Source organism: Limanda limanda, chromosome 2 (genome assembly GCF_963576545.1).
Source record: "Limanda limanda chromosome 2, fLimLim1.1, whole genome shotgun sequence".
NCBI classification, from domain to species: domain Eukaryota; kingdom Metazoa; phylum Chordata; class Actinopteri; order Pleuronectiformes; family Pleuronectidae; genus Limanda; species Limanda limanda.
The window spans coordinates 20,509,085-20,653,263 of NC_083637.1; the positions used below are offsets into that span (position 1 = coordinate 20,509,085).

Below are 144,179 nucleotides of genomic sequence, written 5' to 3' on the forward strand. Positions count from 1 at the left end.
CAGATATTGACGAGGACATTGTAGATTAAACATAAGAGGTTAAAAAGAAAAAGAAATGCATGTTACTGTTGCCCGACAAAAGTTAAACATGGGTTGTACAAGAACTTTTTCAGAAGTAGTTTGTTTTGGTAAGTTTCAATGCAAAGAGGAGATGTTTTGTAAAGAAAGATAACAGCTTTCACCACCTAGATAACATTACATATCTTCCCACACACACACACACACACACACACACACACACACACACACACCCCACACACACACGTATTGTGCACTTGCAGATTCTTTCTTACTGTTTGTGATTATCTGTTTTTCATCAGAAAATAGATCAGAGGTGAAATCTCTCCTCAAAATGAGTTCCCTTGCAGAGGAGCTAATATCGTATGTGGTGTTTGGTCCTTCTGTATCTTACACCTTAGATGCTGTCACATCACAGTATCACACAGTGTTGTTATCAGTAGACCTTATCTAAACTTCATTTTATTTATGCTTTTTCTTTGCTCCCTCAACAGACTTTCTCTGTATCTCTGCTCGTTCTCTCTCTTAGATAATGCTGCTGTAATTGCTGTAAATCTCCTTGATTCTGTTTGGGGGCAGATCGGGGCTTATCTCTGGGCAGGATCTGGTGAGAACAGTCATGGCGGCGGCGGTGGGCGCCAGCGGTGGGTATAGATTTGGGGGCGGAATGGAGGCAGTATTTTGCTGAATTATCTCCCCTGCAATGAGTTTCTTGAAGTGTCTTTTCTCATCAGAGAGGCGATTACTGCAGGAAGTGGTAGAGGGTGTTCGCAGGCCCTCGAAGATGTTGCAAAGATTGAGTCAAATGAAAACAAATGACTTTTCCCACACGTGGGGGGAATAATGTCATACATGATGCATGACGATGGTGAGTTTGTGCCAAGCCTCACGCTGGTAACAAATACAGATCTTCATTTGCTAAAGGCTAATAAAGAATTTAATGTGACGTATTATTTGGAAAACAATATTTATGGAGGCAATGTGACGACACTTATGGAGATTTCTTTGACTTGTGCGTGTGAGGATCTTTGAGCTTTAGTCATAAAAATAAAACAACACAAACCAACGAACCCCTCTTGTGTGCAGGTTAATAAAGTGACCTTCAAGAACGGTTGAGTTGAGGCATCATCAGAGAAGAAGATATATAAAAAAATCCTGAGAAATCATATATTTTTTATTTTCAGGAACATACTATTTTATTTGTTTTCAATACATTCCCATTTGTAGTTTTCTGTCTCATTCTGTTTTAAAACAACATGACGGGGTGATTTTCAGAGAACATTCTCAAAGTGTACTTGGAAATATTTGTTCGAAAGAGATTAGACACAAATATTCAGCCATGATCATGTTCTTAGAATCCTCCGACTTCTTCCTTATCACACACACCAGCTTACACAACCAATTCAAAAACAACATGACTGTAACTGTCAGCAAAACCGGCCAGTTTATGCAGACTGTTTTATTCTTTTATTTTAGGGTTGGGATATATATTGTTCTTATGTTCAACTACGGTTTGGGTTATTTCAGTTTTATTTCGTCGTCTTTTACACGTAGCGACTCCCCTCGCATAATTACCTGCAGCAAAGGAGCGGACGGTTTTATTCGACACACCTGATCCCTCGTTTCCGCCCCAGTGCAATAAAATACCTGCCGTGAGCCCGGAACAGATAGGAGCGGAAACCAAACCGGACGCCAGCTTCGTGGAACTTCTCGGACCTAAGAACCATCCAAACACCAATAGCTTAACACCCCTCGCCAAGCGGAACGAGGTAAGGAAGCTGGTCCCATTCACTTTGCTGCGGGTAGTGCGGAAGGGAGTCGCTGTCACTCTAACGAGTCAGATGTGTCTCACGTGGCGATTTGTTTGTTCATTGTATTTTAATGTTCGTATTTGGTTTTAATGATTAAAATCTTTGTAACTTGCAACTGTCATTACAGTTTTACGGTGCTACTACGGCAAGCCAGATGCAAAAATAAAGAGCCGTGTACATCAGTCAAGAGACTCAGAAGTTTGTGTGGAGAAGCGGGGGGCCGTTACAGTAAAACTCGTGGCTACACCGAAACGTCTTCCTGACTCGTGTCGTCACCCGAAGACACAAAACTTACACATCGACCGTCAGGCAAGACCGGATTGCGCATCACAGCGCACGCACTATAGATGCTCTGAGAGACATGTGTATGGAAGTTGAATGAAGCTTTTCACATGTAAATACAAAAATGTTGTGGACTTTCCTGCTGTGTCAAAACTGATCACGAAATAATAATGATGATGATTATAACAACCAATGGTAAATATGTGTCATGTTGCAACATTATTTATTGTTTGTTTGAGGAGCGTAATCACTGTTTAAATTGCCTAGGATAGCTTGCTCAGCATATTTATAACGCATCCTCTTTTGTTTGTGCCTGTCAAGCCTTTTTTTCCTTTGCTTATAATATTTATGTTGCATCCGTTTTGTACTGAAACTCTTGAGTATTCAACTGTTTGTAAATGTCTGGTCAAAGAAATAGCAGTTACTAAATTAAAGCGACTACTGGCAAAGGGTTCGATTCAGGCACACTGCACATCACACCTAAAGATTAAGGTCCGAAAGTCAAATTAACAACGCAAGTAAAATAAAATGTCACTTAAAGCAGCAGCAACAAGTAAATCAGTTCCCATGCATCAAGACAGACCAGGCTCACGGCAAAAAATAATTCCTGAGAACATCCGAGAGCCGCATGAAAATACTTTTTATAAGGCCTATGAGTCCTGGAAATTGTCAGCAAGAGAAGTTCGGACTGAATTGAAAAACTACTGCTCTCCAGATGACCTCGACAAAATCCAACACAACATTACCACAAAACGTGACGCGGTGCATCATCACTATGAGCCACTCGTACGCAACCAAACCTCCACTTCAGATATCGTTGGTAAAATGGACACCTGCTCTGCTCTGACCGAAGAAATCCTTGCTCTTGTGAGTAATCGCAGAGACATCATCGATAGCAACTATAACGAACGAATTGAGAAGGAGAGAGTGAGAATAGTGCTGAGTAAGGAAGAGCATGGCTCCATCTTTGGACTTACCAATACTGAAACCGCATTTTCAGAAACATCACAGAACTCAGACCAATCAAATGCAATTTCCACAAGCTCTAGCAAACGACAAGATGCAGAAGCAGAACTCGCAGCCAAGCAAGCGGAGGTAAAGGCAACAAAAGACATTCTAGCTCAGCAATCCAAGCTCAGAATACTGGAAGATGAATGGAAACTTGAAGAGGCGGCCATGTTGACTGAATTGGAGCGGAAAAGGACAGAGAGACAATCAAAGCTAGAAGAGGAAAGAAGGAACCTGCAGCAGCTTAAGGCAGAGAAGGAAGTCCAGGTAGCAGCTGCTAGAGTAAGAGCATATAACAGTTTCGAAGATGTCCACCAAGATGGGATGAACCATGAATCAGTCGCTGCTCACCAGGAGACCAGATATGAAGCTCGGCTAAATTCAAATGAGTTACCATCTCAACCTCGACTAGCACCTTTGCGAGCAACAACATCTGAAGATACTGTCTCTCTGGCCCAAGCAATAGCAAGCGCACTAAGCATAAATCGCTTGCCTGTACCTGAGCCAGAAACATTTAATGGCGATCCTTTGAAGTTCACTGATTGGAAGATGTCTTTTACAACCCTTATCGATCAGAAACCTCTCTCACCAAGCGAGAAGATGTATTATCTAAAGATCTACCTCGTCGGAGAAGCCCGCAGAGCAGTGGAAGGGTTCTTCTATAGGAACTCTGAGGACGCATATACAGGCGCCTGGAAAGTACTACATGAGAGATACGGAAACCCTTTCCTTGTTCAAAAGGCCTTCAGAGACAAGCTCGCCAGATGGCCCAAAATCAGTTCGACTGATCCTTTAGCACTGAGAGATTTTACAGACTTTCTCCAAGGCTGCTCAGAGGCAATCCCACACGTTAAAGGTTTGACCATCTTGAACGATTGCGAAGAAAACCACAAGCTACTTCAAAAACTACCTGACTGGATTGTACGAAAGTGGGGCCGAATCGTCGACGATAACCTGTATAAATCGGGGGATTACCCCGATTTCAAAAGTTTCACAGCGTTCCTGAACAAAGAGGCCCGGATATCTTGCAACCCTATCACCTCCCCACATTGGATGAACTTTAATCCCACAGTCGAGAAGGAAGCCAGATCCCTCAATACAACTGCCCAATTAAAGTACACCACCCGAGATGCACCTGAAACGGCCGATTATAGGGGAAGACCCCCATGTGTGGTCTGCAAAGATGAAACGCATGGCATCGTCAGGTGCCCTTCTTTCTCTGCGAAATCTATGGAAGACAAAAAGGCATTCATCCACGAAAACCGCCTCTGTTTTGGTTGCCTAAGGAAGGGACACATCAATAAAGACTGTAGAGGGCGACATTCATGTAATGCCTGTGGTCGTAGGCATCCCACTTGCCTGCATGAGGAGTAGTTGAAAGGACCAGGGGACGCGACAAATAGTTTAAACCTGTGGCATATAGATAAATATCGCGTACATAACACTTCTTGATATTTTAATTGAAAGGGCCATTAGATATCTTTAGAAATCCTGTATAGCACAGTCGGGTGAAATGTTTATATCAGGATTTGGTGGGAGTGTAACTGTCAGCAAAACCGGCCAGTTTATGCAGACTGTTTTATTCTTTTATTTTAGGGTTGGGATATATATTGTTCTTATGTTCAACTACGGTTTGGGTTATTTCAGTTTTATTTCGTCGTCTTTTACACGTAGCGACTCCCCTCGCATAATTACCTGCAGCAAAGGAGCGGACGGTTTTATTCGACACACCTGATCCCTCGTTTCCGCCCCAGTGCAATAAAATACCTGCCGTGAGCCCGGAACAGATAGGAGCGGAAACCAAACCGGACGCCAGCTTCGTGGAACTTCTCGGACCTAAGAACCATCCAAACACCAATAGCTTAACACCCCTCGCCAAGCGGAACGAGGTAAGGAAGCTGGTCCCATTCACTTTGCTGCGGGTAGTGCGGAAGGGAGTCGCTGTCACTCTAACGAGTCAGATGTGTCTCACGTGGCGATTTGTTTGTTCATTGTATTTTAATGTTCGTATTTGGTTTTAATGATTAAAATCTTTGTAACTTGCAACTGTCATTACAGTTTTACGGTGCTACTACGGCAAGCCAGATGCAAAAATAAAGAGCCGTGTACATCAGTCAAGAGACTCAGAAGTTTGTGTGGAGAAGCGGGGGGCCGTTACAATGACCATACACACACACACACACACTCACACACATGTATAGTACACACACAACACAGATCCTGATGCAACAAAACAGCAATAACTGTAGCCCAGCTCTGATGATAATTACTGTGGCTGTGGTGCGGACGCCTGGAGAAAGTGTTTGTGGACTGCAGATGAGAAGAGAGCTCGGTCCGCAGCAAGGTGGCATCATCCCCTGAACGGACAAGCAGCAGTAAAGTTTCTTCAAAGTTTGCTGAGGAGCAGAGGTCGGACGAGGCCGGTGCACAACAGACGAGTGAGAGGAATCAGACGGCAGGTTTCAGCACGGCCGCCGAGAGTCAACACACACACACACACACACACGCACACACACCCACACACACGTACACACACGTCCACACACACGTACACCCACACAGCGCACACGCACACACACACACACACACACACACACACACACACACACACACACACACACACACACACACACACACACACACACACACACACACACACACACACACACACACACACACACACACACACACACACACACACACACACACACACACACACACACACACAGTGGCTTGTGACTTTATTTAGACCTAATTGTCAAATATTTTAAGACAGAGAAGCTGAATGGAAACAAAATTGCAGAAGAAGTCTCCTGACAATGAAAGATAGAAAGAAAGAAAGAAATGTTGTGCAAGGTTCAGATGAGTGACTACAACTCAGGTGGTGAATGGCAGAACTCAAGAGCAAGTGATGCTTTGTGGCGCTTGTCAAGGTTGCAAAATGCCGAGTGCACACCCACTGATATACGTTGCTCAGGGCTACAATAAAGAGATGGAGAATTGCTGCTGTATGAGAGCCTCTGCAGGAGGAACTGTCAAAGGCAAAAACTGACATGAAAGTGAGAGTATATTAAACCGAACTAATAATAGTCATTTTATTTATATAGCATCTTTCAATAAAACCGCATCAAAATGTCAATTTTAGACATAACAAGTACTACAAGATCTTTTAAAATCAATGGCAAATACCAACAGTTAAAAATAAGCTATACGATAAAAGTGAGTCTTAATAAGAGATTTGAAGAGGATTCTGAGATCTCCAGGGAAGTTTTGTAAGTCTGCAGGAGAGATCTTCTTTACCTGTTTCAGTTGGACCAAGCAGGAATGCACCACTTTGGTCAGCTGAGCATCAAAAGACAAACCTAACTCCTAGATTTCAGTCCTCTTTCTGGAAATTCGAGTTTAGTTGTTTGCGTTGCCCTGCAGTCACGTCTGAAGTTCACGTTTATTTATGCCTTGTGCCTCATATTTTATTGAGATGTTTTGCACTTTGCTGATTCATATAGTTCTCATAGTGTTTAGAGTTAGGCGTAATGCCATTATAGCATAAAGGCTGTAAGCAAAATGTACAAGAGAGACGAGACATTCCCATGACATCCGCTTGTTTTTAAAGAACCGAGCTGCATCTGTCTTGTTGCTAAGCCTGCAATTCCTAGATTTTATTTAATTAAAGAAAAGGAATTAACACCAGAACAATATGTAAATACATGTATATTTTCAAAAGTTTTCTTTTGGTTGTTCAGAAAACCAATTTATACTGAGGATATGTTATTGTCTTTCAATCATACAGCACATTTCCATAAAATTGGTGTACAATCTTTAGCAGCGGCGGCAGACGCCAATCCCAGCATGCACTGGGCCGAATGCACACTGAGTGGGCTGCGAGAACATCACAGTGAATGAGACAAGCAATCATGCCTACTCACACCTACTGACAAACCCACCTGCCGACATGCTGTTTCATCATTTAAATCCTGGAAACTGCTCCAGCGATCATTCCTTCTCTCTTATTTCATTAATGTTCTTATATTGTAGCATTTTCCTTGACAGAATGTGGTTAACAGACTAGTTCAGGTCCTGGAAACCTCAGCCTTTGGTCCCTTATGCAACGAGAATTGTATACAGAGTTGATTTTGAACTGATGTTGCCATCCACACGTCTGCTATCGACGACAACACTTTTGTTGGCGTCTCCAGCTGTAAAACACGGAGTGCATACAGGCACCTTATGAAACCACAATCAAATTCACTAGATACTGATTTTTATTTGGATCTGAACAAAAATATAACACACTCATAAATATCAGTCCCCTAAATATGTCTGACTTCTTTCATCAAGAGCCCACCCCTGCTTTCGTGGAAATCAGTTGAGTAGTTTCTGCGTAATCCTGCTCACTGTCAAACAAATGAACACAGACGGAAACATGATCTCCATGGCGGAGGTTTATAGTGGGTTTGCATACCCTGTGATATGACTTGTAATATTTAGAGAGAACTACACCTCCACACCTGAGATGAGTCTGTTTTGGGTTTATGTTATTTGTCTAACAGTTTATTTATAATCTATGTTTATTGAGAAGCTAAAACACAGGATTTCTTTAGGGTCAAACTGACGTCCACCATCAGCATGTATGTTTCAAAAGTAAATGATTTCAAGTGTCAAACTCAAAATGTTTTTTTACTCCAGGTCTGTGAGAGATAACTACCAGGTTTCTTTGATTGCACAAGTTCAACCCTCTGTCACACCCACTTCCCTTTCTACAATACTTGCCTTTGTGCAACTTGTCAATATCATAACGACAAATACGAGCCACATATTTTCCTTTTAAATTGATATTAATTACATAATTAAGCCACATTCATGTAAGAATGTATATCTTAATTCACAGATTAGTGGGGGAATATATTTTACATCTGAGTACAATCACATTATGCATATTAGATACCCAACAAACAATGCTTTTCTCATACTGTTAATGTGGATGTGATTATTTCTATAACTACATCCTATGGGGTTTAGCCGCAGTTTGTCAGATCACACAGGACAGAGTTTGACTGTACATATTCCACATTCAGGAAACCATTTGTACATTAGCGGTGAAAATTTAATTCAGATCTTCAGTAATACAAGATAATTGGAAAAGATTTATGGCTAATTTTAGCAATTGTTCTATATGTAATTATATCACTTGCTCTACAACTGCCCTCTGTCTAATACCCACATTGATTTCGCTCCATTGGGCAATCTTAACACCCCCCATGAAGGTGACATTTACTCTGCTTATTTCTTCCACAACGTAAAGGCCAGCAGTTGAGGAGAATTCAGAAAGAGACATTCTGTTCCCAGTGCTGACGACCAGCATCGTTCCATCGTTACTGTTAAATGTCTCTCAGCACAAACCACACACAAATCATCGTATCTCCACGAAACCCTGGTTATTACTGTGTTTATTCCACTCATGCTATGTCAGTTATGTACTGCACATACTGACTATACAGCAAAATAAGGGAAAGGAAGAAAATCATAAAGTGAGATTGAGCATCAACCCACTGACTTATTGAGAGCTCACTCAGTCCTTCAGTATTTGTGTGTGTTGGTTAGATCATCTTGCACATACACAGAAAATGCCTTTTCCAACAATGTCAGACAAAAATAGAAAAGAATGTGGAAGTCTGAGAAGGAATATTTTTATTACATTTGTCAAAATGTGAAGCAGCATTACTGTGTCTTCCCCCCACCACACACACACACACACACAGGAGGTTACATAAATGGTTTCAACGCTCCGGCCCACTCAATGTGTCAGTGGGCAGCCCACAGGTGAACAAATTAGAAATGTATATATTCTCTAAATGACCTCTGCTTCTCACACTCAGTAAGAAAACCTACACTACTTGAAACCAGGCAACTGTTATTAATATCCTTTTGTTTTGCACCAGTGATTTTAGTTTTATTCAGTATATATCCAGCTAAGAGGCGATAGACTTTTTGCAGCATGAGGTTACAGGGATAGAGACAAACAAAAACAACAAGGAAATCAATTGCAAGCAGAGGTTTAAACCTGCAGTCGGGGTAAAATCTATTTTTCGGGCCCAATGAGCCACAGATCTGGACTCATGTAGCTCCGTGTATGTATGGAAAATCGTTTCTGAAGGCATACCTCCGACAGGTCTAACACCTACTTCTCCATGTTAAATAAAAAGAAATCCCGGTTTGAAAGTTTTCCCTGGAGCTGCTTTGAAATGTACTGGGTTGTTCCTCGGGCCCCTCCTCTCCGCGGTGGAGGTAATGACTGGATTTATGTTGTTGTCCAATTAATATTTTAGCAACACTTTTATAAAGAAAACTCTGCAAAAGCTCAATCAGGAACCTTCTGAATGTCTCATTCATTCACGACAGCCTCTTCTTACCAGCCAATCATCTCGAGAACACAGGGTGGGCGTTTCCTATTCTATGCAACCACACCCACTTTCAACCTTGATGACATCACAAGGAGTCAAAGCCCCAAATTCTCATATTTCTAGCCACTATCAGTGTCTTTTCATGGTTAATTCACCATCAGACAGGGTTACAGTTAAAAAGTCAGCACATTAAGTAAGTTTACCAACTCATCAAACTTTACCTTCTCTTGCTGACAATGTCTTACTCACCGTTTCTTCCCGTCCTTTCAACATCCACCTCACCACCTGCCTTCAGTTCTCTCCCTCTCCTTTCACCAGTTTTTATAAATATGATCCAGAGCGTGGATTAAAAACAGCATCACACTGCTTCTACCCACACACAATACTCAACCATAAAGAAAGGACAAAGATATAGACACATGCCAAACACCTTTTTCCAGTGTCAGTGGGAATAATTTATTTTTTATTCAGTTTGCAAAGTCGATGATAGCAGTCGATTTAAGAAAAAACAACAACAACTCTAGACTCAATTAGAACCCTGCCTCCTCTTCTTCAAGTATCTTCTTGACTCCTCGTCTCCTGACATTCTGCCTCTTCATCACCCGCTGACCTCCTCTTGTCGTTTCCTCACTTAATAAGGAAGCTGGGAGACGGTGGACCATTAAAAGGTAGAACGTAGAAGGACAAAAGAGAAAGAAAGGAGAGAGGAGAGGAAGGAACAGATATAAATAGGGGGGTTTTGGGTTTTGTTACACAATAACACAACACATCATAAGCAATAAAATAAATAAATAAAAAGCTGTGGATGTTTCTGATTAAGAAAGAGTTGGTGAACATAATATTGCTGAAGCTGCATCTGCTCTCAGGAAAGGAAACATGGTAGAGCATTTTATAATAATATAGTCATTATGAATATTAATGCTTAGTATTGCTTATTACTTACTGATAAATAGTAAGGCGCAGTCAAATGTGAATAACATCAATTTAAAAATTGATATTCTGGAAAGTTTTAGTAATTTAATTTCTAAATTATTACACACTTAAAACACATGAACTTAGCTTAACATGTGACTACAGAGATGTTAATGACTACATTTTATTTCTTTATTTATATTCTAAAGGCTGATGTCTCATATAAAACGATACGTAAGTACAGTATATGCTGCATTTGTTTGTAGGAATTTAAAAATGCATTATTAAAAGGTCCTTCTCAGGCTGCGTTTTCATTTGAACAACCATCCAGATGCTTCAAAAATCTGATTTTTGTTGAATTTTGGTGTCAAATGTTCTTTACTGCATTGTTAAACTGAAGAATAGAGTCAATTCTGACAGAGCATTTCTACCTCAAACCTCAAGGCTTTTTGTAGAACTGGGTTTATTTCCGATCATTTCTTTCTTCAGTCCATCACAAGTTTCCTGGATCCAACTCAACAGTTTTGATTATTATTGTTTAGATTATAGTGAGCAAAGAAGTTGTTCAGTTTGCTCTTCACTTTAAGTAAATACTTTCAGATTATTTACAGCTAGTGAAACCTGGAGCTTCTTTCAGTGCACAGCAGATCAACTGAATATGCAAAAAATCATGGTCCTTTTTTTATGAGTAAACTATTTGGCTACTACAAACATTTCCAATAAAATGTTTAAATAAACAACAGCTACAATTTCCATCAATTTGAGTCTTGGCTTAAGGTCACAACTATAAATGATCTGCCCTGTTGCCGCGGCCTCACTGTTTGACCAACTGAATCCCCTCCAGCAGCAGAGGAGAGTGCATGCAGCTAGGTGTGGGTTCTGTTCTTGAGCTGTTATATCCTACAGGTGCTTCAGAGCTGGTGGAGCCAGACTCTGGAGAGTTGCAGGGTATTTATGGGAATGAAGTGGCGACCTTTAGCTCAAATCGGGCTCATTAAGCTACAGGGCTTGACTGGGTTTTAGTGTCAAAGCACGTCAAACTACTGTATATGATGACCTACAGAAAACATCCATGATTTTAAAATATATTGAGTGTACAGCAAAAGCTCAAAGAAACGTGGTGAATCTAAAAAGTCAGGCTGCAAATCTCTGTGGAAGTTTTAGCCGTAAAGCCCCTTTTCAATTTGTCAAAAAACCCACTGACATCTGGCTTGTCGGCAATGAGAGCGGATGCAATCGGCAAAATGACTCTGCAGTAGACACAGGTTTTTAATTGGCATCGGCACAGATGGAAACATGACACCCGGCTAAACGTGCTAATTTCTTCCTCGTCTTTATTTTGGCAGTCTAGACACTGATGCTGCACCTTTACTGATCAACATTATGACGTGCATTGAACTGCCGGGCATTAGTGCATAACTAACCATGAAGCTGTATTACATACAGTTTTTACATCTTGGAAACGACGTGCAACAGCCTTAATTTTTCAAGTCTTGCAAAATACAGCACTGGCAAGACAGCGAGGTGGGTGAACTTCTCTGTGACAGGTGTGTGTGTGTGTGTGTGTGTGTGTGTGTGTGTGTGTGTGTGCGAGAACCCAAACATAACTTACCCAGGGTAAAAACAGAAATGAAAACTCTCTGACCTTCTTTTTAGCAGGTTAATCAACGTTTGAGAAACCTGCAAAGATCTGCTAACTTTGGTGTACTAGTTGAGGAGGAACTTGGAAGTTTCCAAATTCTGAGTCGAAGAAATGTCTTTAAATCAAATAATGGAAACTGATGGATCCTGTTTTGGACCTGACTTTTGCACCATGTTTGTAATAAATTTGAATTGTTTTTTAAGAATCACTGTATTCTTGTATATTGTGTTTAAGTAACTGTCGAGGAAGCTGGTGAAACTTGTGTGGGCATCGGTACAGTGCTAATGGTTGCTATAGTTACCTGTAAGGGTATCCATGGTACTTGGACCTGAAAATGGAGAGCAGGAAGCTGAAGAAAAAGACCACCAGGCCAAGGCCAACCAGGCAGATGACTGCAAAGGCAAGCACACACACACACACACACACAAGAAACAGTTTCTGGTTAGAATGACAGTATCAGAATGGAACATCAAGTAAAAAAACAGACAATACATGAAACTTCACAATGATCTATAAGTTTCTAAAATGACACACTGATGTTTTAGAGTTTACATACTTTGTCTTACTTTCTGCAGGTCCTGCAGACGACCTGATATATGTATAGTAATTATAAGACAATGGCCTGTGAGAATATTTGATTCCAGGCTAAAGGCATCAATTTAAATAATTTCACGCACATTATAACCGCTGATGCAACTCGATGTTTGTTCTCTGTTAAAAACTGAATGTGCTTGCAGGGTCTACACACAGTATATACCGAAAACATCCTCTTCACTCCCCGTCGGTGGCTCCACCACAAGTTTGCACTTACGCAGGGAATCCCATACTAACTTGTGGAAGATACCAAGGAAAGATATTCAAACATTTGCTGAAACACCAGGGAAGAGTTCTTCTAAAACACCAACTGGTGCTTATTCTCCTGCCAAAATCCATCTAACATTTCTGTTTATTTAGAGAATCCCTCCACCTACTGTATAAGCCTCTTTCTCTTTATCAAACTTGCGGTGTTGCAGAAACTTGTGTTTGCGGCTGTTATCATTTAATTTCCTCCGTGGCTATTCTAAAGTCAAGTATACATAAGCATGAGCGTGATCTTTAGTCTGCATGTGTTTGTATGTGTGGGCGAGTGAGTGTATGCACACACCCCTTATGTGGCAGCTAATCCTTGAGAAGCACAGTGTTAAATTAAACTGTCACCACCGTCTGATATTGTTAATCAGGGATTAGGATGAGGACCTCTCCTGGAGACTAAACAGTGAGATATGTGCTTGGATGTGTGTGTGTGTGTGTGGGTGTGTCTATACATTTGTGTGAAAAAGAGACGGCGGTAAAGAGAGAGGAGAGGAGACGTCAAAAAAGTCAAACGATTTGGCTGCGAAAATGTAAAACAGATTCTCCGCGTCAATTTGTGTGTATGTGCTGTCAGTCATCTTTAGGACTTCACCCTGTGTGTGAGTGTATGTGCCGTCATTCATCTTCAGGACTTCACCCTTTGTGTGTCTGTGTTGTGTCATCTGTAATGCATGCACTGAACGTTTAAAACTGTTTGCTGCCATCGCTCACTGTCACCTCCATAACTTCCCCCTTCCCATGCATATCTTCTATTTACAATTCAACATAAGAATCCTGGTACGCACGCACACACACACACACACACACACAAACACACACCTCATGAGTTCGGAGTGTGTCTTTTGCTGTATTTGAGCTGTGGATCTGTGACAGCGATTGATATGACAGTCAGGCTCTCATCCATCTAGCACAGGCGAACACACTTAAATACGCAAACACACAGGAGACCAGCACTCGGTAATCAGTGTCTGTGCGGGTTTTATCTTCTACTTCTGTTCTTGTCAACTGAAAAACACTCACTAAAACACTCACCACACAATAATATCTTATTTTTTGGAGGTGAGAAGAGGGACCTGAGGTTAAATAAAGTTTATGAAAATAACTAATTCAATGGAATAAGTACTGTGACACAATCGTGGGTGTGTGTGCGACTTGACACTGACTGAGTGACTTGATTGAGACCAATGCATATTTGAGTGTGTCCTCAGGGAGAACCTGTGTGTCCCTTTGTCCCCAGTGTTGCCACATCTCCATCTACGTATGGGCTTGTGAGAGTGTATGTGTGTGTGTGTGTGTTACGCCCCCTGGTGGCTCGTAGCTGGACATAACATAAATGCAACAGGTCTGAATAAGTGAGGGTGCAATCACACAAAACACAAGACCAGATATAAGATAAAGACAGTATTTATTTAGACAAAGCAACACAGGGATCAACAAGGACTAACAGTGGCACCAAAGAAAAAGAACACAAAGAAATCCCCCCCCCCCTTTACAGGTGCTTAGCACCCAAAAGTACAGCGGGTGGTGCTCACTCTAACCTGAGGTATTAACAAACAGTAAACCTACGTGAGAGTGATATGTAAACCCCGGAGTATCTTACCTATCCTTGTAGTCCCTGTGCGCACAACAAACAAAGTAAACAAAGACAAAAGACAAAACAAAAGTAGGCTGCTACTGTGTGTGTGTGTATGTGTGTGACAGACAAAACGTCTGTGTGTCTTCATTAAGCATAGTGGGTTGCATTTCCCATAGCTCATCAATTATGCCTGAGAGACGCGCACACACACACACGCACGCGCACGCACGCACACACACACACACACACACACACACACACACACACACACACACACACACACACACACACACACACACACACACACACACACACACACACACACACACACACACACACACACACACACACACACACACACACACACACACACACACACACACACACACACACACACACTGAGCATGCTAATATGCTAAGAGATTTATGACCTTGGCGAAATGACAAGTTGTTTAAGCTGAATGATTTCCCTCAATGACAAAGGTGGTAATTCCTCTTTTGACTGCATGACTTGGCTCAATTCAAATCATGATATATTGGCATGGAGAAAAAAATGAATTTACATTTCCATAAGCAGCGGGAAGCCAATAAACACATTAAGTCAAACCTATTGTATCTCATTGGGAGACACGTGTGAATAGATAATTGATGCTAAACAGTTATTAATAATTAATTCTATGATTAGTAACTGGACTAAGTAGCTCAACCTCTGGATGCAGCCGCCCAAAATGCATTGTTTCTTCACCCAATCACAAATGTCGATGTGGATAAAGTCCACGTTACCAGTTTTTTGCCATTTCAACAGTTAACTTTATAGCAGCACACATGACGCATCACCAGCTAGAAGGCCGCTCTTAGAGTGCAAACTTTCAGCAAGGCTACCGCCGTATTGGAGCTGTGTTATAGAAAGTGAAAAGAAAATCCTGGATCTGCCTGTTTATCAGAATCCGCTCGAGAAACAAACCAACATGCAGCAATGAAAACAAAACCTTGTTGGCCAAGGCAAATAGAAGCCTGCTCAAAACCTCAATAACAGAGCAAAGGCAGAAATATGAATCATATCCTCACCTTGTCTTTCTCTAGTAGCAAGTTCTTACAAGAAAGTAGACCTGCTTCGGTTGGGTATTTGCGTGGGCATGATTGTAGATTGTGTGCATTTGTCACACATTTGTTGTTTAAAACATATCTTTAGGTTTTTGAAGTGAATCATGAACATGTTTTTGTTTCAGTGGTAGAGAAGTTATTAAGGCTTTGTTTACACTTTGGTTTTTCGAAGTTCCATTTATTTCTGCCCTGTCCCCTTCCTTTATTTCAGTCACTCATTTATATTTATATTTATATTAAACATCAAAATCTGGTATTACAATGCTAACCCTAACCTAAATTCAATGCAAAGTTGCAAATACATGCGAAATTCACGACATACTCTTCAGCCGCTCGTTGAAATATTTTGAACTTCAGCCAAAAACTTGCATGACACGATGTGGTGAAAACAGGATTACGATGTTAACACTTTTACAACAATGGGTCTTCAAGAATCTGCATTATAACAATATAAGAAACAACAATAAATAAAACACCTTAGTATTTAGTGTCGCATCATATTGCCAGTTAGATTTCAATAACACCCTAATGAGTTTCCATCGTCTTGAGATGAGAACAGATGAGGTACCTCTACACCGCCTGCTGGCATCACACAATACAGAGATTAGAACTTTTTTGGATTGTGGTTATAATTTAAAGTTTTCTATTATGCATTTTCTTCTTTAAATGACTCACATCACCGTTTCCTGACTTTTCAATTACTCTTCCCCCTTCTCTTCTCCTCCCTCCTTGAAGTTTTACTCCCCTTTACATTTCATCCCGCTTCACTTTCGCCTCCCCTCTGACTTATCTCATCCCACCCACAACCCATCCGCGCACAGATATTGCATATGTAGTGATCTTGTAACTCAATTTACCCGTTCAGTGACTCCCTTGCTGAGGAACAGTGCATGCGCTGTGATTTCTGGTGCAGATGGCCATGAAAGCAGCAGATAACTTCCTGTAGCTGCACACATCAGTGTATGGAAGCTATATGCCAGGGATTTAACACCCACATCCAGTGATTACACTACGATTCAAGCTTAATCCTCTCTCTATTAACGACAGACAACTATTCTTTCCGTTGCTTTACAGTGCACTTGTTTAATTTGTGTGTCCATGTGCGCTTGAATATGTGACAATGTCGTGTTTTACATGGCAGGATTCTGTCAGCATTAGTTTATCATCTGCATGACCATCTTCAGTTTTTTTAAATAAGCAGATGGTTGTTATGCAAAAGGAGGAGGTTGAGTTAAAGTTATGAAGCAAACATGGTTTTCAACAGGACAGAGAAAGAGAGTGTGATGGAGAAAGAAAGGATGAATGTGAGCAAAGAGAGAGACAGAAAGAGAGAGGGAGAGACCTGTTGGAATTGATGCAGCACAGGGAGAATTGATAAAGGAGTCCTTAGCAGTGAACATGTAACATGTCCACATTACACAGGTACTAATTATGTAAACACAGACACACTTATGTTAATTGTGTGTGTTATTTTTCTAAGTGTGATATTGAAAATCGGTATCATTTTAATTGCCAAGCTCTCAAAGGAACAGTAGAACAAAAAGCTGATATCTCTTTAGATTTTTTTCTTTTGCCTGTGTGCTTACCTGTGTGTATGCATGAGTGTTTGGCCTCAGAGGCATCAAACGGTTTCTTGAGTTGCTTTTTCATCACACTGACTCTAATGAAATCCACTTGTGTGATATGGCATCTATAGTGTTTGAGGTAATTACCAATACAGGGCATCTAATACTACCTTCCCTCTGATAATCTAGAGATAATGGGAAAACTCCTGGAGAGCAAATCTGCCGAACGGCCTATCTTGCCATATCAAAAAAGGAGAAAAAACTATCCTAAATTATCCACTTATCCCCCCCCTTTTTATTACATCATTGAACATCATTGTGGGATTTTTTGTTTTTTGGAAAACAACTCTGTCATCTTCTCTGCAGCGTTTTCAGCACCGGAGAGGATGATGGAAATGTCACAGAAACTCCACATGAAAGGTTTGACATCAATTAATTATCCCCCTTTCCGACCTCCCTATTCGACATCTTATGCCACTTGCTGAGACTTGATATGGAATGTTGCCCGACTGTTTTGAGCAGGGAAATACACAAAAATACATGTTATCTAAAAACCACTAAAACACCAAGCGCCACTATTTGGCAAATGCCCGGACATTTAGCTAATTTAAGTAACTCTGTTGTTGGATTATATGATCTTAATGTTTAAGAATCTTAGTAACAATTTAAAGTTGCACTTATAACAACACCAATCACTGTTTATTCAGTTATGTATTTTAAAAGTAGTATAAGGTTGTACCATTTAAAAATAAGTAAAGAAAATGTAAGCGCAAACACCATGGAAATCCTGGTTACTAAACAGCTATAGCAAAAAACCTCTACGATTCAGAGGCCTCATTACAGTTGATTACTGCATAAAAACCCTGCATCTTTAGCCCCCTGCAAAATTGAAAATTGGTTGCGCTGTGCATATGTTGATTCAGACACATCTGTCATCTGAGATTTACCTTCAGTGCAATCAGTGAAGTGCACCCCTTTGACTTACTCTTCCTGTGGTTGATTGTGCATTGTTTCACTTTGACCCAGGTTTACACGAGACTCGGTTGGCATCTACCATCCTCCGCCTCTCAGGGGCAGGTGCGTATTTACAGAGCTATATTTGCTCACAAGAGAACAACTGATCAACCTCTGTTTTCTATAGATCTCAGTAAAACAAACATATGGCGAGTAGAAAGAAGTAAATGGAGCAAAGTAATTATTCTTAGGAAGACAAAGAGCCGAAATGATAAATGAGCAGAATGTTTAATTATTTAATGACTAAGAAAAAGTAGGTGAGGAGACATTCGTCCATGAATATGAATAAGTTAATAGAGGTGCTGCTGCTCAATAGGGATTTCACGTGTTTGAAGCAACATTTATAAATATGTATTTAGCTGCAGGTAATGTGGGAATCAAGGAAAATATCAGTCATATCTTCCACCTGCTTCAGTGTGTGTGTCTGCAGCACAGAGAACAGCTGATATGTACTGGGGTGGTCCACTGTGAGCATTAATGAGTTATGATGTATTGTTTATATTGTATTATTGTATAGTTTGAGTTATAGATGTTAAAGTTATCATTTGGTTAGGGCTTACGTGGTAAACGTTTCAGAATGTCTTTTTGTCCAGTTCTGATTTTCTCAGCTTGCTGGTCATCTTTGAACTGTGGAAGGTCTTTAACTAGTTGCTGCTGTTTATAAATCAGATGTTAATTTAAAGCAGACTGTGGGAAAACCATCTAGTTTCAATTTTTTGCCTTAAGCGTTGCGTTATTTTGGCAATTTATTGAGTATTGATAAAACAAAGGCACAAACAGACCCAACTGCGCACATGACATTTGTGGCACCAGTCAGGAAAAAACAAGATATTTTTGTTAAGGTCAAATTGGCTGCCTTTGCTCAAAAGTAATTTCCTTGTTAGCCAAAATTAGGTCCATTTTGAAAAGTCACATTATGTGTGCGCGTGTAAGCACATCATGTTTCACCAATTTCAGACTGAATAATTCTTTAACCCACAGAAATATAAAAATATAAATGAACTCAGTTTGCTCTAGATTGGCATTGTAGGATGTTGCCTCATTTACAAGACGGAAAATGGTCTCTCGTGATTTTGAAAAAATATATAAATCAACATTTTGTTCTTCCAAAAGCAGTTTTAGATACTAGGAACAAATTGTGGACAACTGTATGTGAAGCAAACAAAATATTTGGTATGAAAACCTTCCAGATAGTGTTTGTCCAGTTTTCTGTTAGGACACATCTATTTCAGTGTTATGCAGTAAAATAAATAGTGGCACTGAGGAGTTGTAGTCACTCTTCTCTCACACCCTGAACTGTGTAGTCCATCTAAAACTTAAAAGACCTTGGGATAACACTGGCGGTACATTCAGCCCATGGCTTAATGTTTCCGTCTGGGATCTGAGACAAGCTTGTAGGAGCTGAACACAAATCGCTGAAGGAAAAACTCACTCTCACATAGTTTGTTTAAAGCTTCACCAAAGCTCTGTAGTCAGCCAGGTCTTAATATTATTCAGAACTGACTATTAAAAATACTCAGTTTCTCTTATATCAGATTTCTCTTGAATTGATTTTACCATTACACGTATTCCTCCTTTATTTATCTAAGCACACACACACGTAAAAAAAAATATAATTGTTACTTACTTCTCCTCTTGCCGACGTCTCCCTTGGAGGTGGCCGCCTCGTTCAGCAGCACCATCCCCATGGTGATTGCAGCATCTGGGACAAGGTTGTCAAGGAAACAACACACTAGCGTACAGGAGGAGGGGGGGGGAGCAGGAAGCACACAACGCCCCGGGAAGAAGTGCTATACACACAGTTACAAAATACACACATATACTGTACATAAAAGTGCACAGAAGTACTAAAGCATATTAGAAAGTACAGCACATGCAATGCTATAGCTGAAAGTATATGGTGTGAACAAAAGAACGTGAATTGTATATTGAAATCCAGTTAAACTGAAAGGAAGACATTTAATTATTTGTTTATTTTCTGTTGCTGGCACCACTCAACAGGCCAAGAACATCTGAAGAAACTGTTCTATGATTTACCTGTTGTACCTTGAAAACCAATTGACTTATTATTATATTTTATTACAATATGTTTCATGTACTAACGACAACTTAACACTTGGCTTACATGAGTGTGTCACTTCCTGATTGTGGCACAAACTAAGTGTGTTTATCACCAGAATGTGAGGGGTTTTCTGAGAAGTACGAGTTTATGAAGGTCAGAATATTGATAATTGAGCTACAGACAGTGCAACATTTTGAAGTGTGTGATTTTTTTTAGTGCTGTTAAAATTAATTTAGTTAAGTGATTGTGTTACTTATAGTCGATAATTCAAAGATCTTTAGTAGAAGGTCCGCTTCACTGATGCCTATTTGATGTCTACTACCTGGAGTATGAATCTGACTGTATTTTCTTAATGACTGCCTCCAAAGCTTTGTGCTCCCTATGAACTGTAAATGGGAAAAGGAAACACAAATGCAAAAACTCGAAAAGATAAACATCTGAGAAACATTGATTGAAACCATCTAACAAGCAGGAGGCTCAATTTGTTTATGAAGATAAGAAGAGGTTTAAAAACTTTAATAAAGTGGTCAAATTTAGAGATGTCACCAGAATACCAAATGGGCACAAAGCAGAAAAAAAACAAAAAACTATTCATGCACAAACATATCTCATATGGAGCTCAGAGATGATTGAGAGTTACTACTGATAGAGGTTGGCTCTCAGTTAGGTACTCCTAAATACAATTTTAAAAAGGACGTAGACTGAGGGACGCAAATAGATGAAGATAGGAATCGCAAATTTCCATAAGTAGAAACTGAAACATCCAAGATACAAGAGACACAATTATTTCACAGAAATAATCAATTATATCTAATGTTTCATGCCCATTTTCCTCATATCTGTCAAAATTAAAGGTAATTGTGCTGTACCAAATCAGCACAGAGTTGCAGAAAGAGAAAGCAATTTAATCCTGATCGAGCATATTTTTTAATTCTTCTAAATGCTGTTCCCAATCTGTGACACAGATCCCGCTGACAACTTCAAATTCTCTTTGCAAGGACGTGCAATGTTTTAAAATCATTGTCTTTATCAAGAGGTTAAACTAAGCGGGGAACCACTGATGATGTGGTCCTGTAAAGCCACTGTTCTCTTTTATGACTTGACATTTTTTTTAACTGGCGGGACACACACTGGCACCATGTACTTGCAGCATTTAGTTATTGTGATATGTCTTTTTGAAATAAAAACATCGGATTATGAAATGTTCAGACAACAGTGAGCAGCCTCACGTTGCTAAGCACCTAATTACAGATTCCTGTCAGCGTGCTCTGCATACAAATACACTTTACTGAAGAAAACCTGGTGGGGTGCACAAACAAAGGCTGCCACATTGAGAGACACAGCAGACACTGAAGCCTCCTCTTGATGATATGATGAATGGCACGAGACACAAACAATAGAGATACCTCCACATACAGGGACGAAGCTGAACCATGGATCATCCTGTCTGGGTGGATGGAAGAAGCTTCGCCACAGAGTGATAATAAAGTCATGATAATAAATAGATTTCCTTGGGGCTGCAGACATCCCACACCTACACCTGTCTCCTGCAGGAGAACATCGGAAATGTTTGGAGCCCATTAGATTTAACAAACTGCTGTGAACTGCCACCACAGCTACTGTCCACTTATCATCCTACTGCCAGGTCTGCCATCCGCATTGATTGCATCCATCATCATAGTGCACCCTGATCAGCCTGGAAAATATTCACACTAGAGTTGCCTGTACCAGAACAAGAGGTTTCAAATCTAGGTTCTATAAGCTGTCATCAAATAGTCACTTCAGCCACTCCACTAAAACTGCTCAAGTTTAGAGACGTCACCAGAATACCAAACAAGCAGAAAGAAAAACTCCTGTACGCACCAAATTAAATTCCACTTAGGAGGGTTGCCATGGCTGCATGTGTCATTCAATATGTAAGTGGGTACGTAATAATATGCACAATATATAGAATTCAGACGATAACAAGTTATTGAGTTTCTGTTATCTCAGCTATCAACAATTGGTAGTCCTTTTTGTTACCATACAGCTAGTCAAAGAGAAAACCCCATTAAAATCCACTAGATCTGGATTTCATCACAAAAACAACGCAAACTTATGTATATCAATCCCCTACATATGCCTGATGTTTTCAACAAGATGAATGCATTCTCTGTAAAAATTTGTTAAAATGATACAAAATTGTATGTTTATGAAAGTGACATTTTTTTTCCTGGATTCCACCCAAAAACTGAGTGGGCTCTCTCTTGGCCATGTTCCATCTTTCTGCAAGGTTTCATGGAAATTCATACAGTGGGTTCTTTATAATGCCGTTGACACACCAACCAACAGACGCAGGTGAAAACATAACCTCCTGGGGGAGGTAACAATGGATTATGTTAATACTGATGGAACCGTTCGAGAAATGTTTCAAGAGATATTGCCCGAAATACCAGAAATTGGACGCTTGAAATGTTTGTTGGGCAGATGTGTGTTGTTTAAATGTTCATGTACAGTGCATGCTGCCAAAGTCACCAGGTACACTGTAAAAAGAAAAAGGGGAACAGTAGAGAACTTGAAAATGACAAAATCCACTTGGTTGGCCGAGGAACAATGATGATGACTTTAACCCCGGAGGAAAACTCTGGGTAAACCTCAAAACAGACCGGTCAGTCTGCAGATGAAAAAAAAAAGGAAATGTAGAGATAGAAAAAAAGAACAGCTTGTGACCTTAAGCCACCACCTCATCTGTCAAACGAGGATGGGGATCTATTATCTAAATGGAACCGGCTCCCCCTGGCATTTATTGACGATTTCATTGCTGACAGAAACAACAGGATGAATGCTGAGGGTGAGATTTTCAGGTGGTATATCCTTCCACTCGCCCAGTAAATCACCTGATCTCAAGGCGATTGACCTTGAGCTCCATTCCACCCGCTGAAGACCAGAATAAAGGCAGAGAAACGAGTGTAGCTCTGGGAGGGTATTGCCAGGGAAGATGAAAAACTGTGTGTTTATGTCTGTGATTCAAAAACTTAAGTCATTAGCTGAGCAATTCTTGCAATTCATAGGCCGCAACCTTAAGGAGGCTAAATTTGAAGACCGGTTGTGTCACAGCAGCGCATCTAAGCGGTCTCATTTCAAGAGTCCTTCGATTCCTGAGCAACTAAGGATCCAACAGGTGGCTCTTTTATAGCCAAAGTATCCCAGGATTCATTTCGCACCATTGACGATTGGGTTTTCAACAAGAGATAATGGCGGCAAACGACCAGGCGGAAATTTCAGAAGGGTACGTATAAGTATCAGGTTCTACTAAATAAGAATCTCCATGAACCAGTCTATCACATTTCGGTTCGGCCGTCCTTTAAAGGAATCAGCCCCTGAATTGGGATACAGCTATTGACAGATTTTGTTAGACCTGATTTGTATCCGTTCAAATACTAAAAAAAACTAAAAATGTGGTCATCATGTGTTAAAAGAGCAATATCTCCCATACATACCTTCACAAAAATAATAAAACATCCAAATGGTTACATCTGTGCTTTTGTTTCATCCTAAAATGATATGCAACTGCAATTGGTATTTGGGTGTGTGTGTGCATGTTTGTATGAGGAATCAAACAAGGTCATATCCATGGGGATGTCTATGACGGTCATAAAATGCGTTAACACCACCTGCACAGACAAGAGAGTAGGTGTGTTAGCATTTCAGCAGGTGTGACTGTGTGCATGTGTGTGTGTGTGTGTGTTTCATTTAGATGTAATCAGATGAGGAGAAAACAAACAAAAAAAAGAGTGGGAGCGTGGACAGACAAATATTGTTCTGAAGCAGGTGCAACCTTGGACCTGCTATTTCCCCCGAGGAAAAACACAACGGCGAGGAATGAACAGTATCATTACCTGCACACATACAAAGGCACTGGCGCAAGTACACCTGGGTACACACGCCGGCAGAGAAGAACACAAACACAAACATCTGGCCTGCCAAGCGAGTACACAGGAAAAGACACATACACACAGACACAGTCTATCGTCAATTGGATCAAATCAGGCAAGGAGGTGAAGTTAAAAGAGGACAATCTCTTCTCTTTGTATTATGTGTTTGTTCAGTCCTGCAAGCAGACTCCCTAAAGGAACATGTACACAGAGGACAAAGGTTTTATGTTGGGAAAATGAAAGTGGCAGGCAGCAAGGTTGTAATGCTGCTCCAGAAATATAAAAGTGGCTTCCTGGGTGTTGCATGTTTGTCGCCAATATGATCTGTTAAACATTTCACAGATAGTCAAATTACACAGCATGATTTTCATTTGAAGGCACCATGTTTCACTTTATGTCACCACATGACACAGGCACTCACAAACACGCTGGCGTAAGGATACTCAGAAGAAGGATGATGTGAGACTCGGCCACGAACTGAGCCTGACTGCTGCCATGAATATAACTCTGTGGGAGAGAGAGAAAGAGAGAGTTGTTATTTTCACCTGGCAAAAGGTCACGCTAGGTATCAGCCTCAGTGAATCTTCCTAATTGAAGGAGTGACAAAACATACAGTAGGGCAACGGAGAATTGAGTTAGGAACAGTGACAAACAGGGTGGTGCGAGATATCCAGCAAAAAAGTTGTAAACACTGAACAAAGAAGGGATTGGAAAAACTACCAGTAAAGAGAGCACAACCCTTTTTTATATTCATGTCTCTTTATCTTTTGAATGCAATCATTTTGTTTAATATAAGTAAACTCTGATCTTGTCTAGGCCAAACATGGTGTTCATGGCTTAAGTTTTTGCACTATCATGATGGACATGAAAAGCACATATGGTTTTGTGAAAATTGTAAGGGAGAATATGTGGAGCAACACTTAAGACAAGCATCGTCGATCTCTGGCTTTGTCTGTGTGCTCTGATTCATGAGTAATTCACACAACCATTTGTGTATATAGGTGCTGCCATTTCAGTAAGTGGGCACAGAGATCAATTTAAACCTTCAGCAGCACAGAGCTGCATTAACTCGATCACCTTCACTGTCCAACCTCTACAAGCAGACTCCTACTGCTAAACTTGCCAGAACTGTAAAACTTTCTCTTTATTCATCTATCATGTATTAAATACTGCTTCAAAATGTTTTAGAGAACAAAACAAGTCACCAAATCAATCAAACGCTTACAGATAAACAGACAATACAGAATATCATTTAAACATATTTAAATTCTTTGGAAATACATGATATATCGTTGTTTAAATAAGTAATGGTGTAGTCATGGCTAAAGGCATACAGGTGATATGAGATCATTTTTTTAATCCAATTTTCTCATACTCAGAATTTTCTCTTTGTTATTAATTGAATTCACATTTTGTCCAGGTTCATCTACACTCTTCTTACCTATTGTACACATTTTATCCCATCAACGGCCTCTCTATTTTTGTAGTGTCCACTAGGGGCCATACTATATGACTGAACTCATACTCTCTATTTCAAAAGGTGGAAATGCTTTTTTTTGGTGAGGCGTCTGATGTCAGAGGGTAGTGATAGTGATGATGCTAATTCCATGTATGATGAACTGATGCTTGCATGATGATGAGAATCATAAATTCCCCTTTAGAACGAGGTTTAGCCTCTTTGCTATAAGCTCACTCAGCACAAAACTTGCATGCATAACACCGCCTCTTTCAGGAAGCCACCTTGTGCAAGCTGTATGTTGTTCACCCAAACGCCACAGTTTGGTGCCAAATCATCAGAGATCAGTTTGTCCTTGCAACTCTTCTGTGAATCCAGCTATAATGATGCGCATGTTTGGCCTTTTCCATCAGTGTAAGAATAATTGCATGTCCATTCCATGGAAAGCAAAACACGACACTCCTACTTTTCTTGACAATATCCATGATGCTTGTCAACTCTTCAGCAAAGACACTTATCTGCAAGTTTTCCTTCACTCTAACCTGAGGTGACACAGTGCATGGCTGTTAGGCACCTGACAGGTAAACAGCTGGAAGGGACCATCTTGACAGACTTGTTAGTCTACTGCTCTATTTTTATGCAGAATAGTTGCTGTCGTGATATGTTTTCTGTACTTTTGATTTGCTGTTTAGAATAGATAAATTGCCGTTTGGCCAAATCATTTTGTTTCATGAGCATCACACAGCCCAGGGTCCAGGGGCACCCCAACCCTGCTTACACTTATCTTTCTTTACATCTGTCACAGTACAGCACTGCTCTGATGATGTATAATGGACAGCTGCACACTTTATATTACTAATAGCAGTATTTTGTATATTTGTATTTGTCTTAGTAACAATATGTACAAGCAAGGGTATAGGTTAATGTGTGTAGTGTAGTTTGAGTGTTTTCCCTAAGGGTTAATGACTCCAAAGTCTAAAGTGGGGTAATTTTAGACTTGTTTGAGGGCTGTTCAAGAAAAGAAAATTGAACAGAATTCATCTTGGATTTTGTATTTGGTTGGTTAGGACCTTATTAAATGTAAAAGTGTTATCTTAATCTAGCAATTTGTTTGTTTATAAAAGCTTTCTTCTAATCAAACTGATCAGTGTCAGTTGCAGCCAGCACCAAGGCCACACAGATCGTCCAGTTGAATGACAGTGTCTCCACCTCCATAGTTTCTCTGATAAGATTTCACAGGCCTAGTTCTACTTGCCTCTGTGTAAGTGACTAGGAGATGCAGAGAAAAAGACCAAAGACGCAAAACAGAAAGAAAGAAAGAGGAGGGAAGTCTTTCAGTGGGTTTCACATTGTTGAATCCATGCAGATATTAGCATCTAGGTTTAAAGCACTTCAAGGGCCTTTTTTTCTACTTGACTGCCCCAGTGTTCATTTATTTCCCTATCAAACAAGCCTAAGAATGGATGGATGAATAGAAGATGACAAAGGAGGAGGAGTAAAGGGTGGACAGCTTTTCTCTGCTTCAGTGGAGAGAAATGAGGCTTTTTGTCACTTGAAAGCAGACATAGAGACGACAAAGGCTCGAGGCTGGAACAGATCCTTTTGTCTTGAATACAATCATGGATTTCTGAATAGTTATCAAGATGCCTTCATTATTGACTGACAAACTTAAGCCTCAATTCAAAAGAAAGTTTGTTTTGGATGTGTTGCTCTTTATTTGGAAGTTTGTAAGACAACTTTCTGAATGACGTTTGTCTTTAGGACAAGCCAGCAAACACAACTTATGGTTTTTGACTTGGGTGCTGATTGACTAGGAAAGCTGTGAAGCTCAATGAAACTATGTTAAATGAGTTGTAGTTAAGATTAACTTGTATTTAAAATGTTTCACACCCTGGTTCAGCTTTCATTTGACATGAGAGCCTTTCCTGAGTTACGAGTTTTACTAGCTATATCAAGGCTCATGGAATCCACCAAATAGCAACAAAACAAGCCCTATCTTTATGTAACTTTATGGAGGGAGCGACAAAATCACAAAGGCCCGTCTCCACATAAAGCAGCACAAGTCAGCACCACTCAAAAACATTACTATGGGCATAACCACAAGTGCAGCCTTTGTGCCTTGTGACACACTGTTTTCTATAAACACAATATGAATGTGATACAGGTTATTAAAGGTGTTCAATTTACAGTACCATCGAGGACCATGTATACTAGCAGCACTTTTATAAGACTGATATATGGCAGCACACGCTTGAAAATGCACAAACACTTTATATATATATTATATATACTGTTGCATGCAGAGAAATGTGAAGAGTTCAACATCAGTATCTGCCCTTAGTGTCTCCTCTTCTAACCTTCAACAAGAAAAAGCCACACAGATGTCAATCTGTCTTTGTTGATCACATTCTTTTTTTCGACAGTAATCCTTCCTCCAAATGCCAAGTTTCTTTGTTATGTGGAGCATCAGAAACTTTTCAGGGACGCCTGCTAGGTATTTTGCCAAAGACTGCTCTGTCCCTATCACCATATGCATTGCTCCTGGTGCGCAGCATGGGAAATCCACAGATACCGGATGAAAAAACAAACAGTTTACCTGGCACTGATAGTGTTAGGACTTGGCTTTCTTCCCCATCTTGCTCATGTTTGCATGCTGTCTGTCCCCACCCTGGCCTTGTGTTTGTCCTGCGTTTGGTTGATCCCTCTCCTATCGATCGTTCAGTCACTTCCAGTGCTGTAAACATTACAGCCACACTCTTTGTCTGTCTTTTTGAAATAACCTGTCCGTCAGCTACCTGTCTCCGTCTTGGTAATAGTCTGTCTACCTGTGCCTTAGCTCCATCACTCAGCTGCCTTCAATGTTAAGTCACATCCCTTCATCTGTAACCCTGCATTAGAACCAAGTCCGGATACCGCGCCTGCCTGCCTTGCTTCGTTATCAGGAAACCAGTCAAACCCAGAACCTCTGCTGGCCCCTGCCTAGTTTGGTATTACCACAATTCAGTACCATCAGTCTGTTGACTCAACTTTTAGGATTTTTGCAAACTTATAAAACAAACATCTTAAAACGTATTATGTCTCTGCTCCTGTGTTCGCACTTTAGTGTTAACTAGTTGGAAAGGACCAATATTTCATGGATGTTCATTGACAGATTGAATGAGTAACAACTGCATTTTAGATATTTTCTTTCATTGGTAAAACTAAACAAACATTACTTCATTCAGATTTTTTCCAAGACTCTCTGCATCTTACCCCCTCAACATAAACAGCAAATGCAGATAGAGGCTATAAGAGAGAGCAGTGGTTGGGGGAATGAAAAATTTGTCAATCCATGGCTGGGCACTTCCAATTAATCTGATGGATTAGAAAGAAGGAGTTCCATTCATTAGTGTGCAAGGCTGAGAGTGTACCTATGCATGTGTATACTGAAAACTACTAACCAACTGGCTGTTTGTGGACTCGACTGTTCGGGGAACATTTCTCTATGTGAAACAAAGTGTGTGTTCATTAAAAGAACATACATCCAGGTTGTCTGGAAGTAGAAGCAGCCACAGCCCATTGATCTAACACAGAGATGAATGGAGGAGCTAACTCAATGTTCACAAACTAAAATGCTCTCCCTCTAATTTAATCACACATACAGGTTACCTACGTACACATTCAGTCTTTGAAATAAGGTTTGGTGCTGAATACAGCTAAACAATATACAAAAGGGCATGTTTTAAATCTATTTAATTAAAGAATGGACAGACTGAGTCATCTATCTCCAACTTTAGGACAGGTAGCATTGCTTCTACTGCCAAGTTACTATGTACTTGCTGAGAACACGGGGCAAGAGAACTTTACTTCGAAAGTTTACCTAAGAACTCAAAAACACATCCTATGTTTTTATTACTGTCAACGATTTTACAAAAAGAACAAAATCAGCAAAATGTTTGTCGTGCTCTCAGTTCAGCCCAGTGAAGACCCAAATCTTTAAAAATGTGTTAATGAATTGAAAAGACAAAGATTTCTTATTTTCAAAACAGTGATACAATGTCATATTATAGCTAATGTTACTTAACACTGTTAATACTGGAGACTACATTTATCCACATTTGGTGCACTACATGGTATTTACAGCAGAGGGATGTTGTATTTAGAATCAACTTCAACAAAATACTACGTTCATCATCGTGAGGAAACCCAGAGCAACAATATAACTTACTGATCAATTAAATCTTGGCTTTTCATGTGATTTCTTTCCTTTAATTTAGAACAAATAAAACATCAGTAGACTTACCCTTAATTCTCTGTCTTTTAGAAACAAAGCTAAAATATTATCATCTTGTTGTAACAAAACCATTATCTCCTATTACTGATTTCGATGGGACTTTACCATACAAAATGCTGACACATTCTATTCTTTTCTTTTTCCCATTTTAAACATCCTCGTGATGGCTCCACCTTCATGGATTTAGACAGGTTCATGCTGTTGAGCTTTCTGGTGAAACTTCAGACTACCACTGTTTCAATTAATTTGATGGATTAGCTTTTTAAGATCCCAATTTCTCTTAATGACTTGGAAACAACAAGTCTGTCCTTAAATAACATGTACATGATAAAGTGCAATTTTGTGAAAGAATTGGACGAAAGAAGTATTCTGTTATATTAACAGAATGTTAAATGTTATATTTTTCTCCATATTTGTATTTACCACATCCGTGGTTAAAAAACATATTTAAAAAGCACTGAATAACTTGAGCAGAAAGAAAAATATATGCAAGATATAATTCCAGTTTTAACATTATTCCTTCAGAAGGCCTCAAGAAGGTAAATGATTACGGGTTCGCTCAATTAAATATCAACATTAGACTATTAAATATGTTGAGACTTTTACCAAACACATCACCTGATGATAATTTACTAGTGCGTTTTCTTAATTCATTCTCTTAGGATCAAGATCTCGGTAATATATGTGTTCACACTCTTTCTAATACATGAATAAAGATGCGAATAGCCTAGTGGGTGTCTGTGTTCATGCACTCATTTGAATACATTGACATTAAGAAACCTTGTTATATAAGAACTGCATGAAACAGCTCATTTGTTAGACTTCGAAGCAAATTAGGTGTCTACACCAATGCAGGCGAATAATATGCATTTACATCCACACGCATACACACAGAGGGAGGCCATATCTCACATGCATACGATTGTGTAAAAATGAGGTTGAGAACAGGCTCTGGCAAGTGGCTGTCAATTAGTCTCCTAATGTGTCACATCCGACAATGTCGCAAGTCAGAAAAAACACATGGAAATGCTCATTACACAGTCATAACTCAAAGGGTACAAGCAATGAACAGGCGTTGTCCCTCCTTGTTTTCACTTGACTACTCTCTTTTTAAAACCAGAACATTGTACCGTTAGCTGTTAATACCCGTGGACCAGATAACCTTTACAAATAGCTATATTCATCCTTTTCCATCCCGTATCATGTATTTGTGTGCATAGCGTGTGTAAATGTGTGTTTGTGTGTTATGTTCGCTAAAGGTCAGCAGGCGCTCAGACAGGAAGAGGGATAAATGAAAAGTCAACAAAGCAGAAAGAACAGGGGAGAAAGAGTAAGTAAAAGAGCGGGAGAGAGATGGAGTGGGAATACATGCATCATTTGTATAAACAATAGTTTTAGACTCTGTATGTTGATTTCAATGGTTGTAATGACGGACGATCTTAGAAGTGAAACCTTGTAAGGTACTCTTGGTAAAAGCCTCAGCCAAGGTTTTCCATACAATCAAAAGGATCATATGAATGTAAAAATACATTTAAGTGACATATCCGAATGAATGTTTTGGTCTTTTATGTGTTTGTATGTATTGTATGTTTTGTTAGGGTGTTGATGATGAATATATAAATATAATTAAAAAAGATGTACGTTATATAATACAACATTTGTATCTAAAAAAAAGTCCTAACTTAGCTAACATATATATACATATATACACTCACTTCAAGATACCTCAACTGATCAAATTTTTCCTATAAAAAAAAGCTGTTCCAAAATGCAGTAGAGGGCAGCTTTTGCAACTCACTAACCTGGAGTTAACATGAGATTAGTAGTTTTCCTAGCGACTAAAGTCATGCAACCCATCTATTCTACTCCACTAATAAATATCAGAGATAAGGTTGAACCATCAAGTTTCACAACCAACACCACCGCTCTGTTCCCAGGCAGCACAGCAAAACTGTGATCTCAGTTAAATAAGATTGAGTAAGAGCAAGATGGTGGAAGAAGAAAACAAGGCAGAGAGACTATTGTTTCCAGGAAGAAACATCTCGAAAGAATCATACTCGTAACCTGAAAGAGCTGCACAACATTCTGACACATGATGGAGCTCAGAACAGAAAATGTTGAAAAAATAAGTGGAGAATAATTAAAGGGTGAAAATTAAAGCAATTCATTTTTAAATGAAGGCTGAAAATTTGGAATTTAAATACCTCTTGGTTTGACGGAGCAGAACTGAGAGCATACACAGATCATTTATCCAGAACAGCAGAGGGACTACGGGAAGGTTCATTGAACTCTTCATTTGAAAATATATGGTAATTTGTTTTTAGGAATTCAGATGATGCTTTAAAATCTCATTATCTACTCACAGTTCAATGTTTACACACTCCATGGAGAGTCCAGAGCCCAAGAGTCAATTAAAGCCATTTAAAACCTGTTTTCTTGCTTTTGAAAATATGTCAATCAGTAGAATATGGTGTCTACTAATTTCCTCAAATGAGTATGTATTATATGTGTTTTGTTTTTTAGGGATTTGGGGAATTTTATTTAGTAATAAGTAGTAAAAACACATACACAGTTGGTTTGACCCACGGACAGTTTGAATAAATCTGGACAGGGATGAAGGAACAAGGCAAACAAACAAACCAACAAATAAAAAACTTTCACCTCCCCAAGTACTCCAATAAACCTTCTTAGTGGTCAACAGCTCAAGTTGGGCTGAGTGTTTTCCAACTTTTAATGTGCCAGACAGAAGGATCAACTCCTACAGGCTTATTTCCAGTGAATTTAATTAATCTTAACTTGCGTTTTATCTAATGCAATGTATTTATTGAAATGAAATCAACACAATCAATAGATTCATTTCCAGGAAAATTTGACCAACAGATTTGATCAATAACAAGCCATCCTAACATTACTGACCTTTGAGGAAATGAACAGCCGTAGTCCAAAGTAGAGGAGGCTATTCTAGCTACGTAATTGGCTTTGTTGCACCATCCACTTTCATTTCACCTTCTCTGTCAGAGTGAAAATTGTTCCGCAGAGTGGAATGGTTTGCAGACACTTACGAGACAGGAGTCTGTGGTTGAAATACGCCTTGTCATTTCATCCAAGTACTGAATTAACTAGCTTACCCAATAGAAAGTAAGCAAGCTACAGTCAGTCTTTATTAAAGGTGATGGTGTACAGACCGGGAGAGTAGAGATGCCAAGTAATGAGAGAACAGAAAGCATATAGTCACTTTATCACTGAGCTTCTACAGCTGCATATTTCAAACAGATGAGATCTTAAATGTCCATTCATTAAAATATGAGAGCTGCGTGCTAAACAGAGCCCGAGTGACAGGTGCACAGAGAGTACGTGTGTCTGCAGGTGTTAAACCAAGGTCTGCCTGCATGCTGCTGCCCCTCGCAGGAACATGCACAGCTACAACTGAAACTATGATGAGGCCTCCCTCCCTGCCTGCCTGCCTGCCTGCGAGGACGGTAAAAATTATATGGATGTTTTGACGACCTACTGATGCAGTGGGATTTCTCCCGGGGGTGCTGATGGAGGCGGAAGGGGGGGGCACAGAGCTCTACATAGAAACCTTAAATGTTATCATCGAGATATTTTTATTTATTTATTATGAAACTGTCTCTGTTATTGATGGGATACGCTGGTCACTTTTTTTTCTTCTATTTTCTCCTCTACACCAAACCCTGTATAGCTCAGATCAACATTAATGTTTAATAATATATATACGTTCCTAATATTAAATTTTTCTGCCAAATACAATGGTTCCAATCACATTGTGAATGACCGCAAGCGTGTGAGTGTGCGAGTGGCTGAGTTTAGCCGCAGAGAGGGATGGTCAGTGTCCACTGGTCTGAACAAATAGCCGGCCTAAAGTACAATTTATTTCACTGCTTCACTACACACTTCAATTCACTCTGTATCGGCTGAAAACACACAGATAAACACACAAGCATTCTCTCAATCAAATACACACCGATGGGTGAAGGTACAGGCGAAAAAGATAAAGCAGAACCCACTCTCACTTACACACAACACACTTTTAAACTCTTCAAGTCGGGAAGTCAACTAGCTGAAGAGAACAAATGAAAGTGACAGCAGTGTTCCTTTTTTGAAATGTGAAAGGTTAGCAGTAATGTAGAGAGGGCTGCTGCCAAAAGCTGCCAAAAGCCATCGACCAATCATGTGAAATCAGCCGGAAATATGGAAATGTCATCAGTCAATAGAGTGGAAAAAAACTAAGTGGTTATTTGTAATAAAATCCAAAGCTGAGGGACTCCCTGGTGCTGATGTTGAAATTCATATCATAGTTTTCTTGCCTGACATACAGACAAGTACTTCAACATCAAACACAATTTAGTGATGAGACCATGTTCAATACATAACTTTGTTTCCTTGTATTGTGTGTCAGAATGTGGCTGTAGTATTTCATTTGTACAAATGTGTAGTTGTGGGACCTATGTAAATGGATTTGGCTATGGTCATTGAGTTTCTATATATATGTTAACTCACAAATGTGTCTTTTTCCCATTTTGTGTTTATATGTGTGTCTGAGCTTGCAGAATTTTCTTGGCTACACATTGAGACACTCAGTACAATTTCATCTGCTTGGCCGCGCCATTCGTCTGTTGACAAATCCTTTCAATATAGTCTACCTGGCCTTGCTCGCTCATCATTTTAAAGGAATTACACTGTCTGGGGAGAGAGAGAGAGAGAGAGAGAGAGAGAGGAGTGGGAGAGTAGACAAGGAGGTGAGAGGAAGTAACATGAAAAGATGAGAGGGAAGGAGAACAGGAGAGATAAGACGGGTATCTTTTCAATATCATCTGACCAGTTGAAGCCATTAACTGTCAGGAGGACAGAGATTTGAAGAGAGGTATTTGAAGAGAGAATGAAGGTGGAAAAAGGGTTGAGGGGTGGGGGGGCGATAAGAAAGAGAGGAAGGCCATTTACACAGGATGTATTGCAGCTGTACCTGCTGCTATGTTGGTTGAGTGGCTGCAGTAAGGCAGTAAAGTGGTTGAGTTAAAGCATGTACGATATGTCACTGGTTTTATCTTGCAAAGAGGAATAATTATGGTTCCTCAATGAGCCCTGGCTGACTGGGCACTTCCAGGGCTTAAACAGAAAGTTATAGCATAATAGAGACAGTCTTCGAGACATTCATATGATTTCACATAATAGGTTCACATACATCCTATGGTCCATTTATCCGGTACACCTGTACCATCTAATGCAGTCACAGAAAACAGTCTTGCTATGACCTTCATGAACAACAGTCTGAACCACTTCACTCGTGTGTTTCAGAAGCTGCCTTTCTAGTTTGAAAAGTTCATGAAATTCTCCATTTTCTGTGTTGATCTTCCGGTTTCCCAACTTCAACAGCCAATGCAGAGGCCCTTCCCACAGCTCTTCAGCCTTGCCTAATTGGCATCATTTGTTTCTTGCATGCTCAGTAATAAATCTTTTGTGACCTGCTCACCTTTGCCTTTGACTCAGACGCCTATGGCTACAGTTTGGGAATTAATTTCTGCCTTTATTTCCACACTTGAGTACGTCAAAGCTTTAATGCTGCCCTCATCACTCTGCTCAGTTCAGAGAAAGGCAGGCAGGAATGAGAGAGGACGAAAGGAGCGAAGCAGCAGGCAGATGGGGATATTTCAAACTAGCTGACCGCACCTCTTTCTAATGAAGACTGTATCATGGTGTGAGGACAGACATAGATATGAGAGAGTGATGGAGGGCGGAGGGTGGAGGGCACGGAGAAGCAAAAGAAGCAGCAAGAAGGGAAAGGAAAATAGTAACTCATTACTAGTGCAGGAAGGAATTCATGGGACAAAACAGCTGAGACAGAAAAGAAGCTAAATATATGTTGGGGCCCTGAACTGAGGCTTGAGTCCTCAGCAGCAGCCGCAGGTTCAACTCTGACCTGGCATGTCTTCCACACTCTGTCCACCCCTTTTCACGCTTAAGTTCCAACACAAAACCAGCACTATAGTTGACGTTGAAGTATACAGCTCTGCACATTTGTATCTGTAAACTCCGGCATTACCTCCAGAGGAAAAGATCTGTGTGTGCGCAAATATACACAAGGCTTGTATCGGACTATTACATTATCACCGATTGTAAGGGAAGTTTCCTTGGTTCTTTGTTCATCTCTGTGATTTTTTCTGACCCTATTTCTTTCTCAATGTCTGCATCCCCTTCTCTTTCTCCTCCTTAATTTTGTAGGACTTTTCATTTTAATTTCACAATACAGTGAGCACACTTATATGATGGCAAGCAAAGCTACACCTGACAAAAAAAGGAAACTCGACATGTCCCTGGGGTAATATTAACACACAGGGAGTGCGCCCAGCTGTCTAATAACACACACGCTACACAGACGTGCATACACACTGTGCTCTGATGTGTTAGCAGGTGGTAAAAGCACATTGTGTGTTTTACTTGGGGCCAGCAGCCTCACAGATGTTTCTATTACTGATCTTATACAGCCTCACTCACCACAATGTACAACACATTGAACTTCCTCTTAAAAATATATTATTTTTAGAAAAACACAAACCATTTGTAAAGGGAAAATGGATGGGGGCAAGGAATCAAAGAAATTGCAGGTTGTGAAGAGATTAAAGTTGGATGAAATAACCAAAGTGAAGGAACAAGAGAGAAGTACAGAGATGAATTTATGCATTTGGATATAAAAGGAAGGAAAAAACAATGTGACTCATACCACTTGTCCGTTCTGGGGGTTCTTGTGGGCATAGGGAGGGCCACGGATATGATTCCACATCTGACCGGATGTCATTGCAAAAACGACACACTATCACAAACACAGAGAGATGAATAAAGACCAGCAGGTGTTTAACATCATTAGCAGATAAATAGTTGTCATCTCTTAACTGTGTGTGTGTTTGTGTGTGTGTGTGTGTGTGTGAGAGTGTGTGTCATACCAGTGCAGCCATGGCCCATCCAGTCTTGTTGTATATGAATTCCAAGTTGTTCCTTCTCAGATACAGCAGACCTCCAACCAGAGAAACTAACAGAGCCAAAGCAATGGTCCCCGAATAATTAGGAGGACGGAAGACACGGATCTAGAGAGGAAAGGGAGAGAGAGAGAGAAAGAGAGATGAATACCATATAAATTGTATATAGCGCTATTTCAAATGTATTGTTATAGTGATTAATACTGTGAATAAATATCCTCCATTCTCCCTTTTCCAGGTTTGATGCAGGAAAAAAATTTTTTTAGGCTTTTAGTAGATTTGATAATAATAATAATCAGTTTGTAGCTATGTCTAAAATGTGGATTAGAGGATATGCTCCAAGTGATCTGGGTATCACACTGGAATTAACATACAGCTCATCCTGCATGTTAATTCCAGACTGTTTCAATTCCAGTGTGTTATTTCAGGGTTAATTCCAGGGTGCATGGAAGGAGGCTGATATCTACTATCCAACCTCAGATTGAGGTTCCTTTAAGCAGTGGAACCGTTCTTTACCCTCATGGGAGGGCTAAGGGGGTTGTTGTAAGACCATCCCGTTTACATGTGTTTTGTAGACTTGGAAAAGGCATATGACCATGTCCCTAAAGGTACCCAGTGAGGATTATTGAAGGAGTATATTATATTGGGTACTAGGGATGGGCATAATTAATCGACGATCGATTAATTGATCATTAAGAATTTCCTTGATTAAATAATTTTTTCATCGATTAATTCGGTAATTACACATTTGACCACGGGGGGCAGTGTTTGAAAAAAAACGCCACAGACCTACTCAGTTACCTGCGAGTTACAGTATATACAGTCTATGGTTACAGTGTTACCATTTCCAAAGTAAACACGAAGAAGTCACGGCGAAGTTTAGCTTGGGACCGTTTAGAATTAAACAATGACTTGGTTCACTGCAAACACTGCGAAGCTGTGTTTCAGTACAACTCGGCCACGACTCAAATGATGTACCACTTGAAGAACGCACATCCGACGCTGGTTAATGGCGGCGCGTCCTGCTCTCGGTCTCACTCTCAACCTAGCATCAACTCTGTGTTAGTACGCCACGGAGGAGCTGCGATGCACAACGAGCAGAGAATAACGTTCCCCAGGCTAGCCAAGTTAGCACGGAGCTACCTGTGTATCACGCACAGACTGTATGGTATCACGGCGACGTCAGTCCTCTCAGAGCGAGTTGTTTCGGCGGCTGGACTGACGGTCACCAGGCTGCGTTCGCGTCTGACTCCAGAGCATGTTAACATGTCATCTTTCTCAACACAAATCAGTAGGCTGGTGCTGAAGTTGTATGTGAGTTACTAGTTATTTTTATGAAGCTTTCTCAACTCGGTGCCTTGTTTGATAGTTTTAGTTACATGTGGCAAAACCTGTCAGACCTAAGTATTATATATTTGTGGTTAAGTTATTGTTTAACATGATTGTTTTTATATTATTAGTGTTTAGTAGCCCCGGCTTCTGGCTGTCTGCTCCGCTGCTTGAGATTACGGCAGCGCATATTTTGTTCATCTTGTAATAAAGATCTGAATGAGGAAACACGCTTGTCTTTTTTTTTATTTTCACTGCATTTTTATATAGCCTATAAATAGTGAATTTTTGAATATAAAAATATGAATGATTAATCGAAGATTCGTCATTAATTCTCCCGATGATCGATTAAGACAATTTAATCGAATGCCCATCCCTATTGGGTACAGTAGCTGTTGCGTCAGGCGACCCAGTCCTTGCAGAACAAAAACGAGGGCTATGTCTTCTTCTGTTCAGAAAGTGAAACACGTTTCCAGCGGGTATTGGACTCTACCATGGTTGCCCATTGTCCCCAATCCTGCTAGTGACATTTATAGCCAGGGTTTCAAGGAGCAGCAGGGTAAGGAGAATTTTAAGTTTGAAAACCTCAGAGATGTGTCCCTGCCCTTTTCAGGTAATGTGGTACCCAGTACTGACAGGTCAGGAATCCCCCACATGCCTTTAAAATGGTTCAGGTCTTACCTTTGCAACCAGAGTTTCTCAGTGACTATGACCTGAAACATGCGGTATGGTGTCCACAAGGGTTCAATCCTAGGTCCTATTCTATTGTCCATTTATATGCTCCTCCTTGGTAACATCATCCGCAAATAAAATGTCCACTTTCACTGCTACAATGATGACTCACTGTTCTATATTACTATCTGTCCTAATGACCAATGAAACATTGCATCTCTCCACACATGTCTCACTTTAATAACACACCTAATGGCAAACAACTTTCTCAAACTAAACCTCTCTAAATCTGATGTAATTGTCTTTGGTCCCACCTCCATCAAGGAAGAAATCACTGCAAAACCTCGGTGAACTAGCCCCTTTACCAAGTCGAAGTGTATTGAAAAGTGCTATACAAATAAAGTTAATAATAATTAACATTATTATTATTATTATTGACTTCATCAGGCACTGACATTCAGTATGCACTGATGTGGTTTGCAGCTGAGTGCAAAGAGTTTGGGATGAGAGTCCGGACGTCAAAGTCGGAGAGATGCCTCCTAGGTTCCTTCCTTTGGAGGTTCTCTGGGCAAATCCAGCTGGTATAAAGGAATGTGGTGTCTCATGTAAAGTCCTTCGGTTAAGACACTCTGACAAATATTTTGGTATATTTGGGTGTTATTGAGCAGAAATGAAATGGAGCAGCAAGAGCTGTCAACATATTTCCCATTTGTCGTTCTTTCAATCTATAGGGGCAATAGATTGAAACACTGACTTCCATTACTCAGTTTCATTTGAGGTTATAAAGCATAATTGTTCCTCATTCTTTTCCTTTTCCTGTTCTCTTCTTTATTTGTGTAGTCAAGTAACATTGTACTTGTATAGTACATTGTATAGTCGCAAGTTACTGAAAGCTGAGCACTTCTCCCACACACTGAAGGAATGTCTTTTGAAGGTGTGTGAGATTAACTTGCATACAGCTGCTATTCCATGTGTCAGATACACAGGCTATTAAATCAACATTGAAGTAATACTTTAATGTTATTGAAAGCTTAGAGCATGGCTTAACAAACATGATCAGAACAGAGCAGTATAGCAGATGTGGTAGAGCTGGCACCACATAACGAGGCTTCAAGCCTCTGCAGCGGCTCGAGTTTGATTCTGGCTTGCAGACCTTTGCTGCCGCCCGTTCACACTTAACGCTTAGTTATAGCAGCAACACTGAGATTTTGGTGTCAGGATACATCCACCTGCTTGGTTGGTGAGGATGGACGCTGATGGATGATGGCATCATGCAAATGAGTGAATGTGAATATCTGTGTTCATAGTACCTGGACATCTGTGCGATCTGCAATCCACTTGGCCAGCTGCTCTGAAGCAAAGCCAATCCTTTGCAGGTCAAATGTATCAGCCCTCTTCGGCTTTCCCTTGGCCGGAAAATGCATGAAGGTTGGAGCGCTGTTCATGTTCAACTAGAGGAAAAGGAAGATGAGGGTGTGGAAGTCAGGTTAATGCTACTTATTAAACATATTGGTCAACATATCACCCATTGATAAAAAAAATACTTCATGGATCAAAGTATCCCAATCTACAGACTGACTACATTGACTGGTACCATGCATTCACCTTTTACAAATGTAACTGGGACGTCTATTCTTTAAGATGAACAGCTTCCTCTGATCTCTCTATTTTTGGTTGTGTGTGTATGAAAGAAGTTTCATGTTTATTCTTCTTTGGAACATTTAACAGCAGGTTAATCTACGAGCAAATCCTGCCTTTAATACGTTTCCCCTGGAATAATGTAATTGTATTTTTGCACGGCGCAAGTATAGTCTTGAAATTTTCATAACGTCTTGTAAAATTTCGCAGCCAGCTAATGCTTTAAAATCATTCACCGCTGTGACACAGTATGTATCCCTAAAGTTTGCCAGTAAGAACCTTTTTGTGAGTTTTGTGTGCGAGTGGCTCAGTGGTCCCCAAACATCTAAATCAGCAAGCAGATTCAATGATGATATCCAGAGAACAAAGCTGAGCTACAAACGCCCACTCTGCTTTCATATTGGAGGCATTTTTCAGGTGCACTATGTCTTTAATGGCTATACTTTAATATTTGGTTCCTACTAGAAATGAAGAGAGAAACACTATAAGACATGAGGAAAACCACTAGAATTGTCATGTTAATATTGTATAAATATAATTAGAATGAATTGACTTTGCAGTTGTAGCTTGTAAAAAAAATGATTAAAAAAATTATGTGAGGACTCTATATTGACCAAATGCCAAATACTAAAATATGGCACAGGAGCAATGACGATAAATAACCTTAAAAAATATCTAAAAGAAACTAGACCAGTGTATTCTATTGATATCATGCTATATGCCTCTCTGTGTGTGTACTGATTTAAATACAAAACAGTGAGTGGGTGTGTGCTGGCTATCACAGCTAATAATTGCATAGAGTGGCTGATTCCAATAATTCTATCTTTGCGTAAATATGTGTTTCTTCTATGCAAACGTTTGCCGTCTGTTGATTTGAATACATACAAACAACCAAACGCACGTATAAACGCTCACGCGCACACAAACACAGCTCATCAAAAGTGGGTAATTCAGCACTTTGAAAAGAGGTTGATTATCTCTAAATCTGCACCCAACTTTCATCTCTCCCTCCTGTTTTCCACCTGCAATGTTTCACACCTATTTAACTAACAATAAAGACAACTGCTTTTGTTTTCCCAAAGACACCTAGATAAAAATGGAGAGGTGGAGAGAGAGCAGAGATGAGGGTTGATATGTGGGTTATTTCTCAAACCACCCATTATGTGATAAATTACCATAATGGATTACAAGCATGTGCGCAAGCACTCATATGTTTACCGATGCAACACTGTAAACATACATGTGGAATAAGTGGTAAACATATGTACAAAATATACATTGGACATATAAACCAGCAAACAAACAGAAAAATTATGTTGTTATGATTTAATTTTCTAATGCATAGTTTTTCTGTTGTATGAGCGATTGTGGATAGAGTCGTAAAAATCCAATACCAGGAACAGTATAAAAGAAGTCACTTTAAAGCCCGAGAGCAAGACGGAAAAAGAAAAAGAAACCAACCAAAGCACCATGGCAAGTTGAAGAAAAGGGAAAGATAAGAAATGGTAAAAACTATTAAATATGAAATAGTAGACTAATTAGACTTAGCATAGTTTTAACAGTTATATGAGTATGAAGTGTAGAACAAGAAAAGGTCCCTTTATATTTTTTATGTTTCTAGTGCTGACTATGATTAAAGTTTTTTTTCTACCATACCCAGCATTTCTCAGCCTTACCAGAGAAAAAAAAGAGAGGATAATTTTAAAATAATACCTACACACTCATTCTTTAACAAAAGCCTTTTAGTTAAAATGGTAGAACGCAACACAAATTCCTGAAATCCACAGTGGCAGAGTGAAAACCACTGCCCCTCCCAGTCAAAAGCCACTGCAGACCATTAAATGCACAGCAGAGACTGCATTGTGTTTGCTTATCTACCTATAGAGGCCAAAGTCACCAGATCAAGAGCAGATGGAAAATAAAACAGATTTTATGAGATTTAACATTGTTTAAAGGAATAACCTTGTATTATAATAACCAAGGTGTTATATTAGTGTACCATCCTTTTCATAAAAGTGGATCATATTTGCCTGCTCAACAACACAGTGACCTTTTTTTCTTTATATAAAAAGCTGGTGTTTAACCTCCTACTTTTTTTCGCAGCTATTCATTTAATGGAGCAAATTACCTTCTGCAATATGGCGGGTGCGGTGATAAAGTTAATCCTATATGAGCAAAACCGTGAAACACTTTTGGTGTCCAATTAGTTTTTCTAGCACTTTGTCTTATTAATCACCATTATATGAAGAAAAAAAAAACAACACTAACCCCTCCTAAAATAAAAAGGTACATTTTTAATTACTAAATCAGATAAGAACAAATTTTAAATGAAGCTACTGAAGTTGCAACAAGGACCAGTTGTGTTTCCTGTGGATTAAATACAACTGTGTAAATGTGTTTTTGTCGAGTAAGGGGTTGGGTGATAATGAAGGTTTTTAACCATGCGTGAACATTGCTAAAAAGATAATTCCACTAGGGTAATTGTGAAATTACAATCAAAATGTGTTGATTTTAACTGGCTTTCACTCTAACATAGTATATTCGAATTTTGTAGTATTGTGTATTCATTTGCCAAACCCGACACAAATGTCACAATAAACAATTATTTTGGCCATGACACAGTTGAATACATACTGGATTGCCTATACACTGAATGACTAGTTACCTGTTGGAAAACATCAGCTCCCTCATCGTAGTCCACCACGGTGAAGAACAACTTGTTGGAAAATGCAGACGAGTAACGCCACGAGTTTGCCAGGACTTGGTATTCCTCGTTCGCCTGCCTATAAGATAACAATGAAACAAGAAATGAAAATCAAGAAAAAGTATCACAAATAATATACTCCCATTATCTGACACACAAATAGTGTAAATAATTACTATTCTGTTAAAGAGGATTTTTTCTATAGCATTTCCTGTTTAACAGCAGGTATCACTAAAATCAGGAGTTACTCAAGTTCCGAAAACAGAATGAAACCCAATTTCAGATCCATATAACCAGTTGTCTAGAACAGGAAATTAGATTTTGGGGAAATACTTGTTTAGTTTTCATGACAAATTATATTATCATAATAATTAATTATAAATTAAAATTCCTTAGACACAAACATCAGTTTGTATCCTCCGTTGCACATCTAGAGGGAGCTGATGCAAGTATTACCATCAGAATGGAAGCAATTCTGTGGCAGTTAGACTGGATCAATGTGTGTACTCAAGAGGTTTTGTTTTCCTTGCTGTCAAGTATTTTTTTACAAGTACTCAGTTGTAATTCCTCTTTGCAGTCTGTTTCCGTTTACTGAGTTGCTCTTTGTCCTACAGGAGGTGTGATTTTGATTCAGAGAGGCCATTGGTACAGGCACTGCACAAAGGATGACTTGAGGGCATTTATTCATGAAGAGGCAAATAGGATTGAGAAACTGGAGGAAGGAAATCGACAACTTAGTAACCTCAAAAACAGAAATAGTAGCTGGAGATATGGTAAAAAGGGAGGACATAAGCATATCGTGACAGAGTTAGAGACTGTGCAAGATTAAAAAAATGAGAAGAGTTGGGAAATGGGAGGAGAACGGGAGAAGATGAAGGGAGTGAGAAAAGCAAACTGCACATGAGCTCCTTGGTGACGTTTCTCTCTTCATCCCATAAGGTTCTTTTAAGGACATGAGAAGATACTGAATTTTCATTTCTCTCTTCCTCTCCTTTCTTTTTGAACCTCACTCATAACTTCTATTTTCTTCACAGTCTAATGTAAGTGGTCAGGCCAAGGTTGGACCAGCACATTTCTGTCACCTTCTGCATGACAAAATGAAAAGTTCAATTTCACAAAGGCATCTCTTCTTGATTCTGACTTTTTAAGACTATCTCCTTCACTTTGACATTATGCCTTATGTCAACTGCCTCTTGTGTTGGCTTTAATTAGAGAGACATCATCTGTCAGGATCTGTTATGTGCACTGATGTTACGTTGTTATCTGCAAAGCTAATGTTAGGACAGTCTCTTTGAAGTGTCTAGAGTAAGAAAAAAAGAGGAGATGATGCCGATGAGTCAGATGTTGAAACTGAGGCCAGCAGACTGTCAGGGATTACAGCGCTGCTCATCTCTGTCTGGGAACCCCTCCTCTGCCTGAACTGTCTCTGTGTCATCTATTCATGAGTGGTTTGTTTAGCGTCTCGACAAATGTCCTAATGATATAAGACTATTTTACTGATGAGGTTTAGTGGGTTTGTTCATCACCTTCTAAATATTTTAATTAAAATTACAAAATAAAACAAAATAAAATATTGCAGTGAGAAAGAAATAAGTTAAACCATTTTAGCCTGAAAGTCAGAAAATCCTCATAAGGAATTTAGTTGTATGTGTATTGTATGGTTCAATTTAACATGGTCTGCTTGTTCATCGTGTCAAACTGTAAACAGAAAAACATCTCACTGACAAAAGCTTAGTATACATTGCTGCCGCATGTTGTACATGATGTCATGTGACAAGCACCTTTATTAATTCAAATGCATTTAATACAATGTTTTCCATTGCTCATATGTAGTGTGTGTTCCAAAAATCCAATTGGTCTCAACTACTGACATGGACCCCAACATCTTACTGATCATTAGGTTTGAGAATAAGGACAAAATGCATTGCCCCCATCTTATCTATGGAAGCAAATTCATGCATGTATTCAATATATAATAGAATATAATATAATTTAATATAAATAAACCCCACTGAACAATGCAAAATGTACCCAGGAGCCAAAATAAGGAAATATATAGAGTAGTTAGAGTTATTATTCCAGTAAAGGAAAGCTTTATTGAGCTACAAACTTCTGTTCAGGGTTCAGCTGGAGTTGTCGCTCAACTGTTGCATCACTGTCTGCTTTCTTTTTTTAGAAACTTGATAATTTATAGGTGATGATACATTGTGTGAAAATACTCTCACCATACCATCAACACTAAGCTTGAAAATTAATATAACGTGGACTCTGTCATTTATGAGTAAACCTGAATTAATCCCATCTCTACTGTGAGTTTCTAATGTGAAAAGGAAACTTAGTATGGAGCAGCGGACAAAGCTGAAGAGTGATGTGGGAGTGAGGACCCCAGTGATTAGCCATCTTCTTTACTGCCCGACAGTCCTCTTAACACAGACTCTCAGGTCACTATATGACATCCATCTCTTACGCTCTCTCTCTCTTGCTGTCTTTTACTAATGATGTCATACAATTGCTTGTATAAAACTGGTTGGCTGAAATTGTAGGAAGTGGGACAAACAGACAAATAAAGAGAAAGGGAAGCAGACTAATGAAAAAAAAAGGCAAGGTAAGGCAGGGAATATGGCTGAATGCTTAGATGTTAACAAATGAATCTGGCGATAAATAGAGATAAGTGGGCTGATTCCTTGATAAGAAAGGGAGCAATTGCTTTTGAGATAAACAGATAAATGTTTTTGTGTTTGTGTGTCTTAGGGTTGGCCCACAGAGAAAACATGTGTACACCTGCTTTTGGCAAGTGTGTACTTAATTATGGCCGTGCCAAGCAAACACAGAAAAAATGCGTTTGTCTGTGTTATTAAAATACTGTCTATTATGCCCGTCCTGGGGAAGAACTCTTGAGAAGTTCAGTAAAGCTCATCAAATATGTGGACTTCCCCAAGAACAACAGGATATGGGTCAACTACCTGGTTTATGCAGCACATGCAAAACATAATGTAAACCACACAATCTAATAGGGTGAATGTCAATTAAGAAATATGACTTATAATTTATTTTAAAATATGCTTATTTTAACTTAGCTTTAGAAAATTAGTTTTCTTTTAAGAGAGAGACAGTGATTTGTGAAGGAAATCAGTCATTCTTAAACATCAGCCCAGCCACAACCTATGTATGAATGCAAAAGGGAAAATCAAGCATGAAATATCAAACCACGTGTTATCTAACAGATAAAGATGAGCACTGACTGCAAATCAAACGACTCAGAGAAAAATACAATATAAATAAGTGCACTATTATTTTGGATGTATACAAAAAAATCTGAAGATACAAATTAGTTACATAGCTACACATTATCAGTAGGTTGTGTTCCCCTTCACTATTTTATGCCTTAGATTGTGGTGTTAATACCATTAACAGGCTAAAATACAATGCCTATAATAAAAGTGGGTGTGGCTGAATGATTAAAAATTTTTGTATTTACTTTTATGATGTTTGATTCTGCTCATCATGCTGCAATTTCAGTCATATGTCCCATATTCACAGCTGCCATCATGATAATAGAATATAGCATCATTCATTGTATTCATATTGCAATTGAGACACAGATCCCATTAAAACAGTGTTTGCATCAGATTTTCACTGAAAAGTAGATTTCAGGACCATGGACAGCTACTCAGTCATCACAAATGAACTACTGCTGTGTGCAGAGCTGTCCATGGTGCTGAAACATCTGGATTGACAGGGAGTTAGAATAGTTGGCTTCAGAAGGGAATTCATTTCAATTCTGAGGTAAGAAATTAAAATCAAGTCAGTGTAATGCTTGACCTTGCCATGTCTCACTTGATTCTGCGGCATACATGATGCAAGTCTGGTTTTGTTAATAATAAAAAAAATCCAATTTCAAGCTCGCTATTGGGGTTTTGAAAAATCTCCTGAATGTATTAAATGCCCTGAGTATGCGAGTGGGTAAGTAGGTCTTGTTGGTCTTTTTATTCATTCTCCTTTGGTTGTATGGCTGGCTGGAGTCTCTTTGATCTAAATGTCAATGTGACCCACAGGTTCTTGTTATATAAAGCTTTTTTCTGTGTTTCCAAAGAAGTGCACGTCTATGTGTGTGTGTCTGTGGGTGTGTGTAAGAGGAAGAAGTATATGTACAATTTTAGATGAGTTCGAGAACCCTTGCGCATGCATGTGCACGTATGTGTGTTCCCCTGTAGGTGAACTTTAGTGCACTGAATAAACTTTCGTGAAGACAATAGAGTTATCTCAGATAATACAGAGCAACAAAGGAAGGGGTGGAGGAAAAGCTGCTATGCCAGGTCGTGGCCTATAGAAGGTGCTTGGCATGTTGTGTCTGTGTGTGTGTCTGTGTGTGTGCGTGCACGTGCGTGTGCGTGCATACCGGCAGACGGAACACTGTCTTTGAGGCTGCAGGGCGGTGAACATGACGATGACAGAGTAGTTCCTGGGTGGGGCCTTGACAAAGCGACGGAACTTGTCACCGTTCATCCTCACGACCGAACGGCGAGAGGACCACTCCATCATCTGGTCAACCTTCTCCGACAGCACATTCTGAACACACAGACAAGACAAAGTGCAGAGAGGACAATGTTTACTGTTTGGATTTTCAGATTGAATCAGAAGAGTAATTCTCGTGATTTGAACAATGCTAGGTAACAGCAGAAAAGAAAAAAAAAAAGCAATCGTTAACTCCGCAGATATCACTAGGATTCTCTACGGTATATGTCAAAATCCTTGACTTGTGTTGCCTGAAATAAAGGCAGTGTTTGAAATTATATAACTCCAACTATTCCATGGCCAGTAGAAGCTTTGCTGTACAGTTTATACTTGCAGCTTTAAAAGACCACGGCTGAAATAGCGCAAGGTGTTGCCGGATCCAAGTTACTAAATCTAAATTTTAATAGGTTTGACTCATGACCTGTACTGACTAATGGTATGCAAAGAATCTGGAATGCAACAAACCTAACCATTATTTACAGAGAAGGAAACATGACCTGGCAGTCTAGGTGTGTGTGTGCACAGAAAAATGTGTAGCTTTATGTTTGTGTATAAATTGTAGTCTGCTGTTGATTATATCCGGCCCAGCTTAGCTAAAAGGTCACTACAGAGTCAGCACAAGAACACAACACTAAAGGTAAATAACACACAGGAGACATGTGTACACACATCATCTGGGGCCTTTGCAAGGACTCTAAAGCTGAAATGCTAATTATGGCCACATAAAGGGGCACGGTAATGACTCAGTGTTGCTAGTTGTGTATTCGTGCTGATACACAAAGTGTCCTTGTACTGTGTGTATCCCTGCCTGTGTGTCTGCATGATTGTGTTTGATTTCTCAGCAGGACACTGCTTAGTTCCCACCAGCATCAGCTTTGCCAAAACTTAAGCACCGAACCGACGGCTGATGAAATATTGAAAACTGCTGATGAAACACTTGTTTCCCAAACTCTGCTGATCAAACTGTACGGAAGGAAAAAAATATGTCCGACAAGCTTATATAAATTTACAGTATTAAACTTTTGAGACAAATATGAGTCTACTTCCCTCTTTATAGGTCTGGCTGATAAAACGATAGCGATAATTATCACAATGTAACTTTTCCTCGATAGAAATATAAGACATGTCTATATAACTTCGATAGAACTTATTCCATCCATGTTGTGACAGACAACACAAACAGCCAATGATAATGAGAATAGCGCGGCACCAATCATGTGGCTGGTATAGAGTTACAGCAAAGTCATGTTAGGTTGACGGGCACCGCACAGAGTTTAGGAGCAGCAGCACACGTCCTCACGTTACGGATGCTTCATAAAGGTAGACGACTCTGCGTCGATGCAGAGACAGACACAAAACATGTTTTTAACGGTCCAGTCGTCCTGTGTGTGTCACAGTCTCTGTCGGAGTCTGCTTCCTCCCCACTCCTCCACTGACCTGCGCTAATGTTACACTTTACCAATAAACACTATCACTGATCAGATTAGGACACGTAGCGGACTGATGTTTACTTTGAAAAAACATCACAGAAGAAGAGTCAGCAGAGTTGTTGACCTGCACAGAGTAATGTGCCTCAGTGCAGTGGCGCTGATTTGAAATATATCGCAATATATTTCGACTGATGTCATAAGAATTATCGGGATAAGATTTGTTTCCATATCGCCCAGCCCTACCTCTTGAGAAGCATCTTTAGTACATAAAGATGCTACTGATGAATGTCAATTTCTTCTCTTTTCTTAACTCATGTGGGGAATGTGTAATTTAAGTACATGTTTATTGTACTTTATGCATTGATAAAAATCATTCTGCTCATAGTTTACATCAAGTAGTAACTGGGGCTCGGCATTTTAGATTTTTGTAATTATTTTTAAGATGAATGGTGATATAGGATATATATTTCAGAATTTTATACAAGAACAGCTTCAAGTGGTAGTTCACCAAAAAATGGAATATACTCACCACTCTTCCAATAGAGGGGTGGCTGAAGTGTTTGAGTCCACTAAACACTTCTTGAGTCTCAAAATAAAAAAATATAAAGGCGGCTTGAAGCTGAATTTGCTCTATTTTTATCAGGATAACATAACCAACAAAGCTGTGCCCATTTAATTGTTTACTTCTAAATGGATTACTATAAAGTATTTCCCATCAGAGCCAGTTGAGAGTGCTGACCTCTTGACAAGGTTACAACAGTCTCTGTGCTTCTCACCCTCTGCTGACAACCAGCATACGCATGCAGCAGAGAGATATTTTGGGCTTTGTTGTAGCAGTACTCTTTCAAAAATTCCTTTTCCAATCTACAAGCAATTTATTCTACGATAGTATGAGCATTTCAAGCTACTTTGTGTACCGTGTCTTTCCATTTCTTCCTCCCCTTCCATCTTTATACCTAGTAGTTCACGAGTATGGGATCAAGTAGACAGTAGCTAAATTATTTAGCACTGCACCTCACTCCTGCTGCTAATCGAGCAAGAAATATATCTCTCTCTCATAAGCATGCACAGCACACACATACACACACTCATACTCACACATGCAGAAAAAGCAGCAAAGAGAGACAGTAAGACACGTGTTAATCCTGTATTAGTTGTTCACTTCAGACAACACACTCCAGCACCAATGAGCCATGTAAAGTACGATGAGGAAAGTTCACCAAGAAACTGACTAAACAAGTACAACACGGCACCACAACCACACACAACTGGGACTGCCAATCGCAGAAGGTATATTGTTTTCCTGTGCACCTTTGTCTTTAATTTATCTGTAAAGTTTTTGCTCGTGTGCATTCAGCCAGAAAAGGAGAGCTGTCAGTCCTGGATGCCAATCATGCTGGCAGTAATGATGCACCGGCTTACTCACATTCTGCAAGAGCACACGCACACGCACACGCACACACACGGACACACACACACAACTGAGCTGTAAATATACCAAAATATACTTGCGAGGGAAGTGTAAGCGATGTTAAAGGTGCTGAAAAACAGTGGAGAGGAGGGCAGCTGACGAGGAGAAGCTGTAATATACTGTAGCGCATGTTTTTAGGCATAAGTAGTTGTTTGGAAAGTCTAAATATAACCTGTCCTACCAACAGTGTTTAATAAAACTAATAAGCTGAAAACTAAACAGACAAACACACTACGGTTGGGCCATCGTCCTTGTTACTACATTTAATCGTCCTTAAAAGGGTTTGGTTCGTCCCTGTTAACCTGGAGGAGTCTCTGAACACTGAAAGTAAATAAATCCATGATGTGTGAGTCTCGAAGTGTGGAGTTTTTAAATGAAGGGGTGAATTCTGTCAAACAGCCCAGAATGACATCGGTCACGGATGGTGAGCTCCTGCAAAATATTAAGTGTCAGAAAATAATGGTGAGAATGAGTAATTCAGTCATTTGACAACACTGGCCTCTAGGAATGTGAGCTGTCTACACACATGTGACCGTACAAACATTCTTCAAGGTGCCAAATGCTGGTTCATTGTCAAAAAAATAACTAAGGGAGAATGGAAAAAAGATTGAGTTCAAATCTATTCACTGTAAGTTTTGTTTAAGCCCTTCAGAAACCTTAAAACACTTTTTACATCCATGTATTCAGTTTATACTTACAACAGGTAAAGATGGTAAAAGTGTTGCTCTTGTATAACAAACATATTAACACCGAAGCTGAAAAGAAAACACCTTGTGCTAAAAGAGGAGCTCATTAAAAACTAAATGCTTGCCACTAACCATGATGGATTCAAATAATATGCCTGGTTCAGCTGAGGTACTTACGTCAACTATCTAAGAGTTCACGGTCAAATCTATTTCCTGTATTAAGACGGAATGAGGCCTGTAATCTGCAAAGTAGTTAAAACTCTCATAAAGAGCACTTTCTGCACAGAGCTCTTTGAATATCCTATGTTAGACTCCCTCACATCAGTGTTATGACTCCCTGCTTCATCTGATCCACATACACAAACATGTACAATACATAAGCTCTCCAAACAGCCTGGGACCATTAAAGGATTTATTTTCTACCCCAGTGAGCACAGAGGGCACTAAAATGAATCACATCTACACTGAGTGAGTAAAGCCATTTTCAGACATGACCTCTGGGTAAAATCCGGAGAATGGAGTTTATCCGTAGTCTCCCTTTCACACATGCACAACATTTTTGCGTCTGTCCTGTGTTAAAAACGCCATCGACAGGCCAACTTGCTTGTGGTGAATCCAGAGGGGGATCCCCTGCTGTGTTCTCAAAAGGACTTCTCCTTGATTTCTACAGACCTCATACTAGAACATCAGAGAAAGTCACACATGCACCTCCTCCAGGGAAAATACTGAGGATCAGCAGATACCAGTGCACGTCAGAACGCAGCTTCAGATGCACAATTGGTCTGCAGATATTCTGCTTTATTAGTCTAGGAATGTCCTGACCTCTCGTTCTAACACACACTCAGTTTGGCCATGGAGTAGGCAGCAGGCTGTATCAGTAGCTCAGAACTTCGGTGTAATTGTCTCTCTAGTTACTTGTTTATTTTTTTCTTCTTCTTTTCTCATTATATTAATGTTTCTACTATCCATTAAAAGTATGTTTTTCTTTTCCAATTATCTGCTTTTCAGCTGCTCCCTGTTATTTCGACATTTCTTGCAACACAAAGTCTGTGCAGTGAGCTGAGAGCCCGATTGTGAAGCTAAATAAAGAATAAGTGAACAGTGAATTTTACCTAAAAAAAAAATATAAAAATAGCAGCAGTGTCGAAAGGGAATATGATGAGATGCACAGATGTAAAATAGGAAACCTAAAAAGGAAGATACATGGAGAGTAGTGCAGGAATGACTCAAGTCCTGATGACCTCACAGTTAGAGGCTATAGGGGACATCGGAGAAGTTCTTCAGCCAAACAGTTAGTCATGCATAGAGTCACTACACCCGACGGCCAGTCAGCCCGAGAGCTGTCACACCAAAGGTCAGTCGCCCGGCTAGATGTGTAACCAATAAGCCACATAATTATTTATCCAGTGAGCGAATCAGCTCAACAGCATATCAATGAGTTGACGTCAGTCATGCACTCAAAGATTCAGTCAGTGCATTAGGGAGGCAGTCAGGTGGTGACTCTGTCAATCAGCTAAGTTATTGCGTCAAATAATGAGTGAGCAGAGTATTTTAAGAGCTGACCGACACTCAACATGCCAGAGAGGACAGACAGGTCACTTCCTGACACCTCCCACTCGCTCTCTTTAATTCATTCATTTTCAACTTTCTGTCCCTTCTGAGAATTACAGTTTACTCAGCTGAAAATAAATAATCTCTGCAACATGCAAAACTATTTCTAATCGGAAGCGTATTAGTTTGATAAACCAACCCTTAAACAGTAAAAAGAGTATAGGGACGGACGATGGAGAGGACCCCTTAAAATCAGGGTTCATACACATTTTGACCAATGGATTTCCATGACTTTTCCATGACTTTTCCACGACTTTAAACCAAATTTCCATGACCGAACATTGCGTGAAATCTCGGTCTATACGCGAAAAAGTGACAAAATGTAGTATTCAAACTAACAATGAGAATTCCAAGGCATACAGTAAACCTTAAATGACACAAACCAAAGTATGCCTGCTTATATTTTGAGCATATTTCTTTAAAAATGTATGAATTATTTAAAACTCAGCGTAAATGAACTAGGGATGGGCATTCGATTAAATTGTCTTAATCGATCGTCGGAAGAATTAACGATCGATTTTTCGATTAATCATTCATATTTTTATATTAAAATTCACTATTTATAGCCTATATTAAAATGCAGTGAAAATAGAAAAAACAGCGCGTTTCCTCATTGAGATCTTTATTACAAGATTAACAACTCTTGTTGCAGTTAAACAGGATCCGTTCAATGTTACACTTGTAAATAAGCGCTGCTGTCCTCCTAAGCCACGCTGAGAGAGCAGCTAGCCGCTGAGAGCTAGCTCGATCTGACGGCTCTCGACCTCTCAGTCCGGTCGTTGTAACGCCCTCACTCCCGGAACCCCTCATCCAGACCCGGGTCTGTCCGGGTTACCCTCCGCGTGGACTGAGGGTCCGTGTGCGGACATGAAGCCGAGCAGCAGAGGCTTAGCTCCGGGCTGCTTCCTCCAGCTGCTAACAGACACGCTGTGCTGCGTTCAGGGCAACTCGGATATTCCGACCTCCTGCCACATAGCGAACATGCAATAGTTTATCGATGAAAACATGTCATCAATGAAATTCTTAATGATCAATTAATCAATAGTCGAGTATTTATGCCCATCCCTAAAACGAACGACATGAAAATAAGAATATAACAAATTTCCATGACTTTTCCAAAACTTTTGGGAAATTATTTTTTTCCATGACTTTTCCAGGCCTGGAAAAACACATTTTAAAATTCCATGACTTTTCCAGGTTTTCCATGACCGTACGAACCCTGTAAAATAGTGAGATTTGTCCTGGAGACACAAAGTTGATGGGATTTATTTCATGGCCACTACATATGATGACTGAACTGCTCGAAATTCCATTAAATTCAAGCTGTTTTGAGTGGGAGAGCTTGACCTCTCAGTTTAAATTATATGGTTTGCACATTGAAGAAAGCCCCGCTGTTGTAAACCTATATTGTTGCAACATTTAAATGATGTACATTAGTTTGATTTTCATACCTGTATAACAGAAAACAGCACTCTCGTCAAGAACCCGAAAAAACATAGACAGAGGAAGTGCTGAGGGTCTGGTTTTTATGACTAGGTAGTTATCAATATGAGGGCATTAGATTCACCATTATAGTAGCACAGTGGAGCACTTTTAAGTGTCTTGTAGTTACTGGGGACGGTCTAGATTTACCCAGCCAGCGAAGGGTTTGATCTGTGAACCCTCATCTTGTCAAGCTAGTATTTGTTCAACCCCAAATCCCTTGCTCCGAGCAGCCTAAACAGAGGTCTATTGTAAGGGAATGGGTCTCGGCTTTGGCCATCAGGCTCCTTTACAGTTTCCTCTGATTCACCCATTGAAAGGGGGATTACTGGAAATTGGCTTCGTGTAACAAGGAACAAAGAGTCATCCACTATCACTCTCTCTTTTTCATGTCTCTCTCTCTCTCTCTCTCTCTCTCTCTCTCTCTCTCTCTCTCTCTCTCTCTCTCTCTCTCTCTCTCTCTCTCTCTCTCTCTCTCTCTCTCTCTCTCTCTCTCTCTCTCTCTCTCTCTCTCTCTCTCTCTCTCTCTCTCTCTCTCTCTCTCTCTCTCTCTCTCTCTCTCTCTCTCTCTCTCTCTCTCTCTCTCTCTCTCTCTCTCTCTCTCTCTCTCTCTCTCTCTCTCTCTCTCTCTCTCTCTCTCTCTCTCTCTCTCTCACACACACACACACACACACACAGAAAGAGAGAGAGAAGTACTGCCCTTTGTAAAAACCAACAAAAACTTGCGGCAAGTCTATTTCTGGTGTCCTTATGATGACTTAAGGGCTTTCTGTGTTGAGCTAAACTGAAAATAATTAAAACACAGAGACACACACACACATGCAAAAAGAAAGTATAGAAGCGTTTAGAACAAAGGAGAGGGTAAGAGAAAAGGCAATATTTCTCAGAAATTTCATGTTTTTTCAACTTTATTCCTGTGTTTAAATTAAATAACAAATGTAGGGGCAGAAGGTTACTGAGAGGTTTATGACATAGAGGGCGAGAGGATTTGATTAAGCAGAAAGCAGAGACAGGAGATGCATTGAAAGCATTATGTGAAATCCTGTGAGTAAAGGGACAAAGGGAAGAGTTATTACAGTGAGATATAAAAACATATACCATCACAAATTTTGACAGTGTTTCTGTGTGAGTCAGTTTGTCTGTCAGCGTTATTGTTTCCTTCTCTCACCTCTATTGAATCAATCAAACATGCTTTCATTGTGTCAGTTCCACGTTTGTCAGCCCATAATCTGTGATTCCCAGAAACACCAAGACTTGTCAGTGGAAGGTGGGTGGGCAGGATTTGTCAGCTTATCGGCCTAATAACAATTATTTGAAATATATGCATTTTCCCCTGCCTTTGTCCATGCATCTTCCTGTCTGTCACCCTTCAGTGATTTTATTTGTATATCTTTCCCCAATTAGTACCAGCCTCTGTGTCTGTCTCCATGATGCTTACAGAACATCTGAAGATTGTTTTTTATTTTTTCGCTTATAGATTACAGCTTCTCTCCAAACCTCCCAGACACAAGGTGTGACATTTTAAATCTTCTGTCATCTCCTTTCCGTGAGGAGCTTGTCAAATATCTTCTGTGTATTTTTGTTGTTTAGGCTATATATGAGTTTAAACAACCAACTTTTAAACTTCAAAATACCAGTTATAGGGGGGGATACGTCTATAAAAAGTGAATTTGATAAAATAGTAAAAAGCATTTGTGTGGATGACTGGGCTGAAATTTCATGGAGTGGACACCAAATTACAATACAACACAATTAAGACAACAAGTTTAGAAATTACAATGAAGATATGTGTTCACCCTTTTAAGACATTGGTTTATTTTGTTTGTTTGTCAGCAGGATAACACAACTTATTGGACATGGTCCAAGAAAGGACCTTATAAAATGTATCTGTACATCTTGAGTAAGACATTTGTGATTGTGGGTACGAGGTGAGAAAATTGTTTAACGCCAAATTCAAAAACACATAGAAGAAAACAGTACAGTAAGAAGAACAATGCGTTGTGTTGTGTGGCCACGCAGACAACAAGCGAACCGGTTGGCTTCGTCATTTGAAACGTCCACAAAAGTGTGAGTGTGATTTATTTGCTTGCAATTAATATGTCAAAATGTAGGAGCAGAATGCTGAGGCTAATTGTTTAGTCACTCTGCTTGACCTGGACTCACCTCTTCTTCCCCCTTTATTTGTCTTTTCTATGTGTTTGCAGATATAATTTCTCTGGGGAAAGCACAGAGCTCGGATTGGGTTTATGGGGCATCAGTGCAGTTTGATTTTGTTATAAAGGCATCCCAATAAAAACTGGGGACGGACACGAAGGGCAGGAGTTCAATCCTACTGTAAAAACAATAGGGGCTTAACGCAAGCACTCGGGGAGCATATGGTCACTATACTGTTTCCCGCAACAATGCCAAAAAGGAGGAGAAGAAAATAAATGAAAATATGTGGGGGAAACGGGATGAGTAAGGCAGAAGAAAGCAAGAAAAGCACCAGAGCAAGTTAAAACTAAGCAAGACAGAGAAAGAGAACTCAATTAAGAAAGAAAAAAGAAGAGAAATCTGCAGTTTCATTAAGAATAAAGCCAAATTAGTACAGACACTAATTAAAACAGCAGAATATGGAGATGCAGCCCTATCATGCAGGTAATGTTATTTCTTCAGGTAGGGAATTTTAAAAATACCTAGCAATATTTTATGCTGGTAATACTAAACACAACTCATCATGACAAGAGCTGCAAATTGGAAAACAATCATGTCAAAAGTGAGTTATGATGTTAAAGATTTAGCAAGCAGCTGCTGGGCAAAGTTGATATTAGTGTGCAGCAGTTACAGATTTCAAATTTATTTAATACCCTTTAAGCTCCTAATCAGTCCTTAACACCAGGCAGCAGCGAAGCAAAGGTAAGAAAGTTGGCAAGCCATGCAACGACTTCACATGGCAGAATGGATATGGATATTTATCAGATAACTGACTTGAAATCCAATTTCCAAAACGCTCCTTTATGTGATAAATTAGCTGACTATAGGTAAAGGAAAAATCAATAGAGTTCAGGACTCAGACGTGAATCTCACTTGAGTTCAGATTTTAAGTGATGCCCCCCCTTTTATATATAATGGGGGGCAATGGGGGCATATATACATGTATTCTTATTCATGCATATATATAGCATGTATTCTTATTCAGGTCTGTTATCATCCATTTATACCTGCGTTTCTCTCTTTATTTAAGTTTCTCTCCTTCACACTGGCTGTCAAACAAGGTCTTCAGTGTGTCACACACTAATATTTCCCTCCATCTGACAACTGCACCAACAGCGAAAATTCCAGTTCAAAAGGTTTGTTAATCATTTCTTGGGGTGAAGACTGTACCTCTGTATTGAGGAATTTGTGCATAAAAATAACTGATATAATAAATCATAACTTTTTGTATCAGTTCTACAGACTAACTTGTAACATCGGTTGCGCTGGTGCACCCTGCACCCAAACATTTTCACTGCGCCATTTGGCTCTGCAGTGCAACACTTATTATACCTTATCTGACAGGTAATTTCTTTAGGGCTTGGTTCGATTCCATCTGGTTTGTTTGAATATCGATGTAGTTAAGTAAATTTCAGTGTAGAATAATTTTGCCTGAATATGAAAGAAATTTTAGAAAGATGTAAAATTCTCAAAAATGTTAAGGTTGGCCCTTCAGAATAGTCAATGTTGTGTTTGTGTGTCTGCTCATCAAATTTTCTAATGTGTTTGAATAAGTGTCTTATAAATTCTCCAGTAAATCAAACAAGGTTAAGGTGTTGGTGTGTTTATAGTTAAAGTGTATAATGAGCGCAGGTCATCAGGAGTGTGGCGGGAGGACTCAGACAGAGACTCTGACACGCGACAAACCAACCACTGCTTCTGCTCAGATCCTGAAGCAGCGGCGCTAATCGTTTCACAGCATTGGTCCGTAGTGGAAACTCTGTATTCACACTTTCTGTTTCCACTGTTTGAATATATATCACCTTGTTCACCTCCTCCTCTCCCTCATCTCTGCTTCATATGTGTCAGTGCGTGAGTGAGTGGGGGGCGGGGCCAGCCAGGAGCCTGTGAGTGTAAACTCCGCAGTGGAGATGAGAAGAGGAAGCGGAACGACTCGATCAAATACAGTGACACAGCAGCTAAATGTTTGGCGCACCTGTGCTACAAATAAACATTTTAGTGGCACATTACAGATTTAAATGGCCACACTCCGGAGGCCTGTAGTAGTATAGTAGTTTTGCAATAATAATAATGTTAATTTCTTGCAAAATGCCACGGTACACCTGGACTTGACTGGCACACCATTTGGCAACGACTGACTTAGACTCAGACTTAGTAACGGGGACTCAACTTAGACTCTTCCTTGGTGACATGCACTAAAACTAGGACTCGAACAAAGAGGACTCAAGACTCAACGCTGGCTAAGGTTTTACTACTAACTAGTGTTACTCTAACTGTAATTGAGGTCAAAACAAACCATCACATTGTCGAAAGCAGCCCTATTTTACTGCCCAAACTAAAAGGAAGACACTGCAGGGCAAAAACAGACTAGAAGAAAAATGTATTTGGACCCAACTTTAATGCGGAGATTCTTCAAAAAAGAGAACCCATAAATTGAGTCCTGGAGGTGTGGCAGTAGCAGAAAAGTCATTTCATTCTCACGTAGCTGATTCTTCACAATGTAGGGGGCATGATACCATTAAGTCTTACACTGCCTTTTATCCCTTATTCAGCTCCCTCTCACTGTGAAGTGGGCTAAAAGGAAACAATTAATAATACAGATTCTACATGTTTAGGGTCGTACTCACACTGGGGCTGTATGCCTGCTTGCATGCTTGTGTACTTGTGCGCATAGTGCTTTTTGTCGGCCTGCATTATGTGCTTGGCTTCAAATATTTATGTGTGTTTCTGATGAAATGATTCAGGCAGAAAGATTAAAATTTTGTCTTCCACTCGCTTAGCAATTTCAGCAACATGGAGAGGATGTGGGTGGTCTTGAGGTGTAATTAAGCACCGACGAGAAAACAGAAAATGAGGTTAAGCTTGCTTTGAATCCTTTGAAAACCCAACTTACATAAAATAAGAATGAGAAATTCCCAAAGGATTTAAATCAAAGGATCTCAAAAACTATGAGTACATTTTCAGAGAAGAGATTAGAAAAAAAGTTATAGACAAATTCAAAGTTCGCACCTAGCCCAGTTCAACGCTACAGTCTAAAAAACAAATTGACGGATGCAAGAAGAAACAGAAGTGAAAACAGTCACTTTTCCCTTTTTTAAATTAGTCTTTATTTATAAATAAATTATATTACAAAATATATTGTCTCCTCAATATACAAAAAAAAAACCTGAAGTTTTGAAAGAAATATGCCGTACTGCCCACTTTTTTTATTAATTACATGCCACTTGATAAAGAGACTTGACACTTGAGAGCTGAAACTTCTGACAAGAGAAGTGACAAATGTTTCCTTTGACATATAATGAAATATGAGTTTTGAAGGGCGAGCACTAACTCAACACTGTAATATTTTGACTGAGGACTGAGCCTATAAGAGCACTAATCTTTTTTTCCCCTTAAGTAATGACCAAGCAGCCACTGCTCTCCATCAATCAGGCAGCAAAGTCAGCTTTTGGTTTTAGCTTAACTTGGGTCGGGACATGTTCTGCTCATATTCAGGTTCATAATTTCAATTTGGGTGATTACTCCAAAAGGTTTACATGCTCTAATGTTCAAAAAACGCATCATGTTCCTCATACTGTCAAACTGCAGCACCTGTTTAAAACACTTGATTTTAGCTTGTGCCTCCCTTGGGGAAAAGCCCAGTCTGCTCTGATTGGCCAGGTGATAAACTCTATCGTGATTGGTCTACTACTTCCAGCGCATGTGGGCAATGACAGCATCTGCTCTTGCTTTACCTAAATTTGTTTGTTGGGCCTGCTACACTAGCTGCTAGGCATGCTTATGCAAATGCAAGGCATCATGATGTCATGTGATCACAATGGTCCTTGTGAGTATTGGCCAGACTACTGATAAGCCGTTTCACGAGCTTCTGCTTTACTGCTGACAAATTAGAGGACCGAGAAAAACGCATGTCTTCTTTAATACTTTAATATTCAACTTTCGGTCAGTGCTTCAAAATTAGCATTTTATTGTATACAACACACTAAAGCGTTTTTTTGACAGCAGATGCTTCAAGAGATAGAAAACTAAACTAAAACAAGATTTTTTACAAAGCCTTTAAATTAAAAAGGGGAACTCAGGATGTCCAATTCACAGACTCTGATCCGTTGGTTGTGTTCGATTATGTCACCAATATCAAAACGTATAAACATTTTGTAAATGAAGGACGTTACGTTTTAAAATCAATTTTGTTACAAATAATGAATTCACCTTACCTAACCGCTGGGGAGCTCAGTCAAGTCAAACACAAAAAACGACTGTCACACCCTTGTTTCCAGGTACAAAGGAATGACTGACCTGAATTTGATTATATCGCCTGCAGCACTGTCCCAACAACAATTGGTATTAGGTAAGGACGTTCAAGAAGACAAGGAGACATAAAGGCGGCAACTGCTGGGTTATATACAAAATGTCAAAGACACAAAACACATTGAAGTGAGGAGTTTAGATTCAGTCAAGGTTATAAAGTTGTGATTCACTCTAACTACCAGGTCAGCCGCAATTCTCTTTTGACTTCCCCGTTGTGCTGTGTTTCACCACCGTGTAACCTTACTCCTCTCTCACCCTGTCTCTTAACTTAATGCACCTGCCCAGAATGCAGACTGTGCCAATCTGCCTACGATGATCATTTGTAATGGTCAAAGTCAGGGCCAAGCACATGATGGGCATACAGGCAATACAAGTGTAATTGGCCTAGTATGCTAACTCATTATCTTTTGGAGGCTAACACTAGTATTAGTGCCTAATAACTGAGCTAAATGTGCTACTAATTAGCCTTATAAGCCATTCACATTTGTTATGTGCTTCTGCTTAGGTGAGCATTCGGTCTCTCTAGGCTTATCACACATGGAAGAGCAGCTTCTTAGAGCAGCTTTTTCTTAGAGGATTCTCCAGAAATATCTCGAGTGTCGCTGACTTCTTTGGGCGAGGAAACAATAACTACCCACCTGGGTAACCTTAAAATAGAAATTTACCCCAGGTAAATACACTGCCAACAGCTATAAGGAGATACGCTATTTGTTACATACAAATTATGCCAAATTAGTTGTAAAGGGGAAGAATTAGGACAGCTGCTCAAACAAATATGAAACTATATGATAAAATCTCTGTTTATGCCAAGTCCCACAATTATCAACGTAATTGTTTATTTGTCCATGGTTTATATATTGTCTGAACCGAATTTCATACAGCTTTTTCATACACAACACTTGCATGCTTGGTATTACTTATTGTATTTCCCTGCAAACTGTAAGTGGCAAAGACTTTGGTTTGACAAGGACACAATTCAGTATGCATAGATCATGTCTTTTTTCTAATATAATTGCCTTTAAATTTACCTGAAGTTATCTTATATCTCATAACGCATGTTGTCCTAATATCATAAAGCCCTACACTAGACACTTGCACTGACATTTAACTCCATCCTTTCTCTGACGAAGCAGTTAGACCTGAATAGACTGGCGCACAGACTAAAGATCTCATTTCAGAATGAGCCACCAATGCGTCCACTAGAGAGAAACTTCTGTCCAGAGCCTCACTTGCTTTATTGCCTAGGGAAAAAATACAAAGCATTAACCCCGTGTCCAAGTCTGCTGAATGTGGACTTACAGTAACTTATTCTAGCCCAGAATGCCATAGCTGTGTTACAGCCGACTGCAAAGCAGTGTCAGTCTCACGGGGGAGAAGCTGAGCTAGTTGCACTAATCATGTTGTGCTCTGAGCTTGGCTGTTGAGACTAATTGGCTGGTCAATAATCTGAACAGCTGGACGGGCGAGTGACCACCAGTACCTCAGTTGAAACAAGGGGTGCAACAATCATGACAAATTAAGCTCCTCATTAAAGACATGATCTGTCGGCCATACATTTCAAAAAGGATCCGCTTGCTCTCCTTGTTTATTTCAGTGACAATAACAGTAAGGGGAGCTTTTACTGTATTCCAGCTAGGCATTTGTCTACCCTGCAAAAACTGTTTCCGACCAGACTTCAAGCATCCAAATGTTGTCCTGTTTCCTGCTAAAACTAGAGACTGTTGTTGACCACACTTTACAAAAAAATCGAGTCAAGGACAATTATGTGCCATAGTCACTCAATTAAGTCAAAAACATAATTCAACTCCACAGTAAATGTCGGTAATCATCTGTGATGACTTACAATTTACCTAATGAAAACAGCTGTGAAATCTGACCCGTGACCTAAATGACGGATTCTAACTTCACTTGGATTTTACCTGTTTAATTTGAGATTACTTCATACATTCCCCCTATAATCAAACACAATTTGAAATCATCACAAAATCACAAAATGTCTAACCACAGTGTTACCACTAAGGAATCATGTTCTTCCTCGTCAGAAAAAGTGGACTTGGTGTTCATCAAATATCTCATGCTAATGTGCAACGTATGAGACAACAGTTTTATGTGAGATAGTGGTATGGTAGAGGACTTTTTTCAGGAAGATTGCCCACACTGACCCAACAAGGACTCTCACACAAAGGCACTGGCACAAATAGCTCTGTCCTCAGGTCAAGTGAGACCAGTCAAACCTCAGAGAAGAGGAAATCTGTTGCTCCAACCTCTCCTATATTTAGCCTCTGAGTCTCTGTGTTTTTTAAATCAGTCTGGTGACAGCATGTCTACCATACAACACACAAAAGAACACAAACACACACAGTGTATTTAGCCATGTGAGTGTTAAGAGTGTTAACAGGCTCTCTGCCAGTGAAGCAGAACGACTAAGAGTTTAATAAGAGAGAATCATCAGATATCTTTGACAGGCAACTTGTACACACACACACGCATACACGCACGCACACACACGCACACACACCATTTCAGTCAAGACTGTGTCTATGTAAGTGCATACGTATTATGTGTGTGGTCTGTGAACCATCATGGTGACACAGGTCTGTCTGGGAGGATAACAGTGTGACGTCTTATCAGCCACAAGCCAGACAGACATTCTCATACACACACATACACACAGTGGGATAACGTGTCTCCTCATATCAGCTATACAGGCCTGTCACTGTGAGGGTTAGTGGGAAGGGGGGAAAGCATATGGGAGCAAAGGAGGAGCAGAGCAGAGAAATGGAGGACGAAGGGGGAAAGTTGCGGGGGTAAAGAAAGAAGATGAAACTGGGATGAGTAGAGAAGTGACAGAGAAAAGAAAGCCACAGAGAGACGGGGCTAAGGAGAGTACTGTTATAACAATATTTCCATCTGGAGATATGGATGATTTAGACAGGCAGGGATGAATGATCAGAGAAGAGGTGTGTTAGCCATTAGCAGTTAGAGAGTAACAAAAAAGGTCCATCTGTCTAGCATCGCATTAGTTTGTCTGATGCAACAGCCAGACACAATGAGATTTGTGTGCTTGAGTTCAGTAGTCAAAGAAAGGTCAATCAGCAGGTCAGTGGCTGACGGAAAGAATACTGCTATGCTAACACCATGAGAAAGCTGTAGCACTGGTCATGTGTGGTTTAAAACTACTGTGCATTAAAAACAAATCACTATATACACTAAATATGGTGACTTGAATGACTGGGTAAGTCTTGGGTAGTATTTGTCTTGCACCCTTATCAGAAGACTTCTCGCAGCCTGAAATATTGACTGTAGACCAATGCTTTTTACATGTCAAATGGCATTTGACATCTAAATATGAATTGTGGAACAAACCCAGGAATGATGGACAGGCTGATCGGGTATTTCTTTGACTGAGTAATTTACAGAAATGGTTGCAAAGTGAAGGGGTGGGATTGGTGAGTGAGTCAGTGACAGACTATATCTACTTTACAGACAATTTGACAAATTACTGAGTTATAGCTTCTTTTCCACCAAAGTGGAAAGTGCTGGGCTGGTGCTACTGCTGATTAGGAACTGCTGAGCTAGTTCAACTTGCAAAACTTCTAATAGGCACGTCATTACGTCACTGTCTACTAGGGCTGCTCAATTAATCGAAATATAATCGTGATTAAGATTATTGGGTCAAACGATCTCCAAACTACTATAATCGAGTTGAAACGATTATTTGGCATTTTTTTCTAAAGAGACGCGCATGCGCAATTCAGTCTCTCCCCCAAAGCATTCAGCGCGGCCCCGCTGACCGGCACTCACTCTCAAGCAGCTGTGAAGTGAAGGAGGCGAGTTGTGTGTGTGTTGACCGGAGGTATTTAAAAGACAGCGCGAGTGGAAAACAGCAGAGTGAGGGCAGCCCCGTCTGATCGACTCTTCGAATCCGACGAGCAGCAGCACCACACAGTGTAGCGGCCACGGCGCGTCTATTCTCCAGCGCGCAGCCGCCGGCTGTTATCACCGGACCCGCGCGGGTCAGCTCGCGATTCTTCGCTTGTTGTTGTATGGAACCCGTTAAATGTCGGGGTTCGGGGGTAAATGATGATGGTCCTCATAGCCCCCCCCCCACCCCTCTCTCTCTCTCTCTCTCTCTCTCTCTCTCTCTCTCTCTCTCTCTCTCTCTCTCTCTCTCTCTCTCTCTCTCTCTCTCTCTCTCTCTCTCTCTCTCTCTCTCTCTCTCTCTCTCTCTCTCTCTCTCTCTCTCTCTCTCTCTCTCTCTCTCTCTCTCTCTCTCTCTCTCTCTCTCTCTCTCTCTCTCTCTCTCTCTCTCTCTCTCTCTCTCTCTCTCTCTCTCTCTCTCTCTCTCTCTCTGTGGGTGCTTGTAGTGGGTGGGGGCAGATGGGGACATTTAATAATGAGAGGAAATTTCAAGGTTCTCAGTTACAAAGTGTTTTTATGGAGAATGTTGCCATCATTAAGGGTTTGAATAACAAGGCACCGATATCCTGCATGGTTTCACGGAGGAATAAGACACGCAGCCGTAATCGGTGTTTACTGGAACCGGAAGTGACTGGTACTTCCGGTTAGTCGTTAAAAAAAATAAGGGCACATATTAATAATTGTTTGAATAATCGTGATTTAGTTTTTGTCCAAAATAATCGTGATTATGATTTTTTCCATAATCGAGCAGCCCTACTGTCTACATCTCTACGCCTCAACTGTATAAATTAAAGTATAAACTTATTCAGCACTTATCATATAAAATATTTAATTATTCATTCATTCCAACCTGACTCTGATCACAAGTGGTCACAACAAAGTTTGGGTGTGTTGTTGGTCATAATAAACTCGCCCCCTCGACATAGACAGTTCTTTTTGTTCGACCACCAACTAGTTGGTGCCACTCTGGAACCATGTTTTTCTGTCTAAAAACCAGGTATTCTGACCGTCGAAACACATAAAACTCCAGATTAGGCACTGGATTCAAACTTCAAACTGCCATGGTGGAAAAGGGGTATAAGTGAGTCTGGGTCAAGTTTATGACGACAGGTTACAAGGTGATCAAACGGAAATATGCTGTGAATGACCAGTTTCATTACTTAATGAGTGGTTAACTAGAATCCCTATGAAACTGTAAGTAGCATGCTGGGAAATGGTGGTTAAGTGAATGGATACCTGACTAATATATAGGGGAGGGACTGAAAGCCTGGTTGAGCAAATTACCTGACTCAAGGGTTCATCAAGCAAAAGCAAAAGAGACAAAGTCATTTCAAGAGGAGAATGTTTATACCACTGATAAACAGCATTTAGAGAAATTAAATTGTCAAAACAACAAGGACACACCCTGCACTCAACTCAGATTTAACTTGGCTGGCCTAGAAAGTAGCCTCAGAAATGTCAGGAAAATGTCAATAAGAGTTATGAGAGAGGGGTAAGGGTATGTGTTACACCCATGAACATGGGAATGAAGAATCACAACAGTGATGTGATGTTATTATGTTGAATGGTCTTTTTAACCACATCACCGATGATTTAACAGCCTGGACCAGGAATTTACCATTTTCGTATAACTTGTAAAAGTGTATATTTTCAACTTGTCACATATGGAGGAGAAAGGAAAATAAGACAAGCGGACAACCTGACAGAATAGACAGTGGGGAAAAAAGAAAGAGAGAATTGCATGACACCACATAATCATAGATATGTCAAAGTTCAAAGAAAGGTGGTTGGGGGTACAAAAATACAGAAGAGGTGACATGGGAGGGGGAAGTCTTAGATAAGGAGACTGAGGGTGGGAGATATAAATCCTTAAGCTTCTCACAAAATTACTTATAGAAGTGTTGGAAAGGGAAGGGGAAAGGGAGGAGGAGAGGGAGGAATAACAGGGAAGGAAAATGACTTGGGAACACAGGCCATCAGTCACTGGGAAAGCAGGCCTGACACTACTGCATCAATAATTCAGATGACTACGGCTAATGAGCGAGATCCAAACAAATCACCCCTGAATTCACTGGGAGAACATTGAAACATTTCACTGAGCAAAATATGGCACCATTATGGGGGCTTTTTAGCTGCAGTTTGGGCATTACTGGCAGCACATGAGGGAAAAAGGGGCTGGATACAATATTCATCTCTCTTGAACCCTTGAAACATTCACATTTATTTTCCTAAAAGAAAAAGGGGACAGAGAGAATCAACTGAGACTGAGCCTTGGAGTGCAGGCATAAAAAAAGGGAAACTAGAGGAAAAGGCCCATTTGAGAAAAGAAAGAATACAGGCAGGAATCTAAAAAGACTAACCAAGTCGATGGAATGGAAGTAAATAAGGAAAAGACGGGTAAATCAAGCCAATATCAAACCCAGCGTTTTCTGGCATTGGAAAGATGTAGCTAACACATTTTCAAAAAATAAAGGTGCATACAAAGGAAACAACTTTGTTGATCAGTACCAAAATGTTAGATGTTAACATTTTCTTGATAGGCAGTTGCTTTTATCCCAAAGTGGCTACCAGCTGCAGGTCCAAACTAGCTTCAGTTAAGAAGAAGACCTTGAAGAAAAAATAGTTTAATATATATACATGTTTATTTTTGCAAAGCTTAACACTTTCTTAAACAGTGTGTAGGAGATCAGGTATAAAGTGCACAGTAGTGTAGTAGTAAGGTGAGAGGAGGTGCTCTTGAAAGAGATGACTATTGAAGAGGTTATTAAAGATATAGAGTCTCTGCTCTGCTCACTTGGTGACTTGTATCACCATCGAGGAACCACAAATGAGAAGGGTCTTGGCCGTGATTGCCTTATGTGTAGCAGGAACAACAATGCCAGGCAACTTTCCATGGAGTAACGCGATGGCCATGAAGTAGCATAAGCCCATGATTGAGTTCAACTAGATGGAAGCAAACACAGATGTGGCTCTGGAAGTAAGAGTTAATGGGTAGCCAGTGGTGGTCAAAGAGCAATGGAGTGACATGGGCCCTTTTCGGCTGATTGAAGACCAGATCCATCAATGCATTCTGGGCCCTCTATAAGGGTATACTTAAAGGAAGGTCCATTACAAGAACATCACAGGCGAGGGATAACCAGAGCCTGTATCAAGAGCTAGGTAGTACAGTAAGTAATTTTTCTCATGTCGAAAAAAAATACAACCGTGAGACAGATGCGTACAATAGAGAGAGCTGTATGGTTAAACTCAACTGGTCAATAGTCAATCATTTCAATGTGTTGTGTGGAAGAGGAGAGTTAGAGTGAGAGTGGAGTTGAGGTTGGGAGTGGCTGAAAATCAAATCAATGATTTGATTTGTACACAGCTTTACAAAGAAATCAGAGTTTTATCCATTTGGAGAAAAGAAAAAAGAAAATCAATATGTGGTAGTCAGTGTTAATGATGTGGAGGTGGCCACAAATGAATCAATAAATCAAGTGTAAAAATATTTTTTTGGTTCATGATGAGACTGTAGCAGGCTGAAGTACTTCAGCTGAGTAGGGGGTCCTTCATATGTGGCCCAGGATTGATTTGAAATTACACTGCTTAAAGAATGTGGCCGCATGAGTTGTAAACTCCCAGAAACAGTTTCATATGCAGAATACAGAGCGTTTTCCCTATAAGAAAACAGATGGTTGAACAAAATGATGCTTGCAAACTATATGCTCTGTAAAACTCATTGCAAGTAGCTCAGATATGAGGACAGAGGGAAAACTAAGAGTCAATAGTGCTTGCATAGCATTTAGCTTCATAAGCCCTAGTCTAAAGTCAGCAAGTGTCCTGGGTTATGCCCTGAAGGGTCTACCCAGTAGTTTATTGGGCCTCTTTGTGCAGGGGAGCAGGCTCTTATTATTCGGATCCACTTATTAGACTGGTCCCAGGGTGTGGTAGCAAGCCTACGACTTTGCAATCTCTATCTCTCTGTAGATATATAACTCTCTGGGTAAATAATTCTCCTTGCCTCAGACTCACTGCCCTGGACTTTTTTCTCTCTTTTCCTCCCCTGACTCCACGTGCCGAGGTATAGGAAGTGCTTACATTGGTCCTTTCATTGTGCTGTGGTCAGCCTTAAGACAGAAACATAACACAACCTAGATATAATATCTAGCAGAGCTGGGGTGATGAACGAGGGAGTATTGAAGGGATATAAATATTATTTCTCGCTCCATGACTATTTCTTCCACTCCCCGAGGGCCACATTGCAGGATTTTAAAAGGCAGGGGTCCAGCACTGCTGCCCTATCCTATTTTTTCATTTATTTTTTCTTCCTTTCCTGCCATCTGTCTGTCTTGATACTTAACTTCATCCTGAACTTATCCTTGCTCCCTCTGAGACTCAATTTTCATACTTCTAACCAGTACATAAATTCTGATTAACTCTAAAAACAATGAAAAGTGGAGAAAAAAAAGCTAACATTTCCTGTCTTTACTTACACATTTAACTCTCTAGGGCATAAATAACACTGGCCAACACTGTCAGTATCATTGCTCATGGGCCTGGCTCTGACAGTAATGCCATTTTCCATCAGCATGATGCAGCACACTTTGGCTGGAGGTTTTGCACTGTACAGTGCTAATCTGAAATTCATCTGCAAACCCATGAAGCAACACTGCCCAGCCCTAACGGAACTGTCAGTCAACTAATGCTGAAAGTGTGTGTTTGTCTGTTCTTTTATGTAATAGACTTGCTGCATAGTGGTGCTTCCTTACCTCAAACCTTTGTTACATTTCTTAACTTCCCAGCAGAGTTTTGGTCCCATTGGATTTTTCAGTGAATAACAGTGGAATTGTGAAGAGATTACTTTGGAGAGAATTTATATTTCACATCGAAAATAATGATATAAAAACAACAGTAAACCTTCTATTCATAGGTTGATGTTTTTTTTGGCGGAGACAACATCAAATTAACTGCCAAGGGCAAACTCCTTGTTTGATAGAAGTCGGTCTCAAATCTGGCTCCATAAAAGTTTGACAAATGGGAATAGATATTTAAACACAGATAGGCTTCTATCTGTTGGATGAGCAGTACAACTTTAGAAGAAGACAACAGATGTAAATCCAAACCAAAATTGCTACATTACAGCCTGGCACCAATGTTTTAAAGTCAAAAGTGTCAGTCATTCTCTTTCAGACCTTCGCATTTAGTGTGTCACTGAATTAAAAACATGGTTTACTCTGTCACTCAGCTGTCATATCACACATAAATATTGACTTATATTTGTAATAATTATACTAAATATATAATTATTAACCAAAAGGCAAACCAATGAGAGAAAATGGGACACAAAAAACACATAATTGAGAATGTTAACTTGAGATTTAAAAGTGATTTAACTGTTAAAGGAGCACAGGACCGCCTTTATTATAACTTTTAGCCTATGTCTCGCAGCCCTACAGCTTAGCAATGGCCAGGGCAGGATGAAGGGCAATGAGAGAGAGCTGAAGTTGGTGAGATGAATACAAAGTGCTGCTTCCATATTTTGTCCATTTTCAGCTAAATAAGATCTTCCGCTTCCCCTTCCACCTCCTCTGCCATGGCCTCAGGCAGGCAACTGGGAAAAGACATTTCTCACATTATAACTCCTCAATATCTCTTCTGTGGCTCATTGAGAGTATGTCTATCTGTGTGTGCGTTGGTTCCTCTGTATGTATGTGCGGTTAACTCCTATCTAACACTTTGGACACAGTCACACGTTTCAGACCAAATGTGTAGGATTTAGCGGTATCTAATGGTGAGCTCCAACCAACGGACCTTAGTTGTCTCCCGATCTAATTGTGTGAGAACCAACAGTGGCCTTTACGGGAGGTAACAAAACGATTCTGGGCTACTGTAGAAGCAAAGCAATGCAAAATGGCAGAGTCAGTGCAAGAGAACCCCTGATGTTGATATAAAGAGCTCATTCTAATGTATCAAAAACACAACAACTCTTCCTTTCTGGTGATAATACACAAACAAAAGCATAATTAGGAATGAAAAAGAGACTACAATGTGAGTCAGGTCAAAAGGGAAAAAAACAAATCTTACCAACTGGCCTTTTAAATCATAGGTTTATATGGTAATTATCCAAGTAATAAATAATTAATAAAGTGTCGCTGTGTAAGTGACAACCCTAACCCTTCTCTTTCGTAGAGCTATTTCGCATTAAGAAAATGTGAATATATGTATCTTAATATACTGGCCATTTGTTGTACTATCCAAAGATATTTGTGCGTTACTTTCCAAGACACAAAATGTACAAATATTCAGGAATTAAATAATTAAATTGCGTTTTGATTATACATACACAATCTAAATGAAAATGTCCCGTGGTTACACTTCTACGCTTCCTGATTCATATAATAAGAAATAATACATTTGGCAAAGAATTGTACTCTTTTACTTGAGAAATGTTTGAAGTACACGCGAGATTGTGACACTTTAATTATACTTACACCATGCAGCGACATCAAAATAAGTGATAAATAAAATGAAGTGTTTACAGGAAACTGTGGTGCAAATATGGCAATCTAAATTATTCTTGCTTTCCCTTCACTCGCTCAAATGCTTTTCCATCATTGGCTAATCGGCCCATCTATTCATCAACTTTGTCTTCAGCTCAGCCATATTCATTTGTTGATACATGAAATCATTTATGCATTCCTTTTCTCCTATTTGTTCACCTGTCATGTACTGTATTTATTCATGCATTTCTTTATTTATTCATTCCATCATTTGTTGACGTCAAATTTCTATTCATATGCAAAATTGGCTGACAAGAAAGGTGCTGATGAGGCATTGCATATTTGAGAGGCAGGCTGGGTGTTAACCATAGACTGTATGGTGGACAACATGACAGCTCCCCTAAAGTGTAGCCAAAGTCTCACACCCTCCACCCCGTGGCTGGGTGCAGTACAGCTTATAACCCATGCCTTCTCCATGTTAGTTTGGACACGGACCCCACTACTAAGGAATCGTCAAACAATTTGTTTCTCAAATATGGTTTCTGTCAGTTTAGGTAGTTCTTATCACACTGCATGTGCGATTTTTATGGGTAAGTATGGTTTCAATTAGTTATTTAATGCTATAATAACAGTGCTCTGTCTCCTGGTTGCTTCAGACTCTGGCTCCTAAATGTGCAAAATCGCAGCATTCATATCTGCAATCTTTTGGATACATTTCTGAATAGTGGGAGGAAGTTGAGAAGCGTCCTCCATCTTTATATACACAGTCAATGGTGTTAGAGGGAGCGGCATCTGACTTCTTCAGTTGCTCTGTCACTGTAGGATAACAGCATAGTTGGCTACAGAGATGTACAAATGTAGGATTGTGTCAACTAAAACCCAAGCTTAAAAAAAAAAGGACATGGGATGATAGGGCACGGCAATGCAATTTCACACTCTCATATTCACAGCTATGACACTGAATCCAGCAACTGCACTTGCATTTGCGACTAAAATATAGATGTGTGAGAACTGTAAAACATGTAAATAAAAGCACATTTAAATTCAATCTAAGAAAGCTGCATTTTTTTTCTTCAATAAAAGTTGGAAAACGTAAAAATGACAAGGACTCTCGATTAACCAATGGAGAATTGACATGATTCACTCTTCAGTGCTGTCCTGCTGTGACCCGTCGGCAAATCTAAAAGAGGAACAGACAGCCTGCTAACAAAAGCTGCATCCTGCTGAATGAGCCAGTAAAAACTGGTGTGAGAAATTATAATAGTAATTGGGCACAGCATTGAGCGACTCTTACTTCAGACACTGAGGTTAGAAAGATGCAAAGATTCTCTGAGCTCTGATGCTGAAGATCATAAGCAACTCAGTGTAGAAAAACATTCAGCTGCTGCTTCTCATTTTTAGCTGGTGCCAAGAGTTGCTTTAAGTGGTTAAGAAGAAAAACATTGTGGGTGTTACGTCATAGTAACTTGAAGTCAGGCCCAAATTAATCTTGACAAGTTAGCTGACAGTTGTTGTCAAAGACGGTTTGTGAGGGAGGAACCTTCACTCTGCAACACAATTATAAAACCGAAAAATGAAATGAGCGTTTCTTCAGATCCAACGAATTCTACAGAGGCGTCTGTTTCTCCTGGATTGCGTCATGTCACTGTCAGGGTTGGTATCTCCCAACCGAACTTTCATTCATATCATATCAATAATTTAAGGTTATAATCTTTATATTTTGGAATATTTATTCATGTTTGGATCAAGAGCTTCATACAAATACAAGGTTTTTCAAACAAGCTGGTGTACTGCTGTTACTTCTATGAGGCAGGTACACGAGGGATGTTATCATCACAGAAATCCTTTTCCTCCTAAATTTCTCCTTGTATCCCTTTATTGAGAACATAAACAACATGTGGTTAATTATTATTGTGCTTCTAAAAGGTTTCTCCTTAGAAGCAAGTGTAGAAAATTAGGTATCAGGCTAATGTGGGAGAGGTGCCCCATAGTGTGCTACAACAATGATGAGGAAGCACAAAAGCAAAAATTCTCATGTTAGATGACAGCAAATGGGCTGAACCATGACTCCCAGGTAAGATGTGAGACTATACATGTAAGCTGTTTAGTGAGACAACTGCTCGGCCATTATGCATCAAAGTATAATCATAAGCCGTTTTCAGACATGACCGCTGAGGAAAAATCTGGAGAATTGGCTGGAGTATGGCTTAGTTTAGTTAGCCTGTAACACAGCGGGAGGTTATCGGCATTGCCGCATTCATAACAGCAACAAATCCTCCGCATTATTCATGCCAGATGTTGAGCAGCCGGGTGAAGCAGACAGCGTCATCAAACCCCCCCCACACTCGCTCGCTGTAAGTTCAGCAGAGGATCATGTCTGAAAACAGCTCTAGAGAGACCATTATTAATAAAATTTCACAAACTAAATAATACAAATATACTAGATAGCAGAACATGAATGAAAGATAGTGTCTTCAACTGTTTATGACACATTAATATATCAGTGTAATAATCACAAAGACTGCCCCCTGTCTGATAATCACAACTTGCACATTCACCTCCAGACAGAGGAACATATGTCATTCCCTTTCTGGGCCTCGCAAACAAAATAGTACTCATTCATGTTGCTGAAATAATGCGAGAAGCAAACTTATCACAAACAACAGCATCTATTACACCTCTGTTCGTCCTGGGAGAGGGATCCCTCACGTGTTTCTCTTTCTGAGGTTATAACACCCCCCCTCCCCCGTGTCAGATCCAGGAAGTAAAGCTCGACGGCTTCCTCCTGGTGAGTCTTACACGAGCCTGCTATTTCCGCAATGAAAACACCACAACACAGCGGATGTTCCCAGAACACCTGTATTGAACCCGTTAGGGAGACGAGCAGCAGCCTTGATGCAGATAGCATGCAAGCTAGCTCCAGTGGTTAGTGCGAGCATCTCGCTAGCATCGGCTGATGTGTCTGTCAAGCTACAAAGGAGTGAAGCACAGCACTTCCTGCTCCGATCACTTCAAAGATAAGAGTCTTGAGGGCGATAATGCTGAGAATTCTGTTGTATGTAATGAGTCTGGTGTCAAATCAAAGGGGAGATGGAGGTGTAAATACGTAGCACATGTTGGTGCTGCCTCCACACACACACGACTTTTTATATGATAGTTTACACCAATAGTACGTTAGCGACACTAGATTAACTAGTTAGGCTTGAAATACCCGAACCCGGCATATGTAAACAGCGAGCTTAGATTCATTAATTAAATAATAGATTGTATTTTAAAAAGATAAATTGCTCGTCGTCTCTTTCATTCACGTTAAAGGCAATTGTTCCTGAAACAAGGCAAACAGAGCTGAGCCCGGACTCACTTCCTGTTCATTCTCACTAGCTTGGCGCACACCGGAAGACTCAGCCTGTACACGTCATTCATGAACAAAAACACCATATTCGCTTAGAGAATGAATTCAAAGAGTTGAAGCGTTACCTCCTTCTTCTTCTGTCCTCCCCCGGGCGGCAGACACAGCAGCAGCAGGAAGACAACAGACAGCGCCGTCAGCCTAGAGACGGTTTTAGCCCAGACAGTCGCCATGACGGAAAGATGCTCTGACTGAGAGACGTGTCTCTGCCAGAGGATTGGACCCTGAGCCGGCCAATCATCGTGGAGAGATTTGAAACGCGGTGGCTTCTGGTCTTTGTAGTTTTTTTTTTAAAATTTTGAGCCAGAGAGCTGATTCCAAACCAACCACAGACTTTACGGGGGTTATATTAAACATAGATTTTTGTAATTATTAATGCACTATGCATATGGAATATTATTAATAACAGCATGGTGTTTACAAATGAATAATATTAATACACTATTTATGTGACACTCTGTTATTTAAGGTGTCTTCACCATTCATGTGTCAGCGATGATTGACTTGATTTAGTTGACTGTTTAAATAATTTAATACATAATCTGCGGCTGGATCCCAAACCAGAAACCACACTGTTAAGCTGTTTCTTAACCAGGCTTTTAAGGCTTTCTGAATAACATCAGCTGACAGAATTATCTTTTATTCAACACGCTGACATTTTCGGATGAATTCATTTAGCTTTTTTCTTCAATTATGACTGCATTCCACCCTCAGAACAAGTGACTTGCTGAATATCTCTCTCTAATTAAGTTACTGGTCTGCAGCTCAGCCTGCCGTTTATCAAAAGTGTAAATGAATGTGACATGTGAACGAAGGACTGCAGAGTTTGTCTCTCTGTTACCCTCACTCATATGTTCTAGGAAGGCTGAGTTTGTCACAGACACTTGATAGAGTTAATTGAGGGGGACAAATGATTTATGTGAAACCACTGGGGTGACTTGTCTCGCGGTCTCTCCATGAAATTACACCTAAGCAATTTGTGACTAATGTTATGCAGTACATTAATTTAGCAATAAATTTCACCTGCATAAAGATTTTCACAGTCAGGGCAGTGGAGACTATGGCTTATTATTTATTTCATATGTAGCTGAGATACAGTGACGTTCAAAATCTAGTTTATTTTGTAACATTCACTTTCTGTTGTGCAGAAAAGCTTCCTGTGTGTCTAAGCTTGCATAACTACTGACTCAGTTTGTCTCTGAGCTGAAAATAAATATTTCTTTCACAATCATAGCAAGCGCTGAAGATGTATTGATTGTGAAATAAATATTTCAACACTTGTTTGAAGCCTTAAGTTTAAATATAGAATGCAGACAAAGAAAATACAATTCTAACATTTCTGTAAGTAAATAGGCGTGTTTACATGGATGCCAATATTCTGATAATAAACTGAGTAAGACAATACTGTTGTGTCAATAAGACACTGCCATGTAAACAGCATTTTCTCATTACCTTAACCAATATATGGTCATTCTCGGAATAATCAATAATCAAATTAAGACATGTGGAGCATTCCAACCCTACTTGCATTATCTGGACAATAGAATCTAAACGTTTAAATGATATTTATACTCAGATCAGGTTCAGTCATGTTAGCTGCATCAGAGAAAACCTAAAGCTCTGTTGGGTTCGTACTGAAAACCCAAGCCTGAGCTGCACTCTATTAGAAACGTATACATCTAAATCACATTATAACACCCTAATGGAGTTTTCACAGCACTTTGAGCCATCGACATACTGCAGAGACTCAGCAAGATGGGAAAAGAATAAAGAGTTAAAGCATTTGCAAAATAAGAAAAAAAACACTCCAAGGTCTAGTATAGCATCGTCCATTGAACTATAACACAATGGGGTTTTGGAATTCGGGCAGGAATGACGGATCTATGACGTTGTGGACATAATGCTGATACGTAATATTGAACATGAATAGAATTAGCTGTTTGCAAGTCCTATAACCATCATAATCAAAGACATGTCTTGTTCACAATAAGGCCAATATATTATTGGCCTCCATGTAAACATTCCCCTTTGTCACTTAACTCATTTCCTTACACAACTGGGCATTCTGCAGGTGTTTGCTTATGTATGACCTCAGAAGCAATGTATTAGATCCTCAATGAAACTGGACACTGAAGTAGATGTTATGGTACATGGCAGTGTGTGTTATACATTACAGCAAAGCAGGCCGTGCGAATGGATCCCTGCAGCAATGGATTGGAGGGGGAGAGTGTTAATGCCCCATTTATAGATGTGTAAATAGCTTGAGCAGGGTCTAATGACCTGCTGTAAGAAATATAAATAAAAATGCAATACTGGACCGATGCTTTACAATCTGCTGTCAACGAGCTGCAAGGGCAACTCAAACTAAATAATAATTAGACAAGCACGCAAATGAACACAAATGAGGAGTGAGGGATGAAGGAAGTGATTAAACAACAGACCCACTTTCATAAACAAACCCTGTCTTCCTATTTCACTCTCACACACCCACACACACGTACACGCACACACACATGCACCGCAGAATGAAAAGCATGTTGGAATATTAAAGCCAATGCACCGTGAAACAATCAGTACGTGTTGCATTCTTGTTAAACCACAGTTCACTCGCTCTCTAGCAGCTCAATCATAGAAACGTTTCCAGACTTACTGGAGCTTCATTACAAAATATGTCAAATGATTCTTATATTCATATTACATAACAGCTCTTAAAATCCTTAACTTTTTGAATTAAACGTAACATAAAATTCACTATTCAGGCTCCAACTAATGATTATTTTCATTATGGATTCATTATGAATGATCAATTAATCTGGGGACGTTTTCTCCGTTAAATTATAAAATGTTCTGTCTGTGTAAGAAAATGGTTTTAAAAAGGCCAAGCACTATTTCTATAAAAGCGATAATATCTTGAAAAAATTACACACTATACTAACCCTTTTCGTCAATCAACGGTTAGTCATTTAGTCCTCTTATTCACTTGAAGGGCATAAGGCATCAACAATTTGCCTCGATCTGGTCCGGTCCTTTGGTTGGGGTTCTCCCCATATTAGACCCATCTCTTTTATCTCAGCTATCACAGGTTGTAGTTTTGCGTCTGCCTTGTTTGCGTTTTTCAGGTGGTGTCCATCTTAGGGTTCACAAAGTTTTTCTTTCCTCCCAGATAGAGATAAAAGTAGAGGTCATTCTAGTTTATGTTTAAGAACTTAAGGTTGGTGATATTTAAATAGTTTCTATTGATTCCTTTGCTATCCTCCTCCTTGTTACTGCTGCAGTACCTGCCGCTATCACAAGTTCTCGCTGATCTGTCTGCAGCACTGTTTACTCTGGAGGCTCCAAAAGTGTCTTGTGGACTCAAACACTTCACTCCATCGGCATAGTGGTGAGTAGATAATGAGTGAATTTTCATTTTCGGGTGAACTATACCTTTAACCAGACATGGGCAAAGTACGGCAAGCGGGCCGTATACGGCCCGTTGGGCTTTTTAATCCGGCCCGCCGAACTTGTTCAAATAATTAAAAAAAAAAAAAAATTAATTATTATTTTTTTTAAACTAACAATTTTGTAGCACTTAAATGGCACATACTTATAGAACTTTGTAGTTTTGCTTTATTTTTGAAGAAATCATACTTTCTTGATTCTTGTTGTTCTGGGTTCGAACCCTCGGGGTTGAATGCACTTATTGTAAGTCGCTTTGGATAAAAGAAAGGGCACATGATCTCCCTTCACTTTTTCCCTTTGCCCTGTGAGCCCTTCTGTAAAATGAGAGGATCAAGGAAACGAAAAGTGGACAATGAGTGCAGAGTGTTTAACACGGAGTCGACAACAAAATACTTTTTCACTGATGTCCAATCGAAGGCTGTATGCCTGATATGCCGAGAAACTGTCGCAGTTTTCAAGGAGTACAACATCAGCCGTCACTTTGCTACGAAGCATGCTAACTACGCTAGCAAGCAGTCAACGCAAGAACGGGTGGCTGCAGCTCAGAGGTTGACGACTAATTTACAGACTCAGCAACATTTTTTTTCACAGACAAACTGCGATTTAAAGAGTCATCTACCAAGGCATGTTTTTTGGGGGGCATTCGAAATAGCAAAGGCTAGCAAGCCTTTCTCTGAAGGCGGGTTTTTGTTGAATGGCCTTGCAAATAAGTGCTTTGCTACTTGGTAAAGGCCAAATCCTTTCATGTAATGATTTTTCCATGTCATTTATATTAGTTCACAAAAACACTCCATCCATCTGTTCCTGGCCCGGCCTCTCTGTCAAATTTTGGAACCCATTGTGGCCCGCGAGTCAGAAAGTTTGCCCACCCCTGCTTTAAGCAATAACGCAAAAACAACTTTCTCATCTCCAGTCATGTGCATCCAAGATGTTATCTACCAGTAGCCAGCTAATGCTAATCACTAACTTGCAAGTTCCTGTCACTTTGTGCTGCATGACCAGGAGAATAATGCGGCTTTTCTCACTCTGCAGCTAGCAAAGCAAACAGCTGCACTTTGCGTCGGAGCAGAAGAATAACTCTCTTATCTGTTCACAGCCGAGGGGAGCATTGAAAGCAGGCCCTGGGATAGATAGATGGGACCGAGAAGTCTGCTAAAGGCAGTTACTGCCGCTGCACAGCTGCATCGGGTTCCTCAGACTCGTGGGGCAGGTAAAATAACACACAAGGACAGAAACTACAGTGTTCATAGAAAAATAAGGGGCTGTTGTGAAAACCACATCTGCCAATTTGACAAGCATCCCAGGGGAAGTGTTGCTCCTTGTGATCATTTTCACGAGCCTTTTTTGTGCAGGAAAGTAAAATTCTGTATAACGCTCAGCTGCCTTTCCATGAGCAGTCGTGGCAATAAAGTCCCTGGAATAAGTGAGGGGGATTCTGTTTATGTATTTGCATATCTGGGCAAGCAGCAGAGATATAAAACCAAGTAAATGAGAGACAGTATGGATGCAGAGAAAGCGGTTTATGGTTTTTCAAAATGCAAGGCGAAAGGCAGAGGGGATATTTTAGACAGAAAGAGAAAGAGAGAGTATGGGGGGGAGAAGGGAGGGACAGACATGTGATGTAATTTCCAGCTGGCACAGGAGTGGGTGCCCATATCTGAGGTCAGACGCTCCCTTATAAAAAATAACGAGTCCTCGGAAAGATGATTAATTGCCCGGCAGCACAAAGTTTATAGAAAAGAGAGAGAGAGAGAGAGAGAGAGAGAGAGAGAGAGAGAGAGAGAGAGAGAGAGAGAGAGAGAGAGAGAGAGAGAGAGAGAGAGAGAGAGGTGGTGGAGGGGTGCAGGCTGGTCCCTCTGATACTGAGGAGCAGGAAATAGCGAAAGAGCGCGGGTGAGAGAGGGGCTGAGAGAGTGCAACATCAAAAGGGAAACAGAGAGAGATAGAGAGAGATGTTGGGTAGAGAGGGATTGGAAACAAACAGGGGGAGGGATGGAGTGAGGCGTGTATTGAGGGAGCTGAGAAAGAAAAGAGGAGAGTGAGACAAACAGAGGAGGGAGCAGAGAGAATGAGTGAGGCATTAATATGATGTTCGTTATCTCTGACTGACTCCCTCAACAAATGTTCCTCCGTGGTCTCTTGTGTGCAATTCAATACAACCATTGCTTTGTGTGTGTGTGTGTAGGGGGGGGGGGCGTCACCTATGTGTATGTGCTCATGGAGTATATTTTACACGATTTGCCCATTTTACACGAAGCCTGTAGGATATCACAATAGCGTAAAGCAGAGAGGACTTGAAATGGTTCTTGATGCGGCGGCTTTGAAGGCGCAGGAGAAATCTTTGAAGACAAGTATGATTACGCCTCGGAGGAGTCGCAGATCAATAAAACAGTGCTGAAAACACACATAGTCTCTTCGATAATGTAAATTTGGTGAACACCTGACGTTTGGCCTTTGCAGATTCACCGAATACTAAATTAATTATGAAAGCATAATAAATCACGTGGGTTTGAATCCTCTGCGGAATATGATTGGACGAGGGCGATAATCACATCCATCCTTGTTACAGCGTGGCTCTGCGTTTCCCGCTTGGTAAGCAGAGGATGGTCCGAGTCTGGGGGAGAACGTTATTCAGCATATCCTACCTGTGTCTGCTCGCCTGCAGTCTTCATATCTGATCGGTCAGGAGGACAGAAGTGGACGTTTCTGTGAGGAAACTACAACTGGTGAAGATGCTCTGCACCATGATAAAAGTGAAAGTAATTAAATCTCCTGTCCCGTCTTCTGATGTATTGAATGATTTGTGGATTTAAAAATAAATCCCTCCAACACTTGGTACGTGTTCCCATGGTAATTCAGTTTATTGTTATTTTTTCACACAGTGTTCATTTTTTGATAGGTTATCATGATACGTCTCATCGTCCCATGAGAATCAGGCTTAAACTGAGATGATAATATCAGTGGCAGATCCAGGGGTGGGGCCAGGGGGGCACTGGCCCTAGCTGAAATCTGATGGTCCCTAACGTGCCCCTGTCCTTTCAGCAGTCCCCTTTTTTATATGAACTAGTCACTTACTAACAAAGGAAAACAATGTGAACAATAAATACGACATTTTGTTAAATGTGTTTGGCTCTTTAAGCTTGAACAAGGACCAATTTCCAACATATATTTAATGATGTGATCCCAAGGTATTCCTTCTTTTTTTTTTTTTTTTTTCAGTGTTGATTTTGTGACAGATTATATGTGATATGTCTCATCGTCCTTGATAAAAACAATCTGGATTAAACTGAGATGGAAAAAGGGGCAGGACCAGGAAGGCACTGGCACCAGCTGGAATCTGATTGGCCACAAAAATGTTACTGTGCTGTCAGTCGTCTCTTATTTCAAAAAATTAACTAGTCACTTCCCAACAATACAAGCATCTAATAGGACAATTTGTTCAGAATTTATATTTTTTAAGCATTATTGAAGTACACAATGTTCTTGAACAATTAGATTTTTTTAATATAATCAATGATGTGCTGTTTTGCTCAAAGCTATTGAGGTAATAGTCAACAAGTAAAGGATGTTAATATGCACCTTACTGAATATGGATGTCGGACATATAAACAGCCCCTCTCTGTAAATTGGGGCCCCTTCATGGCCCCTGATTTAGTAAAATCCTAGCTCCACCACTGGATGATAGATTTTGGTCAAACTTGAGAATAACTCATGGAGTTCTCTCCATGTCTCCTCCCCTCCTATCCTCTCTCCTCTTTTTCTTATCTCCTTCTCTTGTAATCGGCTCATTCTTTCCCCCTCTTTTTCTCCTCTTGCCCCCTTTCTTGATTTTATTTCTTCCCATCCCATCGCCTGCCTCTGCTGTCACCGCACCATCTTCGCTCCATCCCACTCCTCAGCCATCCTTTTCTTCTCTCACCGCCTCATCCTCTTTGCTCATCTTTTCATCCTCTCCTCTGCCTCCTTGTCCTCTCCTCCTTTTGTCGCCACACTTCCCCTCCTCCTCTATCCCCTCCACGCTCTACTATCTCTGCTCTTCACCTCTGTTCTCTCCTTCATCTGTCTTCTTTTCCTCTGCTAATTCTGTCTTTCCCACCCCTCTTTCTCCACCTCTCCTCCTTACTCAATAAGTGTGTGTGTGTGTGTGTGTGTGTGTGTGTGTGTGTGTGTGTGTGTGTGTGTGTGTGTGTGTGTGTGTGTGTGTGTGTGTGTGTGTGTGTGTGACAGATAACACAAAGCCCTGGTGGTCAGCAGGCGGCGACACCTTATTATACAGGCGAGAGAAGGATGTGGACAATTCATAAAATAACAAAAGAAAAAACAAAAGACAGAAGAAAGAAAGAAAGTTTTGTCATCCGGCTATAATAAATATGATTTATTTATCTGTTATATCTCTCCACAGTCTCAATGTGATTATATTTGTGTTCAATTCAAATGACTGCATCAGCTAATCAGTTTGGTACAGATACACTCTTTCTATGTACCTCTCTCTCTCTCACATACACACACGAACACAAACACGAACACACACAAACACACACACACACACACACACACACACACACACACCAGCAGCAGCAGACTTTCTGCAACAGCCTGTGCATTTAAATCTTTCTTGTCTTCAGTGGCAAAGCAGCATTTTCATTCATCTACTTGATTAGACCCCCCCCTCTCTCCTCCCTTCCACTCTGTCTCTGTCACACACTCACGCAGGCACGCAGACACACACACACACACACACACACACACACACACACACACACACACACACACACACACACACACACACACACGCACGCACGCACACATACCGGTCAGTCTCTGGAGCCACATACAGCATAAAGCGTCCTTCCTTCTCTCTTCTCGTCTCAACTCTGGCAGCTCTCTCCTTATCCTCCTCTCTTCAGTGTTTCTCCCTCCCTCTTTCTCTCTCTCATTCTCTCTCTCTCTCTCTCTCTCTCTCTCTCTCTCTCTCTCTCTCTCTCTCTCTCTCTCTCTCTCTCTCTCTCTCTCTCTCTCTCTCTCTCTCTCTCTCTCTCTCTCTCTCTCTCTCTCTCTCTCTCTCTCTCTCTCTCTCTCTCTCTCTCTCTCTCTCTCTCTCTCTTCTTTCGGGGAGAGCTGGTGTCTCTGGCGATTTGCCGCATGGAAGTCGCCCAGGCAAGGCAAAGGAATATCAGCTGTCTGATCCGGACTCCTCTCTCCAGTTGGCCGAGCACTGCACGAACAGCAGACTCCAGCAACAACATACCGGGGATTTCGTATAACGGCATCTATCCATCTGCGCACACAGACCCGCAGGAGACAAGTGTGCGCAAAAGCCACAGCTTGAAACACCGGGGTTGCGCACGGCTGTAATTATCTCGAATTATCCTCTATTCCCTCCACTGCGCGGACGAACCGGGGACCGGAGGTGCTCGCTGTGGTGGTGGGGGGTGACACTTCCACGGGATGGAGTCCTGATTCTCCCACCGGGGAGGAATGAAACTGAGAAAGCCCGTCGCCGCCGTGGTGGAATATTAATAACCCGATCCTGACAATAATCCAGGGGATTTGAGTTCGAGACTCTTGAGCATCCCAACTTTTTTTTTTGGTCTCAGTTTCCCCTCTCGTCCCTGTTTCGTCCACCCGTGGGGACTTGTATTTCCGGGACTGATTTGCAGTATTACTTCACTCTCCAGTCATGGACCGGTCCACGTCTTTGGATATAGAAGCGCTCAAGGTAAGGAACGCGCTCGCATGCAGCCGGGCGGCGCGCACATGTGCCCTGGGAGAGAGTTGCGATCCCCCCCCGCTGGGTGGATGGGTGGATTGATTCATGCATGGATGGATGAAACGCCAATAAATGTCTAGGTGACCTGTTGGGTTCCTGGTGATGATTGGTGGCATGATTGTTCCCAGTGGGTGGCTGGTTGGACTAATCCGCAGCATGTGACGGGTATAATGGGTAAAGCTGGTGGGTGAGTGATGCGTGGATGAGTATCCAGGTTCCTGTTTGGACTCCCTGACCCAGGGGCTTCAGGATCCTCCATTGGCTCTTCCTCCATCTCTCCCACATAGCACGATCTGCACAAACCCACACTCTTTCTATGTTCGAATAAAGGGAGGGAAAGAGCAGGGAAGCGCCTGTTGTCAGTATTCGGTGCGTGGGGTGAATTTCAATATGCTTTGCTTGCACGGTTGTTGCAGGGAATTGCTGTGGGCGTCGGTGGGACATGCACTGTGCAGAGGGTCTGGGCAGAGGGAAGGAAGAGAGAGATTTCAAGCCTGTCCTGCAATGCCTCTCTTCATCACTCTCTCACAAATTAGTTTTAAGTGCAGTTCAGTGTGTTAGAAGTGAGATCTTCACCCAAAGCAATCCAAATCCTGGAGAGAGTGAATGTTTGAGTGACATACTGAAAACGGTTTGCCATGGCAGAAGTATGGGTCTGTGCAGAAGCTAGAATAAGCACCAGCAATAGTAGAAGTGTGTGAATAATAGTCAATACAAATCCAGAAAGCTCATTATCACTCCATGCCCCATGCATTATGTTATCCTATACTGACTTTTTAAAATGTATTGTCAGGAATAATGGGTGTAAAAAAACATCCGCGTCATAGACCCTGTGCTGCTGCAGTTGCCGATAAGCACTGATTTGATAAATCAGCAAATCAATGAGGTCGCCCAGCGGTTTGACATTTCAAGTAACATTTTATGGGATCAAATTTCTGAGAAAGGCATCCTCGGTGCTGGGCTGATGCACTGCTCCAAATTGACTCTGACTCAGCCGGCTGGTTGTGGAGCCGAAAGATGGAAATCTGCAATTTGATTTTGAAAAATGACAGCAACCGTTCAACAGTGAGCTCGATGTGCAGGAGTGTGAGAGTGTTGATGGACTGTCTGCTCATTTCCGAGTTTACGCAAATTGTACTGCGTCAGAGAATCTAACTAAAACTTATCTAGTTTTCTAAAAGTGAGTGTCTCTTATTTACTACAATCTTTAGTTTGTTGCTGATGAAAGCTGAGGTAGTCCCCAATTTATCATATTGGAAAGCTGGTTATGTTGCCGTTGACAAGTTAAACATTCAATACTATAATATATCTGGAGAGACATATGTTACGTCTCTCATGTTAAAAGTGCAATTGCATCATCATTTTGTGCTAGACACATTATCATGTATAGTTTTGTCGGAGGTGGTTGATTTTTCCACAGAATTGGTGTTGAAAAAAACGGTTTTCTTCTGGAGTTGGTTGTTTCTGTCTTTGGGTTTGAACGTCCCAAACAGTTACCACAGAGCTCACATGCACACAGCTGCTGGTAGCAAATTTCCGTGAGCAGGGTTTGTAATAGCAGACATTTTCTGCATATGAGCAAAGATTCATTCCTCTGCAGTGGCATTAAAGGCACTGGCCCACAGATAACTGTACCATATTCAGGGCTTAACAAGAAATGAAGAGAGGAACAGGAGACGTTAACTGTGATAAACAGCAGACGATGCCGATGTACTGATTCTCCCTCACAGACAAACGCACTCAGGAGAGCTTGAGAGCCAGAGCTCATCTACTGTCCAGTAAACTTCCACGTCACGCACTTGGCCACACCTCCAACAGTCTTCACTCTTTCGCTGCTCTCTTTGTTGTCTTCTGATATGCTTGAGGAGAGGTTTCTGGAGGAGAATTTAAGGGGGGAGGGGGGTACTGTACATCTTAATACTGCAATCCTCAAGAAAACTCCAATATCATGAAAACAGTGTGGTAAATGGAAATTCTGGTACTTTTCAAACTGTATTCCTGTTGTCATTATTTGTCCGTCATTCAGCTCTCAGTATTACAATGAGTTGGATATGGCTTTACACACACAACTGGGGTTTGAGCTTCACTCAAGCCAACTCCAGTTGCCCATACAGCTATGCACAACCCCTGGTGTTCTCCTATCTGTGGCCGCACTGACCACAAGTAAACCTTTAACTTGCCATCTCAGGCTGAGATATACAGGTGACACAATGCTAAGCACTATTTTCCTAAAGCCTTCCGTATAAAATTAGCTTTACATATAAATTGTAAGGCTTGTCACTGTAATGCAAAACTAACAAAACTGAACACAAAAACAAACCCCTGGGTTAGCTATTGTAACAAGAACAATTTAAGCTATTAACTCTGGATGACCTGAGTCTCTGCAACACAGGTGTTGATGCCCCAAAGTCAGAGCAGCTAAAATTATGAGAATAACACACAAGTCAGAAATGCTACAATCTTCTTTCACTATTCAATGAAAGCCTCTTGCAGTTTTGAGAAGTGGTTGCATATTAAGTGTTGGTGTCCCCAGGGTCAAATGATATTACCATCTTCATCTTTGTAAATAAGTGATTAACATGATGATCCAAAACTCCCTGCTGATGTTGGACCGAAGATCCAATTTTACATTAACTGTAATTTAAGTAAAATAGTGTCATCTCAAGCATAAAATACTGTGTTTGTCTGTTTGTCTTTTTGTGCATGATTCTGGCCAGCTGGCTTTTCAAACTTGAGACAGACAGACAGACACACAAACACAGTGCACTGACTGGAAACAAATCTGGCTTTTCATTAGATTGGATCGCTATGTGTGTGTGTGTGTGTGTGTGAGTGCACGCGCCTGAAATGCAAAGAGCAATCACAGGAAATGAACAATGAACAAGGACAATGCTGGGACATTGGTAAGAAGCTGCATTATATCAAATATACAAGTAGTGTGTGTGTGTGTGTGTGTGTGCGCGCGTGTGTGTGGGCATATGCGTGCGTGTGTGGGCATGTGTGCATGCGTATTTGACCAAAGACCTATCTGCTTGTAAATCAGTGCAGGTTTCAATATCAATGGAGCAGTTTAAGTGCTATTGATCTTTAGTAATAGCTGCACCATAAATTATATGCAGTATAATAAAGGCAGTCAGACTGAATTTGACCCTCTAGATCAGAAGCTTTCAACTTGTAACAGGGACATGTTGGAAAAGCATACAGTGGTTTTACTTTGGTCCCACTAGGTTGAAATCAGAAGTTAACCCTGCTGTAACCAGGTACCCTCAGTTCAGACCTTTATCATGCCAGAAAACAAAACACACAAATGTTAAAATAGTCTTGACAAAACCCATTGGTATTTGTGAATGGGTCTGGACCCCTCGGTTCACTTTTGATATGCAGGGAGCATTATCGACAGACATTCAAACAGTCAGAGCAATGACATGTGATGTAGATCAAGGCTGGAATTTAAACAGACTACTAAATAGCAGATACTCCTCTTTTCGAAAATATACAATCCAGGTCTGTTCATTTGTCTCTATGGTGGATTCATCAGACGACTCCACAACAGTGGCAGCCATCATGAAAATGCTCAGCAGCGCTCCTCTGTCAGTTATCGTATCGGAATCCCGCCCCATTTTAGTTAAAGGGTTGTGATTGGCTTCACCAGTTTCAGGACAAATGGTCTGAAAGGGAAGGAGGGCCAGACCAATTCTGCAAGCGTGAATATACATGAGTTTGCTAACTGGTCTGGTTTCCAGACTCCAAAAGCATTTAACATTCTAAAAACCCAGTAAGATAATTACAGCCATTTAAATTGTTGATTTAATGCAGACAACTCAGGACTGGTCGTAACACGAGGAAAAAATGTATGAATTTTTTTTGAATCCAAGTTAATTCCATCACATTATGAGTCGTGCATTCGATTGAACTTATAACACTTATTGGACATGGAATAAATCAAAACTTGAACCAGTCGCACCTATCATTTTGCACCGAGATGTCTGACAACTGAGGGCAAAAGCAGTGAGAACAAATCCATATTAACCACCATTATATTATGGTAGGGTGTGAACATTTGTTTCCACTGGTCACTGAAATCTCAAAACCTCTAAAGCCCTTTTTCCATTGGTCAAAAAAATGAAAACCACCACCCACCACTATCTGGCTTTTACCTGCTATGAAAACTTATTCTATCGCGTTTCATTCTGCTCCAGGTTCCGATCGGCAGTGAACGAAACACACGGCTAAATGTGTCAATTTTGGCAGGCAGCCAGGTGAGAGAGCACCTCAGTAGCCGCTTGTGACGTTGCACATGACGCAGTGGGGGAAAAGAACAGAATGGCTATGGAAAAGGAGTCAATTTGAGTTTTACGGGGTTTACCCATATTTAAAAGCCCAGAGTATACCCACAAATGTCGGGGTAAAAGAGGTATCAGGCCCTTTATCAGGCTGAAATCAAAAACCTAAAATTAGAGGTTGAAATAATGTGCGTTGGCTCCAGCTGACAATGGCTGCCAGTTTGTCTTCATCAAATACTTGCACCGCTTCACAGACCACCTAGTTTTTCACGACAGAGCACAACCTGCAAGGGATGGTTAGTTACCTGCCAAAGTGGCTGGCAAAGCGCAGCAGCTTATGGTACGAGCTTCAGCCAAAATGAGCCAGCGTTTCGGATGGTGGCTGCTCTCCCACCCTGGGTTGCACTTTTCACGTAACCCCATTTGGTAAGTACCCATTTTTTGCATTTTTGGCGCCTGAATAGCTCAACTGGAGCTGTTGAGGGTTCAGTGCCTTTTCCAAGGGCGCTCCAACAGTAGCTGCCGAGGGATGGGAGAACATTACTCATTCATTTGAGCAAGCCAACCCCACGTCTGCCTCTCTAACCTTCAGGCAAGCACAATCCCTCATCTGTGTATCAGCAGGCACCGGTTCAGTCTAACCATGTTACAAGCACAAGCTTACCACTCATGCGCTGATGATTTAATGTGCTGCAGTGTAAAATACATTATATCCTGGTGACAGTCATGTTTGTTGAAGCTGCCAGTGTGACAGCTGCACAATTTGAAAAGTAGGCACCTCACTCGGAGCCAAGCAGACTTCATTCCTGTAATAGCCAAGCTTTCCCGAACATCTGTATGGACGCTTACTCCATTTTTAAAACCATGGCAGACAGGCCGCGATGTATTAGGATGACTGAGGGTGACGCGGCATTAATAACAAAGCCTCCTCCGGGTGCCAAATGTTTCACAGCTTTGTATTGATAGGCAGCCACATGTGGCCTTAACTACCAGGCAGTTTCTCAACCTTTACGAAGGGAGCCCACATGCATCAGCACTATTTAATTGAATGAATTAAGTAAGTCGGAACTTATCATTATTCATAATTCAATCGGAGGTCCCTCTGCTCTGCTGCAAACAGAGGGGTAATAAGAAAAATAAACTAATGGCAACTTTATGACCAAATATACCTGGCACTGGTCATGGTACTGGGAGAAAGTATGGTCGAGAAGCAATGGTAAAATAAATATATGTTTTTTTGAAATGTAAAAAATGTATTGAAGAACTTGAATCGGTTTGCAAGTATGAATGAAGCCGAACTATAGGCAAGCGACTGAAAAAACTAGCTTTATCACATAAAATGGTTTTGGCCCTTTATCGTTCTGACAGGAATCCTAGCTCCCCGCCACCTGCAAAGCAACAAGCTAATGAACTTGACTTTGAACAAGTTGAAAATCTGTCTGTGTCCACAATATTCTGTACAGTAAAGACAAGGATGTCTGGAAACCCTCCAATTTACTGCGGGCTTTCTTCTAATTTTCATATTGTAACCATTTGATTCACTCCATTTACACACATAATGCCTGAAGCGTTAGCAAACCATATTCAAGGTAAACTGCCAAGTCTAGTCAGGCTCCTTTTTGTCCACATCAGATCTATCGTTTATTAGCTGATCTCACAGAGAGGCCGCTATCATCAAACAGTTGTGTAAGTGTGTGAGTGTGTTGCATTAATATATTCACGTGTATGAGAGAAATTTCGTTATATCTGCTGCACAACAGAGTGAAGTAATTCTAACTGTGGAATCCTGTGTGCGTTTGTGTCTGTGTCTGAGCTCCCCACCACTCCACATAATAAAGTGGCTGAAGCTAAACTTGACCAGCTGGTCTGAGCAGCATTTATGGAACATGCACCAAGATTTCTGCAGAGCTTTCCAAACAGCGCCCGGCTGCCGGCCAAAAAGCTGATATGGTCCAGTCTAGACTGTTGCTTTGATGCCACAAAGCCTTTATTTCTAATTCCCTATGTTTGGAAAGTGTAATTGGTCATATTGTGATGCAAAGCCACAGATGGACCAACATGTTTTGTAGGGAGCTGAATAGCCTGCATTTATGACATAGCTCACTGGGCACACAGCAAATTGCTAATCTGGCTGCTGATGGTTTAGTCTTCATAACACTAAGACATCGTGTATCATTGTATCGCTGCAGTCAAACTATTTTTTAGTAGTGTATAGGTGACAGTCACTGCAGTACTGGGCGGACTTGGTACACTGGATTATAGACCAGATGGGTGCTGTGTAACGCTCATGGGAGCTGTGCAGCTGGTGCATAGAGCAACAGTTGTAAGCAGGTTGTTGTAGATGTTTAAACACAGGCCTGTGCAGAACACTAAGCTATACGCCATCTATTATCACTATAATTAAAACGTCCAATAGACTTAAGGGGTCAAATCAAAGGTGAACAAGCTTTGCACTAAATGTGGCAAATGTAATTATTCTTAAGGAACACTGGCACTGCCAAGGCAATATTTTACAGAAACCCGTGATTGGTGCCAGTTACATTGTGTGTTCTGCATGTAAATGAAATTACACACAGAACAATGGCGACGTTCAAGCAGAATTTACTGAGGATGTTGCAGAGACACTGGCAGCCTCCTCTGAGAAACAATTACTGATTTAGAGGCCTTTTCAAACCCACCGGGAAAAAATTATAGACAGCAAAGTCGTGTGTGGGGATTCGCCGAACAACAGTCGAGGCAGAATGGACTGCAGAGGTGTTTTGTAAGCGGAGAGAAAACATCATGGTGTTGAACTTGGCCCCGGGGAGGCTCGGGGGTCCAGATCGGTGTACAGTGGTTATAATTACACTCACGCACACAAACACACACACACACGAACACACACGCAGCCCTATAGTCCAACACTTACTGCGAATAGGCTTAAGAGGAAAATATGTGACTGTACAACCCTCCACGTTCACATGGCAGATATGAGCATAAACACATGTTTGCCTCAGGCGTATTATTGTAGACCTTTGCCCTGATCGCCACTCATGGCATTACAAACACACACACGCACACACACATACACACACACTTGTTCTATTTTAGTGAGGGCAATCATCGGCCTGATGCATTCCGTCGCCCCTTACCCTTACCTTAACCATCAAAACTAAATACCTAACCCTAACCCACACCTTATTCTAATCCTAACCCTAAAACCAAGTCCATAAAACTTTGGAGCCTCGTCACTTTGTAATGTCTATGTTTTAAATGTTCCTCACAAATATATAAGTACAAGTATGTGTGTGTGTGTGTGTACACAGCCTAAAACTCCCAAATGAGCAGTCAATCTTAACAGGGACTGAAGCTGCACCTCACTACCTGCCACTCAAGCCCAACCATTCCTCTGCAAGCCTCGGGGTGAGTGTGTGTGTGTGTCTCTCTGTGTGTGTGTGTGCGTGTGTGTGTGTGTGTGTGTCTCTCTGTGTGTGTGTGTGTGTGACAACGTGCGTATGTGCCTCTGCATATGTGTGACGTTCTTCCCCCCATCTTAGCAAAACCCTGGCATGAGGTCATACTTTTGCATATTATTGCAGCTACACAGTCCCTCTCTCACTGCAGTCATCCTGATGACGGATGAGAGCTCGAGAGCAAGCGAATGTGTGCGTTCACAAAGCTTCTGTAGGAGTATGTTTCAGTGGTGCACAGCAATATATGTTCTCTGCAGACCAAATTTGAGCCGGTATGTTGCATGCAGTCTTAAACCCTGTTCCTCCAATATTACAATTTTTTTGTCATTCCACTTTTTGCACCACAGTCCTGTTTTCACTGTTCTCACGCTCTATGCTATTTTTTCAGTGTATGTACTTATGTTGGTGCACTAGCTCTTTAAGTGACATCTCCTTACTCTCTGTTGAAGCCAAAGCAAACTTACTACAACAATAATAAAACAGTTTTCTCACTTGGAGAGGATAAGTTTCCCTCCGTGGCCTACGTAAAATGTCAACCTGAGGTGTATTTGGTTCATGGTTCCAGCTGCAGTAGGCACATTTCTTATTTAACACTTATGGCCATCTTACCAGCTACAATCACAATGTGGCACTGCAGTAGCTTAGTTCAGAGAATAGCCGAATGCATAAAACCTGTTAAATACAAAAATCGAAAGTGTAAAATACAAGCTGTCCCTGTGCTCGCGGGAGTGAGCGAGCGCTCCAAACAGCTGAACACCACCAGCTCTGTGACTGTAATTATGGTGCAGTTTACTGAAATCATATAGTACTCCAGGGTTGTCTCAAATACCACAATATCAATGGAATTTAGAAAACACAATAATGAGTTTAAATTAAAAAATGTGAGATATATTACACAGAGGGGCTTTATTCCTACTCAGCATTTCATTCATGCCAAAGGCAAATCTCTGTAGTGACTTCAAATGTTTGTAGAAACTTGTCAAAGCCACAACAGTGATCCTTCAGATGGGGCTAGAGTCGAGGTCAGGGGATCACCACCATGAATGTCCACGTAAACATTTGGGCCAGTCCATCCAGTGGATCTAAGATATTTGATTGGTTAAAGATATTATGTGTAACATTTCTTCATTACAATTTCTTTAAAGGACTTAACCTAAGTTATATATTGTATTGACTTGTTTACTTATGTTAATCAAAAATGTTTCCAACAATGGTCGAACCTGGAGAAATCCCCAGTTTGACTCAACTTAAATTTTTGAATGTGTCACATCCACTGTATCTGTGGCTTTCCTCTTCTCTGCTGTGACGTCCTGGGCAAATGACAAATGAGGAAGGAAAATCACATTGGTCACCAGGTACCCAGTTATCTAGTCTGCTGGTTTTACCTTCCACTGTTTTTATTAGTCACATCTCGTTGTTTCCTGTGACCAACAGTCATCTGGTAAAGCACAAACACACAGAGTAAAAACAAGCTGCCCAAGAAGTTTATAGGACACGCAATGGCAATGAAAAACCACGATCCCATGAATACATCAAACTAGGTCTTTTGTAATTGTTTTGCTAGGGAGACTCCTATTGGCCGAAGCTACATATTGTACGTTTGAGTTGAAACTTTGTCTCTCTGGTGGCACCAATGAGGGTCTGGACAAACTTCCATGGACTTTCATCCAGTAGTTGTATCTCATAGAAAAACTTCCATCTGGACTAAAGTGAACTGACCAATCAACACTGTAACCCAAACAGTCACAAGACTAGCATGGCTAAAATACCTTCACTTCCTCTTGAATTAAAGAAGATGGTGTGGTATTGGGGGTATCTGGCCAAAGGAACACTTTGAAATGCCCATATTCCGGCCATTTATAGGTTCAAAAAGGTTTACATGTAGTGATGTTCAAAATAAACATTATTTCTCTCATACTGTCTTTTCACCCTCTGTCTGAAACACTCAACCATCAACCTCGTGCTTTGGAAATGTTATGCCCCATACCCAGAGAATTCCTCCACAGCTGTAGACATTGTTATAGCTGTGGTGAAGATGGCGTTGGTTCTGCAATACCAATTTACAATCTAGCTGGTAGGACGGCATTTTACGTGAATCTCATAACATAGGCACTTTGCAGCAGAAAGGGAATGCAAATGAGCCATTTCAGGCTCTTCAGACATGTTTTATTTTTTGTAGCGTCAACGTGACAGGCATGTTGTGTGGATTCAACCGTGACGATTTAAATTCCTGGTTTTAATGCAGTAAAACAGGAAAACACCAAGGGGACGAATACTCTCGAAGCTTTAACAGTAACAGATTTTCCCTGAAAAAAAGATCCTCTTCGCTGATTAATGGATGTGGTATATTTTTATAATAAAACCTTTCTTACACTCTCCTATATAGTTTATGGAGGAGCAGTATTTATGTGCTGATTCAGGCAGTGCTCAGTAGAATGCCTGGTCAGAAAAGAGATTTCAATACAGCGATCAAGGCTCAATGGCAACACTCATCCTTGATACGTCAAATTGGTTGATTGCACGGCCCTGATTTAACTATCGCTCTGATTCTGGCAGGGACACGGAAATGCTTACTGTACATCAACTGGGCCGCCAGTGACACGCTGCATAAATCATTGACAATATTACAATTTCAAGCTATATTTACATGACTGTGCTTTTTTTTTTGCACCTTTTTCCTCTTTAAGTTAAGTCAAGGTAAAGAATTTCGTCCCTGTCCATATGTGATTGCTCCATTTCCTCTGCAGCCTCAATCCCTGCTGCTGCCACGAGCCTGTTCCCTCCATAGAAGGTATAAGACTTTATCAGGAGGTGTATCCCACCATGAAGGGACATTCGGATCATTTGTCATTAGGTGTGCTGCGGCGGGCTCTGTCCCCCTGACCAGCAATGACAAGTTAATAGACTGCTGCTCACCGGGAGGCTAAACCATGGGACTCGCATCCATTATTAATCTCAGTCATTTTTATTCCCCCCCCCCCCAAACTGCCGTGATCATTTGGAGATTATTGTAAAACGACGCAATTTGTCAACAACGTTATAATGTAGAATTAAATTATGCAACAGTGACAAGGTAATCATAATCTGCTAATTATTACTTGCTCCTGCGATGACAGGCTAATGATCACCTGTGTTCTTGTCTGTTACACAAATCAATGCCTCTTTATTATGGCGTCAGTGGAAACGCGGGGTCTGATTTAGACGATTTTTAATGTTGATCATAAATGGAAGTGAACGCTTTTAGCCTCGTGTTCATTAATGTTCATCGTCTCTAAACTAAACAGGGCTGAAGTTAAAGGAAAGGTAATACCATACCATGATGCTGATGATACAGTATTTCACTAATTTTTAACCAAAGGCTGGAAATGCTCAAGGTGCTCTTTCAATCGACTTTAAAGACTACATTTTCCGTACCACTCGAAGCACTTTACACTGCCACATTCATCCATTCACACACTCGTTCAAACAGCCTCTCTTTTCTATCACACATCACTCACACAGCCGTCAGAGGCCATTGAGAGTTTAGTGTGTTGCCCAAGGACACGTAGGCATGTGGGCCTGGAATCCAATCACAGACCTTCTCATTAGCCGACGATCCACCCTTTACCTCCCGAGCTGCAGCCAATCAAAATCTACATAGCCCTCAGTAGATAAGGGCCTTATTGCACCATTCTTTCCCTGCCGTCTCCTCAACCTTCAACTCACACATGGGGCGTAACCTTTACTCTGCAATAACATTTAGTTTGTCATTTCCCCGCAGCAAGCCGGCTATCATGCGCCCCAGCGTAGCTATCATTTACCGAGGCCGTGGAAGTGACAGTGGAATGAGAGGCTAATATTCATCTTGTCCTGTCTGTCAGCCACCAAACCACAGCTGCTGTTGACACTCTACTTACATGAGCTCAGCATGAGACGTCAGTCGAGGGAAATACAAGCGTGGGTTGATTTTTGGCCCGGGTGATAATTGGTTCCCTCAGGGAGGTTATGTTGTCATATCTGTTTGTCTGACTGTTATCACGATAACACAAAACCTGCTTAACCATTTTTATTGAAACTTGGTGGTGAATGGTGGGGTATGGACCAAGGAAAAAAGAGCGTATCAGAGATAGGATCTGAATAATTGTCTCTGAATGCAAAAAAACTTTAAACAAATAAATATTGCTGTACTATCAGTTCTAACTAGTAGGTTTTAGAGTCAACTTGTCAAATGTTACACTTTCTTCCTTAGTAGAGGTAGATTCTAGGTTTGGTTTCATTTCGTTTGGTGAAAAGAAACACCTGGTTTTCACGATACTTCAGCTTTATTTGACTTTGTGCAGCCAAGCACTCCACCACATGATCTGCTGGTCGGAGAGTACTGCATGTCAGAGATATCAGTGTGACATGATGGGAATCGTGTCTTAAACCCAACGTGCACTGCAGCAGTCAGCCATGTGCCCTCGCTCCCTCTGCATCAGTGGACCTACAAGCTGTATGTGTCCCAGCAGTATAGCGCAGCAACTGTACATTATCCTAGCAGCAGCCTAGTGCATTTATCTGCTGGCTGTATCTGCCTTCCTGTCCCTCACTCCCCTGACAAGTAAATCATTTCCTCTCCTGCTGTGACAGCACAATCCCGATGTCTGTCACTTCTACAGGTCAGGCCACACACACACAGAGAACACACTCACACAAACAGTACACTCCGTCAAGCAGAAACAAGCAATCACATTACAAACACTGGCATCCACGCGCATACGCACACAAACCCTTTTGTCGGAGGGGATTCTCGCCCACTCAAGGGCAGAGCGGTGTCACCTCATCATGAGCCAAATGAAGCAAGAGTGGCAAGCAGATGAGAAGGAAAAGAGAGGAGACAGAGGGATGGATGGAGCGAGATGAGGGAACAGTATGGAGCGGGATGAGTGGAGTTATGTACCAGCGAGGCGGCCGACACCAGTCGCCAGATTTCAGGGGCATGAAATAGGCTCAGGGAAAAAGTGGAGGGACTCAGACGGAGGGAGACAGAAACCAGTTATCTGGTCAGCTGAGGAGGACGCTTAAAGAAGTAAAGAATGAAAAGAGAAACTTGTTTAAAAGAAGGATACTAAGTTTTACAAAACTGTACATAGCACTTTCAGCTGTCAGTTGGATGTATGTGAGGTTTTCAGTGCTGTTACGAACTTCAGCATCAACATCTGTCTAAAACACAAGTGTCCATGCTCAGTAACAGTATAACAGGGGGTTATTGTGTGCACTCCAGTGAACTGCAATGGATGACACGATCATTTTCTGATGTGCGTTTCTCAGATTTAATCAGTTTTTGTTGCTTGTTTTTGCCTGTTCTGTTTTTGTTCCAGCCGTAATTTGAGGGAACATATTTCATACCGCAGAACGGAAATGTAATTCTCTATTTTAATTGAGAGATGGGGTAACAGACAATAGGAGATGTAATCATTTTGTGTGTGTGTGTGTATGTGTGTGTGTGTGTGTGTGTGTGTGTGTGTGTGTGTGTGTGTGTGTGTGTGTGTGTGTCTGTGAGGAGGCAGACAAACAGTTTGTGAGAAACAGAGCTACCTTTTTCTCCACCTCAAATTAACATGCATCACACTACATCATACTGCTTCTTTATTTCACTTAGATTACATTCTCACCTGATATTGAAAGAAGCTGTGTACACATACAAATTTGATTTATCTGTCATTTGCTAAAATGACAGATATATCTTTTATAATATTCACATCCTGCTAAAGTGTCTAGAAAGAACTTTTCCTTTGTGTCCAAGTATCAGTTTCCTGTCAAGTGTGCTATCGGGTCTAGACTCGGTATGTACATAACGATTGATATTCACAGTGCATGCACACTGCACAGATAGGTCATGCATTATACAAATGCATGGTTTTTAATATGACCAACTGCACCTGGGATTAACTCCAGATGTTCTTTGGTTTGTTGAATCTCATTTAGAATCATTTAAATCTACATATATTGTAATTACACTTTGATCTCCCACAGCTCATGTTAATGTTAAAATCCTGTAGGTGAAAAAAGTGAAAATGTAAACTGCTCAAATAAAAAGCACGTCAGTGGATGTGTCGGAGGAATGAATCAGAATGGGGAAAGGTCCTTGTCGCCGCCTGTCCCCGTCATTTAGGAGTGAGGGAGAGAAGGATAGTGAGAGAGAGAGAGACGGTGTGATGGAGAGGAGGACAGAGGGCCGTGTTTCGCCTCAGAGAGCCACAGATGGTGAGTAATGATAATGCAGCGACAGACAGAGGGCAGGGAGAGGAGTGAGGAGAGGAAAGAGGGAAAGAGGTAAGCGAGGGGCACAGAGAGGTTTAGACGATGCAGAGAGAGAGGCTGGAGTGGGCCGACCAAAAAGTGGAGGCCACGATGAGTGGAAGAGATCAGAAATCCAAAGTGGCGGAAACAGAAAATGGATAATGTTCTCTTGAACCGGTAAAATTGACACCAGAATGGCATCATCATCCCCCAAATGCAAACCCTGGAGATTTGTAAAAAGATCGCTGGGCTGCGTGCCAAACTCCAGCCAGATATTATCAGGCAAATTGACTGAGACGACGTAAACTGACAGCTAACATAAGCATGTCTCTTGTATCCAGTTTGATAACCTCTTTATGACTGTTAGGGAAATGCAATCTGTTTCCACATATGGTGTTTGGATAATGATCAATCTGATCATTGCATTTGCGTTTGCAGCTGGTATTTATTTGTCTGTGTACTGTTTTTCACTTTGTGTTATGCAGGCACTGGGTTGAATGGAGGCGCAGGCAGCTTGAATAAATGTGGCAGGTGCTTGTTATAGAGATGTGAGACTGGGGCCTTGATTTAATCTTCATTTAAAATGGGCAGTCATCGTTTTTGAAGGAGGCTTCACATAAGACGAGCACGGTTACACTTTCCTGAGGGGGAAGGAGCGTCGGCTGGTGGGAACAGAACACGCTGGAGTTTTACAGTCGCTGGCCAACTTCAGAGTGAGGCCTCGACCAGAAGGCGTGACTCTCTCTCACAAGTGAGAACACAAAGTGTCCAGTGCACACACACACACACACACACACACACACACACACACACACACACACTCCTGGCTGAGATGTGACCCCCCACTGAGGTGGTCTGGCATCAGATCCCTCCGCATGTTGATGTTGACTGAGCCGTGTGTGTGTCTCACGCTGCATAGGTTTTCATTTTTGTCAAAAATAACCAAAACAAAATATACAACAGTATGTTTGTTGCTATGGATGAAATAAAGTGGCACATGACGGGAATGTGCATCACACTGAAATCACGTTTTAGTCACCTCCTCATCTTCTACTCCCAAAGCAGACAACCACATACACACATGAGTTTGGAAAAGAAAATACATGGCAGAGCAATCAGGATTCAGGTCTCTCTTTTCTTTTTCTTTATTTATCGTCCCTTGCATCATGTTGTATAATTTAAGTCAACAAATAATTGTTAAAATGTGTAATGTGGAGTTTGGAGCTGGCTGTTTGTTTGTTCTAATTATTTCAGATATAAATAATAAGGAATTTTAATCTCTTAACTCCTGAAATTAAATTTAAAAAAAACCACACAATGTCCACAACAGGACAAGATGTTCAACGGAAACATGAGCGACACAGATTGGACGTCACCTGAGACTCAGCCATAAAGTATATGATTAAAGATCTTTTGTTCAAGCCACATATTTTGCTTGTTACTTCATCGGAACCTAATCTCACTATTTGGTCTATTTCAGACCACCACTTTGGTCCTGACTGACATACTTTACTGTATGTCAACAACTAATGGACGGATCATATGATCCACAGCATGGAGCTACTGACCTGGATGATCCCCTGACCTCTGCTCTTACACCAGTGTGAGGGTTTTTTTCAGGAAAACTGCACATTAATAACAATACTGTAATTATGCCAGAGTTAGCCAAGAGGACGAATAAAATAAATATTTTCAAATTTGAATAAATAAATTAAAAAACAACCATGCTGCAATTCCCAAAGACAAAGATTGTCACTGCTAAACTATATAATGTCAATGTTGTCATTGTGATGATGTTAGAATGCCGAGGTTACCATTTTGTGCGCCTTAACGGTAACTGCACGGGGAAAGACTCTTGGGGCTCTACTCTAACGATATGACCATGGTGTAAAACACATGGTGCGTGAGCATTTAGAGTTTAGTGTCCAAATAGAAATAGCTTGCAGATTGTTCAGAAGTATCGTCTGTTAATAGATCATTAGTGTGTTTTGTGTGTAAGATGTAATAAACCAATCAGACTTCCGCTGATTTCAGACAAGGTTTTCGTTGGTCTAAACCACAATTGCTTTTATTGCGTGAAGAAAGCAATGCTCCGACAATGCACTTGGCCAACTATAACCGTCCACATGCCCAGTGTGGTTTTCCCAGAATGCTTGGTGCTTTGATGGGTGCAAGTGCATTTGCAATTCAAACGACATCAGCGCTGGAAAGGCAAATGACCACCGTGTCTGTATCTGGAACTATAGCAAAGGTGCTGCTTTGCACCAGATGTCACATAGGGCCCTTAGTCTTGTTATGTCCTACATTACATGAACACAATTCACAACAGCGTATGAGTAATGAGCGGAGATGTGGTGGTCACACGTAGAAGCTCCAATGTTTGACCTTTTGTTAACCCTTAAGAAGCAGTGTCATGTAGCTCTTGGAATGCTCCCATTGCATTCATGTGTGCTGTGTGTGTGTGTGTGTGTGTGTGTGTGTGTGTGTGTGTGTGTGTGTGTGTGTGTGTGTGTGTGTGTGTGAGATACATTGTGTGTAAAGGAGTGCAGAAATTAATCTTCTATTCAGAAATCAATAGAGTGTGACGTGGAAAGAGTTAAACAAAGCAGTAACACACATGCAGGAGTATGGGTGTGCAGTGAGATGTTAGTAAAGCACACAGAGCTTGATCCATGTGCTGTGGCTCCAGCTTATTCCTTCTGAACTTGTTTGCTCTGAAATAGCTTCACATTGTGTTGGAGCCACAAAAGAAAAATTGGAATTTGTGAAAGCGCATTGTGATAAAATAACATTTCCTTTTATGAAAATAATCTAACTGTGTTACTGTGTTGTGTTGTGGAGCTTCTCTTGATCTTGTCCTTATACCTGCTTTTGATGTGTGGTGTTTATTCGTGTGTGTGTGTGTGTGTGTGTGTGTGTGTGTGTGTGTGTGTGTGTGTGTGTGTGTGTGTGTGTGTGTGTGTGTGTTTGTGCATCAGTGGGCATGTTCCTGCATTTGAATGTTTTGATGTCAGCTGCTTGTTCTGTTTCGACGGGATGAGCTTTTTCCACCTTTCTTTTCTCAGCATGCAGGAAACAAATTTGAACTTGTATAGACCACAGGCGTTCTCAATTCAAAATCTCCACCATCCCTTTTTCAGCATGTTCTGCATTGGACTCGACTACTTTGTCCGAAAATTTTCCCCAACTCCACCAAGCAGAAAATATCCGAGCACGATGGAACAGCAGCCACTTGCAATAACAAGCTTTTATCAAGATTTGCATTTGAATAACACATTCTGTTGCAAGGTGACTGTGTATAAAGATGGATTAAATCCCAGCTTCCCGAACAAAAAGAGTTGGTAAGAAGCAGAGGAAAGGAACTGAAAGGAACCACCTACGGTATGAAAGACCAGTATCCACGGGAGATTCAGGATGGAAGGTCGCACTGTTGTCCATCAATCATGACTACAGTCCAACTGATTTCTGTTTCCTGCAGAGCCCACATTCAGCCAGCGATGACAAGTAATTCACCTCAGCAGGTGCTAATGATTCCCCTTTATTTGCATATGTGTGGCTTTTCCCTCAGAGAAAAACCCTGCCACCTCCATGTTACCGAATGGGACATTGATCAACCAATAAGTGAAAGTAGATGTCAAATAAATTATCTCAAAGAGCACTTTTATGTTGTTCTTAACACACAGATGTATCTTGAAGTGGGTTTTTTTTCCTGTAAGTTTGGTTTTAATTAGTTATTTGATGCTATAAGAATGAAGACGAAACATCATGATTGGCAGGTGACACTCACTCGCAATTGGTCGAACGCTTGTGTCGGCAGGACCTCGATACCACAGCTCTATCTTCAGATCGGTCACGGTCAATATTTTGACTTTGTTTCTAGATAGTGAGGAAGGAGAATTGTGTCTTGCTCTGAAAAGCTGCTAAACTCAAGAGTGCATATTAAGACTGATTTGCACGGGATCACCCTTGAAGAAATGTCGTATATACTGAGACAAATATTCCCCGCATATTATCTTCCAATTACTAACCACCCCGCCATGCATACAGAATGGAGCTAATAGATTTCATACACAAGCCAAAAGCCAAATTCTCCACACAGTTCCATCCTCATTACATCCTATTCCACATCTTGCTAGTGATGATAATGATGGCAATTTCCCACCAGGCTGGACTGATGCAAAGCAGTCAGCAGGAATTGTGGATTTTCTCTTCAGAACACAGAAGTAAATGTGAGCTCATCCACCAGGGTCTGTTTCTTTTGTAAGCTAACAAGGCAACCAGTGAGAGTAAAAGACTCCAAACAAACTTCAGTTTCAACTAAATCCTTAATCTATAATTCAGCAAAGTTTATTTACACCAACTGTGTATTTTAGGTTTTGACTGAGGCCGTGTGTCCTTCGTCTGTGTGCGTGCCTTCACAGTTACCAAGCAAATCTGTTCATCTGTGGTTAGTCTTAACACAGCGAAGAAATAATTCATCCGAGTTGGAAGTGCACCACCCTGTGACGCTTTCTGTTCCCACCACGACTCTGCGCCACATTTCCCCTCTTTTCATTCCTTTCATTGCTAGTTTCAAACCTATTCTCTTTATTATAGGCAAACAGAGCCAAGAGGGGAGAGACATAGCTTTGATGTGGAATAGATACTCCTATCCAATTCCTTGTGAGATGCCCGGCTGCAAAAAATGTTTTTGTCCCCCCACCCCAGCGTTCATTTCGTTCTAACTTCCTTTCTTTCTTTCTTTCTTTCTCACTCTCCTCTTGCATACTTTTTGTCTGTATTGATTTTTCCTCCGACTTGAAAGAGGCCGCAGATAGCGTTTGTATTTGATGTGTCTGTGCCTCGAAGTCTGCGCTCGTGTTGCATCTTGCATCCCCTCTCTTCCACCAGATTCCTTTCAAGGGCATCACGCATTCAACCTTTGTAATTTTACCAAGAAGACGCTGTCTTTTGCGCCTTCCCTCCATTTGAGACTCATGCCACAAGAAAGGAAGTGGCTTCTTTGAAAAGGCCTACAGAGGTTTCTCTTCATTTTTTTAACCTTTGCCGTCATGAAGGGGGCATTGATTGCAGCAGCCTGCTTTAACTGACTCTCAGAAGCTGAGGTTTGGAAACAAAATAGTGCTGATGACTTTATGTGTATCTTGAAGGATAGCGGAGAGAGGAGTGCGAGCTCTCCAAACGAAAATGAAAGCCGAACGCTGGACCTCTCTGCCCTGCTTGTGTTTGTTGAAGGGAACTTGAGACTTTTGCTGTGTCTATCGATCTGTCTTTGTTATAGTGAGAAAAGGCGCAGAATACTAACAGATACACACACACAGGCTACATGAGGATAAGATAAGAAAGTAAACACGCAACAGTGTAAACAGAATATAGACCAATATATTACCCAGAAATCCCCTGGACGTCTTTTACACTCTTCTTATAGTCTGCTAACTTTCTAACTTACATGTGCATTAGAGCGACACAATGCAGAACTCGCTCTCAGACTTAGTCAGGCTCCCCCTACATGTAATTTACTGTCATAAATTTGGATCACAGCTTGAGCCAGACTATCTAATTTTTAACCAATCACATTAAAGTGTTTGGCTAACTTGGAGTTATGCCTTACATGTCCAAATAACAGCAGCACCAGGTCGGCATCTGTCCTGCATCCTTTGGTCTCTGAAATATCCTCCAATATTCACTCATGTTCAGTTTCTTACTCACTCACTTCTCTTTCCCTCGTCTTCGTTTACTCCGACAGTGTCCTCTTCGGTTTCTCTGCTGACTCTGCCATGATGTCCTCTCTTGTAGAGGATGTTCTCTCTAGCTAGCTGCTAGCCCCGGCTCCGGTTGGTGTTTGATTTATTTCGTAAAGCGGGTTGTAATACAGCGGCACGGTAATTCCAGAGTTACATAGTGCAGTTCTTGGTGTTATGGGAGCACTGTGGCTATGACAGACATGAAATTCTCCCTTTTATATGCTTGTGTACAACAAAATGATTTTGTTTTAAAGTACTAAAACGACCTAGTGTTGTATTAAAACCTCAAACCACATAGCCTGCAACCTGTGTACACACATTCAAATAGAAACTCAACATCACATAAGACAACCTCATATACGTGTTTGGAGAACTAGATTGCCTGCTGATGCCACGAGGCTCACATATTATACATACAGTACATGCATACTTTATTTAGAATATATAACATTAAGAATTTGTACAGACACATAATCCAAGCTTCTGGCAGTGGCAGGCCTGCTCATAATGATAATGATATGAAAAAAAGGGAATAAAAAGAGAGAAGGAAGAAGCCGGATTGGGGAGACAGAGGTGGTGATGGAGGTGTGGATTAAGAAGAAAAACGCTTTAGCTGCCCTCACATTCACACATGTTTTTAAAAAATTCTAATTTAATTTCCAGTTGAAGCTTTCTGTTCAAGAGGGATGTGATTTCCCTTGGCCTGGTGTTAACATGTGCCAACACATTTAATCAGAACAGTTATGTCACATTCTTAAGCCCTTCATCTTCCTCAGTGGCTACCTGATCTCTTCATCCTCATCCGTTCTTTTCAGTTTCTTTTTAAAACTCTTGTTTGAATTTTAGACAAGTAGAGAAACATGCATTTACATTATTTACTTTTATCTGGTTAAATTGTTCACATGGTTCCATTTTTTCTTCTGATTTGTTATGAACAAATGAAATATCTACTCCTCCACAACTGCTTTGAAATTTTAATCCGTTCGGGCCTATTCGTTGTGACTGAGGTTTTTGTATGTGGCATATCATTTGTTCTGTTTGGGCTTTAAAACCTTTTATAAACCTGACGTTACACTTCATTTAAACCCAGTGACAAAAATAATCATGGAAATAATGTGGGGGTGCTCAAGCCTGAACTCAGAAAACAAGGTGGATTGAATGCAGAGAATGAAGCAGTGAGTAATTTCTTTGGGATAAACATGAAGAATGTGTGTGTATCTGTGTGTCTGTGTGTGTGTGTGGGTAGGTGGTCAGGCAGTCAGGAACAGTGTTATCCTGTTGCTATGAGACAGCTGGTCTCACCAAAGGGGGCGAGAGAGGGGGAGCGAGGCCTGGCTGGTGGTGTTGGTTTGGCAGAACTAGTTTGACACTTTTGAGGCCCCTGGCACAATTTTCCAGGGAGGCCAACTGGGGTTGGAACGTACCAGGTTCCAATCAGTAAACATGGTGTTTTGTTTACTGTAAACGTGAACCTGGTGCAGTGAAGAAATGAACATTTTTTATGTGAGACTGTGGCACAAATGTAGGTTTTCCTATTTCATTCTCTGTCACCGGTCGCTTATATTATATTCCAATACCATTTATGCCAGTCTTTCTCATTTACTGGACACTGTATGTTTTATAACCTAATAGAATGAAGCAATCAACAGGTTTCCTAATCATCTGTGAATTCAAAACGGCAATTATTTCTCACAGCCACTTTATATTTCACATTTCAGTTATATCCCATGTTATATGTTCTATTGAATATATATTAAATGCCTGATGAAAACGGGCTATTTAAAGGTTAATAAGGGGTAAAAAATGTTTCATCTGCTCTCAGAAATCAACTTTGAGATAAGAAGGAGATGGAAGAAAAGAAAATGGTGAGACATTAACAGACAGAAAGTGAAAAAGAAATTCAAAGGAATTAAAGAGACAGATGAGATAACAAAATATAAGAAAAACGAGGATGGCACTCAGTAGAACCCCCACAGAGGCCAGACAGTCCCCTTCAATTCAATCAAGCTGCAGCAAATTTCACACTCTCATAGATATCAGTCCCTTAATGTATCGGGTTCTTTTCATCGACATCCATTCGTTTTTCATGTACAAATTGTGAAAATGTTGAAATATGTCTTGCAATGTTGAAATCCTGAATATACCCCCTTGTCTGGACCTGCATCAAAAATTTAATGGGTTTCCTCTGACATGCATGTACAGTATCCAACAAGTCTCATAGACATCCCTTCTATTGTTTTTGTGTAATCTTGCTCACAAACAAAGATACAAATCAGCCAACAACACAACAACATCAAAACAGAGCCTGTTTGGTGGAGCAAGTTGCAGGTGAAGAGAAAAAAACTAAATGAGTAGTAACAACAAAATAAATCAGGAAACAAAAGCTCAAGAGGGCAGATGGTGGTGATAGGCTGGGTGCAAATAGCCAACTGTGATGAAATTGTTTGTCTGGAGAGAACATCAGAGCAGTGGTGTTTCCTGGTGCATCGCCATATGTGCATCTGCTGAGACAGTGCAGGTGTGTGTTCTCCAGCAGGCATTCATTCTTTCTTCCCTGTATTGGTGCCAAATCTTCACAGGGGTTGTATTTTACACTTTATCTGATAAAAGCCAACCAGTAAAGTAGAAAACTGGCAGTAAAGCAACACTAAAAACATTTATTTCAAAAGGGTTATTTTCAAAACTATACTAATATCTAAAAAACTAAATCAGAAATCATGGGTTAATGAATTATCACATTATAATTTTCATCAATAGCAATGTAACAAAAGTTAAATATGTGTATGATAATCTACTCAGTGAAGAGTTTAAAACAAAACCTTTACTCAGTAGCAAAAATCAAACAAAATAATAATGATAAATTATTATCAATATGTACTGATGTGAAAGTCTTATCTTGATTTGATGTTTGAACATATCGCCCAGCCCCAGAGGACAGGTATGGCAAAACAGACGTATGACACGTGGGAAAAAGAAGAGTAAATAATACAGTTTGTAGCAGACAAGTGTTCTTGTTAAGAAATTATTCTTTCATGATTGGATTTCCAGCAAACCTTAAACTCACTGTTGTCACTGAATCGCCTCTTTAATATCTTAAAGGTTCAGTGTCTAGAATTAAGTGACATCTAGTGCTGAAGTTGAATGTTGCCGCTGAATACCCCTCACCTCATACTCCTCTTCAAAACATGAAAGATAAACCTGTGGTAGCCTCCAGTTGTCCTAAGAACTCAAAAGGTGTTTAGTTTGTCCAGTTTGGGCTACTGTAAAAAACATGGCGGCCTTGGTAGAGAAGAGACGCTCCCGATGTAAAAATAAAGTATTTCAAAATAAAGGGACCATTCTAGGGTAAATAAAACAACAATTCACACATTTTTGATAATTACACACTAGTGAAAATAATACTAGGATTATATAATATTCAATTTCTGCCAATAGATCCCTTTCACCTAAATCTCACACTCAAAAATCGTTCATGAATGTTATGGGGACAGTTCCCTTCTTGCTCCTGCTTCTGTCGACCTCACCGTCACCAACTGTTGCTGTTGTACTTCTTTGCAAATGTTTATGTGGACGGGTTCAATGTGAGTTCAAATTCTTGAAGAGGTTGGAAAAAAAAGTTCTGATTTAAATTGGGTGATAAAAAGAAGGGAAAGTGGGAGTGGGGGGGGGACACACAAATATCAAAGCAGAGGAAAGATGAGAGGGGAGAGGAGAGGAGGCCATGGAGGGGCAGACAGCAAGTATATGGGAAGTCAATTGGAGGATTTAAAGAAGAGACAGAGCGAGTGTGTCTGTGTGTGTGTGGGACAGAGAGAGCGTGTGTGTGTGTGTGTGTGTGTGTGACAGAGAGAGCGTGTCTGTGTGTGTGGGACAGAGAGAGCGAGGGACAAGCTGTTGTGCTCATATCTCTCTCTCTCCATCTTGAGCTGAAGGCAATAATATGATGATTGGGATATGATCTATATGGGTTTGGCCTTGAGCGAGGATTGTTGTCTGGTTAGACTGCACAAAACAACACACACACACACACATATACACGTATACACCCACAACAACACGCACACAACAACACACACACACACACATATACACGAATACACCCACAACAACACGCACACAACAACACACACACACGCACAGAAGGTCCTGCATTAATCTCGCATGCATTTAGACCATACAGACGATTTGGTCTTGTCCTGTAAATGTCAACGACCCTCTCTCTCTCTCTCCTTTCTCTCTCATTTAATTTTCTCTCCATTCTACCTCTTCCTCTCACGTCGCTCCCTCCCTCTATCCTTCCAGGGTTTTTCTTCCTCCCTCTCTCCCCTCGTCTGGTTCGCCTTTGTGTCTGCTGCGCACCACCGCCAGCGTCACCTTCGTTCCTTCTCTTCCACCCCGTCCTTCTTTTTCCATCTAATCTCTTCTTCCTCCCTTCCGTCGCTGCCACCTTTCTCTCTCCCAGCTGTCCATTCATCTTCCCGTACCCCCACCATGCACACACTCACACACACATTCACACGCAGATGTGACAAGAAGGCCAAGTGTGCGTGTGTGGTGTGAGTGTGTGTGTAGGTAGTAGTGTGAGTGAGCCAAGATTGTTTCACAGCTTGAGTGGTCTGACTTTTCTTGCTCTGGATCAATGAACACAAAGAATGGCGTCCCACACTGCCCCTGGGTATCTCTCTTTCTCCCTGTGTGTATGCGTGTGTGTGTTTGTGTGTGTGTGTGTGTGTGTGTGTATGTGTGATGTGTGTGTGCGTATGTGTGCATATGTGTGTGTGTATTGCACACTCCTTGTTTGGATTGAACTTCCCTTGTAAGTATACTGTACACTGAAATTGTGTTTGTGTGTGTTTGAATTTTCTTGCTGTGTTCCCATATGCCTGTGTGCCTATAGATACCTGTGTGTGTGTGTGTGTGTGTGTGTGTGTGTGTGTGTGTGTGTTTGTGAGAGAGAGACGTGACCATTGACCAGTGACCTATGTGGTTCGAGGCCTGTAGCAGTAATCCATGCTGTGGGCTGGAGAGCAGAGTGGGGGGGTGGTCACTACGTGGATCAATATGTCAGCAGTGCACGCTCGTCCTCCGTCTCCCTTCCTCCTCCTGTCATTGGCGCCTCATCCCACCTTTTCTCTCTCCATTATCACATCTTCCCTCTCCTCCTCCCTCCTACTCCCTCATTTGAATTCTCTCTTTCTCATTCCACTTTCTGTCTTTCTGCTCTCCTTTCATTTTTCAAATCCTGCTCTCCGTCTGTAAATCATTCCCCTCCCCTCCTGTCTCTTTTTTTTTTTCTCTTCTTCCTTAACTTATTTTTCTCCGGTGCCAGCTTTTCTCCCCCACATTCCTCTCCCAAGGCTGCCTGCCATTCTGCAAATCTATTTTCCTCACTCTAAATCACTGTCTTCATCACCCCTCATCATCCTCCATCTCTCTCTCTTTCGAGGGAGATAGTGGTCGCCCTCATTCCTCTTCACCTTCCTCGGTGTCTGTCTGTTTTACTTTAGTTTTACAACTTCATTGCAAAGACTGTTAAGTCTTTGTTTTGTAAAAAATGAATAGAAAAAAACAATAGTGTTCCCCTTAAGATCCATCCATCCATTTATATAGAGCTTGTACTTTGAGGGTTGTGGGCGGGGTACAGCCTAGAAACCAAACAGGGTCCACAGAGAACATCCTGTTGTCATATGCGTACTGATTCACAGCCTTGGATTTTCGAATCCCTGAATTGTATCTCGAGTCATACTCTTCGGTCACTCTTCTGAGGATCACGACAAATTCTCTTTCAGAAACATAGACAGACGCAGAGTGACGATCCCGTGCTGCCCTAAAACCGCTGAAGAGTTCAACAGTAAAACCACCGCTCTTCTGCCAGCTGCTGTTTCTGTTTGATACATGAAGATCAGATCAGAAGACTGATATCCAGAGATCACATATGAACAACTCAGTAGGAGATTTTCCACAGATGCGTTCACAACAACATAGAAATCTCTGAAGCGATAAGCTGAGGGATTCCCCAGCGTGCAGGAGGCAGCACATAACATTTAAACTCCTCTGCAAAAATCACATGTTTTCGATTACAGCACGTTGACACTGGCTTCGGCCCTTATCACCAAAAGCCCTCTTACATGTGAATGGCACCTGATTTTCACTCTATTCTTTTAGATGTTTCAGTTTTGCATCTGTCACATGTGAGGAACATCATTAATTCACGCACTGGGTCGCTTTGAATCCTTCAGATAATCTCCCGCTGCTCATTCGGACTCATTCAGACAGTGATTTCACACGGAGCCCCTCCGGAGAATGTCAGAAGATTACCAGGAGGTCAGGCCTTGTCTTAAATCAGTTTATGCGGGGTGTAATATCTATTTCAATTTTTTTGTATCATTTTGTATAGAAAACCTTTAAAAAAATACCTCTTTCATTGTTCAATCCCATTCCCTCTCTCCATCCTATCTCACACTCCTCCCCTCTATGATGGCGTCCTGCATTTAACATGCTTGTGTGGAAAAGGGGAAAAAGAAAAGATGTTTGATCACAGGAAATATTTGGATAGGACATGACAACCCGAATCACTGATGACTGATACATATGCACACGCTGGCTGGTGCACGCTCACATGAATAAGTAAAACACACTTACACACTTTTACATCTCATGTTCTCTCTCTTTTTTCTCTCTTTTTTCTTTTTTTCGCGGTAGAGGGAGATTCGATGATAGCCGGAGGCGCTCTCTCTCTTTCAGCACCCCCGCTGCCTCCCTCTGCTCCTGCCACCGCCTCTAGATTTCTTCCCCCACTCTCATTCCGTCTCTCTCGATGACATCATAATATACGAATTAACTCAGCGCACAGATAATCGGACACGTAGTTTGTGATGCACACGAGCAAGTGAACATACCTGCTTGTGTGTGTCTGTGTGTGTTTGTGTGTCACATGACACCCTGATCATCCAGTTGGAAATCTGGCATCTCCAGGGCCTGACTCATCTGTTTTGTCTTTCATCTCCATGCTCTTCTCTTTTTCTTGACTTCCCTCTCTCTCCCTCGGAGACAAAGCTTTCACCTCTCATTTGTTTAATTATGTGCTTTAATTACAATAAGCCCCAAGCAATGTTTTCTGGATTTATTAGTTTTCTTCCAACATGTAACATGCAAAAACTGTTGCATCAAGCCACACGTTGCTCGAGGCAGTTTCTTTTTATTTATTCTCAATATTTTTTAGTCATATTGTTTCTTTGTCTTACATTGAGGAGCAGCACTCATTGATTTGCTGTTGAGATTTGGAAATGCTTTCACTAAAAACCCTGCTTTAGCACTTAGATATAACCTGCTTGTGCTTAGATTTGCTCGGCTTGTGCTTAGACAGTTTTCCCGCGATCACGCTTCCCCTGGTTGCTCTCGGATTAACTTGAGCACACAGTTTGAGCACAAACAGAGCAAATCTTGAATAAAGGTTGGAAGAAAAAACAAATCAATCACCCACTGAACTTAGCCACTGCTAAAAGCATGTTTAAATTCTCATATATATTATGACCTCTTAAACAATCACCCACAGATGTTGTGAACCTTGTTTTGCTTCTAGGTTATAAAGTGTTTCTAAAGAGATTCCAGCCAAAACACTGAAGTAATGAATCCAGGACTATCCGTCATCCCGGTCTCGTCTTCAATCCCCCCGGTCTGATTAATATTCCGCTCACTTCAGCTAAAAAAACACACCCAGTAACCTCCACTCACAGGACGGACACTGCAAATACCAACCAGAGCAGCTAGCTGGCTGCACACACACACACACACACAACTAAGGAACTGAATGAAAGACAAGGCAAAGCCCATTTCAGGGTATCTGTGTGTTGCAAGTCAGTTTTCTGAAGGATTAATTTTATTTGGACAGGGGAGAACGACATGCATGTCATTGTGGTTATGTGGCATGGGTTGTTACCATGGAGCCCTGCCATTGCTATTTTTAATGGCTTTTTCTTCCTCCTGGAAACAGAACAGGGCAGAGTTTCAGGTTAATTTTGGCTTTCTGCAGAGAACACGGCAGCTGGAGTTTCTCTGCGTCACAGACAGGATGGAAAAATTGTTATGAAATGCACACAGGCAGCTGGTTTTAAAAAACAAAAGTTCCCCCGGTAGCGCAGGTAGACGTGATTGGACCTTTTCTAGATCAACACTCGCATCACACTGAGAATCTGTGTCTCACTGCTAATTCTGAAGTAGGACGTGCACGTTAGGAATAACTGCTCTGGAAGATATTATTCATTTCCGTGTGCTGAACTACTTTAGACCTGGCACCAGAACGTGGTCCAACTTGACATTCATTAGGGAGCGTTAAGTTGACGCCGCTGATGCTGCATCCTCTCTGGCCTTCGCCGGATTAAGACAGCTGAGTCTGTGGTGTATAAAGGGACACGGGGGAACAGTGTAACTCGGCTGCTGACTCAGATCTTCGGGCGTAAGGAGCCGTTGTTGGAGACGCATTAATTCCGACTCCTTCGGCGGTAGTTCATGAGGAGGTAAGTACATTTATCATGAAATGCTTTCTTTATAATTAGCCTTACGAAGCGCGTGTCAGCATGTTGTTGTTTCCTCGTGCTGTTTGGTCACGGGGACTGTACGCCAGGCAACGCCTCTACCACTTCTTTCCAAACTAATATCAGGGGTTTGATGACAACAGGATCAATTTGTTTGTAAAAATAGGCTCAACTGTGTCAGCAGGGTGCTATTTCAGAGGTAATGAAGAAGGATCTGTGAATCCTCCGCTCATGAAAACAGCGTCTCATTTCACCGGGAGGAAGTATTCCCTTTACGGCAGGAACGCTTCACAGAAGTTAGGGGATCAGGTAAAGCATCCAATAAAACGAAATTAAAATCAATCACCAAAGACAGATTGCTGTTTTCTCCAACTCGTAAATGCTCCGTGTATCCCTCCATTAAAATCTGCATCGTCTATCTCTCCGTCCTTCCCACTGTCAGGGCTGGTTTGAAAAAACACGCACAGACACAAACAGTTCCTCTGGACAGAGAGGGGAGGAAGGGGGAAGGAAGAGAGAGATGAAAAGGTAGACAGGGGAAATAAGAGGAGACAGAGCAGGAGTTTGTGTGTCACCTGTCAATCAAATCATGTTTTTTTGTGCTGCGATATCTTTATATATCGTGATTTTCTCTCTACACATTTATACACATACTTATATACCTATATGTCTGATAATGTGCAATTCTTCTTTAATCTAGCAAGTTTACCAGACCAGAAATATTTAAGTGAACTAATTAAAGAGTTGGCCGAATATGGGAGATTTTGGGGGGGATTTAAAGTCAACAGTTCAAGAATTACACAAACCCGGAATATAGTTCGATATTTACAAAAAGTTAACTTTAGATTGAATAAAATTTGTCAGGCTCTGTTCTGCTCAATTTTAGAAGTTAAATAATATTATTATTACTTAGTATCATTTAAATGTGAAAAATGTGATAATTCACTTTAAACAGCTCATAATTAAGCAGAAACAGTAGTAGATATATTTAACCAGCAAATTAAGTAATGTTATATCCGTATAATTTTTCTGAATGACAAGGTAAAAATGACTACACACAGATATTGTATAGGTAGCAGATATCAATGTTGCTGTCAACTTCAAAAATAAAACTCTACAAATCATACATCTCTTTCTGGGGTGAATGAAAACTGTCGATGGGTTAGAATCAGTCAATAAATGTAAGCAGACGCTTAATGCTGAGCAGAAACTCTAAAAGCTTTCATGAACTGCCCACAGGTCAAATCACATTCATGTTTAATTGAATGGCTCTACAGAATATGGCAATACAGAATATAAAATGTAAAATACTGATAAAGTACTTGCACTCCTATAATATTGCCAAGTCAAAAAGACTTTAAAAAAGCAGTAATAAAAGTGCAATCAGGGCCAATGCCAATGTATAGATTTTCTTTGTCAAAAACTGCTAAACCTGGTTAAAAATAGCATCATACTGCTGAACAGAGGAGCAGGTTAAAGGTCAGGAGGACGTCTGATAAACTGATTCCCTCTAAAGACGTGCACGGATGTATGCACTTTGTTTCACATGGAGCATTACCTTAGAGGTTTCCTTAAATGTAGATTCATGATTTTAACCAATTGGGATAAAGAAAAGCTGCCTGTCTGTTTCGGAGTCTGACGGAAACACTATGAAGCACAAGTGAGTCAGAAAACCACAAGGACAAACTTGAAACTAGGTGAATCAAAAGTGTCTCTTTACCCGCTGCCAGTCTCTTTCCTGGGTGTTTCCTTTTTGGTCTGGGCCGATGAAAGTCGTGGAAGCCGAGCATTGATCCGCTCTGTAGGGGGACAACAGACGTTCTCCACATCTTTACCCCTTCATGTGTGGGACTATGGGTGTGTGTGTGTGTCTGTGTGTGCATGTGATGAGGTTTCTGTTTCTTTCTTCAGGTTTGCCGTTACGTCCTGATGTGTATATGTGTGTGTGGATGTAACCAGCTGTTCTCTGATGGTGCCAAATATAATGTGAACTCCACATGAGTTTGAGCTTGCATTAAATGACTCAATATGTTTTGTGCATTTTATTTGTACGTGTGTCTGTGTGGTGTGTTTCTTGGTTATGATACTGTTTGGGAAATTGTGTTTGTACTGTATCTATGTGTGTGTGTGTGTTTGTGTGGCAGATTATAGTCTTTCACCCATCACTGAGCTCACAGCACCCGTGGGCTCAGTTATTTATCCTGGTTCTTTTCACAGTTTAGCTGGTAACAACACGCCGCAGCAGCGTGTTCGCTGGTTGCCTTATCTTAAGGTAGCAAAAGCTGCCACAAACACACAGTTTACATTCATCTCTCATATACTAATATTGTTGCACAGCATGTATTTATACTCCATTACAGCTCTTTACTACAGGAATGTGTCCTCATCCTGCAGCAAGTCAATCCTCAGTCTTAAATGCAGCAGCAAGCCGACAGCTGGAGACACAACTGTGCTGGTAATCGTGTCGTTATGCTCCCGAGGTGAGTTTGTGCTCCTCGGTGCCCAAGAGGAGACCTCATTTATCGTACAGTCAAAATGTTAATGCAAACTAAAGTACTGTCCGATCTCCAAGGTTGAGATAAGGATTTGACTATTTTTTATGGTTAGTTTAGACAATGCATAACATTATGCATTGTGGGGCGGTGGGGCCTAGAGGGTAGAGTGGGCGCTCTCCAACAAGAAGGTTCCCAGTTCAATCCCCACTCTTCCCCATCTGCATGCCGAAGTGTCCTTGGTAAGATACTGAGCCCCTAAATGGCCCCTCATAAATGTTGAGTTTACTAAAAATGTAAGTCGCTCTGGACAAAAGCGTCAGCTAAATGACATGTAAAATTATAGAAGAGAATGGTTTTAAAGGTTTAATTAGTTTTGCATCTATTATGTTCGATGAAATAGAAAGGGTTAGGGTTAGGGTTGAATTGATAGGGACCTGATCAATGAGTCGTCCACTAACCATCGGGTCGGTGGTTCTATCCAAGTCTCTTCCAAACCATGTGCCGAAGTACAGGGCTATTTACAAATATCATAAGTTTCTGGTTGCACTTCAACCTGATTCTATTTCCTACTTGATTTAATTGACCCTGGACCAGATGGAGACGAGAGCCTGACTTGATGACTTAAGAGGAGTCCAAATAGGAATTAGTCAATTTGTATCTCAGCCAGACCACATCCTGCTGTATGCTGACTCCAGGAACTTCAACTTATCTCTTTTACATCCCCTTGTCTGCCAGCCAGACTGGAAGAGAGAGCAGTGGACTGGGCAAATGCCTGTGCCCCTACAGGGCAATCAGACATACATGGTCAATTTATGTGGAATGTATAATGCAGCATCTAGCACCTTGACTCTGAGCATTGATGTAAGCCAGTAGTCGGCAACTTGCAGCCTGCAGGTCAAAACTGGCCCATCAGCAATAAAATGTGGCCAGACCATTTTGATAAAAAACTGTTTTAATCATATCAATCTGATACAGACATTCCCAGGTGTCAGAGGTGCTGATCTCTGTCATGGCAACAACATTCATGGAAACAGTGTTTGTTTTGTCACTGCAATCCAGCATATCAAGCTTGATTGCATGGCTTTTATTTTGAAAAGTTTTTAATTTGAGTCCGAGGATTGCGACGATGGCTTAACTCTAAAGTGTCCAACATGCCAATTATTAAGAAATAACACCAGTTAACACCTTGTTACTTCTGCATCTCCAACACATCTGAATGAAAAACACAAGCCAGATTGTGTGTCACTGCAACTGTAGACAGCTGCACAAAACCCAAAAAAAACATCACACACAAGTGGCTCTGTTTGTTTCTGACACCACAATCACAATCAATGATTCACTTCACTAAGTATTCTGCAACAAATTCAGGGTGCATCTTTTAATAGGTTTCTTGGTTTAGTCTCAGATTGCGTTCGGGCCCTCCATCTACTGCTCAAACTTGTGCAGGTGTACGCTTTTTTATTTCTCCTGGAAAATGAGCTCTCTGTAAAAATTCTCCCACACACACACGCAGAGCTGTGAATATGTGTTTCTGCTCTCAACGCCTGTTAACGCCTCGGCAGCACTTGAAGGTGGATTATTACCTAGATCAATAGTTCAATCCTTGAAGTATGCCCCTTAAAAACAACAATGTTTATTCATTATGTTTTTTTGTATCCAAAGCTTCTACTCTGACAGCGATGATGAAAACACTGCAGAAAAGACGGGTGTACAGCGAGAGGCTGGTTTCAAGCCCAGCGCTGCGATCGAGCTGCACCAAAAAGGCGTGAGATTTATGGCCCTTAGCTGCACATTTCCTTCAAGTATATTTTGTATATTGATTTCTGCAATTGAGGAGCGCTTATAAATATTTCCATTTTGTCAAGCAATGTGCTTCCAACATTCTCCATGTGGATGTGAGTCCTGCGGGCCTATTTGAAGCCCCTGTTTTCCCCACTGTGTGCTACGCTCAAGATGAAGCAGAATGTACACGTATTACACCACTGACAATAGCAGCTCCACTGGGAGATGATCTAAAGCATTGCAGCAGTCATTAACCGAGGACGGACCAGCTCATGTTCCTTTTGAGCTGAATTGAATTTCTTCAGCAGTGTGGGGATTTGAAACAAGTCATCTCTTCCATCTTAAATGTGGTGGAAGCGATTATCAAATGCAGTACATATGATCTTGGAAAGGCGGGAAGCCGCATTAACATGGGAGAGGCGTTCCAGGGTCTGGCAAAGAGACTCGCTCGATGGCTGAGTCTGAAAGGCATGAAGACTAGAGGGAAAGCATGGTCTGTTGTTGCCTCTGGGTCAGTATTGTTACTTGTTAGTTAACAAGCATATGTATCATATTTGTGTGTCCAGTAATGTTAAATTATTTATCCACAGACATTAAGCTCAATTTCTAGTATGCCAAGATCAGCTGTTGGAGTAATGCTATCTATAGAAGAAGAGTTGAGCTGGCTCATGTCCTTTCTGCACGTTATGAGAGTACACTAATTTCAATGTTCTAGGAGACACTAGGGATTCTCGGGTTCGTCGTTACCATTGCAATGAGAATTCATGGCCAAAGCTTTTCAAGGAGCCCTGAAGGGAGGGATGGATTCGTTTAGCTGTTTGATGCAAATCTCAACAGTCTTTTTACAGAATCCAATACTTTCTGTGCAACTATTGTCCTGTCTGACTGACGTCTTTATGATTCTCTTACCACTTTTACACCATAATAAACTGGTGGAAACTTTTTTTTAAATGGGTAAACCTGCTGAAAAAGGTGATGACTCCCTTCCCAAATTGCCTTTTTTTTGTTCTCTCGGTGAGTCATGTTCAACTTCACGAACCCATCAGCAACTGAGGCGCTCTCTCATCTCGCTGTCTTGGCAAATTTGGTGCTTTCACGCGGATGTCACGTTTCCATCACTGCCAATTGGAGCCGGAGCAGATAAATACCTTTGTCTTCTGCAGAGTCATTTGACCAGGTAGTGAATGCCAATTGTATCAATTCCCACTGCAGACAAAAGCCAGATGCTGGTGGGTGGTAATGGGTTTTTTGACCAGTGGAAAAAGGAAGCTCCATTTACTGCATGCATACCTAATCTAGCATCAGCCTCAACATGTTGCCTGTTTAACTGATCTGAATGTGCAGTGGCCATGGTAGAAAGCTACTGGGTCCACAACAAGGGTCCTTCACATAAACAGCATCAGATCATAATGTATGAAATGGACAATCCAAATCACTTCCTGTGTGGAACTAATTCAGCTCATTCATTAAGTATTGACCAGATACACAATTGAAATACCCACATTGCCTGTACAATTGTTTACCACAATGCCCCAGAGACAAGAGATCTCATTGACCACATCAGAAAAGCGAATAAATAATAATGTAATTTTGAAAAATGATGATTCAAACATTAATTTGAAGTGTCCCCTAGCTTGTGCAGTGGGCCTGCCAGGACAGTGGGTGTAATATAAATGGTGGCAATATCAATCTGCTTAATTAGGACTATATAACATTTCTATCCATTTGATTTCTATCAGTGGCTTAATGTTACTGGACTCTTGCCGTCATCTTTCTAAACCATCTCCATTAGTCCAGTGCCATAGACAGATAATGAGCACACTAAATTAGCCTCATCCGCCTAGTGCAGGCAATTATAAACTTTTGTGCCGGCCTTCATGCAGAAACGTTGCGAGTCAATAGTGAATATAAATATAACTCAGAGCAGAGCAGGCAATTAGTAATATCCAAACTGTTTTTCTTAAAAATAACAAGCAGAGGCTGTGCTAAAGACAACGTGAAGATTGTGGAGAGCGGCCTGTTCCTTTTCACTCTGTCTCCCTCTCTCCCAGTGATCATTGTTTCTATTGATGAGTGGAGTGAGTCTCAGTACGTCAATACGATCTCCAGTAAGAACTGTTCTATTGATTAAACAGCCTGGATGAGAGGGCTGCTGAAAAAGAGCAACAATGGAGGGACACGGGAGACACTGAGAGACAGGTGAGAGGATGGTCTGAGGCTGGCAGAGCTCGATGCTCTCCGAACAGACGAGAGGGAGCGGGTTATAACTCCTCCTTTACCTCCACTCCATTTTACACCAAAGGACATCCAGTATTCTGGCCTTTTTCACTGTCCTATTAAAGTAAAAGAGGAGGGAGGAGAACAAGTGATGAAAGGACACAAAGAGGGGGATGGGAGGAGAAGAAGAGATAGAAGGAATGCCGGGGAGAACGGAGAGGAAGGGAAGAGGAGGAGGGTTGAAAGAAGGAGGAGAGGAGACCGTTGGCCTTTAACTGGTCTTTTATAGCTTAAAAGTATCAATTGCCTCAAAGAACACATAGGAGCCCAACCTTCCAATATATGAACAAACAGTCATTGCACAAATCAAACTTTCATGCAAACATTCCGTGAGTCATGACCAGAACCCTAAACATGAGTGTAACATCTGTAGACCCTGTTTAGAGCCAGATGCTTATCTGAACTGGCCCCATCAGAAAACTAACCAAAGCGATATGTGTGCATTGTGCTGCTTTGTACCAGGGACCAGAAACTCACAGGTTACCTTCTTCAACCACCCCGAAAGTTCTGAGCAGCTGCTGTTTCACAGAGACAGGAGGAATGAAGTGTTTCCACCTGGTTGTAGAAAAAGCAGTGACTCCCTATTTTGGGTTGATCCCAAGAACTGGACCCACACGCAAAAATCAGACCCGGAGGCAGAGTGAAAGTTTAACAGACATTTAATGATTATAAGAAAGAATAGGGAAGCAGCTGAAGCAGACGGAGGGTTTTGCAGGAGTAAGGATAAGGGGCAATGTATAATGGATGATTTGACCAACATTGGGTGCGTAGAGGTGGCTTTAATATGGTGGCATCAGGTGGATATTGATTGAAAGGATGATATGCTACAGGTGAGGCGGTGGAGGGATGGAGCATGTAATGTAATCCACGCCCTGTCGCAGCAAATGCAAACAACCACAGACAGGGGGCGAATCAGGCCGCACACGGGGGGCGAAGGGAAACCACAAAACGACAAGAAAAGGAGGGAAAACTGCAGCTCCAACACCCTGGCTTCTCCCAATCCTACATAGATGCGTATAGAACTTGCAAAACGATCATCAAAACAATCTTTTCTCTTCTGCATTTTGGCCTCTCGTCGACAGTCAAAACAAAGTTTTACAAAAACAGCATTTCTTTTTTCTGTGTGTTTGTGTGTACAGTAACTTTGCTGTATTGCGTAATGAGTATGTGCCAGAAGACAACAACATCAATTGTGGCTATTAACCGGTCGGTTGGTTAGCGGTGCTTGGTCTAATTACAAGTTTTCAGATACATTTACGCACCAATAGTAAACATTCTTCCCTGATATTTTATGGATCAATGATTTATCGCCACCTACGGGCCCGGCAGGCTTGTTTGCATTTGTATATGTAATCATTTTGGGTTCTTGTCTGGACGGAGGTTTATTGTAAAGTGAAAGGCTTCTGCGGACGGAATCTTTTTCCAAAAATGGAGGGAATGAGACCCACTGAAAACAGTGTAGTGTAGACAAGGCCTTAATCGAATTTGTTCTTGTTTATTTCCTGAATCTGCCTTCTCCTGTCTGAAGGTGAGAATATTCAGCGGGTTCACTTGAATATGTGCTTTCTTGTTGATGCTTTTCAAGTGCTTACACGTGTCCTGATTAAATCATCAAGATTAGCAAAATTATCTAGAACAGAAAGTTAATTTGACTAAAAATATCCTGGAGTCAAATTGATTAATCCGTATGCGAAAGTCCCGCTGCCGAGCCTGTCGTTAATTGCAGGGAGAGGTGAGGGGAGAAGGAGAGATGAAAGCAGATTAGATGAGACAAACCGGGAGAGAGAGGTGAGGAGAGGGTAAGAATCGAAGAGAGGTGACCAGAGGGGAGCAGAGGAAAAGGACAAGAGGAGAGGAGACGGGGAGGGCGAGTCGCACATGAGCCGACTGAGAGAGAGCGAGAGACACTGCAGTAGCAATGTTAATTGAGATGAGATGCAGAGAGGGAAAGGGAGGAGAGAGAGCACAGTGAGTGATGTGAAAGACTGAAGGAGAGAAGGAGCATCCTTTTACTTTTTCTCCAGTGTCTCTCCTCTCCACTCATCTCCCGTCACTTTTTAAACAGGCAATTATCTATTAGAAATAAATAGCTCTCGTGGTCTCACTGATCTGCTGATGTGACATATATACAGTATAATGCAGAGTGTGTGCATGTGTGAGTGTGTTTGCATCCCAGCTTCTTTGTTTTCATGGCTCTTTGAGGAGTGTGAGCGTGTGAGCAGGCACGCCATGAGAATAAGGTTTAAACATTGTGATTTGTTATCCGGAAAAAACTTTAAAAAGTTCTTTAGGAAATGAGGTAAAATTTCAGTTTTCATTTGGCACATATCCCTGAAGGCTAATGGATCTGGACATTCTACAGAACACATAAATCAGAGGGATTAATAATTTGACTGTGTTAATTAAAGCTATTAATTGTAAAGTTTTAAAAGCGTTCACAGACAATGATTTTATAACTTGTATAAGGTTTTTCTGCTGCTGCTGTCCTGCTGTATAATGGCTGACATGCCGGACTCTATGGACGTTTGTTTGATATTATCAATATAAAGTAAAAGATTGAGCACTTACTGCTAAATCTAGTGCATTTACTGCAAAAAAGTGTGGTTTCAATAGTTGAATCATGTAGTGAGAGCAAAAACTTGAATTTGTTCACTATTTCTGCAGAATTTTGCAAAATGGTACCAGAGAACCACATGGTTCGACTTGTTGACATATTTCACAGGGTTTAAAGGAACATATACATTTTGAGGTGTCAAATCCTGATCACGTATATGAAACTGTGTTCTAATAAGATGAGCTGTGGACTTAAGGGTAGAGCCAAACTAATGTTTTCCAATGTCAGACAATATTTGTGTACTGTGAGGAAAAAAATCAATACAACCTCATCTATCAGTATTCAACACTACCTAAGAAAATGTAAGAAGAGGGTTGCAAATGTTGGTGAACTGGTGTAGCTTAGAAAATAGAGACTCACATATAGCACCACACAAGCTGTGTCTCAATTCAAGGACTGCATCCTTCAGAGGATGTGTCCTCCCCGGCCCATTGAAGGAGGCTAGAAGGCCGAATCGAAATTGAGACAGTCTGGTCTACAGAGGATTTAACCAGCTCGCCCTCCTTCTTTCTTCTTTGAACAACATTACGTAACCAAAGCGCAAAGAGTCCTGGGATAGGTTGGGCTGAGAATGATCCAACTGTTGGAGCCTTTGTTTCTTGGGGATGATACACGCTGCTGTGACTCCGAAGAAGGCAGCCCCTGAATTGAGACACAGCTGTGGCCTCTGAGGGGCTTGGTCATGTCTCTTAAAAACAGGGAATTATGACAACTGTGCAATCTTATATTTATACATTTTCACCATGGAAACCGCAGCTGAGGCTAAACTGATAAACAAAGAATGAGGTTGAAAAGTATGAGGAAACTATTCAAAAGCAACTTCAGAAACAAGTGTAGCTATATCTTTTCATATCTTCACTCATCATATGAGATGAATCTTTATTGTCATTTTTTCCATCTTGTTTTAACGAGAACAAGATAAAATCTTAATCTTAAAAATACCCCCCCTCCATATCCCCATCATGAGAGTTGCTTCTCTTCATCTTGTCCATTTATGCCTCAAGCGCAGCTCTGCATATCTGAGTAATTACATTTAATATATTTTAGCCATTTAGCTTGCGCTCTTAGCCACAGTGACTTACTGTATGTATAAACCAGAAGCTTCAGTGAATATATCACTCATTAGAATGTGATGTATGTGGTCAGGTTTTTCAGCTCTCATGTTCAATCTTTAAGTTGATTATATATATTTTTTAATGTTGCTTCTTTTCTCTCTGAGGTCTCTGCATTTAAGTGGTAAGCTGCATGAAGACTAATAAATGGACCAATATATTCACTTATAACGTGGTTTATGTAGATACAAGTGTGTACGTGTGTCTATACGTGTGTGTGTGTGAGGAGTGCAGTTGACGCAGTATGCATTCATTATTTACTTGCCCCCACTCACTGGCCTTTATAACCGTATTATGAGCTTGCAGTCAGGAAACAATGGACAGGGCATATTCATTATGCTGCTGCTAGAGAGCCGTGGTTGTTTTCCTGCAGGTATCACTTTCCTCTCTGTTTATTTAGTAAATTTGTAATTTATTGCCTGTAATGCATGGCTGACATCATCTCCCATGTCTGCAGAAAGCTTCACCATCCCAGGAGACCGGGGCGAATTATCGCTAATGCATCGCGGATGCCAGCAATGTAAGCACCACGGGGAACATTAACCCGATTTTCTAAGCATTTCTGAACATCACATTGTCTAATTAACTGTAATACCTCGCTGTAATTACTCCAAACAAATAAGACCATGGTGAAGATGGTTGGTAGCTTCCTACAAAGCCTTACCATCAACTGCAGCAGTCAGTTAATGTGTTCTAAGATAGTCTTGACATGGCCAAGACAGATTTGAAAACACCTCAAGGTTATTTTTAATATCAATGAAGCTACACAATGAAGGTTTCCTGTCAGCACATTGAAAAATCAATGTTATGGTTAAACCTTTCTCCATTTTCACACAGCTTTGTTTCCTGGATGAACACTGGCTCATCGCTTTTACCCCTGGTGAAATGTCTTTGTTCAGTCAGATCTTATATGAAGTTGTTGTTTTCCTTGAAATATGAAAACAAGAGTAAGCAACAAACACATTTTGTGATCTTATTTTAAGGCAGAATATTTCTAAGATTGAAACATCAGGAGTTAAAACATCAGAAAGCCGACTCACTGCCAACTGAACCACATTAAGGTGATCAGCAGGACTCTGCTGTTTCCTTCTACAATATCAAAGATTTAAAGGATTACAAAAATTGAGGAGCAATAAAATCTGCAACAGACAAGTCCAACAAATTCGATGACACAATGTGTCACTCGAGAACGCGCGTAGAAGCACTTCTTAATCTGAAGTAACCTGTGGATCATTTCTTCTTTTCATATTCAACAGGAAAGAGAAAATTGGAAAATGTTAGTTTGGTTACCGCTTTATGAATTTCAGTTTATACTCAAGAAAAGAGGAAACTCGAGGAAACAGAAACAACTGGAGTTAGAGCTGCAGCTGTGACAGCAGGAGGATAAAGTTAAATAACTGACTCTCTCCTTTGCTGCATTTCTGCTTAGTTGTGCTTTACTGTTCATTGAACATGATAGCAATCTTGCTTTGTGTGACTAATAGACATTTGAAACACAAGTTAATACATCAGCGCAAGAAAATGATGATGTATAAGAAAGAAAGCTGATTGCTTTTCATTTTTGCTTAATTGAACACTCTTGTTCAAGAACCTTGGAAGCATTTTTGTTGATTGAATGCTTTTTTTCATATATGCAAATGAAGAGATTGAGCAAAGCCATCACATTTGTATGGTTCCTGTCATCTGAATAAAAGAGCAGATTTTTTTTTAAATCTCATATTAATGCTTCTTGATAGCTCACAGAGCGTGGCGATGCATTAACTTAAAGACAAACCGACAAACGCACGGCTCGCGAGCGGCCGTCAAGTCCTGCTGCTGCGACACAACGACATGAGGAAGATGTTTTGTTTAATTTGGTTTCTGCTTAATTGCTTTAGCCATTTATTTCCCCGTGATGTCTGATGGGGTCCCAGCTGATCTAATAACTTTTGCATGACACATCAATAAGCACATCCGTCAATTCCAGTGTGATAATAAGGATCTGATTCCATTTAGTTTCATGTGATTACTTATTGCTCAATGGTTCTCAAAGCCTAAATACACTTGTTGGTTGTTTGGTTTAATTAAAGGGAGGCCCCATCACAGGTTTTCATGGAGTACATAACCTATTGTTTTTCTTCATATACGTGGATTAGAATTTCAGTCATATTAAAGTGTACATACATGTCTTTTTTCTCATGAATGACCAAGTTTGTAGAAAATACTGAGTGTCACCCAAACTGTCCAACAGCTTCTCTTCCTCTTCTTTTCAGCCTCATTCTTGCTGATCCTCTGACTGTTTGCTCCGTGGTTCGATGTAACATCCATCTCGATTACTGTGTCATTATTGGACATCTGTCAGCAACACAGCAGCTAATGCTTCCCGAAACATTTTAAATATTAATGCAGCTCTATGACATTCATGCATTCTTGATATTGACAATTAGGGATGGCTTAGCTGCTGACAGGTGCTTTGGATGCACTGCACCAAACAACAACAGCAGCACAGGTTTAATTGGTAGAAAGTCCGCAGGGTCAAATTCTTGCCGGGCCTCTGGTGGCATTAAATACAGTCATTAAATGCAAGGTATTACTATGAGTTGATATTGGAACACTAAGAGGTTTTAAAGCAGCAGTGTTGCTTGTTTTGTTTTTCAAAATTAGCTTGATGGTGCACTGACTTGAAATAGAGAGAATGGATCAGCTTTCTTTTCAACTGCTCAACATTCGTTCTTGTTCTATGTAACTTTGGTGAGGAGTACAATACCCTCCGAGAAGATTCTGACTGACTGTTGCAGCCAACCAGAGTTTATCTGCAGTATTCGGCAAGTGAACTTTTAAAATATCGAGAATTCTGGACAGGGTTTGGTGTATACTTGTTACAGCAGCGGCTCTACTGGTTCAGGAAGCAAGGGATCATGGGTAATATCCATGTTCAGTTCAGAGTTTCAGCTCAGCGAGTGGGACTACACATTGAGAGCTCCAGTCAACACATTCATTGGCGTTTTTTCTCTATTTGAAAACCACGTACTTGGTCGAACAAAGAGGGCAACAGAATTATTCATACGTGTGCCTACAGAGGGCGCTGTCTCTCAGTTAAAGTAACATTGATGCTTTAAGTTAAGTCTCTGAGCTCAAATCCTCATGGGTCAGGACTGAGACGTAAAATAAATTGCTCCGTAACACATATCTTGCTTCCAGACTATGACTAACAGAGATAGAGAGATTCAATTTGTTTTTCACAGAAGCCCTGAATAGACTTTTCCTTCTTTTTGCTTTATTTTGTGTTGTGAATCACGTCGCAGCACAGAGAGAGGGAAGATGGAGAGAAAGTGTTGCCTTTTCAAATGGCTGCACGGGCGCATATACAGTGTAACATGTCAACTCAAATTAAACTGTGGAAGAATGGATCTCTTTAAGAGCTAGGTGGAACAAAGGTGAGAGGTGAAGAGGTGAAAAAGAAGAAAACATGAAAATATTCTCTAAAATGTTTGTTTAGAGAAGGAATATCAGAGACATGGCTTCTGACCTGCAGTGAGAGCACTTATGAAGGGTGATACCAGTAAAACCTCAACAAAAAAAAACATTAGATCAGAGTACGTGTCCTTAAGGCTGCACTGTAATAACAACAATTGCTTTTAGGAATGGGGTATAATGGAAGCTCCTGAAAGTCAAAGCACTGCATCAAAATACTAATAAAGTGGCATTCATTCTGGCAGCCATTTTTGGGTTCATTTGTCTAAAATGCTGGGAGTTTTGGGATATATCCAGTTTCATCCACTTTACTTTTACAATTTATTAGGATGCTCTCAGCAGGGGAAGTTAAAACCAAAATACCTCTGTCCTCACAGCAGTGATAAACAACAACAGGGTTCACCTTGAACGGTTTTAGGTAAATCTCAAGTTTGTGTACAATTTAAAGTAAACTTTTTCGGCCTTTTAACAGACCACATTAATATAAGTCATATATAAAATAATTCATAAGCTTTCCAGGAAAAAAAACCTGAAACTCTGCTGGATCTGTCTTTCTTGCTGGTGCATGTTTGCCCGAGGATTTTGTTATTCAGTCAGATGTGGCTTCACAGAGTTTGTCAAATTTAAGTGCTAATGCGAATTAAGAGCAACTGCAGTGAATGTTAGTTTTCACCCCAGCATGAAGCGCAGCATCTTTGAAGTACGGCTGGACCCTCATTTGGAATTTTAGAAGGAAGACATGTATCACACACACACACATAGACTTACCCTGACTCTCAGAACAGTGAGTCCTAGAGGGTTTGGAGCGATGACAGTCAGAGGATGAATGACCCAGCAGAATATCACTGAGCTGACACTCTGATAATTACATGCCAATCTCACACACTCTCATTTCCGCCATCAACACACACACACACACTCTCTCTCTCTCTTTAGGCTGGGTTCACACAGATCATAGACAGCCACAACTGCTTGTGCTTGGAAGTATGTAACAAACAAAGTGTGTTTCAGTGCACCACATTTTGAGAGCACGGCAGACACACATACACACACACACACACGGACGCAAACTTGATGTATTTTCCGCATTGCGTCTCTTTCCAAATTCCTAACTGTGTTCATTTACTAGCGGAGGTCTCATCAAACTTTAACCAGGCAGCATAAACAGCTTCGAATGAAATAGAACACCAGAGGCACTTACACTGGGACTACAGACACGGAAACACAAGGACTATGTGCACGCACGTTACACAAACAGACACGCACACATACTGTATGTGCATGTGGTGTACGGAGGTGTGCACACGAAAATACACACTGAACACACATATGAACTCAATGGTTCCTCTTCGACATCACATTGGGAAAGTGTGTAAATTCATAAGCAGAGGGAGAGAGGAAATTGCAAAGTAAGTGATGAGAAGGAAATGTTGGCAAGGAATACAGATGTTGATATGGAGAGTAGTCAGACTCATATAAGCAGTCACTACTGCTGTGTGTGCGTGTGTCTGAGTGTGTAACTGAGACAATGTGAAGCAGTGTGTCCTCTGCTTGTGTGTATTTGTACTGTTTTTGGTCTCAACTCTTATTGTTTTTTTCTTGCTTTCTTTATGTTTGGAAGTTTAAGTGCTGTCGTCTCTGCACCACGCCACGCTTCTTACCGGGGAAGGGGGACAAGACAGAGTAACAACGATCCAGCACCGTGATTGGTGATTTACTGTCTGATGCTCAACCAATAGAGTCAGTGTCCCATGAAGAGGTCACCCCATTAATCAGCGCTAAACTCATTCACCCAGAGGCCCCACCTCATGGCTTTATTGATGCCCGGCTCTTCAGGAGACCCATTCGGCCCCCACTTTAAGACTCAGGGGAGAGCATGTCCCAGAGGTGAAGGTGGACATCCATTGGCTGTCATGATCAATGCAGTGGGAAGACAGAAAACGAGTGAAGGCCCTCACCTGTCAGCTAGCTGGCTTTTTTTCAAGGAACCTGGTTGAAATGTGACATGCCATTATGCATCCCAGCTATCAATCTGAAGCAGATCTTTATTTTGACCGACTGTCTGACTTAAGCTGCTTCGACCCGAGCAGCATTTTTCAAGTCTACATACACTTCAGCAAAATTGAAAGTGATGCTGAATTTGCTATTTGCACAGACAACTATCACTGACATGCTTTGATATTGAAGAAAACTAAAAAAGATGATCAAGTTCTAGAGGTCAAGGATCATTCATTCTTTTACGTTTTCACTTTATTCATGAAGGCTCAGAGATAAAGATTTCTTGAGATAGTTGCACGGAAGTCACGAATATGTATTTTGGAATTCAGAGTTATGACTCTATGAGGAATAATTTTGACACAAATTATAGCATTTGGGCACAAAGTGTTTTAAAGTACTTTAACTGCTCAAGAGCCGTGTGTGACAGACACTGCTGCCGGCTGTGTTGGTGAACAAATTAATTCAGGCCAAAGTACGACAACTAACCTTCAATTAACGGTAAAACACCAGCATGCACCTTCACCCCATGCAATTCATCATGTCTCTTACTCACACGCATACCTCACAGTCTAGAAGCTTCTGGTGCAACAATCCCACAATATCTGTTCATTTGCTTCTCTTTCTCTTGTGCAAAAATCCCATTCACTTGAAACCATAGTTTGTAAATCAAGATGGACGACATGACAGCTCCCTAAAGTGAAGCCAAAGCATCATGATCACCCCCTGGAGGCCAGCTGCAGTATAGGTCATAAACCCTGCTTCTCCCATGTTAGTGGACGGGACATTAACCATACTAAAAATACTTTTCTTAAAGATAGATGTTTTCAGTCATTTTAGTTTGTTATTATCACACAGATGTTTGTTCAAGTGCTAATTTCTTCATTAAGTTTGGTTGTAATTACTTAGTTGATGCTTTAAAAACAGGGTGAAACCTTATGATCAACAGCTGAAACTAACTTGTGCTTGATCGAGATTGTGTATCGACAGGACAGGATCGCTGCAATTATACCGCACACAGGAAAACATTTTGGAGGCCGTAGTTCAAAACCTTTAAATAACTTCTGCTCTAGTGTGTGTTTGCTGACACAGTGCATCAACAGACAACGATTACTAAATTAGTTTTATGCTCAGTGAGCTGGTTTATTAAGTGATTGCGAGTATGTTCTTATTTTAAGCTGACAAAATGTATTTTTCACAAAATCATCTTTTTGAATGATTACTCTACATTGGCTAATGACCGCACCAGCTGCTGCCAGCTCCACTTCAGTTCAGCATATTGTCTTTAATGTTATATTAATACATCTGCTTCCCTTCTTATCATTTATCATGTTTAACAGAGGCCTCATATTGTGGGTTTATTGGGCTGGATTACTGCCATTGCTAGAGTCAGGCCAGTCGTCCAAAAAAAGGGATAAGTGCACTTTCTCTTTTTGGATTGAACGTCCAGCAATGTGACACGACAAGTGAAGGTTACTGGAAAATGTGCACGAGAAGAGAAGATGAGTAAGAGCTGAATGTTTTGATCTGCTGAGGGATTTAAGGTAGGTCAGGTGTTAGAGAAAATAAATCAGGTTTCATTGTGGAACCACGCCAAGGAATATTAGTAAAGGACGTTGAAAAGTCACCAGACCACTTTAGGGGCCACATGAAGTCACTAGAGAGATTACGATTAAAAAATAGGGTGAGGACAAACGGGTTTCTTATATAATTGGAGCTGTTAAGTGACCAAGTGACTCCGTTTAGTGCTTTAAGCTGATTCTGGTTTGTCTTTGACGCCAATTGCATCACATGGTGAGATGCTTCTTATCCCATATCTGCTGCCATTATGCACCGCTGTGGAATAATGTAGCATTAAGCTTAAACGTTCAGTGCTGCGTTGGATGCTTAAAAATGTCTTTCCTACTGTACGCGTTTAAAACGTAGCTAAATGGTGCCTTTTCAATCCATTCATTTCCTGGGATTAAATGACTCTTTGTATGATTCAGTTTATCATTTGGCAGCATCGCACACTATGAAGTCAGTGTTTGTTTTCAGTCCAGCTGGCTCACTGGTTTGGATGGTTTGTCTGATGTAACTCATCGCAACCACTGACTTCACTGTGCCGCCATATGGTACTCAGGTGTGTACGTATGTGTGTGTGTGTGTGTGTGTGTGTGTGTATCTATGTGTGATGTAATGAAATGTTACCCTCTGCCAAAACCAAATGTGTGTTTGTGATTGATAACTTAAAAAAATATATATTCAGGTTCATAATTTAGGTTTAAGTTATTGATAACATGCTCATCACATCACTCTCCTCATACTGTCCATTGCTGCAGCTCCTCTTTTCAGCCTCCGTCTGGAAAATTAGATTTTAGAGCCTGTCTCTTTAAGTTCCCCCCGATGTCTGCTGGTTCACTTTGATGTGATTGGTCAACCACTTTCTGCACATGTTAATGTCGGCCTCCGCTCTCACTGTCCCTGGCTTTGTTAGGGGGGGGTCAGACTAGCTGGGAGCTGTGCATTATGCAAATGTGGTGCATTGTAACGTCACATGATATGATGATGGTGCAGAATTATCTGTCAGTGTTTTCTGTGCAGGAGAGGAACTCCCTTTACTTCACACTTTTAACTTCGCAAACCTATATCACACATCGGAAGAATGGAAACGGTAAAAAAGCAAAATATGTCTATTTTAATTTATGATAATGTACCTAGGTAGCATTCCTATCTCCATGTCTTTTGCAGCTGGCTGTAAATGTCACGCTTATTTAACAACAACGCTCAGTGTAACTTCTTGAGAATAGTCGCAGGAGAGTGTTTGTTGTGTGAAGAAATGTGTTAAAGCTGACATGACTCCGCTCCCTTCGCTGTATCATTTTGGCGTGTGTGGTAAAGAGGCTCCTGTCCCCCTCGGAGGGAAGGTAAGCTGTGGTGTTTTGTCAAGCAGCAAATTTGTTGAGATCTCGTGGTTAGTGCTGTGTGACTCAGCTGGGCCCCGAGGAGGAAAGTATGAGGGCCAGTGCACCCATGCAGATTTTATCCTCCGTCTCCAGCAGCGTGAAAGGAAAAACTATTCCGAAACAAAGTATGAACTATTTCCGTGGTCTCGGCTTGAGCCACAGCAGACATTCGTGTAGGTTGTTGCATTAATGTGGGTGACTTAAGGTGAGACTGAATCTGCTCTGATGTTATTTTAGATCATTCCCCGCTCACTGATGACTGATGTAGCTCTGCACAACCTCAGTGTTGTCCCCCCCTGGAAAAATGATTTACCCATGAAAGACTTCAGCCAAAGCTCACAGGTTCTGGGTGTATGCAGACCAACAAACTCTCTCTCCATTAGCTGGAAACCTCACACGTCTGAGTGCATCCCAACTGTAGAGAGTGATGGACGAATTTTCTGCTCTCACCAACTTATTTTGTTTCTTCTTCTTTTTCTTTTTACACATCCAGAAATAGATGCTTATCTATTAAAAATCTGGATTGTGTGACAGTTATTTTTGTGCCGCCTCTGTTGAGGAATATCTCTCTGTTTCAATTTATTGCTCACCCTCAGCACAAATGTCACATTTGTAGATGTGCAAACACTCCTGCCTGAAGTTTGTGCTGTGGTTTGCTTGCTGTTTGCCTACTGGTGTCCCCCCCCTCCCTCCTGTATCAAATGTCACAACTGCCTGTTTAAATGTCTCTGACTTCACTTAACACAGACACAGTGCTGGGTCCCACTTGGACTTGAATACAATTGTCACAGTTTGTGGGGAGAGAAAGCACACGCACACACACACAACCACACAGTGAAATGTATCGACGCACACATGACAAAAGACACTGACGGCCTAATTTTCTTCTATTCTCTTTTGTTCTGAACATCTAGGCGACACTCAAACACAGACACACACACACACACACACAGACACACACACACACGCACACAGCGGTTTGGCATGTCTCCCTGTGTTAAAGCTTTGTCTGAAGTGAGTCTTTCTCTGCAGCTTCTCAGGTCTCCATCAAAATCAATACAGAAAATTGGTCTCCTGAATCCTCGGGGTAACTTACAATATGGGAGTATGTCGAGGTGTGTGTGTGTGTGTGTGTGTGTGTGTGTGTGTGTGTGTGCGTGTCCATGCATGTGTGTGTGTCAGGGGACGTAGTATTGAGTCCAGGAGGCAGAAGTGAAGAGAGTAAGCTCATTGGATGCCATAATGGGTTCCCGTTCACACTCCTCCTCTCTCTCTCTCTCTCTCTCTCTCTCTCTCTCTCCATCTCTCTCTCTTCCTGTCTCCCATCACCCTGCAACTCTTGAGATGACCTCGCCTCCTCAGACTCCAGTCTTAAGACCTTAAGCTGCCTAATCTCCTCCTCTCCTCACTCTCATCTCCTCCTCCTCTCCTGCGGTCCCGCTCCTCCTCCTCGCTCTATTTAACGTACTTCCTCCCCTCATCTCATCCCGCTCTCCTTGGTTGACCTGCAGATGTCAAATGCAAAGTACCGCAGAAGGCTTTATCTGGCGTTGAAAGAGGAATGTCCTCCTTAGAGGCCCCTTTTGTGTCTGGACAGGCAATTCAAGTAGATCACAAGTGGTTCATTTGTTAAGGAGTAGCATAGGTGTTCCCAGGACAAAGAGGGAAGTATCCCATTATGTGCCACTTTTAAGGAAATAACAGCCCTGTAATTTATCATTCCATATGGTCCCCTTTACGTTCTCTGCACACTGGTGGTCCCTATTGGGACTGACACTGATCAGATGGTGCTCAGACGCTTCACTTGGAAACGTATGTTACTGCAGCAACAGCAAGAATCTAAGAAAAGAAAAGATCACATGAAGACTATTATAGTCTGTGCTCGGGGGAGTTAAGTGAGAGCTCTAAAGCATGAGAGTTTGAACCCTTCCCTTCGAAACCTTTACTGGTTAAGGACCTCACAACGGGTCATTCTCATTTTGAATGATGAGGGCGCTACTGTTTTTCTGTTTTTGGCTCATATCTTTGGTTTGAAAAAGTTGGAAATATCCCATAGGAACAACAAAGCTGGAGGTTATACTGTATGCTCAGACCTGTTCATGACAACACTGAAATCTCGGGAGTATTCAGGTGAGAGGTGCTGCAGCAGACTGAGGCAAAACATTACGTATGAATTCTGGTGTTGAGGTCATAAATTTTTGGTTACAGCACGGCCCGTATCGCCTGTATCACCAAATACTCTTGAATCTCAGCGTCTTCTTCGTGTATGGTACCTCTTTTTCCCCCTGAGATATTTGTAATCTTTTAATTTCTTTCAGTTTTGCGTCGTGCATGTTAGAAACATCATCAACATGCCCGCTCGCTCGGAGGATCCTCCTGAAGATCGCTGGTGAATAGCAGGAGCAAGGGACTAGGACATTTGCTACATGATCAACCTGGTGACAGCTGCTGCTTAAATTCAACCCGTTTCTTGAATAATTGAATTCATGTTTAAAAGTCAAAATGATATTTTAAGGTGTAAGATCGACCTGGAGAAGTGTTCACTGTTTACCGAGGTTTGTTTTCTCCGAGCTCCTTCTAATTTCACACTAATAAATGCACTGCATGAGGAAGAGCATCTGTGTCAACCATCGGGAAATTAAACCTGGCAACATTCAAGCTCAGAAGCCTCCATCGGACACGGTGCAGCGGGTAGGGCAACAGCTTTTTAAGGATTTCACAGAGAGCATTTCCTCCGTGGCTGTGGGGGAATTTGGGGGTGACTCTCTGGGCGTCCTCTACGTTTGCCTTCCAGAAAGTGCTCGTATTGGTTTCTGGAGCTGAAAATAAAAATCAATGCATCAAGGCTTATGGGAAGAGAGCTTGAGATATAGCTTCCTGAAGCGAGTTGGAACGTCTTAATGTGGCGCCTGAAGTTTATGTGGCGAGTTGTAATTGGTGGATGGGCCATTTGTGGGCAGTAAATGTACAGTTCGACTCCGCGGTAGGTGTTGTAAATTTGTCATTATCATCATTATCCTCCTCATCCGCTGCTCGTTCTCTCTCCTGCTCTTCTATCCGTCTTTCTGTCACTTCCAAAAACACATCCAAAGGGAACCATCAGGCCATTTAAAGGTCTGAGCACCAATTAGCTTCACTCAGTTCAAGTGATGTTCCAATGAAAATACTAATGAGCATTCTCCACATGCCAGACCTCCGGCTTTCACCTTATGTTCTGCTCTTGAGTATCTGTGGGCGGGCAGGTGGTGAAAGAAGAGGGGGCCATCGTTTCTGTTGTCGTCCTCAGAACTTTACACCGGCTCTGTCCTTAACACCACGACACAGGTCAAACACACTCTTCCTTCTGAGGTCTGCGACCGAGGCCACGGCCCCAGCAATTCTGACCCATACTGCCATGTCGTCCCGGCGACCTGGCTCCAGATGTCTCTCTCTGCTGGACTCCATAGTAACCAGCCTCCGTAGCTGGCCTCAAACATGGCCAGCACTAATCACCAACAACATGGAAGCTGTGGGGTAGATGGGCTGGCAGCGGGGGGGGGGGGGGGGGGGGCTGGAAGGTCTATGAACTGTTCAGCGTGTCTACATCTGCAGACACAACTTGTTGGATAACGTGGGGGGGAGCCATATTGGAGCTCTGGCATCATTTAGGAATGGGCCCAAATGTTTTTACCACAAGGGCGTTGGTGTCAAGAGGTACTTTTTAGCTCAGCACTGTTTTCTACCATCTGCCACTGTTCCACTAAAACGATGTAGTGTCATAGATTCCTATGAAATTGCTGACAGAAATGTGAATTAATTCCTTGTGCAATGTGCATGCGATGCAGGTATAGCATGCAGTTAAGTTTAGTTAGGTTTAAACAACATAAATGCAACATGAATGGAATATTAAAGTAAGTGTGAGATGTTGTAGAAACCAGTAAGGCCTTAAACATATACAAAAGATATACAAGTCAAAAATCTACAAAATCTTCAATACAGGTTGTACAATAGCAAAACATACATTAGTCATGTATTTAACATTCTGCGTATTTTCTAATCGCCTGATAAATGTATGTGTGTGTTTATTTTTCAAAATTGATACAGAGCTTTTAGAAAGATCCTCACACTGTTGCGGCAACCCTTCATACTGCTTTAACATCCTTCTCTCTGATTCTGGAATAATGTGTCATTACAACAGGAAGCAGCAGGAAAGTGAATGTACTGCTGTTGTCAAACAACCTTGATGTGGCTTTTCACAACGGTGTCACTTCCTTTGAAAATTGTATGTCATGTGTTTCAACCTTCCACGTGGAAAGGTTTAAAGGAGGACATAAAAAATTAAATACAACTCTTCAGATGCTGCCTAAATCTATTGGGTTTACTGCTGTGTGCAGTAAAAAAGTTGAACCTATTAAATGGCAACACCTGTGCACAGACACAATGGCATGTGTAGGCTATATTTGATTGTTGCTGAGTTCGCTAATGGGATTGTAAAGGTTTCCAGCTTTGGTTTGCCCGCACTGACACCATTCCATGATTAATGTGATTCTTTGTTAAACCCCAAAGACAAATTATGAAACAGATTCAGTTTTTTCTCGTCCTTACCTCTGCAAAGGAGGTCAATGGTCACGATCAGCAGCTGGAGGTGGCTTTGTGTTTTTCTTTAGAACATGGTGGACGTTTGCCAAAACCTGAGTTTACACCTTCATCCACGCAAAGCTATTTTTCACAGAAGAGTTTCTCAGTGGGGTTGAAGCTAAAATAGCACTTAGTCCACATGGTGCAAGAAACAGTGAATCATGAAGCATTTTTAAGGTCTGCGTGGTGGCAGAAGCCCGTGTCAGGGTCGTCCAGCCCCAACATTCAGTTTAAGTGCAATTACTGTCTTATAAGCACAAAGGGCACGGAGCGCATTGAAAACAGTTAAAGCATCACTAAGCAGCAAACACACATTCACATGCTTTGAGGCAGCTTGAGGCCTTTCTGTGGTTTTGACATGGGGGCTTGTGATGTGTAACAGTATGCCAGCTAGCTGGGTGGGAGGATGGAGATGTGTTCTTATACGCCTCAGTAAGGTTGTAATCCATGATTCATACTCTGTGCGTGTGTGGCGTGTCACGAGATAAACAGTCGCGCAGCAGCTTGTTTTAAGGTGAACTTATCTCAAACCAGAGTCTAGGTGGGCGTGTGCATCTGCCTAAATGTTCATTGGAGGGTAGCAAAGCGTGGTGCGATGGAAACAATGATGAATCAGTGGCCCTGCTTTTCAAGAACACCTGATTTGACAGTTTCGTGATGTCATGTCGTTTGCAAAACACTCACGTCTCCAAATATCCGCCTCCCTTCCTCATTAAGGTCACATGCCACCGGGCAGAAACCTCAGATATTTCTGCTTCATATTCCCATGAGCACATTTTCCTCATCAACTGATTGTACAAGTAGCAGTGTGTATTTGTCGGACTAAATGTGTCAATGAAAACTAATGAGATAACGATGAAAATATATTATTCCTATACTGTGGGTGCCTCATTTGTGAAAAAATATTCTGGCGTTTTTTAAAAAGATTTGTTTCATATTCACACAACCCAACATTCATTTCCGTTAAAGCAGCTCAGTACAACAGCGATCTTCTCCTTTAATTGGGGGTTGTCTTACTCATTGGTACTCATACTGTCTTTTTAGGTTAGGTGCAAGTTTCACTCTTTTCCTGTCGAGAGTATCATCCAAAGACAGGCTTATTTCCTAATTCCAGAAATCTCTGTTTGTCTGAAGTGCATATCTGGAGAACCGTTCATCTAATCGGCCTCACATCGAACATGTGTATTGTTAAGGGTTCCAGGAAGAGCAGTGTTCAATCTGGTGCGATTTGGACAAACATGTGGTGACCAGTGCTCTGTGGCAGCAGTGGCTGCTGTTGATGTAGATGACAACTGATCCTCCAGTTCAGGTTGTACATACTGTGTCGAGCTTCACTGAACTTGGAAGAGACAGGCGAGCAGCTCTTTATGCAGCAGGAGCAGCAGGATCCTGTGGACTGAGTCCGGCAGTCTGTCTTTCCATGTCAAGGCTCAATTACCACAGGTCACTTTTACCGTTTCATAAAAAAAACTGGAACCAGCAAACCACAGGATATAGGCAGGACGGACACTGCACTAGTCACCATAAATAAGCAGCTAGTTTTCTTGCTTATTTCATTTTACTTGTGCATTGATACAAGAAAATCAAGCACAGTTGTGCAGAGGTGGGACCAAGTCATTTTTTTGCAAGTCCCAAGTAAGTCTCAAGTCTTTGCCCTCAAGTCCCGAGTCAAGTCCCAAGTCAAGACAGGCAAGTCCCGAGTCAAGTCCAAAGTCAAGACTGACAAGTCTCAAGTCAAGTCCAAGTCCTGCAGTTTGAGTTTCGAGTCCTTTCGATCACAGAGTAATAATATATTTACACAGATCATGTATGCTTTTAAAATCTGTTTTTATTTATTAAAACAAGTGCAATTGAAATTGCACTTGCGGGAGCCGCTCCTATGCAGTGCAAAAAAGGACAACTGCTCATAAATCCAATCCAAAAACAGTTACTTTTAATTAAAGGAGATCTTTACAAATTTAAGTGCAATGACATTAAACATGTCAAACATTAAACATTTAACATGTCAACACAACATTTAAGAACTTTTGGGAGGACATGTCAAGACATGAACCACATGACAGCTAAATTAAAAAGTTAAAATGCCGCTGTCCCACTGTATATTTAAACTTTTGGTTAAACTTTGGTCCACCTTTGAACGCGTTCATTGAACACGTTCATTTTTAGGAGAACGTTGAACTGAACGCAACTTAATGACAAATAATGAATTTGAACGGTAAACACGTTCATATTATCTGAGGTCTAGCTGAAACGTTACGTAATGTTTTCCTTCTCCTGAGGAGAGACGCTGTCTAAAACGAATGCTTGCACCATGTCTTTGTGATCGTTGTTGTGTTTATTTGAAATAAAATGCAGTCTAACAGGGCAAAATACAGTCTGAAAGTTGCAATTCCGTTTTTCAACTTTTTTTTGTTGAGGGGGGGGCTCTTGCATAGAGCGCCAAATATGCTAGGGCTGCCCCTGTGTAGTGCAGTGATTCTCTGTATGGTGCGCCCCACCGGTGCGGCGCGGAGGCATAACAGGCTGGCGACCGGGAGGAGAAAATGTGAGCGGAACTAATATTATAGCCGAACTAATGTTTTGACGTCTGCATCTCTTTAACGGCGGAGCAGTAAACAAAACGCTCTTTCGCCGTAGCCAGGTGTCTGCAGCCCCTCCGCAGTGGATCCCTGTGCAGTGTTGTGCATGTCGCGCATATTTTTCGCGAACAGTGAACTTTACGATGAGTTTTCATATGTTGAATGTGCACGTTAGGGAACGTCATCCACTCTATGCAGCATCTAACACTGCAGTGAGAATTGCCTTGCCTTTCGTTACTTTACACCCTGACGCACACATACACAATGAAAGATACAGAGCGTTCCTTAATAACGTACATTTTAATCTTTGGGTTTTGGGGTAAGGAGCAAGTCTTATCAAGTCAAAAGGCTCAAGTCCAAGTGAAGTCACGAGTCATTGATGTCCAAGTCCAAGTCGAGTTGCAAGTCTCTTTACATTTTGTCAAGTCGAGTCTAAAGTCATCAAATTCATGACTCGAGTCTGACTCGAGTCCAAGTCATGTGACTCGAGTCCACACCTCTGCAGTTGTGTACTTTGAATACAACACAATATGTGGGCGGCTGAATGTTGTCATCAAACATGTTTAGCGGCTTCGAAATAAACTGCTGTTTATATCTCACCAGCAAAAGAAAAAAAACTTTGTGAACAAAGAGTCTTGACCTCCACCTCCTTATAAACAGAAAAACAAGAAGAGAGGAAGAGAATAAGAGATGATGAAGTAAGAGAATCAAGTGGAATGAGGAAAGGAAATGATAGGGGGGGAAACTTAATGGTTCATTGCAGCAATACATTGCCGCTTGACATCTTTCCTTAGTAAAATGCAAACACAAATATCGAAAGGGAGCGACAAGATGCAGGGAGACGAAGGGGAATGACAGAGAGATTCAAATGGACGAGTGGGTGATGGAGTGGATCGCATGAAAGTACATTGATGTCTGATCCTCATCACAAATGGAAAGAGGAAGAAATGAGATGAGTAAAAAGGGATGTTCGGATAAAGGTGTATGATGAAAAAACAACAAATTTAAAGAGACACTGCTCACTTAAAATTGTATCTTGAGCTGTAAACTACCTGTTTCTTGATTATATTTGATGAAAAGAGAAGATATTAGGGGTCATTACTGTAATTTTTTTATCCCTATTAATGGAGAAAATACTACGTTTGTGGGTCTCTCTCCCAGCTTGCCGGTGACTTGCAAGGCATTCTGGGTTCTCCTAGGTTTGAATTGTTGGTCTAATCTCCGTTTGAAGGAGTATAGAGCCCTATGCCTAAGCCACACCCCTCCATCCCAACAGGTGTTGGTACAGCCTACCCCTGCACATGAACCTGCTTAACGAAGGGGAAGGGTTGAAATGGGATTGGACCTTAGTGTTACATTTGTTATTTGTAAATACAGCTTGCCAACGTATTCAAACATTTGCTAACGTAAGCCTTCTGACTAAACCAACATTACCACTCAGAGACTGCCCCCCCACCCTCTCAAGCATTACCTTAGTCCTGAACTCATTACCGCGATGGTCTTCCAACACACTAGTCACACACAGTGTTGAACCTTTGCCTCCTGCTCACTTCCAAGCGAAGCGGCGAATAAAACATTTGCTTTCAGTGCGGAGTTCAACTGTGCAGAGCTTTGACTCACGATGTTCAACGGCATTTCCATAAGTGTGACCGTGCCCTAATGCCCCCCAGGAACTCTGGAGGGGAAAAGCTGTTTTTTTAAATGATGCCGTGGGTGGAGGAGAGCTCTGTGCTGCAGGTGATTTTATATTTATAGTTAATACCTTCATACAACATATGGATGCTTAAACCTGAGCCTTGTGAATGTTTTTTCTTTGTCAAAAGGGGGAAGACTAAATATATTTATTGGATTTGCTGAAGAAAAGTTCTATTTTATACTTTAGGCTTATAAAAGTTTCTTTTTTCCCTGCTGCCTGTTGATCTTTGTAGGAACGGACATCAATGCATCAACACTGGAAATGTCAAACACTGATGAAGGATGAGTGATGGTGTTGAGACTGTGACCTATAGGAAATAAAGCGGAGAGAACGTACCGCAAGTAGATAGATAGAGGCGGAAAAAAATTTAGTGGCCAGGAATTGCTGCAAAAAACATCAGAGACATGCAGAAGCTCCTGTGTGTGTCATGAATAGTAATAATCCCAGAGACAAACAGCAGAGCGAAGGAACCGAGGCATGTGGGTAGTTTGACTCCGGCCCTTAGTAACAACAGTCGGCAAGCAAAGAAACGAAAAGGAGAAGGCGTAGTGGAAGAAATCCATTAATAGAAACATCATCATAACCAGTGCGCTCTCTGTTCCTGTGTGTTCTGAATTGCACTGCCACATGATGAGCTGCTGAATCTACATCCGCGAGTAACTGCACCTCTCCGGCAGTATCTCAGCGCCACTTCAGTGTGTTAATCAGACACAGTAAGTGCATTTACAGGGGCTCTTACATTTAAACGTTACAGCTGAAGTGAGCAGAGATTGTACGGAAAAAAAACTAAATGGATTCCACCTAGCGTGGCGCCGGGCGAACCAAACATACGGCCGGTGAAGCGGCTGCCATTAATTTCAGATGGAATCTTCCCAATGGGGCGGTTGACAGAGACGGATTGAGAGGCGGAGACGCACAGGAAGACGAAGAGAAACTCGGGCGTAACCTTACCGTCTCCCCCCTCACGTGACCAGCTGTTCTTTTTTTTTCTTTTAATAAATTAAATTCCAGCTCTAGGTGCCTGATCTGCTCATTCATTTATTTTCCCACCGGAGGCTCAAGTAATAGACGCTGATCATTGATTGTATGTCCAAGTGTCCACGTCCTTCTGGCAGTTCATCACCACGGCCTCTCCACTATACTTGCATTCAACTCAGCATGACGTCATCACTTACAGGCATCTTACAGTTAACCAGGGGAACTGTAAAGTAACGACAGGGTCATTTTCTATCAGTGGCGTGCTGACTCTGTAGCAGCAACACAAACATCTCATTAAATCAATGTCATACATTATTTAATGTAATGCACATTCGCCTACGCTTTGGTGATGCTTTTATTCAAAATGCGGTCTTTTATATAAGGAAAATATTTCCCGTGCTTATCCGTGATGCCTCTCTGACCACATTCATTGATGCAGAAGACAAAAGTCCTCTTTCTTTTATCCCTTCAGCTGACCTGTGAAGAAAAAAGCCGATTTCCATACTCTCTCTACAGTTCAGTGGAGGCATGCAGTAGATGTTTTCCCATTTTCTCATGCAGATGAGGAACCTAACACATGTGAAGGTCTCTGACAGGTGTGTGTTTGTGAGTGTGTGTGCATGTGTGTGTGTGTGGGTGTGTGTGCATGTGTGTGTGTGTGTGTGTGTGTGTCTCTATACGAGCGCCCCATCTGTGTGCGGACACACATCATTCAGCATGCCACCGACTCAAGCAGAACATGGAGGAAATTTTAATCAAGGCTCTCAGCAAGCCTGGTGGGCTGTTAGAGGTGAGTGTGTGCATGTGTGTGTGTGTGTCTGTGTGTGTATGGTCGCACACGTATCTGAAATTGTGTCTGGGGTATTGTGATGAAACATTAAGGCGATACTCCCACCAGTGATAAAGAAGCAAATAGTCCTGCGTGACCCCGGAGCGACTTCTTGGAGGAGAAGAGAATAGACTCCTGTGGCTGCTCCTCCACTAATGCCTACAAGATATATGTGTGTTCAGGGACTTCTGCCTTGACCAACACAGTAGATCAAAACCAAATTTTAGTTTTACAAGTCCTCCCTAACCTTCCCACTCTACTTGTGATAGTAACCTCTAAAGGATAAGTCAGGGGAGAAAAGAAACGTTTCTCTCTCTGTGTGTTTTTAATTCACTTTATTCCAGATGAAAAATCTCACATTTGAACAGAGCTATTGTCAGAGCTCGCTGGCTCTAGCTCTCGAATTTCTCACCGTATATAAAGCTAGCCGATAGGACAGCTCCCCAGAAGTGAAGCTTATTTGATGCCTTCAAAAGATTGACAGCTTAGACTGGCTCGTGATTGGTCGAGCGTCTGTACCCGGTGGTTACGAGTCTGGATCCAAAGGGGCAAGATGACAACATTCGTGTCCATGGAGAAATGTCGGCCATCTTTAGATACACATATCATATTTTTTACAGAAAACATTAGTCTTTATTTGGGGGGTCATGTTTTTGCGCCATCTGATGAATGTAAATCCGATATACACTGTGAATTTTATTCTCCAAAGTATCCTAGGAATAATATAATAAATTCTCCAATATGCCCATCAGCTTATGAATAACGTTAGTGTGTAGAGGTTGACAGGTTGTGTACTCTGGTTTTCAAGACTTCAGTGTTCACCGCTCCATCCTTTGATCACGACTGTTCACATTTGGGGATATTTTGGCTTCATTTGCGGATAGAGGGATGAAGTGGAGTCACGTCATCCATCTTTATGTACAGTCTCTCTGACTGACTTTCATGGGGTGAAATGGTTTGTTTAATTCTTGCTTCATCTGGGCCATTTGCCATGTTTTGATCAGAACACCAAAATATGGGAAGAGCACTTAGTATTTCAGCAGCACGGTGGGTTTTGGCTGGAGCTGCGCCTGCGGCACTTAGGGAGACATGCAAACAAAGTCAAGAGGCCGAAGCTTCCAGCCATGTCTGGAGGTAAAATGAGGGAGAGCTTGACCTTTAGACGTCTCAGTGTTTTTCTAGTTTTATAACACTGGAGCTCTAAAGTATTCACGCTGAATGCCTCTGCTTATCCACTCACTGTAGAGTCGTGTGCCATACGTCTTGAACTTATGGGTCATGAGCTTTATTCATATTTGGTCTAGTCACTTCATGCTTTGAATGTAAAGGGCTGGAAAAAAACATACATCAATCATGCAAAAGTGAACCCCATTAACCACTCGATAGCGCAAGATTTTATCCTTTTATTACAGAGAGCACCTGCTAGTGTTTAATCTCTCTTTCCATACAGTTCTGGTAAAAAATCAAATAAAAAGCTCACCTTGACCTTTGTACCCAGATGCATCTTTTATCTTCCTCTCGACTTAGTGAGGTTGAGATTTCAGCCAATGAGCGGAGCTGTGGTTGTGTCAAGGACGACTCTGCTGGGAAGACAGTTTTTTTGCCTCCTCTTTATCAGATTTATTTTAGTCCTTTTTAATCTCTCTCCTCGGGAAAAACAGAGCACTGTGCTTTTACTCAAGGGCTTCGCATCCTAATGTAAGTGCTCATCAAGTCTTTATACGATCTCCAAAGTTTGCCTTACACAGAAATGGAGTTTATCCTCATACACAGGAGGAAGACATTAAAGTGCAGACAAAATAAATCAAATAAAAATAGTTTTTAATCCATTTAAACCTTACACATTATAAAAAATCTGAACAATTGTATTAATTGTCGACAGAAAAAGCTACGGATGCAAAAGCAACAGCACGGCCATTTAAATGCCAGTTACCACAAATTGCTTTTTTTAATTCTTGTGCACTTAGGCAAACACAAGTAAAACCCACCCAACATATGCACACATACACAAAATCCATCAATGTTGCCAAGAGGAATAATTTGCCATCATTTTTTTTCCACCTCTTTGGTTTTGTGCAATTAACATTTTTTAAGAAGGCCCCGTTCCAATCTGTGCGTCATGTCAGTCGACTGTGGTGGAAACATATTCATATTCCCCTGCATGAAATTCTCCTGAAGACACTTCAGGTGAATTATTCTGGTAAAATACACGAAAAAACTTTCCTGAGCTACTAGGTTTGTATGATTTTATTTTTTGAAAATTCAAATGAAGCTTGGTTCAAAATTCATAAATTCACTTCATAAATCAGATTATAGCATAATTTTATTTTATAAATATATGATCTTACCCTCAAAATGAACACAGGAATAAAACTGGAAAGTGTGGTGTGGGCTCAGTAATTGAGAAGAAAAAGTTTTGAGAAATTGAGCTGTAGATCTATTAAAATTTCAAGATTTCATGATTGGAATGTGTGGAAATTTTACTTGTCTAGTCCCACATCTCAAAATTCTATACAATGAATTCCACCAAGTTTACTTTTCCTATCTACCCATGTTTTATTAACGCGATTATCCATAATTGAATTCCATAGG

General features: G+C 41.0%; 1 protein-coding gene and 1 long non-coding RNA gene across 2 annotated transcripts; one reads left to right on the forward strand and one right to left on the reverse strand.

Annotated features, from left to right (window-relative positions):
• Window positions 1-9,951: 9,951 nt before the first annotated feature.
• Window positions 9,952-75,014, reverse strand: tusc3 (tumor suppressor candidate 3; the record flags this gene model as incomplete). Its single annotated transcript, XM_061085112.1, has 10 exons — window positions 9,952-10,163; window positions 12,376-12,466; window positions 19,813-19,887; window positions 24,605-24,668; window positions 36,630-36,719; window positions 36,850-36,990; window positions 40,194-40,334; window positions 43,187-43,304; window positions 47,625-47,794; window positions 74,799-75,014. Coding segments are annotated over 10 exons (1,122 nt in total), but the record flags the coding sequence as incomplete, so codon positions are not given.
• Window positions 75,015-78,016: 3,002 nt separating this feature from the next.
• LOC133020253 (uncharacterized) lies at window positions 78,017-80,961 on the forward strand. The gene is made up of 3 exons (XR_009682919.1): window positions 78,017-78,112; window positions 79,268-79,381; window positions 80,741-80,961. It is a non-coding gene; the product is annotated as an uncharacterized LOC133020253 (long non-coding RNA).
• The last annotated feature ends 63,218 nt before the right edge of the window (window positions 80,962-144,179 follow it).